We start from the raw sequence: 144,179 nt of genomic DNA on the forward strand, positions 1-144,179 counted from the left end.
ATAACAAAGAGACATGTAAGTGCTAAATTATTTACTTTGGATTATGTACCTTACATGTAAATTAAGGCTTTTGTTAAACAACCTTTTCCTATTACTCATGTGTGAAATTGTTAATAACACCTGTCACCCATGACTTGATTATTGACCAACCAGTGAAAATAGGTTGTGGTCAAGGGAGCTTTACAAGGTAATTTTTGATTGGTGAAAACAGGAGAAAGTTAAGAAATCAGTGATCATGTGACCACGCCCGCATGGAAACAATTTATGTTTTCAACGGTCACTTTGATTACTGATTTCAAATAATAAACATCAATATTTACTAGAACTTTCTCTTGTTTTACACCAGGTAAGTGAATTATATTTTTTGTATTTTTGTTATTTAAATTAGAAAGTTTAAATTACTTTATATTTTTGGGTAAAGCCAACTAAAGTTAAAATTCATTTTCTGATATTCACTTAAATTAATTGTATATATTTTGTATAGATTTTATTTGTTTCCATTGAGATTAATTATTTTTTGTGTTGGTTACGCTTAGGACGCGATGCTTTATTTATGTAAACAATTGAGAAACGTTTCAAGAATTTATTTAATTCAAATCTATTCTATGTTTAGAAACATTTAGTTAATTTTATAATAGTTATTTTTAAAAGTTTATTTAAAGTCCGGAAATATTTCATTTTGTATCCGTATTAACTTTTAAGTATTATAATGTCCAGGGGAGATAATTTGTAATTTTTATTTGCCGGGAGAAATGTCTTTTGTTGATAAAGCAATGATTATTGAGTTAAATCGAAAGCTAAATAACAAAGACATGAAACCTTATTTTCTTCTTTATTATTCTGTAAGTTGTGTTTTTATATTTTGTAATAGATTGCATATTAAGTTCGTAAACTAGGTTTTGGAAAGTGACACTTGTCCGCAAGATTTGAGTTTGTTTACAAAATTGTTTGAACATTTGAATTGACTTTAGAACTTATATTTAAATTGAATTTAGTTAATTTGATTGTATTACACACATACACGGAACTCGTGACCGGAGTACATGTTTGTTGCTAAGCAACATGGGTATATTCTTTATTTTAATATTTTGCAAAAAGGGTAAATACTGTTTAAGAATTATGCAAAGTTATTTTACATTCCAATTTATTCAGAAATAAATTGTATTTGGTATTAGATTTTATGCGATTAAACATTAAGATAGTAGGGCAATGATTTTATTAATTTTAAAAGTTTATTGTTTCCATAACAACAAATTATTATGCAAAACATTTTAAATTAAGCATTCTTTTTAGTTGAAATGATTCGGTTTATTTAACATATTGTATTATGCATTAACCTGTGCGTTAAGTTTTGTAAAGCGGTTTCACTTGATAAAATATAGTTTGGGCAAGTTTTATTTAATCAGTTAAAATTTGCATAGAGTTATGTCCCTTAATTTAGTTCATTTGTGAAATTCTAAATTTATTATCAAGTGAGACTTGCTATTTTATTGTGTAAAATCTGTAGCACTTTGATTACTGATTTCAAATAATAAACATCAATATTTACTAGAACTTTCTCTTGTTTTACACCAGGTGCTAAAAGTCATCAGACACAGCACAGAAAGTCGGTACAACATTTGGTGGAGAGACCGAAAGATCCAAAGCTAGTCCCAAACAAGTAAGAAGATAATATCAGTACCATACAAATGCCAGCACCACTGAATAGCTACCTTCTCCGAAGTCAAGATACTATAAGACCAGAAGCAAGAGTGCATCAACAAGCAACAGAGACAACAGCTTCAACGTCAACAGCTTCAACATCAACAGGTCCTGTCCTATTAATAGAAAATACGTCAACCTTGACCACACCAACAGCATCAGCAACATCAACTGCATCAACAGCAACATCAACAGTATCAACTGCATCAACATCATCAACACCTGCAGTAGTCCAAGTGATTAGAGAAGTAAGTGTGAACATGCCTTCAGGAATTAACCTCAACAATTATGATGGGAAATCATCTGCATCACAATGGTGGGGATACTTTATACGATGGACCCTCATACAAAAAATGTGCGAACAACAACAGTGTAATTCCTTCCCATTCTTTATGGCAGATGGTATTCCAAAACAATGGTTTGCAACACTTTCAGAAACTGTGCATAATTCATTACAGCTATTAAAGGATGAATTTTTCAAACGCTTTGAAAAATCACAAGGGCTGTTTGATGTTAACATTCTCCAATTAAAACAAGGCCAAAATGAAAGAGTGGATGAGTTTATGGCGCGATTACAAGAAAAAACCACAGGACAGGACATTCCTGACAACATAAAGATAGGCATTGCAATTCAAGGTTTTAGAGGGGAGATAGGGAAAACAGTCCACAACACTTTTCCAAAGCCAGTTACATTGGAACAATTAAGGGCCATTGCAGAAAATGCAGAGAAATCGGAACAACTTGTACCAGCATCGTCAATAACTGCTGATACGATTGCAGCAATACTGGAGGCCAAGATGCAGGAACCATTAGAGGAAATTAGAAGACTACATACCTCGATTAACATGGCAAAACCAAACCAGCCTCAACAACAGAACAACCCAGGTACAACAAACCAAGACCAAACTATCGACAAGGACAGGGTTACCAACAACAACACGCTTTTGTACCGCAACAACAGTACATTCAACAACAGCCAGTAGTGTATAATGGACAACAGTACAGCCAACCAATACCAGCAGCAGTACAGAATCCATATCACCAGCAGCAGCAACAACAACAACAAGATGATGGTTCATGTGAAAATTGTGGTATGTTTTGTGGTACTAATTGCCCAGCAAGAAATAAAGAGTGTTTTAATTGTCATAAGATAGGGCATTATGGTCGTAAATGCAGAGGTTCACAAAAATCTGGTCAAAACCCCCCTTTTCACCGCTAGGGATTCGCGCCTGTCCCTAGGCATTTGTCAAAGGATAGGCACAGAGGTAGAAATTCTTTTGCAGAGGTAAATTTGGTATTGCCTATGCAGAAAAATACTTCAATTATTGATATCAATGGCAGAAAAACACATGCATTGATTGATACTGGTGCAGAAATTACTTGCTGTAGTTTTGATTTTTATAGCAAGTTGGCCCTTTCTGATAAACTTTTGCAATCAGATATTCCATCAATTAAAGGTGTAAGTGGACATAGGTTACAAGTGCTAGGAAAAGTTAATTTACCAATTTCATTTAAAGGTGCTGTTTTTAATTATCATGTTTATGTTATAGATGGGCTACATCATTCTTTTATAGTAGGTTGGGATTTTTTACATGCAAACAAGATTAATATTGATTTTTCTAAAAGTGTATTACAGGTACCAGATAAAGAAAATGCAAATATACCTAAAGTATGTATGATACAGACGTCTAGTACTGGTCTTGCTAGAACGTATTACCCTGTCACTATTTCTCCATTTTGTGAAATGAATGTTGGTGTCAAAATTTCAAAAAGAAATTCAGGAGAAATAGTTCTTTTGGAACCAGTAAGTAATTTAGCGGATTCCAATCTTACGAGTGCTAAATGTTTGGTCAAAATTATTAAGAAAAGAGCGGTCATAAGATTGATGAATCCTACAAATCAGAAAATACACATTCCCGCAACAAAAGTGCTTGCTTCTGTATCAGACATCGATTCAAATTGTATTCATGATTTAGATAATAACATGCCATCTGTTGCTAGTTTACAGCAAACTAAGGAAGCCAAGGAACCTATTAATTTTGATTTCAGCACATCTGATTTGAATTCTGAGCAGAGACAGAAAATGCAGACATTTCTAGTTTCATATAGAGATATTTTTGCTACTAATTTATCTGAATTAGGTTTTACTAATAGGTACAAGCACAGAATTGAAACTTTTAGGGATTCCAGGCCAGTCAAAATGGGATTCTATAACCAGTCTCCTCATATGCATAAAGAAACAGAAAAGCATTTGGTAGAAATGAAGAAAAACAACATCATCAAAGAATCAACTAGTGAGTATCATTCACCTGTTATATTAGTGAAAAAGAAAACTGCACCGGGTCAGCCTCAGCAGTACAGATTTTGTGTGGACTTTAGAAAATTGAACCTTCAAACAAAAAATTCGTCCTTTCCAATTCCCCGTCTAGAAAACGTATTTGACACGATTGGTGAAGTGCAGCCTCAAATTCTGAGTTGTCTCGACCTTCACAGTGGTTTTTGGCAAGTCGAGATGGACGAGGAAACCAGACATAAATCAGCTTTTATAACTCGCAATGGTGTCTATGAATTTCTCAGAATGCCTTTTGGTCTTAAAAATGCTCCTATTAGTTTTCAACAGCTCATGTCTAATGTTTTACGTGGTCTCAATTGGCAATTTGTTTTAGTTTATGTGGATGATATTTTGGTATTTAGTAGGAGTTTTGAAGAGCATCTTTCGCATCTAGAACAAGTTTTCACTCGTCTTCGTGATGCAAATCTCACATTGAAACCAAGCAAATGTGTGTTTGCAGCAAAAGAGGTGAAATACTTAGGGCACATCATTTCAAAAGAAGGCATTAAGGTGGATCCTGAAAAGACAAAAGCTATTAGTACTTTTCCTGTCCCTACAAGACAAAAACAGGTCCGCTCATTTTTGGGAATGTGCAATTATTATCGACGCTTTGTTGATTCATATTCTAAGATTGCCACTCCTTTAAATGGGTTGTTGAAGAAGGAAAGAGAAAGAAGTTTTAAATGGAATAGGGAATGTCAGGTAGCTTTTGACAATTTGAAACAGGCTTTATTAACACCTCCTGTCCTGGCTTACCCTGACATGAATAAACCCTTTATGCTGACTTGTGATGCTTCAAATTCAGCTATTGGTTTTGTTCTAGGTCAATTAGACAGTCAGAGAAAAGAGCGTGTCATTGCTTTTGGTGGTAAAAGTTTATCCAAAACTGAACAGGTTTGGAATACAACTGAAAAAGAGTGTTATGCAGTAGTTCAAGGTGTAAAAACATTTAACACTTATCTTGCTACTGGCAAATTCACTATATATACTGATCACAAAGCATTGACATATCTTATGAACCAGAAGGCAAATACAGGTAAACTTACAAGATGGGCAATGGACTTGCAGCATTACAATTTTGAGATTAAGTATAGAAAAGGTTGTAACAATCAAGTAGCTGATGCTCTCAGTAGACGCTCATATCCTGAACAGCCTGACGATGAAAATGAAGTCGCAGCTGTAAAGGTATCTGAAGTGAATACTAGAACAGAAGCTAGTGGCAATGATAAGACTTCTGAGAGTATCCAAGTGGAATTCTTCTATGATGATTACACTATGGTTTCTCCATTAGATCCCGTTATTGCCAGACCAGAATTGTCAAATCTTCCTGCTATTGCAAAGTTGCAACAAAATTGTCATGACTTTGGAAATATGTACAAATTTCTTACTCAGGGTATTCTTCCTGCAGACAATGATCAGAGTTCAAAAGTTCAAAAATCTGCTCAAGATTACTCTATCTGTAATAATGTTCTGTATAAATGGTTTCAGAAGAGAGTCAGAGTTGACAATGGTGAAAAGTGGATTAAACAATTATGTCTCCCTCAAGCTCTTAGAGAGGATGCTCTTTTAAGTTATCATGATAGTTTCGTAGGTGGTGCACATCTTGGGATCGAACGTGTTTATCATGCTTTGAGTCTTAAGTACTTTTGGCCTAAAATGCACCAAAGTATTGAAAACTACATTCGATCATGTGATCGCTGTCAGAGAATTAAAAGAGATACAAAGGGTAAGAAACCACCTCTTAATCCTCTGCCAGTTGACACAACCTTTGAAAGATGGCATATGGATTTTCTGAAACTCAGTAAAACTAACGAAGGTTATTCTTATGTGTTGCTTTTAGTAGATTCTTTTTCTAAATGGAGTGAGGCCTTTCCTATGAAAACTCAAGAAGCTTCTGAGGTTGCAAAGGTTTTATTTCGTGAAATTATTAGTCGTTATGGTGCAATGAAGTGTCTAGTTACAGATCTTGGTCGAAATTTTGTATCTAATTTGGTGAATGCTTTGTGTGAAATGTTGAATATTACAAGGCATCATACAAGTTCATACCATCCACAGACAAATGGATTAGTGGAAAGGACCAATAGTACACTTATACAGGCAGTCAGAGCTTATAGTGATAAGGACCAGAACAATTGGCCAAATAAACTCCCCGGTATTTTAATGGCATTTAGAAATTCTCCATCTACTCAATCAACAGAGTATTCTCCCTTTTCAATGGTGTTCGGCAAGGAGATGAACTTACCTTTTGACGCATCTGTTTTGCCAAAAGACAATCTGTCAAAAGATGCAAAACACCATTTAGAAGAAATAATTTCAAACCTCAAAATTACCCAAGATTTGGCGGCTGAAAATATTAAGCTTAAACAAGCAAAAATGAAACAACGATACGACAAAAATACCAAAATTCCTGAATTTAGGCTTAGAGATAAAGTTTTACTTAAAGAACATGTGGTCCCTGTCGGTCGTTCACCAAAATTAGTTGATAAATTTAATGGTCCTTATTACATAACTGACTGTGGGCCGAATTTCACATATAAATTAAGACGCTGCAGTGACCAGAAGGAAGTTAAAGCTATGGTCAATGCGAGCAATCTTAGACAATATGTTGATCCCACTGATTTCCGTGACCCGCCACAAGCTCCAGAACGTCCAGTTCCAGATAATCCACCCAATGCACAAAATAACCCACTTGCAGATAATGATCAAGATGATCAAATTGCAGACGATGAGAGTACAGATTCAGATACTAACAGTGATAATGGAGATGAACCAAACAATGTGATAGATGATACGTTTCATGAGGTTGAGACACTACTAAATACAAGGAAAACAAGAGGAATACAGTATTTTCTTGTGAAATGGAAAGATGGTTCCAAACCGACATGGGAACCAAAACAGAATATTGGAGAGGGATTGATACATGAATACTTTACGAGGAAAACAAAAAAAGGAAGGAGGAGAAAACAGAAAAAATATTTTACAAGGCCATAGGTGAAAACAAATTACTGTACAAAATTTCACTGGAATAACACAGATAAAGCTTTGATGGCGAATAACTCACTTACATTCAAATAATCTGGATTGAACTCCAGTTTCGAATCTGCGCAGTGGACCATTCTTTATTTATTTGACCCTTTGATAAACATTTTTTCTAATTTCAGAAATTTGATAGGCAAATTATGATGTGAAGTCAAACCTAACAGAATGCATATGTGTTTTGTTGTCAGTAGTGCTAGAGTACGGCCGTGCTCATTCGACTAATCATCACTTTTTTTTTATTTTAGCAACTGAGTGTCCTGAGAAACTAGAATCCATTCCAATAATATAGTTATGTATGATGAAGTTAAGTGTTCAGTGAAATGTTACCGAGAGCCAAAGTGGAGGAGTTTAGAGTGTATTAATGTTTAGTTTATTTCTTTTTGTAGGATTTAAAACACAAATATATTAAACATATTTTTAGATTACATTATACCATAGAGTATGCAGATCATGAGATTGCAGATCATGCGCTTGCAAGAAGTGAGCATGCAATGAATCATTCATTTTCATGTTTTATATTTGACTTTTATATTGTTTTATTGTCTATTAATATGAAAATGTATTGGTACTTTGACTTTTCTGTTGCACTAACACCTGGTTTACTTGATTTTTCATTATTGGAAAACTGCATCAGTACTATTTTTAAAACACACATATTCTAGTGTGAAGTGTTAATCTTCCTACTCATATGCAAATTGGTACCGTAATACTTATTAAATGCATATTTGCAAACAAGCAATACCTCAGTGCCTCCCCGTTACAAGTGTATTAACATACATACTTTGAAATTTTGGAAGTGTCTTATTGAATATCTGCAATTATGACCATACATATATGTATTTTTAAGTATTTTATGGGCATTAGATCACAAAACTACATTCACATGATTGTGATATATAAACATTGACTCTATATAAACTTTTACATTATGTTTATCATACTTTTATTCTTTTTACATGTATATATATATAATTATTATTTTTATTTTATCAGTTCAGATGATGTTTCAAATTCAAGCTTTGGGACAAAGCTTAGTGAGGTTGAGGAAGAGTTGTTATAGAAAAATTATGAATTGCCAAAGACAAAATTTTAATATAACAGACCAAAACTTAAGTGAAAATTATTCAATTTTTACAATTTGAGTTTAAGTATTTTGAAGTTTAAATTTTATTTTATTTTCTAAAATTTCTCCTTACATAAGTTACATTATTTTTGGAATGTTAATTTTTGATAAAGAAGAATGACATACAACTTGAATATTTAGATTACGTAATTAAGACGGATAACAAAGAGACATGTAAGTGCTAAATTATTTACTTTGGATTATGTACCTTACATGTAAATTAAGGCTTTTGTTAAACAACCTTTTCCTATTACTCATGTGTGAAATTGTTAATAACACCTGTCACCCATGACTTGATTATTGACCAACCAGTGAAAATAGGTTGTGGTCAAGGGAGCTTTACAAGGTAATTTTTGATTGGTGAAAACAGGAGAAAGTTAAGAAATCAGTGATCATGTGACCACGCCCGCATGGAAACAATTTATGTTTTCAACGGTCACTTTGATTACTGATTTCAAATAATAAACATCAATATTTACTAGAACTTTCTCTTGTTTTACACCAGGTAAGTGAATTATATTTTTTGTATTTTTGTTATTTAAATTAGAAAGTTTAAATTACTTTATATTTTTGGGTAAAGCCAACTAAAGTTAAAATTCATTTTCTGATATTCACTTAAATTAATTGTATATATTTTGTATAGATTTTATTTGTTTCCATTGAGATTAATTATTTTTTGTGTTGGTTACGCTTAGGACGCGATGCTTTATTTATGTAAACAATTGAGAAACGTTTCAAGAATTTATTTAATTCAAATCTATTCTATGTTTAGAAACATTTAGTTAATTTTATAATAGTTATTTTTAAAAGTTTATTTAAAGTCCGGAAATATTTCATTTTGTATCCGTATTAACTTTTAAGTATTATAATGTCCAGGGGAGATAATTTGTAATTTTTATTTGCCGGGAGAAATGTCTTTTGTTGATAAAGCAATGATTATTGAGTTAAATCGAAAGCTAAATAACAAAGACATGAAACCTTATTTTCTTCTTTATTATTCTGTAAGTTGTGTTTTTATATTTTGTAATAGATTGCATATTAAGTTCGTAAACTAGGTTTTGGAAAGTGACACTTGTCCGCAAGATTTGAGTTTGTTTACAAAATTGTTTGAACATTTGAATTGACTTTAGAACTTATATTTAAATTGAATTTAGTTAATTTGATTGTATTACACACATACACGGAACTCGTGACCGGAGTACATGTTTGTTGCTAAGCAACATGGGTATATTCTTTATTTTAATATTTTGCAAAAAGGGTAAATACTGTTTAAGAATTATGCAAAGTTATTTTACATTCCAATTTATTCAGAAATAAATTGTATTTGGTATTAGATTTTATGCGATTAAACATTAAGATAGTAGGGCAATGATTTTATTAATTTTAAAAGTTTATTGTTTCCATAACAACAAATTATTATGCAAAACATTTTAAATTAAGCATTCTTTTTAGTTGAAATGATTCGGTTTATTTAACATATTGTATTATGCATTAACCTGTGCGTTAAGTTTTGTAAAGCGGTTTCACTTGATAAAATATAGTTTGGGCAAGTTTTATTTAATCAGTTAAAATTTGCATAGAGTTATGTCCCTTAATTTAGTTCATTTGTGAAATTCTAAATTTATTATCAAGTGAGACTTGCTATTTTATTGTGTAAAATCTGTAGCACTTTGATTACTGATTTCAAATAATAAACATCAATATTTACTAGAACTTTCTCTTGTTTTACACCAGGTGCTAAAAGTCATCAGACACAGCACAGAAAGTCGGTACAACACCAGTATGTATTGTTTGAAGATGTCAAACTTATTTACCAAGTTTGAGTAAACGTTAATACAAACAAAGCAGGAGATCCAACCAAAATTGTATTCTACAAGTACTAAGAAATTAGCGTTGTGATATAAATGTAAAGAAATGTGATATGATTGCCAATGAGACAACTGTCCAACAAAGACCAAATGACGTATCAAGTAACAAATACAGATCGTCGTATCTTATGACCTTCATTTTCGCAAAACAAATAACGCATAGAAATCTATAAAATAAAATTGAGAATGGAAATGGGGAATGTGTCAATGAGACAACAACCCGACCATGGAAAAGACAACAGCAGAAGGTCACAAACAGGTCTTCAATGTAGCGAGAGATTCCCGCTCCCGGAGTCGTCCTTCAGCTGGCCCTTAAACAAATATATAATAGTTCAGTGATAATGAACGCCATACTAAACTCTAAATTATACACAAGAAACTGAAATTAAAACTAATACAAGACTAACAAAAGCCAGAGGCTCCTGACTTGGGACAAGCGCAAAAATGCGGCGGGGTTAACATGTTTATGAGATCTCAACCCTCCCCCTATACATCTAGCCAATGTAGAAAAGTAAACGCAAAACAATACGCACATTAAAATTCAGTTCAAGAGAAGTCCGAGTCTGATGTCAGAAGATATAACCAAAGAAAATAAACAAAATGACAATAATACATAAATAAGACTACTAGCAGTTAACTGACATGCCAGCTCCAGACTTCAATTAAACTGATTGAAAGATTATGATTTCATCATATGAATATCAGGCACAATCCTTCCCGTTAGGCGTTTAGTCACATACCATCACAACATATATGAGAAGAACATAACCCGTGTCATGCCAACAACTTGTTTTTGAATAAATGTGTTTAGTTCCGATGCAAAGACCCTATAAGTGAATCAATATTAACGCCAAAATATGCAATCTTTAATGACCTGGATGGAGAGTTGTCTCATACCACATCTTCCTATATCTATTTGCAGTTTTCAACAAATCTTCATACGGAAGGAAAAAATAAGGAACTCCTGCAGTATATGTAGCAATCCAAAGCTCATATGAACGATGGAAGGTACTCCAGTAGTTTGTGGCGGAACGTCATAAGAACAAAAGAAAGTATACGACAGTTAGTAGCAGATCTATATATTATTAGTTATCGCACCGCGGGTATATTATCACGTTGTGATTGGTTAAACGACGTCACGTGGTGACCCCTATGAGACCGTAAAGGGGGGGGGGGGGTGTCAGTTAATTTCATAGGGGGTTCATGACCCGTTAATGGTGATGTCATCTATAATTGATGTTGTTGTGTTTCATTGTTTATTTTTCAATAAAACGCAACAGAAAAAGTACAGCGTGCGATCAATTCGTTATACAGTTAACTACTGACCCCCTACGGATCCATAGATGATGGATACAATCCGTAGGGGATTCGGCCCCCGGCCTCACCCCTTATGAATTTTACTAACCCTCTATGAATCTGTAGGGAGTCAGTAGCGAACCATATAACTTATATTACATAGTGTGTTAGTGACCTAATATGATATATACGGGGTCAGTAAATTCCATATGGGATGAGAGCGCACTATGTAACGAATTTATCTTATCGACTATCTTTATTTGTTTAATTTAGACTAGTGTTGTCTCATTTTCTATCATAACACATATTCTTATTTCTATATTAAAGTGTTCAATTGTTCAATTTTAAGAACCTTCTACAATTGGTCTGCACTAAAAAAAATATAATGCAAACAATAACTGTTTATATCAACAACCTTGATATAACAATATTTAACAGAACTTTCAATACTTTTAAATAATCAAACAGTGCCAAAGTCGTAAATCCACTACTAACCGTGTAATGAACGGTCTCAACGCGGACGCTTTAAAACAATCATATTCCTAGAAATGTATAGGAGGTAAGATCAAATAGATTTAATCTTCATTTACAAAACAAAGTGCCCTTTCTCCAATCTTTCACCAACAAAAAGCACGGTAAGTCTCGCAATACTCAAACTTCGAATGTTTTCACTGCACCATACCACTTGAACAATTGAATACTATAGAAAACGAGTGCATGGACCCCCATTTTTTAAAACGACATTTTGTTTCATTTTGCAGAGAGATTATGTGAACCAAATTTTTATAAAACTTTTTTAATTTTGAAAAATATACAGCAAAAAACGACGTTTTTTTCTCAATTCTTGGTGACCATTTGATAAATATGAGTTTTTCTGAACAAAAAATGCATTTTTAGAATACTTATACAATACAGAAATTACCAATTATTTAACAAAAAACCAATTTGTGTTTATCTTTTAAAACAAAAAAGTTATGTTCTTTCGAAAGGGAAAATACGGCCACAAAACCGAATTTTGAGCAAATATACAAAATTTCTACCTCATTTAACTAAAAAAGTAGCATCTGAAGGTATGTTTCTTATTACATATTTGATTTAATCAGGTAAAAAATAGCCTATATGCAAATTTTCATCAACTTGTAAATACGGGATCAAAACTGTATCGTATGCCCCTAACACTTCCGTAAAACAAGAAGATCGAAGAAGCTAGGCCATTTAATTTCACATATATGTATATTGATGATGTTCTATCCATTAGCAATTAAAACATTTCTGATTAGATCCCATTAGTATATTCTCCTAAATTAAAAATTTATGAATCCGCAAACACAGCAACATCCGCCTCAATCCTTACTAAACATTTACGTCGAATTAGACTCCAGTGGGCCTCTCTTAGCAAATACAGACGGAGTAACAAGTTGACAGTAAACAAGCTATAAAAGAGAAACTATACTAGAAGTCTCATCTGTATAACATTTTCTAAATTGTCATGCAAATCATTTATTGAAAAGTGATAATAGATATCAAATTGAGAATGGAAATGGGGAACGTGCCAAAGAGACAACAACCCGACCATAGAGCAGACAACAGCAGAAGGTCACCAGCAGGTCTTCAATGTAACGAGAAATTCCCGCACCGGAGGCGTCCTTCAGCTGGCCCCTAAACAAATATATACTAGTTCAGTGTTAATGAATGCCATACTAAACTCCAAATTGTACACAAGAAACTAAAAGTTAAGATAAAACAAGACTAACAAAGGCCAGAGGCTCCTGACTTGGGACAGGCGCAAAAATGCGGTGGGGTTAAACATGTTTGTGAGATATCAACCCTCCCCCTATACCTCTAGCCAATGCAGAAAAGTAAACGCATAAAAATACGCACATTAAAATTCAGTTCAAGAGAAGTCCGAGTCTGATGTCAGAAGATGTAACCAAAGAAAATAAACAAAATGACAAATACATAAATAACATCAGACTACTAGCAGTTAACTGACATGCCAGCTCCAGACTTCAATTAAACTGATTGAAAAATTATGTCTTCATCATATGAATATCAGGTACAATCCTCCCCGTGAGGAGTTTAGTATCATACCATCATAACATATATGAGAAGAACATAACTCGTGTCATGCCAACAACTGATTTTTAAATAAATGTGTTTAGTTCCGATTCAAAGACCCTATAAGTGAATCAATATTAACGCCAAAATATGCAATCTTTAATGACCTGACAACAGTATCGTAACTATATCCCTTCTTAATAAGTCTATTTAAAGGTTTTGTTAGCTTCTGAGGTGAATACTGACATTTTTGTGCTTTATAAAGAATATTTCCATAAAATATTGGATGTGAAATACCTGAACGTATAAAAATTTAAAGTTTTGTAAACAGAAAATTTATAAAAATGACCATATAATTGATATTCATGTCAACACCGAAGTGCTGACTACTGGGCTGATGATACCCTCGGAGACGAAACGTCCACCAGCAGTGGCATCCACCCAGTGGTGTAAATAGTTATCAAAAGTACCAGGATTATAATTTTATACGCCAGACGCGAGTTTCGTCTACATAAGACTCATCAGTGACGCTCAGATCAAAAAAGTTAAAAAGCCAAATAGATACAAAGTTGAAGAGCATTGAGGATCAAAAATTCCTAAAAGTTGTGCCAAATATGGCTAAGGTAATCTACTCCTGGGGTAAGAAAATCCTTAGTTTTTTCGAAAATTTCAAAGTTTTGTAAACAGAAAATTTATAAAAATGACCATATAATTGATATTCATGTCAACACCGAAGTGCTGACTACTGGGCTGGTGATACCCTCGGGGACGAAACGTCCACCAGCACTGGCATCGAGGATCGAGGAAAGGGCAGTGGTCATTGTTAGTATTAGCTTTATTTAAAGTAAGTTCAACAGGATAAATTTCTTTTTTATAAATACTGAAGTCGTCATTATTAAGAGCCAAAATAGCATCAAAATATTTAAAAGTATTATTGAATTTGTTTATCAGATGTTGTTTCGATGGGTTTTTGCTGATTTTTGTCATAAATTGTAACTCATAGCAATACAAAATAGGTCCGCAATAAGTGGTGCACAGTTAGTCCAAATTGGAATTCCGATAACCTGACGATATACGGAATCTCCAAAGCGAGCAAGAATGTTATCTAGTAAAAATTCAAGGGCATATATAGTATCAAAGCATGTCTAATTGACGTGGTTTTTTTTTTTGCTACTAAAAATGACCTAAAAGAGTTTGAACATATATATTCGCATTCTGACTTTTTAAATGACCATTTAATTAGGTGTGTGAATTTTTTCTTAATGAGAATGTGAGGCAATGTGGTATATAGGGTAGAAAAATCAAAACTTTGAACAGATTCAAAATCACCAATATAAGCATGCAATTTATCAAGTACTTCAAACGAGTTCTTGACACTCCAAATGTAATTAATACCACTATTTTCGAAGGCCTTATTTGAACAATTTATTGTCAGGTTTTTGATTGTACCAAGTGTACTGGTAAGAGAAATAGACAATTTAGTAGTGGAACGATGCCTTGAAGACGCAATAAATCTATATTTGTAAGGTGTTTTGTGTAGCTTCGGAAGCCAAGACATAGTTCGGACTTTCATTGTATTTGGTTCTGCTTGTAAAGCGGTAGCTAAAAGTTTATAGTTATCAAATGTACCAGGATTATAAGTTAATACGCCAGACGTCCATTTCGTCTACATAAGACTCATCAGTGACGCTCTATTCAAAAAAGTTATAAAGCCAAACAAGAATTAAGTTGAAGAGCATTGAGGACCCAAAATTCCAAAATGAATTGTCGAAGAAACGGGACATATCTGATAAATAAATACACAGAATTAAGGATCTACGAAATTGGTTTTGGAAGTTCAGAATTTACTGAAAATTTTGATAAAAGATGTTTATGGATAAGTTCAAAATATTTTGATGCTTTACATTAATTATTTGCTTGTTTCAAAAGTTCAGACTTAATACTTCAATTATTTACGGAAATTATTAGAGGAACATTCAAGTTAAGATGTGTTCTGCATACAGGCCCAGGTTTAGTCTGTCTTAAGTATAGCTGTGTTTACAATATTTTTGTTTTCTGTACTTTAAGAATTAGCCCGATTCTAAATTTATTATGTTATTTGTTTGTGCTTTACTCTGTGATGAGTGCTACTGTGTGTTTGTGTTTTATTTCTGCCAAGTCATATAGTGATATTTTTTAACATAGTAGTATAAGCGGGAGGTTTGGCTAGCCATTTAACCAGGTTCAATCAATCTTCTAATCTTGAAATGTCCTGTACCAAATCAGAAATATGGCAGTTGTTATCAAATATTTTGTTTCTATGTTTGTTGGGTTTGGTTTTGTTGCACTTCAATGTTTCTATTGTTCCTTTATTTTCCTCTTATGGTTGGTGCATTTCCCTCGGTTTTAGGTTGTTACCCGGATTTGTTTTCTCTAAATCGATTTATAACTTCTAACAGCGGTATACTACTATTGCCTTAAGTTTATTTACATTAAAAATAAAAGTGTCATACCATTCATTTAACTAACTAAGATTATTGATAATTGTACTTTTTCCTGGTTTAGTAAGGACACATAATAATCAAAGTATGGTTCTTTGTTTTTCTTTTATAGATTAATCGTTAGTATTTCCGTATGAAAACTGTATCCGCATATGTCATTGAAGCCAAAATATCAAATGTTTGTTTTTGAAATCCATATGAATGCACAGTAGTCTGCCAATAAATCTAATCGTCTATATTCACTTTTATTGACAATAAAAGCTGATTCGAAGACATTTTCTGCAAAAAAAAGTCAATAAAGGTACATGGATGTGTCGTGTACATGCTATTATTTTGAAAATGTCAGTGATATTTATTAACTCATGCTAAGCCTACAAAATCCAAACAGTTTGACAGTGGTGATAATGGTAGCACGCTGGTATTTTTAGAAACTAACTAGTGTTTCTTAGTCTTTTATCGTGCATTGAATACATTTGACTGTATGTCCGTAATTTTTTCCTTTTCCTTCTTGTATAGCACATACCTGCCAACTTTTCAAAATGCCCATTGGGGTTTTGTGTGCAAGAAGACTCTTGTAGTCCCAAAATGCATTTTCATGTTGTTTTTTTGGCTTCTTCGTACTTTTAATAGCCTATGGAATTCATAAAAATTAACTGTTTTGATTAAAATTCTCGACAAAATTGCTCTTTCAAAAAAAATCATTTGGAAGCTTTCATGGGGAAACCCCCACAAATAGTGACAGTTGGTAGGTATAATAGTATAAATTTTGTTCGGCTTTTGTTAAATGCCGTTATTACGTCCAATCAGAGTAATGATGTGTGACATCGTGTATACAGATACAATAGTGGAGTAATAATAACAAAAATACCAAACTTCGAGGAAATTCTTATAAAAAAGGGTCAAAAACCAAATTTAACTGACAGAAAAAAAATGGAAAACAAACACACATTTTTAAAATGCATACGTTGAATGATGTCTTCTAAAGCCAAAAGAAACAAAAGAAATCGATAAAATAGTAGAGACAAAACTTATCTAACAACATTATTGACAAAACCAAAAAAACAAACCCAAAGAAAGTATTTTCCGATTTCCATTCTCAGTTTCATTAGATTTGAAAAAAAACATTGAAATTAAATCAGAAGGAACAAACAAACATAACTCAAAGATAGAGTTTTGCAAATTATTTTCTCTTTCTAAACAAAAAATGTACAAATAAATACTTTTACAATTATATATGTGTACAAGTAAAAACGGCAGATATAAAAGTAAGGAGATCTTGTATGACTGTTAATCGACCTGTTTTAAATAACTTAACCAAATACAAAAATAACATAAAGCAACCAACGACAACCACTGAATCATAGGCACCTCATTACGTCACTGAATCATAGGCACCTCATTACGTCACTGAATCATAGGCACCTCATTACGTCACTGAATCATAGGCACCTCATTACGTCACTGATTCATAGGCACCTCATTACGTCACTGCATCATAGGCACCTCATTACGTCACTGAATCATAGGCACCTGATTACGTACCGCCACAGAACGAAGGTTTTGAGGTTTTAACCCTCTCCTAACTTTTTGTAGCATAGCCTAAGAAAGAACAAAAAATCCATCTGAAATGGTTAACCTATTAGATTGGTTGAACCGAGAGACAAAAACCAAAGAGGTCAAAAGACACATATTATTGTTCGAACAGAAGCTGTAACTAAAAGCTAGGTAAAATCCAATAAGTTAGAGCGGAGAAACATTCATTCGTCATTATATAGATCATCGTAACATTTTCCAGATGATTATTTGATTGATTATGTTAATTGATCATTGTGTGAACGCAGTTATAGTAAAAATTAAATCTACCTCAACAAAGGAGGGCGATCTTGTTTTACCTTTAACATTTGTAAGCTTTTTTCGATGGCTGTATTAGTGTACCACAACAACATTTTCATTATCACCATTAATTGTTTTAGTCCAAAGCAAATTCCAAAAGGCAATCAGACGTCATAGCAATCTCGAACAAGACGTGCATATGACCACGACATTTGATCTTCCTTTATACCCAGATAATAACTTTGAGCTATACATGTAAACGTACGTCATAACGAGATGTTGCAATGTATTGTCCATGAGCTTTGGTACCGACTGGAGCAGAGGATTACTGGAGTATTTTAATGAAACCCAATGTTGTGGTGAACATCCTAACACACAGAACATAGTAAAAGTTAAATGCCATATCAAGCCACTGAAGCCATGCGATATAACGGAAAATTAAACACTCTATGATAAAAAAAAAATCTAGCAATATAGTGTTACTCACGTGCTGGTTTATAGATTCAAGGTATGTTGTATTGGGCTAGAGGGCCATACTGTCGAGGGCCAATACAGCTGACCGAGAATTACTACAGGACCAATACAAAATCAGCATGTCCGTAACAATTTTATTAAATAATTAAAACTCTACATCTGACTGGTCTGTATGGCCAGCCCTCATGATAGGACGTATATATCATCAAAAAGCTCTGTATGTTTTTGATGATATTACAAAATAAAATAACAAAAATTACGAACTTCGAGGAAAATTAAAAACGGAAAGTCCTAAATCAAATATCAAAAGCTCAAACACATCAAAAGAATGGACAACAACTGTCATATTCCTAACTTAGAACAGTCATTTTCTTTTGTAGAAGATAGCGGATTTAACATGGTTTTATATCTAGCTAAATCTCTCATTTATATGACAGTTGCATCAAATTACATTATATTTACAAAGATTTTTTATTAAAACAAACAGAGTAACACTGAGGTGATTATTGTAATACTGACTTCAGAATTGGCAATGTAAATGTGAGAATCAATGACAAAATATCTATCAATATTTGTCAAAATTAAAATTGTTGCATCTTGAGAGGTAGCTAGAACAAAATAGGAAAAAGAACATTATTGTTTGATCAAACGAATAACCCTCGTTCCAATCCTCAGTACAGAATTAAAATTGTTGATCTCAAAAGGTGTGTCTATTAAGGTAAAAGAATAATGTGTCTCATAATATATAAACAGCTGCACCGAGTGCATGATACGCCCGACGCTTTTTCAAAGAATAAAGTTCAATGTCATAACAGAAATTCATGAAAAACAAAAGGGTGGTCATATTAATACTAGTAGATAAAACCCAGTTAAAAAGTTTCATGATAATTGCTCAAAGCATTGCCCGAAAACTGGATAATCCTCCCTACTTTTAAATTAAATCCTTTACTCCGAAACTTAAAATCTATTTATTTTTTTGTAATCGAAAGGCAGTACACGGAGATTATGTCAATAGATATAAACAATTCATCAAAATTTCATGCTGCAAGCATTTTTGAGTTATTGTCCGAAAACTCGAAAATCACCCTTTTTTAAATTAATAAAACCCCATAACTTGCAAATGTAAAATAAAAAAATTTAAAAAATCGAAAGGGAACTCATGTCAATAGATATAAATAATTCAACAAAGGTTTTTCAAATTGTTGAGAGTATTTTTGAGCTATTGTTAGAAAACATCAACCTTTTTTAATGAAAAAAACAAACTCAGGAATTTAAAATATGAAAATTTATTAAAAGAAAATTAAAATAAAACGAAAGAGGTCTAACGACAATAGATATAAACAATTCACCAAAATTTTATGCCATTTGGTTTAAGCGTTTTTGAGTTATTATCCGACATGCTGACGACTGACTGACGGACGGATCGACGAACAGTCGGTCAACGGTATACCTTAATACGTCCCGTAAACAGAAACATACAACAGGACACAAAAAAAAGATAGAAAACTATAAACTAAGCAACACGAACCTCATACAAAAACTAGGGTGATTTTAGGTGCTCCGGAAGGGTAATCAGATCCTGCTCCACATGTGGCACCCGTCGTGTTGCGCATGCAAGTTAAAAGCCGGTATTTAGTCTATACGGTAAGTCACATTCGTCGAAAAGGGGATGGTATCGTAGTTACTACAATTGGAACATACATGTTGTCATCTGTGAAACAAATATTCCATAACGGCCAACCAACTCGTGATAGTGTCAATTAAATTTACGATGGGATGAATTCAACTTCACCACATGAAACTCTTGATTTTATAGTTTCCTTGTGAGCATCAACACTCTATCAAGGAAATCATGATAGGAACATTTTAATACAAGACCTTGAATATCGTATAAACTTGGAGATGTATATTTCGTACACTGTATAAGTCTTGCATAGAAATTACACAGGTCTATACGAGTTTAGGATTGTGTGTAATTTCCAACCACATTTCTCAGTATTAAGCACACAATATATAAACATATGACGTCTTGAATTTAAACACTTTTGAATGTGTTTTAAAATGAAAGGGTAAAGGAATAAAAGTCGTATTTCTAAGCTAAACACGAATCTAAGCACAATCATAAACACATTGTACTGAAACACGTTAAGACCAAACACATGTAAAAATGTGAACGGTTTTCCCGTTTGAATGGTTTAACACTAGTAGTTTTGGGGCCCTTTATAGCTTGTTTTTCGGTTTGAGCAAAGGCTCTGTGTTGAAGGCCGTACATTGACCTATAATGGTTTACTTTTAAATTGTTATTTGGATGGAGAGTTGTCTCATTGGCACTCACACCACATCTTCCTATATCTACATAAGAGGTGCTTAGAATTGTGTTAAGGATTTTTAAAAACACCATAACAGTGTATACAGGCGTTATACTGGAATAATGCTACATAGAAATGTTCACAATTGCGAAGCTAATATCATCTCATTTGTCGTAAAGTTTGGTTTACAATCAACCCTTAGTGCCAATATCTAGATGTATGTTCAGATATGAGGCAGGTGTATCCATTATCACAAGCTCTACAGGATAGATACGTTTAACATAGACACAAATTCTGAATTATTTGGTGTGAGAACACCATTTATATAGGTTGCACTTTGTAAATACAGCTGTTTCTCAAAACACGCCTCTTTTGGGGAGATCTTGAATATTCATAGCAAATTAATTTTGTTTACATACTGGTTCCCAGTTATGCTCTCTGTGTTCCATCTCACAGAGACATAAATTGGGAATGTTACCAGTACAGTTACAGTTACATGTGCATATTGTTTACATTTAGATCTGTGGTAACCTTACATTCGAGGTAGGGGTAGGTAAGAAAATTAGTGTTAGTTTAAACTCTGAGAAGTTCAGGGCATATAAACGTTAAAATTATGCCACACAGCCCTATATGTTGACCTTTGAAAAAAATTGTGGTGCAAATGAACTTTCAATTCTAGGATAAGATTTTTTTTCAAAACTTCATAGTAAAAGTGGTACAGTTTGAGCCGTAAAGGGAGTTCCTATGGGAAATTGCATTGTCAATATTTACAGAAATGCAACCTATAGAGGGAAGTGAATAGGATTGTGACACCTCTTTTTATTTATTTCTTAGATGTTCCCGTATGAACATGATGAAGTCAGAAAGAGTTTATAAAATATGTTAACAAAATCCCTGACTAAATAATTTAGATATATAGGAAGATGCGGTGTGAGTGCCAATAAGACAACTATATATATATGTGGTGGTGTTTAACGACCTTGACTGGCTTTTCAGCCCTCGCACGGTCGGTATAAGACAACTCTCCATCCAAATAACAATTTATAAAAGTAAACCATTATAGGTCAATGTACGGTCTTCAACACATTGCCTGTTATACATGTATTAGTATCTAAAAATTTAAAACGCAACAACAGACTCAGGCAAAGTTAAATAGTTTGGAAATATGAACACCGTAAAAAGGGACCAAAGAAACAATTTGAAAAAGTTACAAAAAAATACTAATTAATCGTCTCTTTTGTCATATTTATTTAGAGTTTATTAGGGCGCGTTCTACATGTAGAGACAGTAACAGAAAAAAATGAAATGCGACAAAATTTCCCTCCAATGCTCAAGGTCCAAACATTTTAAAAGAAAAATAAATAATTAATTTACGTATCAACAGAGTAATGCAACAACCAATGATGGATCGGATAGCCAGTTACCTGCGTCACTTCGTAAATGAATAAAATGCGGATTTTAGCATGAATTTATAATTTACTACCCTATTATTAATGCTCAGACATCTTATGACTGCGTAACTTGGTAAAGGAAAGAAATGTGGATGTTAGTTATCATGTATATTTATAATTCATCTCCCTTTTATCTAACATAAAATTGAGAATGGAAATGGGGAATGTGTCAAAGAGACAACAACCCGACCAAAGATAAGACATCTTATACAATAAATTGTATGCAATTTAAGCAACTTTTCCGCGATTTTTTGTACTTTTGGTACTACTTTTAGTCTTCTTCCATACGTGGGGGTGATTAAACATGAAGTATCTCACGGTCTGACTTTTTGGTATCAATAATACTAATTCTTCACATGCATATTAACCGACTATGTTTTTATTATAATTGACCTTTTTGCAATCAATTATTTTCTGATTTATTAGGAGTGAATGGTGTCTTTAAAGGCTAATAAGCGGATATAATTAGAAAACATGTCACGACTTGGATTAGAGGCTATTCAAACAGGGGTGTCAATAATTACATGTAATATTTTTCAATAAGATTAAAGTATTTCTAATTCAATTGTGATTAAATTACCTGGGGCCACTTTTCCATAGTAACGGTCACATATTTCCTCGAATTAAAACATTATATAAAAAGGAAACCTTGATTTTCAAAAAGTGTGAATTTGTTTTAATAGCATAAGGACACACATAATTTATCATGGGCAAGCTTCTGGTTGCTGAACGGTTATTTCTTGGATTAACTAATGCAGTCTTTCTGGTAAGTCTAATTATAATTATTTATATATATTATATTTGAAGTTTATAGTAATGATGCACTAACATTAGATTTATATTTTTCAAACTTTAAAATTATATAATGGTCAGTAGAAAAAAGAGACATATAATGTATTGTATTATATGATCTGGCAGAAATAAATGCAGTATTTTGTATAATAAACAGGGTCATTTTATTTTCCAAAAGAATTCAAACAACTTTTGAAGAAAACATTTTTTCTTAACTACGTCCAAATTTATGCAAAAAGAAATAAGTTCTAGAGTTATTCTTTTTAGTATGAAGATTTTGATTTCATTCTTACATTTAAAAAGTGTTCCATAGCAAACCGTTATTGTCAAGATTATGATCTGAAAACAAATCATAAACTGCTATTTATATATAAAAAAAAAAACTAAACAAGAATGTGTCCATAGTATACACAGTTGCCCCACTCGCACTATCATTTTCTATGTTCAGTGGACCGTGAAATTGGGGTCAAAACTTTAATTTGGCATTAAAATTAGAACGACCATATCATGGGGAACATGTGTACTAAGTTTAAAGTTGATTGGACTTCAACTTCATCAAAAACTACCTTGACCAAAAACTTTGACCTGAACTTCGCACTATCATTTTCTATGTTCAGTGGACCGTGAAATTGGGGTCAAAACTTTAATTTGGCATTAAAAATTAGAAATATCATATCATGGGGAACATGTGTACTAAGTTTAAAGTTGATTGGACTTCAACTTCATCAAAAACGACCTTGACCAAAAACTTTAACCTGAAGTGGGACGAACGGACGAACGAACAAACGAACGGACGTACAGACCAGAAAACATAATGCCTCTCTACTATCGTAGGTTGGGCATAAAATAACACACACACACAATAAGATTAAACAAAATCACGTATTACTGGCTGTTTATGAGCGGAGACGTTTGATTATGAAAATAGACTACAACTAATAAATATACATTTATTTAATCAAGTACCCATTTTGCTAAAAACTCATTTGATATTTTGAATTATATTTTAAGATTAATTCATTATTAATTCTGATTCAATACTTGTATTTCAGTTTTTTGGAGCAGCTTTGACAATTTTTGGATTTCTCCTTCAATTTGTAGAGGCGTTTAACAGTTATTACTCGAACACTATAATTAGTTTAGAGACATCGTTATCTGCCGCTGGATTTTCAACTCGTACATTAGATTTCAGTTTGTCAGAGTTTGCCGGCTTCTTGCCCTTGGCTTTAATGGTCAGTGGAGTGTTGATATGCATTATATCGTTCCTTGGAATTTTGGGTGCTACAAGAGAAATAACGTGGGTTCTCCTGATCTATGGTGTAATACTTATTGTATTGATGATAACACAGATTATTACCTTGTCCATCTTCTACTATCAACCAGAACTGGTAAGAATCACGCACACAACACACACACATACTCACATTAATGTAAAGCGTAGGTCTTGCTTTTTTTATATACAAATCATGAATTATTGGTATAAAAATAAACAAAATAAGTCACAATGTAGACCAACCTTCATATGTATACCAGGAGATGTAGAAATAGAAAGTACTTTTAAAAGCTTACTTTAAACCATAATAACACACATCATTACACACGTTAAACAATTTCTACAAAATATTCAAACATGGCATTAACTCTTCAAAGATACCAAGATAAAAATGTTGTATGCTAGACTCGATTTTGGTTAAACAAAAGACTCAACATGATTTATTCGGAAAAAATGGTTACTATTGTTAAGTATGTCAGTGTTAAAGTTAAGCAATTTGACCCAACAAATACACTTTAACTCTGTATAGAATATTTTTTCCTAATTCAATGAAATGCATGCATTATATTATTGAATCAATTTATCTTTCAGTTCACAGATCCAATTAAAGATTCCTTAAAATCAAAGATAAAATCAGATTATAAAGGACTTAATGGAACCAATTCTGTATCTATTGGTTGGAATTTCGCTCATCAAAAGGTAAGACATCTGTAGAGAAAAACTTAGGATTGACGTGTCTGTAGTACATGGTTTATTGGAGACTATACACACACTGAACAATTTCTCGAAATGTCTTTTAACAACGATCTGATAATGAATAAAGAGAGAAAAAAATATCCAGTCATAAATATCCATGATGTTTGTTATGAACATGTTTTTATACTTCCAGTATTCTGTTCAAAATGGCAATCTTATTGTTCATTTTTTATGTGTTGTATGGCTTTGCCCTATATTGCCAATCATTATTTGGTATGTCATCGAGTTATAATACCTTATGTGTGTCTTAACTAAGAGAGGGACGAAAGATACCAAAGGGACAGTCAAACTCATAAATCTAAAATAAACTGACAACGCCATGGCTAAAAAGGAAAAAGACAAACAGACAAACAATAGTACACAAGATAAAACATAGAAAACTAAAGAATAAACAACTAAATTATTTGCGTTCGATTGTTCCAAATGATTAATATTTTGACGTTTTTTTTTCAGTTTTCTTGCTGTGGCGTCGACAGCTATCATGATTTCATGGGAGCCACGAAATGGGTGCGTTTTTATACAGATATGAACGTCGTCCTAGGAACACCAATCAGCTGTTGCAGAACCCTACCAACATCAAAAGACTTTACCTGTGCCAGACATCCATTGTCGGGCACAACCAACAACTTCCACAAGGTATTTTTACTTAAGATAGGCAACATTTCGGGGCCTTTTATAGCTAAAGATTCTGTATGGGTTTTGTTCATTGTTGAAGGTCTAACGGTAACCTAAGTTAATTTTTGTGGCATTAGGTCTCTTGTGGAGAGTTGTCTCATTGGCAACCATACCACATAACACTATATGTCATATGAATTGAGTAAAAAAAACCTAAGCGTTTTACATTGTAATCAGAGAGGACGAATTTCCTTTCAGAATTGTTTGTCCCCACCGGGACTCAAACCCGGAACTTTTGTCTTAAAAGGATGCGCGTATACCGACTGAGCTAAAGAAGTGCATCCTTGTCTCAAACGCTAACGACTGACTAAGTATCTAACACATTTACTAAGGGAAGCAACCCCGTCACAACATATTGAAAGCGTAATTAATTAATGAAAACTAAATACAAAAAAGTCATACCAACAGTCAAAAAAATCGTATATACCCCGCTGATGATAGGTCTTTGCTTTTTTTATGTTAAATTTTTTTATAACTTTAAATTTTAGACTGGGGTCAGTTGTATAGACATCTGTCATATGTCAATTGGTACATCGTGTATTGTTTGTGTCGTTGGATTGATGTCATGTTATTCACGTATAATATCTCACTTCCTTTTATAAAAAAAAATGTTAAAATGATGGAGTTTATTTTGATTTTTTATACGCCCGTCAAATATTTGACGGGACGTATTACGGTTTACAAATGTCCGGTGTCCGTCTGTCTGTCTGTCCGACGTAAACCTGTCGCACCTTTTTTACATGTCACGCCGTATCGCAGAAACAATTTATGATTATTGCTTTACTTCTGTGTTATATTAATCTAAAGATCTACATACTTTTTGGTTTTGATTCAAAGTTTTATTTTAGTGATATATAGTTTTTTGTAAAAAAAAAAAAAAGAGAGAGAGAGAGAGGGGGTTTCACATGTCCCGCAGTATCTCAAACACAATATATGGTTATTGGTTAAAACTTTCTCAGAAACTATTTATGATTATTGCATAGAACTTTCACACAAGACGACGGAAATATCATGCGCTCATGGTGCAGCTGTTTATTGATTATACACAGGGACATCTAGTTACAAAAAATAATGTTTTCTCTTTTTTAATTTCAGGGATGTTTTAATGAGATGTGGAATATGGTTGTAGGCAATCTTGCAGTAACAGTGCCTATTTTGTCTGTTTGTTTATTAATACAGGTATGTATCGAACACTTAAAAAAGAGTAAGAGATGTTTTTTATGTGTCACTTTAATTTTATTTTTAATGAAGATTTCATATTTCATCTGATGCGATGACTTTATATTTATAGTACCTTAAGTATTAGGTGTTCGATGCATCGACAGAACTAGTGTATTTTGCGCTTCATGTTGACGGTCGGTAAATGTTGCTGGATGTTTATTTATGCTTTTCAATTTTACTCGTCTTTTCTCGTTATTCAACATCTTCAATTACGACACATACATGTATATTATACAATTCCCATACAATTATTTAAAAAAAAAACACGAAAAGAAGGCTAAAAGGAAGACATGATATAATAGCTTACTATCTTTTTTGATAGTTTTGGCAACGTTAGTCGCCTTTGTAACGACTATATACAGAACTTATTTCGTGCCTCGAGTGATTTCATAATTTATAGCGACTGACCTTTTATATTTGTGTAGACTATTGATTTTATTTGCGAATGATTTGTATCTGTACTTGTGTTTTTAATTATTACGAAGGACCAATAATAGAGATTGAATACACAATCATAAAGTGTCTTATCGAGAGAGAAAAAAGGCACACTGTTCATTGTCACGATCTAGTTTAACCAAATCTCATACCGTATTTCATGCATTCAAAATGTATGACGACACACTCGATCTCGGATGAGTCGAACCTCGGATGAGTCGAATACTTTGGTCCGCTCCCTTCGACTTCGACACAACGAGGTGAATTTCATCATTATTATGTTTTTCTTTTGTTTTTTTCAGATAATATTCATTATAATCACTATAGCTATGCTGTACGCAAATAAAAATGGCGATATGAAAGATGAATATAAGAAATTCAAGCCAAGTAGTGATGAAAGTTTCTTAGATATTTCTACATGGAAAACTAAGTTGTAAAAACTATGTTGACTCTGCTCAGAACTACATGAATGTATGTGTTACACATGTGGTCTGCTGTTCTGAGAAAATAGGAAATTCAAGCCAAGTCGGGATGACAATTTCTTAGATATTTCTACATGGAAAACACTATTGTAAAAACTGTTTACTCTGCTCACACATACATGACTGTATGCGTTACACTTGTGGTCTGCTGTTTTGATATATATATATATATATATATATATAGTGTTTATTAAAAGTCAAATACTCGTATACTTTCCTAGTCAGTTTGAATGCCGGCCTAGTTTTAAACATGTCAATTTTGTCCACATTCTTATCACTTGTCCGCATATTGCTCATGTTCCCTGTGCATAGAAATAATCTTAAATTGAATACAAACATTTTTTAAATGTACGTTTTCAGGGTACGTTTTCAAGGTACGTTTTCCTGAAAACGTACAGAGGGCGTGGCCCTTTACACGATAATCCGTGTAAACGCTCCTATTCTGACCGCAACGTGCTGTGTACTTGTACACCCCGCACATCCATATATACTGGTGCCCATTTTTGCATGGCTTTGACTACCGTTCGACGGAAGACTATACAGTGACCATAATTCTACCCTTTCAGTGTTGTAAACTGATGGTTATTGTTGTATCGTTGTGCGTAATATAGGTCCCGTTTTCGTTTTTGTTTTTTAGTGGTGCCAATAATTTATCTGCTTTATATATTGCTTATGTACCTGTATTGATCTGCGTTTAAACTTTCTCGGAATTGCAGTGTCGTCTAATTTTTTTAATTTCTGGCAGGGTCTTAATTTTCATAGTTTAGTTTCTTTGTTACCTACTTTGACATCGGACTCGGACTTCTTTTAAGCTTAGTTATACTGTGCGTATTGCTGTGTCTTTCTCTATTCTACATTGGCAAGAGGTATAAGGGGAGGGTTGACATCTCACAAAACATGTCTAATTGCGCCGTATTTTTGCGCCTGTCCCAAGTCAGGAGTCTTGTATGGTTTTTTTTAAATTTTAGTTCATTTCTTTGTTTTGGAGTTGAGTATGACGGCCATTTTCACTGAACTAGTACATATTTTTATTTAGGGGCCAGCTGAGGCCCACTTTCAGGTGCGGGATTTTCTCGCTGCGTTTTGGTCGGGATGTTGTTTTTTGCTATAACCCATTTCCTTTTTCTATTCCTTACATTACGGACTTCAGGAATGAGCTAAACCATAAAGCACAGTTGGCTTTAAAAGGTCCCGACATTACAAAATGTACAACATTAATTCAAAGAAGAAAATCAACGGCCTCAATTATTTTTCAATGTTATTTTTTACAGTTTGGTATTACACCTTTGTCCCATGAAAGGGGAGTCGCTCGCAACTATGTGACACCCCATATATAATGCATTTGCCTATCCCAAGTCAGCAGCCTATGGTTCAGTGTTTAAGTTTAGGTTGCTGTCTATCATATAAGTCTTCGTCAAACGACTTGACTCACCAGATCGACAAAAGCACAAGTTAAAAACAAGTAACAAAAAGACTAGATTTAGATGTGCACAGAACCGATCTACGAGTACTCGCAGTTGATAAGAGCAAGCATGTTTAAAACCAATTTCAACTAATAATGAGATCAGGTTTCCCAGGTAAAATATCTAACATATGATGATGAGTTAACCTATTGAACTCGTGGTTGTACGGGACCTAATAGTGTCCCCGTTTTCTTACATGCTTCTTTGTGGAGCCGTTTGTACATAGATATAAGAACATGTAGTATGAGTGAGTGTCAATGAGAAAACTATCCATCCAAGTCCCAATTTTAAAAAGTAAACCAGTATAGGTCAAAGGACGGTCTTCAACATGGAGCCATGATGGCTCACACCGAACAACAAGCTATAAAGGGCCCCAAAGAGTTACCAGTGTAAAATCATTGTATGTGTTATTTCGTTCATTGTGTGTTAGTTATGCACCTGTCATATCCTACTAAAACAGTCTGGTACTACGGGGAAATGGTTTAAAAATGAAAAATAAAAAAGAGACAATATGCTAAATTCAGAGAACAGAGACGAAAGACCCTCCCCACCAAGGCCATACCTGCCAACTGTCACTATTTGCGGGTGATTTCCCCCATGGTGGCTACCAATTGAAAAAAATTTAAAGAGTTTTTTTCTTCAAAATTTAAAACAAAACAATCAATTTTTGCTATGGGAATAGGATTGTAAAAGTATAAAGAAACAAATAAACAAGATCAAACCAAGTTGAATGCCTCTTAAAAGGTTTTGTAGGAGTGGACTATGAGAATCATCTTGCACGTAAAACCCCCATCGGCTTTTGAAATGTTGCAGGTTCAGTGTTTAAGTTTAGGTTGCTGTCTATCATATAAGTCTTCGTAAAACGAATTAACTCACCAGATCGACAAAAGCACAAGTCAAAAACAAGTAACAAAAAGACTCATCCAGAAAACCAGTACATATTCAGTTTAAAGGGAAAGCGGTTTGTCATATATAATATACATATTGTATAATCTTTCCCTTGTATTAAATTTCAGTGGGGTAACAGGAAGTTGTTTTTTAGCTTAGGAGAAATATAAATTCTGTAATTCAGAGTAAGTATTCATGATTATTAGAACCTCGTGTGAACGTTATACAAATATCTCATATCAGATAATGAACCTACAAAATTTTAGGAAACTTTGGTCCGTACATGATGCGAATGTAGAAATTATATCATTGATTCAGTGATGGTCAATTTATAGTGTTGTCATATCTCATTAGATAAAGGCACAGTTGTGGTTCTATATTGTTTATACCCATTTCTTTTCTATGCTCATTTCTTATTTACGTCGTTCAGGTTTTTACTGTCTGCAAATATCCTCAAAGATTTTTTTTAAACATATGTACTGGTTTTCTGGATGAGAATTGTGTTTGAAAAAAATGATAGATCGTTTTATAATTGTTTAATTACAGTATATCATATTGCCAAAATTTGCAATGAAATTTTTTTACAACGAAAATGTATTTTATACTCTTGATAGTTGATTTGTATTTGTCTTATGATTAAATCGTTTTATAGTTTCCAATAATTATTTATAAACATGCACTTTGATTTAGGTTACTATATCTATTTATCATTATTAGAAAGATACTTGATCTAGTTAAAAAAAAACAGTAACGTCAATATAGTTATAAATTAAAAGAAAGATGACACACCCTAGGTAATATACACTAAACTTAGGTTTTATATCATTTCTGTGCATTTGTAATCATCTCCCCTTGACACCCGACCTCATAAACATTTTTTAACAAATGTGCGGGCCGAACAATGGAACTATGTTCCATATTATTCAGTTTAATTAGAATTAAAGGGAAAGCGGTTTGTCATATATAATTTACATATTGTATATATCTTTCCCTTGAATGTATTAAATTTCATTGGGGTAACAGGATGTTGTTTTTTAGCTTAGGAGAAATATAACTTCTGTATTTCAGAGTAAGTATTCATGATTATCAGAACCTCATGTGAACCGTTTGAAAGCAGTCTTATTAAAATATAGACTTCTGATTTCGTTATACTACACACGAGTCTCTGATTTCGTTATACTACATATGAGTCTCTGATTTCATTATACTACATATGAGTCTCTGATTTCGTTATACTACATACGAGTCTCTGATTTCGTTATACTACATACGAGTCTCTGATTTCGTTATACTACATATGAGTCTCTGATTCCGTTATAGTACATATGAGTCTCTGATTCCGTTATAGTACATATATGAGTCTCTGATTCCGTTATACTACATACATGTATGAGTCATGTGTAGTATAACGAAATCAGAGGTCTATAGTTATGTTAGTTAAACTGCGTTTTAAGTGACTTATTATTTATCATTATAAGAAAGGATTTAATCTGAAGTTATGAGTTATCAGTCACGCAACAGTATAAAACAGATAGAACTATGCGCTCCGAAGAGTATAGGTAAAAGTAAATTATGTTCTTATTTTTCTTTTGACACAAGGCAAATCGTACAACCCACAACTGGTACCAAGTAAAAATTATGGCTTCTAAATATAAAATATTTGATGTGGACTCATTGACTGGTTCCTCGTATCTACATTTATTCGATGATTTAAAGAGCTAAAATACCCAGTTCTTATATTTTCTATTTTTGTATTTTTCACCGCTAAAAAAGCAGCTCAGTTGCTTCTATTGTGTTTTTGTTGTTTAAGTCAAGAAAGAAGTATGCGACTGTGTGGAATGACGAAAGATTATACAGGTTAAGAAATCTTATTAAATGGTATTTGTGTAAATATTGACAATTATAAACACGATTTATTGAAACATAAATACATAATAAGATATTTGGGGATTTAATTTAATGACAAGATTTATGAACTCAGATATAAGTTTAACATCAATCCATGTTAGATATCGGAAAAAAACAGATACTTACTTGGTGAGTAAAAGGCAACAATTGGAAGCTAATGTATAATGTGGTGCAAGATGTACTATAATGCAGTCCGAGTGTAGCACATGCATACAGCAGTAAAAATCATCTGCTTTTGTTTCACAAAGTTTATAATCATTACATTGATTTCAAAAGTAAGGATTGTCATGAGTCAGATACGGATACTTTTTGGAATCACAAAAGTTATATTATTCTAGCATGGAAACCTTCAAGCTCCATACCCCTTTTTTAATCCGCCTCTACTATTTAAAATTAAATTTTAACCTGTGGCAAAGAGTCTTTTTGAACGCCCATATTAATTGGCTTTTCGGATTAGATTGTGGTGAATCTAGCATCACTTCACAGCAATACCATATCTTTCATGGTTATTCCTCGTTCTTGAAATTTTTTAAAGTTCTATCTTTTTTTGACTTAATTAATAATTTTTTATGTGTTGCATTTCTCAAGGTAGAGTTTTATTTAGTATCACCTTAATTTAATTCTGCTTACATATTCCCATAGTTATAAATGTATGCGTAAAGAATTTATCTCTAGTCAAGCAATACTGACACATGAGACTGATATGTAAATTTTACAGCTTTACAAAGTTATTCCGTATTTGCATGATCTTGTGTTACTTGCTGCAAATAATTTGAGCTTTATTCTAATGTTAAGAAGGTAAACTGTAATACAAGTAATATTACGTCACAAATTCGCAGTAATGTAACATGAGTATTTCATAAATACATTTCCTTTAAAATCCAATGAAATAATGTTTTTCCTAATATTATGAAATTGCATTACGTAAAATAGTTATACATGTAATGTGAAAGACATATAATATAAAAAATATTATCCTTTTTGGTTTGATATATTTAAAAAGTATTAATGTTTCGTAACAACGATATCTTATTTAAAACAGTTTAACAGTTTGTTATAAATACCTAATCTTCTCTGATGCTCTTATAATAGAAAAGCATAACAAAAAATCGTTGACTAAACAAAAACGCAAATTTAAACATGACACACTTTAGCATAAACTTATATATATAATGATAATGTTTAATAGAACTGCATACATATGAAAGAATAGAAACGATGAAATAACATTTTTTCAATTGGTCATAAACTCTCTAAATATTGACAATCTAAAGTAAAAGTCCTACTTAAAGATAGTTGTCTTCAAATAAGATTGACCCGATATAATATTAAAGAAATGCGAATTGAACAAACAGTGAAAACAAAATGAAATCAATGTTTTAAATTTCTAATTCAGGTAGGAAAACGTAACAAAAATCAAAGAACAATATCTAATTGTAATGTATATAGAGTTAAGGAAAGGGTAAATATTTTTTAAACACAACTAAAGAGGCGTCTTTGTATTTCATGTGTGTACGCTTTTCAATATATTAAACGTCAAATATGATAGAAAACGTATAGTAGGTTCGTTTCTATATTTGCATTTAAACACAGAAGTTTAAGTTGATTTAAGTTTTTTAATTGAAATAAATCTTACGATTTTTGTTTAATTTCTGTACCAAGGACCCTTGAATCTATTTTCGGAACAGAAATCAGAGTCTTCTGATTCGGAATACTTGATTATTTTGTGCACTTAAAATAAATTAGTCATCGTTCTCCCCTGTTTTACCATCTTCTATGGATAACTTGTTAAACGGTATCTTACTTAGTCGAGACTCATACATTCTTATTTTACCATAAACAGACTTATAGAATAATAATAATGAAAATAAAGACCAGTGTTGATATATCATCTATATTTAAGTTTACAATTTCTCTACAAAGTTTATTAGTATGAGGGAGTCTAGTCTGCCTTATAAAAGTTACTTCAATAACGCGTATTATTTAAACGGAAATAAATATGAAGCTGGTGGTTTGGGATAAGAGCACTGGATAATTTGGGAGGATAATATGGACATATATTCTGCCGAAAGACCGACAACACCATCATCAAATATCAAACAAAAAGAAATTTTAATATTCTATACACAGTCAACTCAAAACTGGGTTCCAGCCTTAAACTCTGAGACTACTCTTATTGTAGATACACTGATTTTAAATTTTGAATATATACAGTTGTTTTTTGACGTTTTTCTTATACTTATAGTTAAAAATAAATGTCTCTTCTTTAGAAACAAAATCGAATGCATAATACTGTATTTTTCAACGTTTACTAATTGAAACATTTACACGGGTGTCATTCGGTTTATCGAGAGAAATGATCGTGAAAGAATATCTAACGGCGGTCAAGTATTGACGATCGTGAAAGCTCTGGTAACGGATCGCGAAAGACATTTCATGTAATTTCTAGTTCAGATTCTTTGAAAAAATCGCTTAATTTTCAAAACGCGGAAGAAATCCGAACAAAAAAGATAAAGAAAATATCCAGTACTTTATGAAAAAACACAAAAGGCGCAATGCATGTCTATGAAATTAATTACAAAAAACACGCTTTTTGTGCCAATAATGGTCATATTTCAGTTTATCATGATATATTTGAAACTTAATCTTTGGTGTATCTGATAGTATAGTAAAATTAAAGTATGTTCTTCCCTTAAAAGCATTAATTTGTATATGAAAACGTTGAATTTGTTGAATTTCCATCAAACTTGATCGTGAAAGATCAGGCAACGCATTATTTTGATCGTGAAAGATAATGCGTGACCAGAGTTAATACTAGTAGTCAGAAATCAGTATTTATTTTATCATTTGATAAACCTGCAACTGGTTGAAACCTGTATCTATTTTGATAAGGATGACCATTAAAGCTATTATTTTTTCTATTCAACACTTTACATCGAAAGTTAAAAAAAAAACAACCAAATACGTGTCTAAATAAGTGTGAAAGATTCAGCTCTGAGAATTGGTCAAGTGCAATATAGGCAGACCGACACTATTTAGCCAATAATATGGATATCCAACGTTTAAACCAAAATGATATCCAGCAAACAAAAAATTACAGCAAAACAGCATCTTTCATGAGTAATTTGAGATTGAACGATAACCAACATTTTGTGCAACAGTACTTTCTTTAGTTCTTGATATACAACGCAGATGTGGATTGCTTTGACTATATACTACATACTATAGAATACCAGAGCGCAAATCCTGTAATGTCTCGTCTACTTTACTTATCATAGTATATTTGTTAAACGTCAATAATATCAAGGGTTTTATTATAAGTGTCAAATGCGCTTAAGATTGTCAATGGTTCATAAAAAGAGTTCAAGGTCAGATGAACCATGCCATACAGATCTCTACAAATATCCCGTACACCAAATAAATGTGTTCCGATCCTTACAGTGCCTTAGAAACTGACAAATGTAAAAGTTATGCTTGGACAATTAATTTGGAACATAAGGTCAAAAGTATATGAACCCTGACCGACAGCCAGACATAGACATCTTACTATCATTCAATATATCAAATACAATTGAAGTCATAATGGTCATATATGAAACATGTACATGAAATACCTTGGCGCTATATAGCATCTATACTATCTATACTATTAAACGAGAAGACCTCATTTTGTGTGTCGCTTCTCTTCTTTCCACAATAAAGTAACCATCATGCCTCTGTGTTCTTTAGGTACAGTGCATAATAATTTAAGTCGCATTTGTCATCCATTTTTAACAAACATTAATTATTATATAGTTGAAGAAAAATTTGAACGTCTTCGTAGCATCAGATCCTTCACGATCCTTTTCACGATCTTCAAAAATGCGGTACGTGATCTTTCACGATCCGAAAAATCAATTTTTGTGTAAACAGTTCTTTATTTACCAAGTTTCAGATTATGTTTATACAAAATAACTATGAGAACCGTTTGATTAATTCAAATAGAATGCCCTTATTTGGATAAAAGTAGTTTTTCTAGTCGAATTTGTGAAAAAAATCATGTTTATTTACATTTTTCATGTCATTAAAATGTCGAGAAGCAATCTGCCTTTTGTTGTTTTGTAATAACTATGTACTTTTAAAACTGGATATTCTCACATACTGATCATAATGTTGAACCATTTTGACTGACAATTTTATTTTGTCGTAAATTTGTCTGTGTAATTAGTTAAATTAGAATATTGATTGACCTTTCATATGTCTTCTCGATTAAATGTCTTTCACGATCCGTTACCAGAACTTTCACGATCGTCTCTCAATACTTGACCGCCGTTAGATATTCTTTCACGATCATTTCTCTCGATAAACCGAATGACACCCGTGATTTACTAGGTATGCCTTTTCGATGAGTTAATAACAGTTGCCATAAATCATGCCAAACGTACATCCTTCTCCATGGCATGTACAAGTATTCCCATTTCTATATTTCAGTTATATTTATGATTTTTCAGTTTGTACACGGAAGCCGTACTTCTCGGTTAAGGTTAACAACACACGATCTACTCAAGTTTCAATTTGCCAGGATTTATTACTTTCAAGTGTGTTGTTTATTTACTTACAAATTCAAAATAAACATATAAATGACTTCTTTAAGAACTATGAACTTTTATGCTTTGCGTCTGTTTTTTTTTTTTTTTTTTTTTTTTAATTAAATTTCAAATACGCAAGCTAACTTTCTGTTTATTTTTATTTTTTTTTTATCTTGTTATGATTTATTTCTTAGATGATCAAAAACTACATTCCTTATTCATTTGAAATTGTGTTATTACATTTTCTTGAAGGCTACGAGCACAGGACATTTCACAAAAACACAGCAACTGAGCATTCAAAAACTAAACATCATGCAAAAGAAACATTTATTTTAAGTTTTAGAGCGTTTAGAAATGAAAAAAAAAATCATCAAGACATCGATCTGTTCTTGAAATATTAAAGAAATCGAACATCGTTTAACTAGCCCTGAAAGACATTTTACATTCTTTTAAGAAATATGGCCTACAAAATGTCCTTTTCAAGCACTTATTTTCTGTAATTGAAAAGCTACACGATCTTCCAAGACCCTGGTAAAAAATGAGACTGTCATATTTGAAAATAGTTATCTTAAAGTTGTATTTTCAGCAACCAAACAAATTAAAAATAAAGAAAGATTGTTTTGAAGCACAATTGTAAGCATTGTCTCATATGTGTACATATGTACGTAGTTGTATTTGGAATATCGATTTTACAAACGATTCCATATAGGTCAATAATCAGACAAAATTATGGTCCGAAGTACAATTCCAAGGTCCATGGCTGATATATACAGGAGATTTTCTTTCACACACTTCAGGTCTTGTATACTGGAAGAAAATAATTGGTAGCAGTTTTCTTAATGGTCATGTCTATCCATTTGATCGGACTGTTTACCTCACTGATAGTTTAGAGAAATTACAATTTCTTATTAACCATTTCTACTTTTTCTTTTTTTTTTTTTTGCTTCAAATTTCTAGTTCGGTCTCCCTTATGTCCTCTCAAAAGGATGTTTCACTACTAAAAATTTGTAAGGGTTCCACGGAACCCAGTGTCTCGCCTACTTTTGCTGTTAATCGCAGACTCAACAAAAATGAGGAAAAACATCAATAAAAATTTCCCTCTTGATACTGTCTTTTGATTGAAAGAAGCTTCCAAGTTTGGTAAAAAAAATCAAGGATAGTTTATGAATCTAATAAATGTTTTATAAACTTTAACTGCAGACTGTATGTAATGTTAACTGGAAGAAAAACTAAGTCCATTTATAAGTAAAATACGGAAAAAGTGATTTTTTTTTTACAAAATTTACTTCTGAATAATATCTTATGATCAGAAACAAGCCTTTGTCTAAGTTTGGTAGAAATCCAGGATAGTTTAAGAACATTATAAAAATTTTAAAAACTTAAACCACAGAGTGAATGTTTTGTTTCTGGCAAAAAAACTAAGTCCATTTATAAGTAAAATACGGAAAAGTGGAAATTTATTTTTTTAAAAATTTTCTTCTTGATACTATCTTATGATCATAAACAAGCTTCTGTCCAAGTTTGGTACAAATCAAGGATAGTTTATGAAAGTTATTAAAATTTTAAAAACTTTAACCACAGAGTGAATGTAATGTTTCCTTGCAGAAAAACTAAGTCCATTTATAAGTAAAATACGGAAAAAATGGAATTTTATTTTTACAAAATTTACTTCTGGATACTTTCTTATGATCATAAACAACCTTCTGTCCAAGTTTGGTAGAAATTCAGTATAGTTTAAGAAAGTTATTAAAATTTCAAAAACTTTAACCACAGAGTGAATATTTGTGGACGCCGCCGACGACGACGACGACGACGCCGACGCCGACGGAATGTAGGATCGCTTAGTCTCGCTTTTTCGACTAAAGTCGAAGACTCGACAAAAATGAAAAGTGTAAATTAGTAAGTAACCATTTCTTACAAGTAAGTGAATGATTCTCGGTTAAATCTCAAATTCTATTGACACTATGAAGAGAAAATGTGAGAATTAATATATTGATTAAATCATTTGAAATGATAGTCAATATTTCGACTGACTTGGTTTGCTTTGGTTACCTGTTATATTCTTTGTGAAGCGCTCCTTGTGACGTCTCGATTTTTATCGACTGGTTCGTGCATAAACACAAAGGATCATAAAGAGCTGTTAATATACATGGAATTTAAACGGAGGTGAAAGAAAATAAATGTAACATTGCTGTCATTTTATGACATGATATTGACATGGAATAAATATTGTTCAAAACAATTAAAAATGTGATATTAAAAGCGATATTTATTTATCTACTTGCAGTTTAAAAAAAAGTGCATTTATAAGTTATGGGATGTCTTATGACTATCGGTAGGATATTTCTTATCGTTACCAACATCATATTTTTGGTAAGTAAAATATTCCAGGTAAATTATGATAAGTTTCATTTAAATCACACAGGTTGGTCTTGTTTGTTTAGATTAAAAAGTGTGATCATTTTATTTAAAATTAACTTCTCCATCATCTTTTATATAGTCATGTTTTATTGGTGTATTTTTTTCTTATTCTGTTTTAGTGCACAAAAAAGTATTCAGAAAAAATATCAGAATATGTAGCGTTAAACATTTTTGTATTTATATAATCGTTCAATGGATTATATAAATGCATATTCAGTTAAATAAACTGCATGAAATTTAAGTATAATTGCTTAATAATTATGTTAATCTCAACGTGTCTTTATGCACAACCTATACAATATCATATTTCAAACACTTAAAAATACAATGATGTGTAGGAAATTTTATTAGAATGTTACACAAGATCAGAATATGAAAATAAGTGGCAAAACTACATATTATTTGTTCTTACTTCGTATTTCAAACTCAATACACATGTTTACTTCCCAGTTTAGTATTTGTTTGTTTACACCAGATACATTATATTATATGTCTTTGTTCACACATTCTACAGAAATATAATTTACCTTCATTAACACATCTACAGTATTACATCATCATTGATGCCTCGTTCACACGTAAGTTTAATTCGAATTGAAATCGAATGCGAATCGAATTCGCTAATCGCGTTGGTACAGTTTTTTTTTCAATTCGAATTGATTCGAATTGGTTAATTCGAATTATCCAATTCGCGTTTTTGTTAATATGAATTATCCAAGTTAACGTCGTTCGGACAGTAAAGCGAATTTGACGCGCATTGTAATTCGAATTAGAATTGACGTGTGAATTCAGCATAAAAAGGTTAAACCGGAAAATATGTAACTGTGAATTTCTATAAAAATGTACCAAGCATACCCTGCTAACTTGTGTTAACTTTGTGTGAATGATACGAATATCCATGAAATAACATCAATTATGAAGGGCTAATAAAATTTTGCACCTAAAATGTAATTTTTTCTTCGTTAGGTGATAGGCCTCGTGCTGCTTGTCGTTGGACTTATTGCAAAGTTCGGTGAAAGTCTGTTCAAGAGTTATTATGAAAGCATTATAGCAAGTTTAGAAGATTCCCTGTCCAAAGCTGGATACGATGATGTAACATTGGACTTCAGCTTATCAGAACTTGCTGGAAGCCTCCCAATAGCTTTAATAGTAACTGGAGTTATACTTGTCATCATAACAGTTGTAGCAGTTATTGGAGCTGTTAAGAAAGCTAAATGTCTTCTGTTGATCTACAGCGTTGTGATGTTTGTGATTATTGCTGCACAGGTTCTTGCTATGGGAATGTTTTATTGGAAACCTGAAATGGTAAGTCTATATTATGAAATAAGTTTATAAAATAAGAAGATGTCGCGTATGATTGACAATGAGACTAGCAACTTTGGTCACCGTACGACCTCCAAGAAGAGCGTAAACCCACACCACAGAGCAAGCTATAACATGCCCCGAAATGAAGAAAGTAAAACAATTTCAGCGCGAAAACTAACGGCCTGATTAAGGTACAAAATAATAAACTTAAATATTTGATATTTATAAAGCTAAATTACAGGCTCCCGACTAAAGACAGGATGTGGCGGGGATAAACTTGTGTGATGGCACCCAACATGAAAGAATAGTATTACAGCACAACGTTAGACCCAAACTATTAAAAGTTGAGCAGGGTTGAACTTATTGAAAGATACGAAGCACAAATGCAACTAATGGACGACACCAAATAGTTTGGGGAGGGGGTAAAATTGCTGTTTTGTTTATTTGATATCGATTTTACATATATCAATATAGGTCAATCATTTTTTCTGAATTAAGTTAAAAGGGGGTGGGTCAGTGAAAAAACTATGTGAATCAAGGTGGGGTTTTTTTTTTTTTTTTATCCTACATTGAACTTTTGATGTCGTCCCTATGCTAACTAAAACAACAGACACAAAGTGCAGATCTGAGAGTATCGCATGACCTCGTACAATGCCAATATTTAAGTTAAAGTTCAAATACGAGCCAACTATGACGCCTCTTGCCGAATAAGCACTAACACATGCTGGTATAGAACTAGTGTTTTTAGATCTCATCCCTCCACTACTCAATCCCGAGACATTTTGGTTAACAGTGTAAGACCTTAATATTCATAGCAGGTATATTTTAATTTAATGTCAAAAACTAAATACTAGTATGTTATTATGTTTAAAACTTTAGATAACAGCACCTGTCAAAGATTCGTTAAACTCTACAATACAGTCAGATTTTGCTGGGTTAAATGGAACTAATATGGTATCAATAGGATGGAACTTTGTAAACCAAAAGGTATGTATTGTTCTCTGCTTTACAGTACGATTGTAAACTATTTGTATTTGCAATATGATGTTATTGCATTTTGAATTCAGTCTTAAGCCATGGAAAAAAATGACAACAGCACATAAAAAATGTCGTGCATCTAAAGCTCTTTTCCGGATTTACCTTCATCAGGAACGCCGAAAGCCGAATTTCTGAAAGTCATGGATGTATATTATGAACCGAAACCGTTGAAGAGCTATATATACAACCGACCGTACAAGGGCTGTATAGCCAGTCAAGGTCGTTAAAAATCTCCATTTGATGTTGAAGCTATTTGCATACGACTAAAAAGGATCACTGAATAAATAATAACCAAATCCATCTTATTTCAACTTTGCATACGGGATTTGAAACCTTAGTTTCTTAATAATTTCTGAATATAAACGGACAATTAAAGAAATGTTTGTTATAAATAATATCAGGAAAGAAGTTCTGACTATACTAGGCTGATGGAGATCTCGGAAAAATTTACACAAAAGGACATCATTTCTTACAATAATAATTAACGAAAGGTGTTATGATTTTAATTGGAATAAGAACAGAAATCATTTATTGTGGAGGACAAGAGGTATAATCAATGAATTGTTTGCATTCAAAAGCGTACATATTTTTATGGTAGTGTATAGCATATGCGGAATGTATTTTTATACACACGCCATGATGGCTGTGGCGTTCTTGTTATTATTTAACTAAAATAAGTGGTAATAAACAAATTTTATTTAAGAATTGAATGCTCTTTTTTGTAAAATTTATTGGGGTGTAAAAGCATTGACCGAAGTACATTTGGTATGAAGCGCGGAAGCGCTTCATACTAAAAATGTGCGCACGGTCAACGCTTTTACAACCCTATAAAGTTACAAAAAAAAGCATTCAATACTTATAATTACATTTTTACCTATAGGATCATGAAAACCACACCTTTAATCAAGTTTTTATTTCATTTACCTGTGCACTTTATTGTGGAACCTCGTGTCATCATGAATGAAAAGTTGCATTGTGTAATGCAATTGATTAAGGAATATCACGAGATTGCTAGTTAGCCAATCAGAATAACGTATTATAGTGATACATACATCTAATGTAATTATATCAATTTTAGTTTCAATGTTGTGGGATAGACGACTATAATGATTTCTCAGAAGCGACAAATTGGGTGAAAGATTTGTCAACTGGAGCCCTGTTGACTCCTATCAGCTGCTGTAAAACGTTACCTTCTTCTAGTGACCTTTCATGTGCTCAGAGTCCTCTATCAGCAAGCACCAACAATTATAATACGGTATATATCATTAGAATTGTTACAATACAAATGTAGTAATTTAGAATAACAGAGTTTTACAATAGCAGAGTACACATTTTTGTGCTGTCTTCACCTCAAACAATGTAGTGGAGAGAACAATAAAGTGAAAGAATAAAACCTAAACACAGAGAAACATTGGTTAACTATAAATGTATCATAATTTCTATATGTCAATTGACAATGTTTAAAAAAAACTCAGTTGAAAGATTTTATGTATGACCAAAAAGAGGCATGGCCTTGTGTCATCAATAATCCGATAAAATATACGGTACCAATTGTAACGCACCAGAATTAAAGCGCATTTCGACAATCAATGTATCTTCATGCACTGATGCTCGAGGCCAAACTACTTGACCGTCCAAAATCTGAAGCAAATGTTGAAGAGCGGGACACACGAGATAGGACATAGAGTATAGCCAAATCCGGAAAAGGAATTGGTGCTTTGCATGAGGGAGATTAATAAAAAAAAAAAATATCCATAATTTCATGTCAGTACCTAAATACTTAACTATTTGGCTGGAGACATCGTCGATGAATAACAGTCCACCAAAAGAGGTATCAACCCTGGCAGTGGTAGTTAAAATGTAAGAGTTATCAATTTCAATGCACCCGATGCGCATTTCGACTCTTCAGTGACAAAATATGTGACTATCACAAATCGAATATGAATGTTGCAGGCGTTGAAGAGACTCATACATAGTCAAAGATGTATTCATGTGAATCAACAGAATTTTTTATCAGTAATCGTCTTGTGGATGTCAGCGCTAGATAACGAAACTTTTACTGACTTAAATTAGATATTTATTAAAAAAATAGCCGAACATGAAACAAGATTTAGCTCAAAACAAAACGATTTTTTCAATGTTCGCTCGATTTATTTATCACAATTTTTTTCAGGGTTGTTTTGATGAAATATGGGATCTTGCTCTTGGTAATATCGCAATCACAGCATCAATAATATCAGTATGTTTAGTTATGCAGGTATGTATGAGAGGAAAAGTGTACATTAAGATAAAGGTTGATTTCTAAATCTATACTAAAATGTACAATACTACAGTTTCGTGTTTAACAGCATTTTGTCTTATGCCAAAACATGTAACCCAAACATGGATGCTCAATGATGATTACAATTGCAGTTTTGATAGATTTTACCGGGTTTTTTTTTTTAGTTAAAAATAAAAATTAATGTTCTGTACATGTTCAATCATAATTATGATATGTAAATTGTATTTAGGTACACATTTGTTGTTTATATAATTGGGCTTCTTTTGTTGCAAAAGTTTGCAATATTTCATATTTGCCTTTCAAACAATTACATTTAAAAAAGAAAAAAATCGACTCTTATATATATAAATTCAATTCAACTAGTTTTTGTCTACTTTGGGGTGTTAAAGCCATGCAAATGCGGGAAAAAATAGTTTTCTTGTACTAAACGTTTTAGTCTAAAATGTGAAAATAAAAAATGACTTTTAAATTAATCCTGTATATTTGCCTTAAAATTGACTACACAATTGTGTTTATAGTATTCAGATCTATTCACAGCTGCTTATTTCATTTTTGCTCTCTTTTTTTTATTAATATGTACGTGTTTTTCTTTTTCAGATTATATTTTTTCTTGTTGCATTATGTATGTATTCAGACAACAGCCAAAACAAAGTCAAACCGAAAGGATGATACTTTGATTCGAACTGACATAGCAGCAATGGATTTGCTCATTATAATATATTATTGACTTAATATGCCAAAGCACTATATGCTGCGGATAAAAACTGTGTCCTGCACTTTATTAGTAGAATGTCATTAATGTGCGTTTAGGACGGGAAAAAAGAGATGGATTCAAGAAGAGGCATTCTGGAAAAAAAAATAATAAAAGCTTAAAAAAACAGCAAAACCATTCATCTTGATCCACGCAACATACTTCATGAATCCGCCCCTGCAAAATGCAACTAAATAAGAAAAATATAATAACCATTTCGGAGTGCAAAGTATAATTTAATGAATCAACGAAAATGATGTAACTAATTTAACTGTTCTGTTAAAAATTATGAAACTTTTTTAATAGTATCATGTCAAAAATGGTCGTATTCATTATATGTTTGGAATGCAAATGTTGTGACTGTAATTATTATAAAAACTTTTTCACAAATGAATAACTGCAACGGTTTATTTTTGTTTCATACAGTCAAATTTAATCTTTTAACTGTTTTTCATAAAAAGTTTAAAATACATTCTGTTAGTAAGTGTGGTCCGTTTTGTCTTATTAAATTGCAAAGCTGTTAATTGTAATTGTATGTAGTTATGTATTTAGTCCTCAACCAACTGTAATGTTGTCTGCTGGCAGACAAGTATTACATTGAATAAAAATTTGTGTCTGATTGTTACTTTTTATGAGAATAATAAAAATTGTTATTATATACATGCTAATTTTTGTCTACTACTACTCAATGTGAACTTTTTGTTAGAGTATGTAAACTCTAATAATAACCACCATACAGCCAAAGAGAGAGATAGAGAGTAATAACCACCACACAGCCAAAGAGAGAGTTAGAGAGTAATAACCACTATACAGCCAAAGAGAGAGAGATAGAGAGCAATAACCACCACACAGCCAAAGAGAGAGATAGTGAGTAATAACCACTATACAGCCAAAGAGAGAGAGATAGAGAGCAATAACCACCACACAGCCAAAGAGAGAGATAGTGAGTAATAACCACTATACAGCCAAAGAGAGAGAGATAGAGAGTAATAACCACCATACAGCCAAAGAGAGAGATAGATAGTAATAACCACCACACAGCCAAAGAGAGAGATAGAGAGTAATAACCACCATACAGCCAAAGAGAGAGATAGATAGTAATAACCACCACACAGCCAAAGAGAGAGATAGTGAGTAATAACCACCATACAGTCAAAGAGAGAGATAGAGAGTAATAACCACCATACAGCCAAAGAGAGAGATAGAGAGTGATAACAACAATACAGCCAAAGAGAGAGATAGAGAGTAATAACCACCATACAGCCAAAGAGAGAGATAGAGAGTAATAACCACCATACAGCCAAAGAGAGAGATAGAGAGCAATAACCATCACACAGCCAAAAGAGAGAGATAGAGAGTAATAACCACCATACAGCCAAAGAGAGTTAGAGAGTAATAACCACCATACAGCCAAAGAGAGAGATAGAGAGTAATAACCACCATACAGCCAAAGAGAGAGATAGAGAGTGATAACCACCATACAGCCAAAGAGAGAGTTAGAGAGTAATAACCATCACACAGCCAAAGAGAAATAGAGAGTAATAACCACCACACAGCCAAAGAGAGAGATAGAGAGTAATAACCACCATACAGCCAAAGACAGATAGAGAGTAATAACCACCATACAGCCAAAGAGAGATATAGAGAGTAATAACCACCATACAGCCAAAGAGCGAGTTAGAGAGTAATAACCACCACACAACCAAAGAGAGAGTTAGAGAGTAATAACCACCATACAGCCAAAGAGAGAGTTAATGAGTAATAACCCCCACACAGCCAGAGAGATAGAGAGTAATAACCACCACACAGCCAAAGAGATATAGAGAGTAATAACCACCATACAGCCAAAGAGAGTAATAACCACCATACAGCCAAAGAGAGTTAGAGAGTAATAACCACCACACAGCCAAAGAGAGTTAGAGAGTAATAACCACAATACAGCAAAAGAGAGAGATAGAGAGTAATAACCACCATACAGCCAAAGAGAGAGATAGAGAGTAATAACCACCACACAGCCAAAGAGAGAGTTAGAGAGTAATAACCACTATACAGCCAAAGAGAGAGAGATAGAGAGCAATAACCACCACACAGCCAAAGAGAGAGATAGTGAGTAATAACCACTATACAGCCAAAGAGAGAGAGATAGAGAGCAATAACCACCACACAGCCAAAGAGAGAGATAGTGAGTAATAACCACTATACAGCCAAAGAGAGAGAGATAGAGAGTAATAACCACCATACAGCCAAAGAGAGAGATAGATAGTAATAACCACCACACAGCCAAAGAGAGAGATAGAGAGTAATAACCACCATACAGCCAAAGAGAGAGATAGATAGTAATAACCACCACACAGCCAAAGAGAGAGATAGTGAGTAATAACCACCATACAGTCAAAGAGAGAGATAGAGAGTAATAACCACCATACAGCCAAAGAGAGAGATAGAGAGTGATAACAACAATACAGCCAAAGAGAGAGATAGAGAGTAATAACCACCATACAGCCAAAGAGAGAGATAGAGAGTAATAACCACCATACAGCCAAAGAGAGAGATAGAGAGCAATAACCATCACACAGCCAAAAGAGAGAGATAGAGAGTAATAACCACCATACAGCCAAAGAGAGTTAGAGAGTAATAACCACCATACAGCCAAAGAGAGAGATAGAGAGTAATAACCACCATACAGCCAAAGAGAGAGATAGAGAGTGATAACCACCATACAGCCAAAGAGAGAGTTAGAGAGTAATAACCATCACACAGCCAAAGAGAAATAGAGAGTAATAACCACCACACAGCCAAAGAGAGAGATAGAGAGTAATAACCACCATACAGCCAAAGACAGATAGAGAGTAATAACCACCATACAGCCAAAGAGAGATATAGAGAGTAATAACCACCATACAGCCAAAGAGCGAGTTAGAGAGTAATAACCACCACACAACCAAAGAGAGAGTTAGAGAGTAATAACCACCATACAGCCAAAGAGAGAGTTAATGAGTAATAACCCCCACACAGCCAGAGAGATAGAGAGTAATAACCACCACACAGCCAAAGAGATATAGAGAGTAATAACCACCATACAGCCAAAGAGAGTAATAACCACCATACAGCCAAAGAGAGTTAGAGAGTAATAACCACCACACAGCCAAAGAGAGTTAGAGAGTAATAACCACAATACAGCAAAAGAGAGAGATAGAGAGTAATAACCACCATACAGCCAAAGAGAGAGATAGAGAGTAATAACCACCACACAACCAAAGAGAGATAGAGAGTAATAACCACCATATAGCCAAAGAGAGAATTAGAGAGTAATAACCACCATACAGCCAAAGAGAGAGATAGAGTAATAACCACAATACAGCCAAAGAGAGATATAGAGAGTAATAACCACCATACAGCCAAAGAGAGAGATAGAGAGTAATAACCACCACACAAACAAAGAGAGAGATAGAGAGTAATAACCACCACACAGCCAAAGAGAGTAATAACCACCATACAGCCAAAGAGAGAGATAGAGAGTAATAACCACCACACAAACAAAGAGAGAGATAGAGAGTAATAACCACCACACAGCCAAAGAGAGTAATAACCACCACACAGCCAAAGAGAGTTAGAGAGTAATAACCACAATACAGCCAAAGAGAGAGATAGAGAGTAATAACCACCATACAGCCAAAGAGAGTTAGAGAGTAATAACCACAATACAGCCAAAGAGAGTTAGAGAGTAATAACCACAATACAGCCAAAGAGAGAGATAGAGAGTAATAACCACCATACAGCCAAAGAGAGTTAGAGAGTAATAACCACCATACAGCCAAAGAGAGAGATAGAGAGTAATAACCACCACACAACCAAAGAGAGATAGAGAGTAATAACCACCATATAGCCAAAGAGAGAGTTAGAGAGTAATAACCACCATACAGCCAAAGAGAGAGATAAAGAGTAATAACCACAATACAACCAAAGAGAGAGATAGAGAGTAATAACCACCATACAGCCAAAGAGAGAGTTAGAGAGTAATAACCACCATACAGTCAAAGAGAAATAGAGAGTAATAACCACCATACAGCCAAAGAGAGAGATAGAGAGTAATAACCACCATACAGCCAAAGAGAGAGATAGAGAGTAATAACAACCATACAACCAAAGAGAAATAGAGAGTAATAACCACCATACAGCCAAAGAGAGAGTTAGAGAGTAATAACCCCCACACAGCCAAAGAGAGATGGAGAGTAATAACCACCACACAGCCAAAGAGAGAGATAGAGAGTAATAACCTCCATACAGCCAAAGAGAGTTAGAGAGTAATAACCACAATACAGCCAAAGAGAGAGATAGAGAGTAATAACCACCATACAGCCAAAGAGCGAGTTAGAGAGTAATAACCACCATACAGCCAAAGAGAGAGTTAGAGAGTAATAACCCCCACACAGCCAAAGAGAGATGGAGAGTAATAACCACCACACAGCCAAAGAGAGAGATAGAGAGTAATAACCTCCATACAGCCAAAGAGAGTTAGAGAGTAATAACCACCATACAGCCAAAGAGAGAGATAGAGAGTAATAACCACCATACAGCCAAAGAGCGAGTTAGAGAGTAATAACCACCATACAGCCAAAGAGAGAGTTAGAGAGTAATAACCCCCACACAGCCAAAGAGAGATGGAGAGTAATAACCACCACACAGCCAAAGAGAGAGATAGAGAGTAATAACCTCCATACAGCCAAAGAGAGTTAGAGAGTAATAACCACAATACAGCCAAAGAGAGAGATAGAGAGTAATAACCACCATACAGCCAAAGAGAGAGATAGAGAGTAATAACCACCATACAGTCAAAGAGAGAGTCAGAGAGTAATAACCACCATACAGCCAAAGAGAGAGATAGAGAGTAATAACCACCACACAGCCAAAGAGAGAGATAGAGAGTAATAACCACCATACAGCCAAAGAGAGAGTTAGAGAGTAATAACCACCACACAGCCAAAACGAGAGATAGAGAGTAATAACCACCATACAGCCAAAGAGAGAGATAGAGAGTGATAACCACCATACAGCCAAAGAGAGAGATAGAGAGTAATAACCACCATACAGCCAAAGAAAGATAGAGAGTAATAACCACCATACAGCCAAAGAGAGAGATAGAGAGTAATAACCACCATACAGCCAAAGAGCGAGTTAGAGAGTAATAACCACCACACAGCCAAAGAGAGATAGAGAGTTATAACCACCACACAGCCAAAGAGAGAGATAGAGAGTAATAACCTCCATACAGCCAAAGAGAGTTAGAGAGTAATAACCACAATACAGCCAAAGAGAGAGATAGAGAGAGATAGAGAGTAATAACCACCATACAGCCAAAGAGAGAGATAGAGAGTAATAACCACCATACAGCCAAAGAGAGAGTTAGAGAGTTATAACCACCATACAGCCAAAGAGAGAGATAGAGAGTAATAACCACCATACAGCCAAAGAGAGAGATAGAGAGTAATAACCACCATACAGCCAAAGAGAGAGTTAGAGAGTTATAACCACCATACAGCCAAAGAGAGAGATAGAGAGTAATAACCACCATACAGCCAAAGAGAGAGATAGAGAGTAATAACCACCATACAGCCAAAGAGCGAGTTAGAGAGTAATAACCACCACACAGCCAAAGAGAGAGTTAGAGAGTAATAACCACCATACAGCCAAAGAGAGAGTTAGAGAGTAAAAAAACCCACACAGCCAGAGAGATAGAGAGTAATAACCACCACACAGCCAAAGAGAGATATAGAGAGTAATAACCACCATACAGCCAAAAAGAGAGATAGAGAGTAATAACCACCATACAGCCAAAGAGAGAGATAGAGAGTAATAACCACCATACAGCCAAAGAGAGATAGAGAGTAATAACCACCATATAGCCAAAGAGAGAGTTAGAGAGTAATAACCACCATACAGCCAAAGAGAGAGTTAGAGAGTAATAACCACAATACAGCCAAAGAGAGAGATAGAGAGTAATAACCACCACACAGCCAAAGAGAGAGATAGAGAGCAATTACCTCCATACAGCCAAAGAGAGTTAGAGAGTAATAACCACAATACAGCCAAAGAGAGAGATAGAGAGTAATAACCACCATACAGCCAAAGAGAGAGATAGAGAGTAATAACCACCACACAGCCAAAGAGAGAGTTAGAGAGTAATAACCACCATACAGCCAAAGAGAGAGAGATAGAGAGTGATAACCATCATACAGCCAAAGAGAGAGTTAGAGAGTAATAACCACCATATAGCCAAAGAAAGATAGAGAGTAATAACCACCATACAGCCAAAGAGAGAGATAGATAGTAATAACCACCACACAGCCAAAGAGAGAGTTAGAGAGTAATAACCACCACACAGCCAAAGAGAGAGATAGAGAGTAATAACCACAATACAGCCAAAGAGAGATAGAGAGTAATAACCACCATACAGCCAAAGAGAGAGATAGAGAGTAATAACCACCATACAGCCAAAGAGAGAGTTAGAGAGTAATAACCACCATACAGCCAAAGAGAGAGTTAGAGAGTAATAACCACCACACAGCCAAAGAGAGATAGAGAGTAATAACCACCATACAGCCAAAGAGAGAGATAGAGAGTAATAACCACCATACAGCCAAAGAGAGAGAGTTAGAGAGTAATAACCCCCACACAGCCAAAGAGAGATAGAGAGTAATAACCACTACACAGCCAAAGAGAGAGATAGAGAGTAATAACCTCCATACAGCCAAAGAGAGTTAGAGAGTAATAACCACAATACAGCCAAAGAGAGAGATAGAGAGTAATAACCACCATACAGCCAAAGAGAGAGATAGAGAGTAATAACCACCATACAGCCAAAGAGAGAGTTAGAGAGTAATAACCACCATACAGCCAAAGAGAGATAGAGAGTAATAACCACCATACAGCCAAAGAGAGATAGAGAGTAATAACCACCACACAGCCAAAGAGAGAGATAGAGAGTAATAACCACCATACAGCCAAAGAGAGAGATAGAGAGTAATAACCACCACACAGCCAAAGAGAGAGCTAGATAGTAATAACCACTATACAGCCAAAGAGAGAGATAGAGAGTTATAACTACCATACAGCCAAAGAGAGAGATAGAGAGTTATAACCACCATACAGCCAAAGAGCGAGTTAGAGAGTAATAACCACCATACAGCCAAAGAGAGAGTTAGAGAGTAATAACCCCCACACAGCCAAAGAGAGATAGAGAGTAATAACCACCACACAGCCAAAGAGAGAGATAGAGAGTAATAACCTCCATACAGCCAAAGAGAGTTAGAGAGTAATAACCACCATACAGCCAAAGAGAGAGATAGAGAGTAATAACCACCATACAGCCAAAGAGAGAGATAGAGAGTAATAACCACCATACAGCCAAAGAGAGTTAGAGAGTAATAACCACCATACAGCCAAAGAGAGATAGAGAGTAATAACCACCATACAGCCAAAGAGAGAGATAGAGAGTAATAACCACCACACAGCCAAAGAGAGAGATAGAGAGTAATAACCACCATACAGCCAAAGAGAGAGTTAGAGAGTAATAACCACCATACAGCCAAAGAGAGGGTTAGAGAGTAATAACCACCATACAGCCAAAGAGCGAGATAGAGAGTAATAACCACCATACAGCCAAAGAGAGTAATAACCACCATATAGCCAAAGAAAGATAGAGAGTAATAACCACCATACAGCCAAAGAGAGAGTTAGAGAGTAATAACCACCATACAGCCAAAGAGAGAGATAGAGAGTAATAACCACCATACAGCCAAAGAGAGAGATAGAGAGTAATAACCATCATACAGCCAAAGAGAGAGTTAGAGAGTAATAACCACCATACAGCCAAAGAGAGAGATAGAGAGTAATAACCACCACACAGCCAAAGAGAGAGATAGAGAGTAATAACCACCATACAGCCAAAGAGAGAGAGTTAGAGAGTAATAACCCCCACACAGCCAAAGAGAGATAGAGAGTAATAACCACTACACAGCCAAAGAGAGAGATAGAGAGTAATAACCTCCATACAGCCAAAGAGAGTTAGAGAGTAATAACCACAATACAGCCAAAGAGAGAGATAGAGAGTAATAACCACCATACAGCCAAAGAGAGAGATAGAGAGTAATAACCACCATACAGCCAAAGAGAGAGTTAGAGAGTAATAACCACCATACAGCCAAAGAGAGATAGAGAGTAATAACCACCATACAGCCAAAGAGAGATAGAGAGTAATAACCACCACACAGCCAAAGAGAGAGATAGAGAGTAATAACCACCATACAGCCAAAGAGAGAGATAGAGAGTAATAACCACCACACAGGCAAAGAGAGAGCTAGATAGTAATAACCACTATACAGCCAAAGAGAGAGATAGAGAGTTATAACTACCATACAGCCAAAGAGAGAGATAGAGAGTTATAACCACCATACAGCCAAAGAGCGAGTTAGAGAGTAATAACCACCATACAGCCAAAGAGAGAGTTAGAGAGTAATAACCCCCACACAGCCAAAGAGAGATAGAGAGTAATAACCACCACACAGCCAAAGAGAGAGATAGAGAGTAATAACCTCCATACAGCCAAAGAGAGTTAGAGAGTAATAACCACCATACAGCCAAAGAGAGAGATAGAGAGTAATAACCACCATACAGCCAAAGAGAGAGATAGAGAGTAATAACCACCATACAGCCAAAGAGAGTTAGAGAGTAATAACCACCATACAGCCAAAGAGAGAGTTAGAGAGTAATAACCACCATACAGCCAAAGAGAGAGATAGAGAGTAATAACCACCACACAGCCAAAGAGAGAGATAGAGAGTAATAACCACCATACAGCCAAAGAGAGAGTTAGAGAGTAATAACCACCATACAGCCAAAGAGAGGGTTAGAGAGTAATAACCACCATACAGCCAAAGAGCGAGATAGAGAGTAATAACCACCATACAGCCAAAGAGAGTAATAACCACCATATAGCCAAAGAAAGATAGAGAGTAATAACCACCATACAGCCAAAGAGAGAGTTAGAGAGTAATAACCACCATACAGCCAAAGAGAGAGATAGAGAGTAATAACCACCATACAGCCAAAGAGAGAGATAGAGAGTAATAACCATCATACAGCCAAAGAGAGAGTTAGAGAGTAATAACCACCATACAGCCAAAGAGAGAGATAGAGAGTAATAACCACCACACAGCCAAAGAGAGAGATAAAGAGTTATAACCACCATACAGCCAAAGAGAGAGATAGAGAGTAATAACCACCATACAGCCAAAGAGAGAGATAGAGAGTAATAACCACCATACAGCCAAAGAGAGATAGAGAGTAATAACCACCATATAGCCAAAGAGAGAGTTAGGAGAGTAATAACCACCATACAGCCAAAGAGAGAGTTAGAGAGTAATAACCACAATACAGCCAAAGAGAGAGATAGATAGTAATAACCACCATACAGCCAAAGAGAGAGATAGAGAGCAATAACCATCACACAGCCAAAGAGAGAGTTAGAGAGTAATAACCACCACACAGCCATTCGAATTCCATTTGTCATAGCCACAATCATGTCTTCTTTTGCAGTAAATCAAAATGTGTCTTGCAATATAATTGTTTTTGGCCATGCTGCAAAACTGACAACAGTGGGGGCAGAAACTGTTCATATCTTGGCATTTCTGTATGTGTTCTGCATGTGTGTGGTTGGTTTTCTGTTAAGTGAATTGTTGTGTTTTTGTCTTTTTGTTATACCAAGGCCGTTTGTCTATTTCTTCAACTTGTGATTTCTGTTTTTATTTGTGGTATATTGTCTTTTGAGTGCGACTCTATAATACACTGGTACAAATGATTGATTGTTGGTAACTTAACGTCCAGTGAAAAGTATTTCTAGCATATTCAGGTATGAAGCATTGAAGGTATCTAACAAGGCAGTACAAAGGAATACGCTAACCCTTAAAAATAAATCTTGTATTGTTTATATTTGCTATCAACAGTCATCCAACAGTTTTAGTCATGTTAGCATCTTTGTAAAGCTTGATTGCTGATAAATTTTGTCAGCGAACAACTTCTAGCTTTCCGTTAAAAAAAATCATTATAACAGACAAAAGAAGACAAAACTTTAACATTCAAGGACAAGTAGTCATCTGGGAAGTAGCTGTTACCATAATAGATATAAACCATGGGAGTATTTAGATCTTTTAAACTTTCAAATTTTCTCTATCTATAACAGTTTTCAAGATCATGGTCCAGTAATGCATATTTTAACCTCAATAGTATGTTCTATTTAAGCCATTGCATCGATATTGGTTGATTTAAAAGAACAATAAATATATATAACTTTTAAACATTATATCTTTTGGATCATTCACTTCACTTCACATGGAAAAGATTTTTTCCTACTTTGGAAGAGGATATCCTAAAAGGATAAAAGACGGTGACAAGTTCAAAGTGAAGGCTTTTGCTCACCTGGCACTATGTGAGGCAAACCTTCTATGGCAGCAATGAGTTTGACATAGCTCAATGAAGAGAAAGTAAAATCACAAAAATACTGAACTCCGAGGAAAATTTAAATGGAAAGTCCCTCATCAAATGGCAAAATCATATGATAAAACACATCAAACGAAAGGAAAACAACTGTCATATTCCTGACTTGGTACCAGCATTTTCAAATGTAAGAAATGGTGGATTGAACCTGGTTTTATAGCGCTACACCTCTCACTTGTATGACAGTCACATATACTTTATGTGTTATTCTTCAAAGATGTAAAAGTTTGTATCACAGAAAACGAAAATATACAAGGCTAGCTAAAGATATTAAACAACCATAGAACTGATAGATGGACATTTAATACAAGGCAATGAAATGACTTCAAATGACTCTATAAAACATGTATGAACATAACAAAAATCTTCCATAAGCATCTGCCAGCCATTTCTACAATATCGTTTTACCTTAATTTGATATTCCTAAACCTATACTGAATGTATGTTTATAGAGGAAACAATACAAAAACAATATTTAACAATAATGTTCCTAATTAATTTACATATATGATAAAAACTAGTAAACTTGGTAAATCACGTTCTTAAAAGCAATTTCTACCTCTGCCTGGAACATTTTTATCATTATCAATAGACCAGTTTGCATTGGTAGCTGAAAGCAGAGAATTACAAATTAAAAGTACAGTTAGTACTTGCTGACAAATATGAAATTTCACATGGCTAGATGTTGATTTAATAGTAATACTACATTACTGTCTTTTTGACACAAATGGAGAGTTGTCTCATTGGCAATCCTACCAAATTTTCTTATTTTATATGTTATTCAAAACCCTCTTATGTATCTGTATTTAGATGTGCTATTAGTTTGCACATGGTCGTTTATTGTCTTGGTACATGTACATGAAACACCATTTAATGTTATTTTAAATACATTTTATTTAAAATTCCTTTATATGATAAACATATTCTAAACAGTAATGTATAACAAAGTAAGTACATGTATATGTACATTGTATACAATACATGTACAGTATCAGAATTAAAACCTAAAATAAACTAACTCATAAGTTTTACATACATTTTGACATACAAAATGTCAAACTAGTAAATATCAATGCATGGATGATTGTCATCTGAGAATTAATACAAATTGACATTAGAAAAGATACCTCAAAAAATATTTTTCACAATTCTTTCTATGGTCCAATACAATCTAGGCAAATTACCATCTTATTTAACTTTCTCTCATACTTCATCATGTTCATGGTATCTCTTAAAAAACTAATTTGCCACATTTTGATCTCTTCTGCTACTTCCAAGTTATGAAACGTTTTAACACACAAGAAAAAAAACATATTTTTTCATTTAAATTTATAAAGTTCAAAAAGCCAGAAGAATTTCAATGAAATAATTCATTCCTGGAATACTCAATATCATAGGCAGATCAAGGGGGCCCTGCCCCTCCCCCCCCCCCCTTTTCATGGGAAAAATTTGGTTGATTATATAGGGAATCACTGTAGCATGACTGGAGTGGCCCCCACCCCTTAAGAAAAATTCTGGATCGGCCACTGAATATGTATATTTTCACATTTGTTTACTATACAATATTATGTCTTAATTTGTTTTCATTGTTATGAGCACCATAAGTAATTTTATAAACATGATTATAACTGATCATACCAATTGCAATAGTTTTTACTTCCCATATTAATTTTGATAGAATGCTTCAAATTCAAAACAAAATAATCATCATGATCATGATAATGTTTGTGGTATCTAAAAACATTAAAAAGAAAAAAACATCAATAATGATAAACAAAACATGCAAAGGGATATAACTTTGTAATATATCATACTGCTTACTATGACCTGCCATATATCTATAAATACATTATAAAAATCTACATCTTTAAATGAACAAGTTTGATGATTTTATTGCACATATTATAACTAAGCTTTTAGCACGGTGGATATACTGATTCTGTTCCCAGCATTCAATGTATGCTTATGCACCTTGGCCTTTGTACTTTGTGAATATATTGTACAATACTCGGAGGGTTGATTTCAGATCTTGATTGACCACATCTTCTGGTCTGGCCTTTGGTCTTGGAAGTCCTGCATCCTGCATTAAATCAAAGGCAAACTGTACATTATGCACCTTTTGATCAAACGTAGAGGCGGTTTGGTGATAGTCATATAAAGGAACAAAATATCCTTCTAATAAACCCATCAATAAAACCAGGTAAACTCCATCGTGAAATTGTGCTTCTAAATCAGCCACTTCAAAGTTTATCTTGAGTAACTGTTTGTTGACAAATGTAACCAATGTTTTCTTTACAAGATTAAGTTTGTCGGGTGCATGATCGAATAATGTATCAAAGGCATCACGCTCAAATCTTGCTCCGATATCGTCATTTATTGTTGTGATATCTTCTACTACTTTCTTGGTCTGGAGTATGCCATCCCTCTTTGTTACAACGATTAAGTTGACGGACACATTATCAGGCATTCTGATTGGTGCTCTATAATGTCTTGCTAATGTAACTAACAAATGAAGAATGGCAACGAGATTCTTTGAATGAACTTTATCAACAGACCATCTGACTTGATTCCATTGTAACTGTAACAACCTGTTTATTACTGAGAGTATTATCTGTAACTTCTGTTTCTGTCCCTGTTCTGACTGGGTTACTTCTGGTACCTAAAATTAAAGCAAAAATTTACTTATGAAGATATACATGTACATTGATATATAGCTTCATTTTTTGTACTATAAATGACATAACACTAAAGTATGTTTGTACTAGTATAATTGTATGTATGAGTGTATGTTGGGTTATTTTCAGTTTGTCACAAACATGTTATATTAACAATGATTAATGTCTTGCCTTCTGCAACAACAATTGCAAGTAGAAAGTTGCAACCAGACTAAATCAAAAGTGTTTCAACCCATTTTAAATCATTTTCTATAATTTACAGGATCTTCTTGTGCTATGCTGTTTTACCACTCTCACAGGTTAGGGGTAGCGTTAAAAGAGTCATGATCATTGAGATTCAGAATATACACATATTTACACTTGTATACATGCAAATTTGTCTTCAAAGTTAAGGTAGATTCATGGTATACCGCCATCTTGGATTGTACAATCACAGTACAAAATCGGTCTAGTTATTTGCCCAAATCAGCAAATTTGGAAACAGATTTGCAATTTAATGGTTAGACAGTTTTTTTTATATAAAGAAAACTTGTTAATTTATTGTATTATTCAAAATATTTTAACAAATATCAACCTTTTTGGTTTTTAAAATCATTTTTTTTTCAAAATGAGCCATTTAAGGGGAGATAACTCTTTTAATACAAAATTTATACTGGGCTAATAGGGAAATTTTTTATTTTCCCTTGTGGAAAGAAAACAAGTTCGGTGACACCATGTTTTCTTTTTATTTTCTTAAAACATATTATCATGATTATGAAACCTATCTTCACATAATTTATTTCAAAATTCTACTCAAATAGTTTTTTTTGTATGCACTCTTATGTGTTTTTTCATGAACAAACTAACCAAATTTAGGCAATTTTCAACGACTCATAGCTTGAAAAATAGCACGGTGACCCATACTTTTTATTATATTTTTGAAAAAAGCATAGTAAAATCTTCATTTTGGCAAATTATAAGAAAATTCTGTCTCAAAAAACATTTACTTATGATCTACCTTAAAATGTTTGAGCCTTTGAGGTCATAACTTCAAATTACATTAGGTCACTTAGAAGTGTATTTTGAGAGGGAGGGAGGGGGTCATTTGCAGACAATACCATGAATACAGTTTAATACATGATGTAGACCTTAACGCCATATGGGTACCTGTGACACTCAACCTGAGAATTAGAGACACTTTAACTTTTGACGTCGTACATATATACACCATTTTTGTACACATCCCTTTTCCTTTGCGAAATTAACATTATTGTATATGCATTTACATGTACATGATATACATGTACATGATATATATATGAGAATGTCTATGATATCTAATACATGTAATAATGGCAGGTAAATAATCTCATGATCACTCATTTACACTCATATGTTTAATGCAGCTTTTTGATAAAATAATAAAAAAAAAGACGCCTTCCGTCTTAGAAAGACGTATTAGCAAAAATAAAAAAAAGCCTTTTTAGACAGTAAAAATAGACCTGAACGCCATATGGGTATCAGGATCAGGATTAGACAGAATAATCATTTGGACTAGTCACTACATGTATTTCTATACACCTTATGGCTAATCCCGGCTGACCCGGCCGCTTGAACTTTTGACGTCAACAACAATCACTTTTCCATTGTGGCATCAGATATTTTGCTTTATGAAGTCAAAATTTTACGGGAACCTGTATGATATCCAGTAATGGCGGACAAATAGCGATAAGGTGTATTATTCAACTAAATCATGTAAATCAACTGTAATTTTTTTTCTAAACAGGACAGGGTGACAACAAAACACAGCAAGGCGCCAAAGCATGCCAAAAAAACATCCTACACTAAACATATTGTATTTGTATTTAGAAGTGGTGTACCTGAACTCTTATATCAGCCAATTTTTCTATCAATTTTTGCAGAATTTGACCATCAAATAAATCTTCCAGAATGTCTTTCACTATGATTCTGTCATCTGCCAGTACGTCATTTATCCAATCAAGCAATATCTTTATTAATTCTTGTACTTTAGGGTCTTCTTTGGATGTTGGTTCAATCATGGACCTTTCCTCTAACTCATCTAGTAAATAACCCTCTGGACCAACGTCTGGAATTGTAGGACTTGTAGGAGATTCAATTGCCATTTTGCCTTCTTCTTCTAGAATATTTACTTCTTTAGCTTTCTTCTTGCGACCAATTGTCCCAATTTTATCAAGGAACGATTCATCCTTTTTCTTTGGCGTTCCAACGGTCGCAGGATTGGGTGAGGTTGCCATTTTCACAACAAAAATCCAACCGGAAGTACTCGCATTCCTGTGATAGGTGCGTTTAAAGAATCATCTTTAATGTTCAATCGTTTGGGCAAGTCTCTGATCTTCACAAATTGCCATTGATTATTAAAACTGATCGATAGAATAACATAAACAAATACGAAATGTTACTATATTAACATACACAAACAAGAAATATTACTTTGATCAGAGTGTTACCGTAAACATAATATAATAAAATCATATTTCAAAAATAAAATAATAATATTTTATAACAATAACTTTTTTCCTTAGAAAATATAAATAATCATTGCTTGTTTTGTCCTTAATATAAATGGGGATATGTACGATGCTACATCTAAAGTGATGTTGCACTTTTACATTTTATATTAATCATTTCAAAATTGTATATAAGCAGTGGCGGATCCAGGGGGGGGAGGGGGGTTCCGGGGGTGCGCACCCCCCTTTATTTTTGCCGATCAATGCATTTGTATCGGGACATATGTTTTGCACCCCCCCTTTTGCCCTGGGTGCCCTGGGTTAGCACCCCCCCTTTCGAAAATTCCTGCATCCGCCCCTTTATCAGTTGAATATGCATTCACGGTATGGGACCGACCAAAAAAACCAGCAATGCTAATTTTCAGGCCAAATTTTAGGGATTATGGATTTCTAGGCCCCTGCTTATTTTTGTTCCTTGGATGGAAAACATTTATATATAAAGTTTATGCTTATTTTTATTTTTAACACGTTCTTTGTTCTGATGTAACAGTTTCATACAATGAAATTTGTATTTTTAACAATAAAAGTAAGTCAAGTACAACACTAATATGTCACTCTGACACTGCTGCGACTCAGAAAAACATAACAAAGTCAACATGGTCAAACAGAAAAAAAAACGATCCTACTATTGTACAATCTATTTCTTCATCACGGTTCAATCAAGTTTCTGTAACATGAGCTGAATTTTCCGTCTTCTTTCACCATTTTTGTCTAATGTTGTTCCTTGATTTCTGACAGCAACCCCATCTGTTCTTCTTTAAACTCCTCATTCATGATCTCTCAAAACATTAAAAAAAAAATAAACTTCATTACTTTTTTTAAAAATCTTTTTCCGCCATTGTCTTGTATGAATATCCTGCCTTTGAAAGGCACACCTCTGGACAGGTTTCAGAGTAGAATAAATATATTGGTGTATATAACACCCTCTAAATGTTTCTCACACTTTTTAAAATCTAAAACAAAAAACAATTTACGCCTTTGACTGAGTGGTTGCAAGCAACCCTTTTTCTTTATTCACCGGTAATGTTAATAATAGTGTATTACGTCTAACATGCAACGCAAACTGAGCAAAGTTTTCTACTAATGTTCTCTACAAGATGAAGAAAGTCAGTACATCCACATTTACATTGACAATTACAGAGCAAGGCACAAGCATCCACTTTTAGTTGTGTATGAATTTCTAGCTTTTCTAATTTTCTACACTTCGCGCAGAGCTTGCTATTATTGAGAATGTGTAAAAGTTCAAGCATGTGATGATTTCTAGCAGAAGATTTATTTCGACAAAAGGGTAAATTGTTCAAATACAATGCTAATAGATATAAGAATAATTTATGTGGTATGAGTGCAAATGAACCAACTCTCCATCCAAGTCGCAATTAGTAAAAAGTAAACCATTATAGGTCAAAGTACAGCCTACAGCACGAGGCATAAGCTTCCACCGAACAGCAAGCTACACATGACCCTTAAAAGGACAAGTGTATAACTATTAAAAAATTCTGGGGAAAAAACATCGGTCTTATCCATATGAGGAGAAAAAAACGATCGAAAAACAGGAATCACTTATGAACCACATCAACAAATGACAACCACTGAATAAACAGCTTTCATCGGTTAAATTTCCTTCTTATTTTTGCGAATGATATGTTATCAAGTTATTTACCAGCCTCCGATATCGCATGATGATGTCAGTTTGTCTATCGTGTATATTTGGATTGTCGATATAATTTTATTAAATAATTTACCAATATGTAGAAGGGAAAAGGCGTGGATCACATAGTTGTTTTTTCACGCTTCAGGTTATGTCAAATTGACATTCAAATAATCTGCAGCGTGAAAAAACGACTATATGATCCACGCTGCAGGTTATCTAAAATTGTCATTCAAATAATCTGCAGCGTGAAAAAAAAACCGACTATATGATCCACGCTGCAGGTTATGTAAAATTGTCATTCGAATAATCTGCAGCGTGAAAAAACGACTATATGATCCACGCTGCAGGTTATGTAAAATTGTCATTCACATGCATAACCTGCAGCGTGAAAAAACGACTATGTGATCCACGATGCTGGTGATGTAAAATTGTCATTCACATGCATAACCTGCAGCGTAAAAAAAAACTATATGATCCACGCTGCAGGTTATGTAAAATTGTCATTCACATTTTTGCATATGCATGGAAAACTCAATTTTATGTGATTAAAAGAAAACTTAACGATGTAGTTTTAAGATAAGATATGAGAAGCTACATGTAGTATTTTTTTATATATTTTCAGTAAGAAATAGAAGCATTGGATCACGGGACTCACTTTACTGTTACATCCGATGAAATAGGTTAGTTCATAACATTTTCCATAATAAAAGTTACTTTATCTGAGTTATCTCCCCGTGTAATGCGAAGTTAGACAAAAAAAAAACCAAACAGATGAAAAATGATTCTGTCTTAAAATATTCAGTCGTAACAAATATGAAAAAACACATTTTACTCATGATCTGCATTTACATGTTGAAAAATAATTTTTAAAAAATACGATCGAAAATTGCACATTTCACTCTGACAGGTCACCCGGGATACCCGCTGTGTCGTTAAATAATCCGGGAATTCCGAAAATGACCCCTTTTTCACGGATTCCTAAGCCTTTAGACTGATTTCATACGTGATTTTCCTTTGAAATACCGGCAAATTCGTAATTCTAATTAAGTTAATACTAAACCATTGGAACATGTGAAACTGTTTAATTTTTCGATGCATTTTCATTTTATAGGTTGACAGGTATGCACAAGTACCTAAAGATGTTTATTCAAACACACCTTATACATCAAGACGTGTGCCCAAATATAGTATAAGAAACAAATGCATCAGGAAGGTTTTTTAAAAAGATTTTCTGAAAGATAAATCATTAAAATCGAAGATAGTTGTTATAGTCTTTATATATGTGTGTAAATAGCCATGTTGTGAAAAAAAGGATGTAAACCCGGAAACATTTTCAGTCCGTGTATGTTTTGTATTTTATTGTAGTTGGTCACTCCAAAGTTTTTCTCTTTTGTCAACAGAACAGTTTGTCCTGAAAATCGTACAAAGTTAGAAATTTACCATATATATATGATGCATTTATTTCTTTAGTTCTCAAATGTCAACGGGAAGATAAATTCAAATAACAACAACATCACACAAGAATCCGTTAAAATTATCTAATATCTAATCGTTATTTCAACAGTTCAAGTCATGAGAAAAATTTCTAAGAACGCATATAAATATACGTATTTATAAAAAAATGATCCATACTTGAAGGGTATGCCATGATATAATTATAATTTTTTGTGCTATAGACAGGCAGCTTTTAAACCTAAACATCTTTCTTGAAATGAAAAAATTTTGATAAAATTACTTTTAAAATTTTAAAGTTTGCTTATTAAACATTGTTAAATGTCAGCTAGTGTAACAGTAACTGCTGCACCATCACTAATTGATGTTTTCATAAGAGCTGTTATCATCAGCCTGACATCCTGACCCAATCATACTTGGTCGATCGGCATCCTGTCCCAATACACCTAATCGCTATTTATTCCATTCCGGATAAGTTCTGAAATTACACAACTTTTTCATCCAGTTGAAGCTATCTGGGACCCTGTTTGAACAGTGCATCATGCATGATACTTTTTAATGAGAACTGTTTAAACTATTGTAAATACTTCTAAGAAAATAAATATTTACTTCAATTTAAATTTTTTTTTAAAGTGGACTTACATGTATCTTCAATCTTTGTCGTAATGAAGGGGTAATCTCTCTTGTAAATTATCCTCTCTTGTAAAATTATTATCACTAATGTAGTTTCTCCTTTGTACTAAGATATTGTAGGTGGCGCTTTAAAAATATTAAAGAATCAATGTATAGAATGTAATTGGTTAATCGGGTAATTAAAATGATATGAAAACATGGAAAAGTTAAAAAAAAAAATAATAAAAATTAAAAGAAATTTATCTAATCTAAACAGATCTAATCTATTTAAGTTTACTAATGATCGCTTTTTAAAGTTTTTCTTCCCTCATTTCACTACTGATGACCTCTATTTTTCGGAAGCCTCACCCAAACAGGAAGTTGTATAAACGACTGTTTTTCCCAGATTGGACTAAATAGCGATAAGGTGTATAGCTATTTGTCTGCCATTACTGGATATCACACAGGTTCACGTAAAATTTTGACGTCATAAAACAAAATATTTGACACCACAATGGAAAAGTGATTGTTGTATGCGTCAAAAGTTCAAGCGGCCAGGTCAGCCAGGATTAGTGATAAGGTGTATCATACTTATCCTGTCCCAGTGACAAGTGATTGTACTTGCAAGTCTTTAGATTAAACAAAAGAAATTACATGCCCACTTCTATGGGTGGGCAGAGTGGACAAGGTAGTAATTTTGCCCACCCGGTGCCCACTCCCATGGTGGGCCGGTGGACAAAGCAAAATTCACCCTAGCTGTAGCTACATTTTTATGATTGAATGACTTCCTTTAGATATAGCATTGTACATAAAAATTTGGAAATTAGACAAGTATGTAAACCCAATTCATCAATTTCAGACATTTGATTACAACAAACAAACAAGTGTATGTGAATACCATATAAATCTTATTTGTAGAGTTCAGATTTAATGTCTTTTTGTCTATTTGTAGAGTTTTAACTGAATATGCCAGAAACCCACCAGTAGAGTTTATACTTACACATAATTCTTGCCATGGCAACAGAAATGATGATGGACTCTAGTGATTTAGCCACTTCTGATTCGCCAAAACATAAACAACCATCAGCACCTAGATCCTGGGACATGCTACGCCATGATATCAAACAGAAAAGAAAACTTTTATTGACACTAGCCAGTAGAGTTCCCAGTAGTTTCACCTTTAGAACTGTAGAAACTCAACATGGACCCCATACACGACTTTATTTCCTGGGAATTCCACAGAATTGTAGAGAGAACACACTTTTATACGTAGATATACCAAAGGCAACAACAGAAATTGTTCCAGGATTGCAGTGGAAAAATCTTTTAGATTCTTTCCAGGTATTCTAATATGTAGAATTAATCAATTCATACACCTTTCTATTATACTTACATCTGTCATGTCTGTTAAAAAAAAATTAACAGATTTTTAGAACTTTCACCAGACACATTTTTACAGTCCAATTTCTGAAATACTGTCTTGCAATCAAATTGAATCAGTTATGAAGAAAAAGAGATGTATTGTGTTTAAAATTGAGACCTCAGCTCTAAAACACACAAACAAAAAAACACCAGACAAAGACATCTGGAGGACAGCATACAGTTCAAGAATACTGTAAACCAACTTATTTTCGCGGATACTTTATTTCGCGTTTTACCAATTCTAGTCCATTTCGCGCCTTTTAAAATTCGCAATTTTCTTATTTACTTGATGTAGATTAATAACGATTTACTTATTCGCGATATTTTTCTCCTCGCGAAAATAAATCGCTCGCGAAAATAAGTTGGTTTACAGTAGTTCGTATACCATAAATTTACAAGTTGTACTAAAATATTTTTAAAAGACACATATCAGTAAAACACATTAGGTAATAGCTACATGTATACACAAATTGCCACTTATTGCCATCCAATTTGAGTTATAAATTGCTTTGGACAGGCACATTGAAATACCCTGATATGGTGCAGTTAACTTATCCAAAGTTCTGTTTGAAACATCAGAATAACACAAGGTCCATTGAATGTGCTTTCAAACACTTAGTTATTCAAAGAACACTTGTTTTCGTTTTCACTTTGTAAAAAAACACATTTACCTGGCAGCTGCAAATATATTATGTGTTAACTAATCATGCAAAATGAAAATCATCATTGTACATGGTATTTAAGATAACTTTTGAAATAAATACCATACTCTCCAACAATTATTTATTATTTCATTCGTTGTTTATTTTAATAGGCATCATTAAGTAATGGTCAGCTTTCCAGAGAAGAGCAGTTGTTACGTGAAAGAAAAAGACTAGGAACGTATGGTGTCACATCGTACGATATGTCTGATGGAAAATTTGTTTTCCCCGCATGCAATAGTTTGTTTTCATGTGTAGATTCAAATGTATTGGTGAGTTTTACTCCAAACCTTTGAAGAGCAATTTATATTCTATATTTACATGAGTCACTTTTTTGAACCTCATTTTTGTTTCCTAGACCTGGATTAACCCTTTAACCCCCAATCCCGCCTGTAGGCGTGATGGCGACAACCATTATTTGATGGCCCGTATGACCCTCCATACTTTTTTTGAACTGCCCAAACTGAACTGTCATGATAGCAGGGACTTCAACCAAGCAGTTCATGGTCCATCAACTCTTCTCAGATGTCTGTTCGTGAAAATTTGGCACTTTGAAAGCCATTTAAGAGTTCAAAATCGGAAAAACATGAAAAGTAGCCAAAATCAGGTGGGGGTGGGCATCTTTTGATGGCCACTACGTAACTGGAAGTGACTGTTGGTAAAAACTATTATCATATATGCATGCATAGGTGGTATAGGAACAAAACAAGGTATAATATGGCCAATAGGAATCTAGTCTGTAAAATCTAGGTCACCGTTTTGTCAAAAATCCATAAAAACGGACATTTAGGCAGACCTGACTTGACAATAATAATTCCCAAGCAAGACACTGAAGTCCAATATACTCCCAGCTAGCATGAATGGACTACTGTAACTATAGGGTAATACTTGAATGACAAAAAAACACAGTCTTGTCGGTGTTCACCTCTCAAGGTCGTTTTGAAATCGGAAAATAGACGGAAAATTACCATTTTTCACTGGGGGTGGGTTCAAACCCACGAGAAAATATTACACCTCCCACCCCACCCCCCACCCATGCCATCCGCCCCCAAATTCCAATAAGTAGTTTAATAGATGAGCATCAGTTACAGCATCAGGAGTTTGCTCATTTGCATATAATTTGCATATGTTTGCAAATTTTCGAAAATGCCTGATTTCCCAAAAATGTCTTGGGGGCGAACGAGTTAAAGTAAAAAAAAAATTTCACGATTTTCAACCTCTAAAGAGTGTTTTAGTCAGTTTTACACCCCAAAACGACCCTCAAGCTTAACAGAAGCCAAATAAAAAAATTTCAATCAAATAATTTAACCCTTTAACCCCCAATCCCGCCTGTAGGCGTGATGGCGACAACCATTATTTGATGGCCCGTATGACCCTCCATACTTTTTTTGAACTGCCCCAACTGAACTGTCATGATAGCAGGGACTTCAACCAAGCAGTTCATGGTCCATCAACTCTTCTCAGATGTCTGTTCGTGAAAATTTGGCACTTTGAAAGCCGTTTAAGAGTTCAAAATCGGAAAAACATGAAAAGTAGCCAAAATCAGGTGGGGATGGGCATCTTTTGATGGCCACTACGTAACTGGAAGTGACTGTTGGTAAAAACTATTATCATATATGCATGCATAGGTGGTATAGGAACAAAACGAGGTATAATATGGCCAATAGGAATCTAGTCTGTAAAATCTAGGTCACCGTTTTGTCAAAAATCCATAAAAACGGACATTTAGGCAGACCTGACTTGACAATAATAATTCCCAAGCAAGACACTGAAGTCCAATATACTCCCAGCTAGCATGAATGGACTACTGTAACTATAGGGTAATACTTGAATGACAAAAAAAACACAGTCTTGTCGGTGTTCACCTCTGAAGGTCGTTTTGAAATCGGAAAATAGACGGAAAATTACCATTTTTCACTGGGGGTGGGTTCAAACCCACGAGAAAATATTACACCTTCCACCCCACCCCCCACCCATGCCATCCGCCCCAAAAATCCCAATAAGTAGTTTAATAGATGAGCATCAGTTACAGCATCAGGAGTTTGCTCATTTGCATATAATTTGCATATGTTTGCAAATTTTCGAAAATGCCTGATTTCCCAAAAATGTCTTGGGGGCGAATGAGTTAAAAGAGTAAAATAATACAGAATTTTGCCATTATTTTTTTCTGTCTCAAGAAGTTAAAAAAAAGTATGTGCCAAAAAGTTTGAATTCCAATTCTGGGTGAAATTCATCTATAACTGCTGGTAGTGATATTTAGCAATTCAGTCTTAATTTGGTTCACAGATTTCAAGTTAAAAAGAAGTGAAAGAAAAAATAGTTAACAAAAATTTGTGTAATATCACGAATATTGTATTAGAGTGCAAGATTATATTTTTCCTGTGATGTATAAAAACAATAAAAAATTTTATAAATTTATTTTGCAATGTCTGCGTTTCATTCATTGACATATTGTCTGTTTCAAAATAGTTTTAAGCTGACTATATGATATTCGCTCACAAATTATTGAAGGCTTTATGCAAATGTGGTTTTTGGTTCCTCTCTTATTGATGTCACACCTATCTTCCATAATTCATATCTGATTTATATATTTTTTTTTATAGTCAGAAGAAACCATATTACCATTATTTATTAATACCAGTACTACAGGAGCCAGGCTAGACCCTAAACTTTGTCCTAAGAATACTGACTTAGTCGCTTTTGTACATTGTAATGATATTTGGGTGACTAACACAGTTACACACCAGGAATGCAGACTAACATTTGCACACAAAGGTAAATGTTGTTGTTTCTTCTGCATTATATGTATAAATGAATATAAAGAAAAACAAAAGTACTATCATACAATGTTATTTACATTCCTGTAGAGAATGCAAACTTTTGAATTAGAAAATGAACAATAAAGAGTTGATTGCTCTTATAGACTTTTAATCACTTACATAGTACAAATGTATATAAAATATGCTTGTACACCAGGGACATAATGTTTAAATCCATTCATTTCCAGTCTTTAGAACATTGATTAACTAGGAATACAGAGCAAGCAATGGCTATGATATCTGTCAACTATTAGCACACTATTGTATTGTTGAATGAAAGTAGACTATATGCTTGGGATCCATATACATTATTATTGCAATCAAACAAAAAGTGCCTACTTGCAAACATGTTTACGATAATAAAAAAAACCCACCAAAAACCTTCATAGCAAAAAAGATTCAGCTGTTACTGATTTTTTTTTTATTACATTTAGGTTTAAGTAGTCTGGCTGCTGACCCTATGACAGCAGGAGTTCCATCCTTTGTTGTGCAGGAAGAGTTTGACAGGTATACAGGTTATTGGTGGGAACCAGATACTAAAAAATCAAACCATTATAGAATTTTATATGAGGAAGTCGATGAATCAGAAGTAGAAATTCTTAGTATTTTCTCTCCATCTGATGTCAAAGGTGTGGATGAATACAGGTATCCCAGGGCAGGTTTGTATGATTTTTAAGGCAGAAACTGTTTTTATAATAAAACAAATATAAAACATCAAAATGATAAGGAATACTAAAAACCCTGGCTAAAAATAAGGTGTAGGTACTTAAATTCACTTATAGACCCTTAATGTCATCAATGTGTTCTAGTATTATTTATTAATGTATCAGAGTTGTAGATAACGAAAACTTGAACCAATAACTATTTGTTGTTTCATTCTCGGACTCTTTGCAGTGGAAATATGCAGTATACAATATAAAATCCTAGTTATTAATCTAAAAAATATATTAACAATGTCTTATTTATTTTGCATTCAACACTCTTATAACACTGAAGAAAGATTAAAAAAGGTACACATTTACTATACACTTGTATGTAGACTTTGGCAAAAGCACAAATCAAATATCTATGAGAATACATTTTTTCTTAAAAAATTAAAGAATCGATACTAGTATGTGTCTGTGTTTAATTTGTTTGGTTATGTTTTAATAGGTACTGTTAATGCCAGAAGTTCATTGAAACTGGTGGAGTTTGTAGTTGGAGAAGATGATCAGGTAATTTAATGTGACACTTTTGTAAAATCAATATTTTAATCATTAAATCTTGATGAAAAAGTAAAAATACAGGTATCTATGAACTATTGAAGTTTTTTTTCTCATTGTTTTTTTTTTTGCATTCTCCCATTTTTGCATTGCAATTTTGGTGGAAACAAAGAGATGTGATGATTGTCATCAAGATATAACTTAGATGACCCCACCATTCTCTACTTGGGTGCAATCCATGTGTAGTATATGAGTTTAAATGGGATAGCACTTATTATATATCCAGTGTTTTAACATTTTAAAAAAATTCACATTTCTTTTCATGTTTTTGGTATGTGTTTGTGAACAGAATATTTTATGCTAATATATTTATTCTCTTGCTTTAAAAAAACAAGTGGGGGTTTACTGTTTTACCTCTGTTTGTCCATTCGTTCGTCTGTTGGTCTGTCCATCCGTCCAAGGGAAATTTTCGTCGCATCATTCTCAGAAACTACATTCAAAGGATTTCTGAAATTTGGTTTAAGGGTTTATATGAGTCAGCAATACAGTGTGATGTGTTTTCAGATTCATCACTCTACAACTTCCTTTTTATAGAATTATTTGGGCAGGGGTATTTTCAATGAGCAGTAGCTCACAGTTTCGCTTGTTTTCAATGTATTAAACCTTTCAATACTTCTGTATGACTTTTTTTTTAATTTCAGATACAGGATAATATTATAGAAAAACAGTTATATGAACCATTATGTACATTCTTCCCATGGATGGAATACATAGTTAGGGCAGGTTGGACACCTGATTGTAAATAGTAAGTTAGTACATAGTTTGGCAGGCTTGACTGACTGTTAGTCAATACAAAGTTAGGCCAGACTAGATACGTGATGGTAACTTAATAAACATTTCATAGACAGGAAAGAGAGCCAAATATACTAAAGGGACATCCAAACTAACCTGTTGAAAATAAACTAAAAATGCTATGGCTAAGAATAAAATAAACAGACAAACAACAGAACACAAAACAGAACATTGAAAATTAAAGACTGAGCAATAGGAACACCACTGAAATCTGGGGTCTATCTTAGGTGCTTTGAAGGGTAAGAGATCCTGCTCCAAAGGCTGCACACTGGATTATGAGGTAAGACACTTGATTAGTAGTAGCTACTTTCATGATAACTGCAGTCTTGTCAATTTGATAATGTCTCCACCAAATTTTGAAATTGACTTGACACTTTGGTATATATATGTTTTGAAATTATAGTTTTGTAAAACATTCCCTGATAATCATTTTAGTTATTGAGATATTCATCTATTTTCAGTGTGTATGCACAGTTGATGAATCGTCCGCAGATGCGTCTTTCCTTAATTCTCATTCCTATGGAATGTTTTATTCCTGTTGCCATGGATACAGATGTTGAGATGTCAGATTATGACTACAACATGAATTATCCCCCTTTACAAGTGATATATGAAGATTTTTCAGATGTTTGGGTTAATGTAAGTTTTTATGACAGTACTTATGACTTATGATATTAACCTACTTCTTAATAATGGGTGATTGATAAGTAAAGGTTTCATAATGAGTGAAAATGGGATATCGCTTGATATCAACTTGATTTATTTAATTTCATTATAGTAATAAACCAGCCTTTAGCAAGTTTATTATTAGCTCACCTGGCGTAAAAGGCCATGTGAGCTTTTCTCATCACTTGGCGTCCGTCGTCGTCGTCGTCGTCTGTCGTCGTTAACAATTTTTCAAACATCTTCTCCTCTGAAACTACTGAATGGATTTGAATGAAACTTAAAATGATTGTTCCTTAGATTATCCTGCACAAAGTGTGTGCTTCGATTTTTGATCCGTCAAAAAACATGGCCGCCCTTACTTTAAATAGAACATAGGGGTCAAATGCAGTTTTTGGCTTATATCTCAAAAACGGAAGCATTTAGAGCAAATCTGACATGGGTAAAAATGTTCATTAGGTCAAGATCTATCAGCCCAGAAATTTTCAGATGAATCAAACAAACCATTGTTGGGTTGCTGCCACTTAATTGGTAATTTTAAGGAAATTTTGCAGTTTTTGGTCATTATCTTGAATATTATTATAGATGAAGATAAACTGTAAACAGCAAAAATGATCAGCAAAGTAAGATCTTCAAATAGGTTAATATGACCAAAATTGTCAATTGACCCCTTAAGGGGTAAATGTCCTTTAATGACAATTTTTCACAATTTGTTCATCATATTTGCTAACTTTAAAAAATCTTCTCCTCTGAAACTACTGAATGGATTTGGATGAAACTTAGCATGATAGTTCCTTAGATTATCCTGCACAAAGTGTGTGCTTCGATTTTTGATCCGTCAAAAAACATGGCCGCCCTTACTTTAAATAGAACATAGGGGTCAAATGCAGTTTTTGGCTTATATCTCAAAAACGAAAGCATTTAGAGCAAATCTGACATGGGGTAAAAATGTTCATTAGGTCAAGATCTATCAGCCCTGAAATTTTCAGACGAATCAAACAAACCATTGTTGGGTTGCTGCCACTTAATTGGTAATTTTAAGGAAATTTTGCAGTTTTTGGTCATTATCTTGAATATCATTATAGATAAAGATAAACTGTAAACAGCAAAAATGATCAGCAAAGTAAGATCTACAAATAGGTTAATATGACCAAAATTGTCAATTGACCCCTTAAGGGGTAAATGTCCTTTAATGACAATTTTTCACAATTTGTTCATCATATTTGCTAACTTTAAAAAATCTTCTCCTCTGAAACTACTGAATGGATTTGGATGAAACTTAGCATGATAGTTCCTTAGATTATCCTGCACAAAGTGTGTGCTTCGATTTTTGATCCGTCAAAAAACATGGCCGCCCTTACTTTAAATAGAATATAGAATGATTGTAAGGTGTACATGTTTAGCTGACAGGTGACATCTAACCTTGACCTCATTTTCATAATTCAGTGGTCAAAGTTAACTTTTTTAGTTTTGGTCTATTTTTTTAATACTTTATGCATTAGGTCAACTATATTTGGTGTATGAAAATATTTTATGATCTATATGTCTGTTACGCAGGTTTTATTTGAACTTGACCTCATTTTCACAGTCCATTGCTAAGTTTTAAGTGTTTGTGTTTTGGTCTCATTTTCTTTATTTATAAACAGTAAGTCATATATATTTGTAATATTGAAGAATTGTTAGCTGTACATGTTTGCCTGGCATGGTTCAATATGTTCAATAAGGCATTGTTTACCAGGTGAGCGATTCAGGCTCTTGAGAGCCTCTTGTTACTATTTAAACTTAATAATGAGAGTTGATATTATCAGATTATTACATGGCATTTTTCATATCGCATGTATTATCAGCCCTAAGTTCAATATCAGCCCAAGAGCCGCATGGCTCAAGGGCTGATATTGAACCGAGGGCTGATAATACATGCGATATGAAAAATGCCATGTTATGATCTTTTTATCATATGCTTCAACAATGGAGAAAAATAAGTTTAATATATTGATCCTTTTAAGTAATTTAATCAAGTAGAACTTCAAAAAGTGAAAAGTTTACAGAAAACTGAATAAAAATAATACTTCTCTTATATGGCTAAACAGAGAAGAAAAACAAAAGATTAATGTATTTTAATATAATATGTTGAATTATGCTGAAAAGTTAATTGTTATGTTTCCAGTTATATTAGCCCCAGAAAACATATGAATAGTCTTGTCTTTGTAGTTTTCATGGACTATTTCAGGTATTTCAGTTGGTTTTTTGACGTCATTTGACTCGTAATTAGTAATATCTTTCAAAACAAGGCCTAATTCAGCTTCTTGTGATGCTGATAGTAATTGGTCATCATCATCAGATGGCATGTCATCAATATTATTGTTTTGATCAGTTCCTTTTTTCTGTTCAAGATGTTTTGAGATACCACCACTACCGACATTTGATAAAATATGAGACATTTCTTGTTGCTGATCCAAGGAAGCACTACAATATTCATTAATTGATTGAACATTTTTGTGGCCGCTAATTTGCATAATTTGAGTAGGAGGGATTTTTTCATGTGCGAATAACATATAATTTTTACAGAATGATAATAGCATTGTATTTACTTGAATTCCATATTTTTCCGAAATTGTGTTTGACGGGCTGATATGAAAAATTTATCACATGCTACGATTGTTATCACATGCCTTTCTGTAAAGTTATCGCATGGCATTCTGGCAATACTCAGTAAATTCCGGAACATACACCTCTATTGTACGTTTTTAGTGAAAAACATTACAATGAAAGTAGCGTACAAATCAATTATTATGATACAGGATAATATATTACGTAAAGAAAAAAATGTTAAAAAAATGCATTTTAAAAAGTTTCCAGCATAATTTAGAAAGAAACTTTACGAGAGATTTCCAAATTTTTCCAAACTAATCATTATGTTTTGTTGATTTTTTTTATCGTCAATATTAAAATATATCTTGCTGTTGTTTTCCACTTTGTTGAGGCATATGTTAGAAAGATTTCATATCAGATGTACTACATTTGGCGTCCGACTTCCATAAACTTTTCACTTTTTGAACTATGTGAGAATGACTAAAAACATTAATATATTAAAATGTCAATTGTTCTTGAACAATTGAGAGGTCTTTCCTTTTGTAATGTAAAATACTTGTTCCTATAGACGAAGAATGTATTGAAAAGCTTTAAAACACACTGAAAATCTTTTAAATAAGGTCAAAAACACATAATTCGCTATATGGGACATGACCTTGACCTTTGACCTTTTGATCTTTGTCAAGGTCATTAGTACCCAATGTCATTGCTGAAGACCCCATGGGTCTAGGACCTTTGGTCATGTAGTAAAAGCTGATTTTGCCTTTTCAGAAACCTAAAACAAGAGTTATGCCCCTTACAGAAAGGTCAAATCTCTTCGGTCATAATGTAACAAAGTTGCGCATTAATGACCCAAACATTTTCCACTATACACCACTTCTGAAAGTATTAAGGTTGCTGAGATTATCCCATAACAAGGTGTTAGGTCAAAGGTCAAGGTCAACATACACATTTGACCTTGAGGTATTTTTCAAAGTCACATGAATTGATGATGAATGGTGAAGATCCTAGGTGTCTACGACTTACGGTTTCTGAGTTTTGGTGGCCAACCGACACCGGTTAATTTTCATAGGGGCATAACCCTACCAATGAGTCGTTGAATCCTTTCGATCCAAATGTAACGAAGAACCGGGGTCTGGTCCTGAACAAATTTCACCCTTTGTTTTTTTTCTACCTATTACGGTTACGGTGTTGGAACGATAACAAGGTTTTTGGGTTTCGGAGGGATTACTCCGAACCGACAAAATATTTCGACTCACAGGGTGAGTTCCGGATAGGTATTCATGACACCGATACAAAGTGTGAACATGAAAGCGACACGTCTTACGGTTACGGAGGGAAATTTTGTCAAAGTTTGGCGGAACAAGAAGAATAATAATTAAAATGTCAATTGTTCTTGAACAATTGAGAGGTCTTTCCTTTTGTAATGTAAAATACATGTTCCAATAGACGTCGAATGTACTGAAAAGCTTTAAAATACACTGAAAATCCTTTAAATTAGGTCAAAAATACATAATTCGCTATATAGGACATGACCTTGACCTTTGACCTTGTGACCTTTGTCAAGGTTATTAGTCCCCAATGTCATTGTAAAAGACCCCATGGGTCTAGGACTTTTTGTTCAAGAGTTTAGGCTAATTTTACCTTTTCAGAAACCGTTAACGGGGGTTATGCCCCTTGAGAATATGTCAAATACTTTCGGTCAAAATGTAAAAAAGATGTGCCTCAGTCACCTAAACATTTTTCACTGTTTACTATTTCTGTAAGTACAATCGTTTTTGAGATATCGACTAAAAAGTGGTAAGGTCAAAGTTCAAGGTCAACCTTAAAAAGCTTTAAAACACACTGAAAATCCTTTAAATTAGGTCAAAAACACATAATTCGCTATATAGGACATGACCTTGACCTTTGACCTTTTGACCTTTGTCAAGGTCATTAGTCCCCAATGTCATTGCTGAAGACCCCATGGGTCTAGGACCCTTGGTTATATAGTAAAAGCTGATTTTGTCTTTTCAGAAACCTAAATCAGGGGTTATGCCCCTTACAGAAAGGTCAAACCTCTTTGGTCAAAATGTAACAAAGTTGCGCCTAAATAACCCAAACATTTTCCACTATTCAAAACTTCTGTAAGTATAATGGTTTCTGAGATTATCCCATAACAAGGTGTTAGGTCAAAGGTCAAGGTCAACATACACATTTGACCTTGAGGTATTTTTGAAAGTCTCATGAATTGTTGATGAATGGTGAAGATCCTAGGTCTCTACGATTTACGGTTTCTGAGTTTTGGTGGTCCACCGACACCGGTTAATTTTCAAAGGGGCATAACCCTACCAATGAGTCGTTGAATCTTTTCGAATCAAATGTAACGAAGAACCGGGGTCTGGTCCTGAACAAATTTCACCCTTCGTTTTTTTTCTATCTATTACGGTTACGGTGTTGGAACGATAACAAGGTTTTTTGGTTTCGGAGGGATTACTCCGAACCGACAAAATATTTCGACTAACAGGGTGAGTTCCGGATAGGTATTCATGACACCGATACAAAGTGAGAACATGAAAGCGACACGTCTTACGGTTTAGGCTGCTAACTTCGTCAAAGTTTGGCGGAAAAAGAATAATAATAATAAACAGAAGAAATACAGTAAGGTCTTTCCTTATAGAAAAAGGAAAGACCTTAATAATTAAACTGTCAATTGTTCTTGAACAATTGAGAGGTCTTTCCTTTTTTAATGTAAAATACATGTTCCAACAGACGTAGAATGTATTGAAAAGGTCAAGGTCAACCTTAAAAAGCTCGAAAACACACTAAAAATCCTTTAAATAAGGTTAAAAACACTAAATTCGCTGTCTGGGACATGACCTTGACCTTTGACCTTTTGACCTTTGTCAAGGTCATTGGTCCCCAATGCCATTACTGAAGACCCCAAGGGTCTAGGACCTTTGGTTATATAGTAAAAGCTGATTTTGTCTTTTCAAAAACCTAAAACAGGGGTTATGCCCCTTATAGAAAGGTCAAATCTCTTTGGTCAAAATGTAACAAAGTTGCGCCATAATGACCCAAACATTTTCCACCATTTAAAACTTCTGTAAGTATAATGCTTTCTGAGATTATCCCATAACAAGGTGTTAGGTCAAAGGTCAAGGTCAACATACAAATTTGACCTTGAGGTATTTTTTAAAGATACATGAAATGATGATGATTGGTGAAGATCCTATGTGTCTACGACTTACGGTCTCTGAGTTTTGGTGGCCAACCGACACCGGTTAATTTTCATAGGGGCATAACCCTACCAATGAGTCGTTGAATCTTTTCGATCCAAATGTAACGAAGAACCGGGGTCTGGTCCTGAACAAATTTCACCCTTCATTTTTTTTCTACCTATTGCGGTTACGGTGTTGGAACGATAACAAGGTTTTTGGGTTTCGGAGGGATTACTCCGAACCGACAAAATATTTCGACTCACAGGGTGAGTTCCGGATAGGTATTCATGACACCGATACAAAGTGTGAACATGAAATCGACACGTCTTACGGTTACGGAGGGAAATTTTGTCAAAGTTTGGCGGAACAAGAAGAATAATAATAATAATAATAATCAGAAGAAATACAGTAAGGTCTTTCCCTTTAGTAAAAGGAAAGACCTTAATAATAATCAGAAGAAATACAGTAAGGTCTTTCCTTATAGAAAAAGGAAAGACCTTAATTAAACTGTTATTTTTCTCTTTTGTTGAAGCATATGATTCAAAGATTATAACATGTAATCTGTTATGACCAACACTCTCATTGTGTTAAACCAAACATTCTGTGAATCGTTGATCTACTCTTTTGCACATTTCAATATGATGTCATATGTCCTTTTCCTGTGTGAAACTTTAACATCAGACATTTTAAGACTTTTTGTACACTTCAGAATGTAATAAAGTTTGACAAAAAGAATATTGTCAGGTGAAAAGTATGCTTGTTTTGTATATAAATTATTGAAAAAATCATTTATGTCAGTTGCAATGGACATAATGTACTTCATCTTCACCTTTGAAAGTCATCAATGACCTTACAAATAGCTAATGAAAATGCCGTAATATTGTCTTAGATATTGAATAACCAATCAAATTAATGCAGATGTTCGTATCACTTCTTTCTTATCACACTTAGTGCAGTGTGGTATGAAAAATATATCTAGAAATAGATAAAGAGACACATACATTTGTACTTATGCTTTAAATATAATTTTCATTTATTACTATTTTCTATAAATTTTCAAATTTTCTTTGGGAACTCATATTTTGTTTGAAGGTGGATGTGATTCTACACAAATATTTCCCATGACTGTGATGACCTAATTCTAAAATCTTTTTTGTCTTTCAGGTCCATGATAATCTTCACTTTTTACCAACCCAAAGTAGTTCAGAAGTAGTCTTTGTTTGGTCCACTGAAAAATCAGGGTACAGACATTTGTACAAAGTAACATCAAAGCTGAAAAACTGTGATAATTACAAAAGTGCTTTAGATTTGATAGAAGGTAAGTTGAAAGTTATTCTATAAATTTTTTGAAAGACATAGTTAAAGTTAGAAAATGAAATCTAAAATTTGATTTAATTTTGATAATAAATTTTCTGTTGCAACATCTGCCACATTTAATATTTGACAGTGGTCAGAGGATTCAATACTGTGTATTTATTCAATTTTTCTTGAATTAAAGAAGAATTGTATTTTCATGGATAATAGATTTCTTTTTTTGTCCTCATATACATGATATAAGTAAGCATATACAAATTTTGAATTCTTCAAATATTTAATTTCGTGTTTAGCTATACTTACAAAATCTATGAATATTGATATCATATGGGCAAGTTTTTAATTTCTTTTATTTTTCATAACAAAACACAAAAAAGTATTTGAAAACAACCCATATGTGAGAATTGGAAGTGCTATATACGGTTCTATGTATATTTTAATGAAACAGTTCTTAAGACATAGACTATTTTCAGATGTTTTAGAACCTGATATAATAGAGGAAACCCCCTTAACAAGTGGTGATTGGGAGGTTATAAATAAACAGGTATTGTTACTTTATTATGCAGTTACATGGTTAGAGGTGGCATGAGTGAATTAATGAAATGAAAATAAGAGGTCATAAACAAGCCATTGGTTTCAATTTTCAGAATCCTGCAAAATTAAAATTACAAGGAGATAACCTACATGACCTATGCTAAAATACAAGACTCATACCATTTTTTTCTTTCGAATTATTGTTTTTCAAGACAAGTATCAATACTTGAAGAGAATAACATTTTGATCAATAGTATGAATAGATAGAGTTATTGGGTAAATGAGAACAAAAATAGAAAACAAAAACATGTGGGAAACAAAAAGCACATGTGAAAGTCACCATGGAAAATTTCAACATAAACTCTAAATTCAATGAATGGACAGACCACAAAAGAGAGAGTCACAATAATTACCAGGGCCTTACTTGCAAGAATTGCATATTTATTTGTAGCAGGATTTCCATGGTTTTAAAATTTATATGCCTGATTTGAGAAAAAGGAGTTAGTTCATGGTTTTGGAATGAAATGACAGTATCATGAACTGTCTATTTACATGAGAGAAATTTTGAAACATATTCTATGCATTGATAACATGATACCTCCAGAAAAAGTCTACACTTTGTTCAATTTTATTGCACATATATTAAATTATTTTTTTACATTCTGAATATCAACTTAAATTATGTTTAACATGAAAATGATTATTGTATAAAATGTTTCTTTTCTTATTAGATCTGGGTTGACACAGACAAGAAAGTCGTATATTTTATTGGTTTGAAGGATTCTGTATTAGAAACACATTTGTAAGTTCTTTGAACATGTTGAATGTATGAATAATTATTTAATTGAGGTTCTAAGTTGTTATTTAATTGTTGAATGTTTTGACGTATGAAATTACAAACTGAGATACTTGTACTTGATACATTTAACTGTTACAGTACTACCTGAAATAAAATAAAATTGTTATGACTTTGGAAGGAAAAAATGGGAAAGAATATAATTTAATTTACAAGATACTCATGGTAAACAACAGCATTATTTTATCAATTTATACTATTTATGGTATGCAGTGTAACTGATTAAGAGGAGGGGAAATAGGGGGTCCGTTAACATGTTAACAACACCTTGATTTCAGCAAAAACAGTTAACAAAAAATGTAAAAATGCTGATAACAGTTAACAAAGTGGGTTAAAAACAGTTAACAGCTTTAATTTATCTCAAATAACAGTTAACAACACCTTGAAAAGGGCCAAAACAGGTTAACATAAAGAGTATTGCCCCCTCCCTCGATTATAGATTATCAATAATCAATAAACACATGTTGAAAGAAAATTATGTCACAAGTCTTGATTGTTTAAATATAATTTTCAACATGACCCCTAACAATTGAAAATATAAATTTCAATTTGCTCAAATGTTGTTTTGTGGAATATAAGAAACAGAGCCAAATCCTCAATACCAATTGTTCACAACATCTCATGACTTAAATACCCACTATATTTCACAACATCTCATGACTTAAATACCCACTATATTTCACAATTAAACATCAATTGATAAGTTGTATTATTTGTGTGTAATGTACATGTTGGATATCAGGACTTGAGGTCATAAAATTCTGAGCATAATTTTATAACTCAAGACTCGGAAAATAACAACCAAAATACTGGATTTGAAGTTGCAGCACAGTACTGATAGTGATTAATGAAAAGAGTTTAATGAATGAGAGCCCTGTTATGACAGGTACAAATGCCTCATCTTCATCTGTTGAGAAAAACACTTAACTATAAACATTTCAATTGTACATAAAACCTCTTGATGCAAGCTCATTTTGGATATATTAATAATGTCATTACAGATGTAATGCACTGTATAATGATTATGTCTTTACAGATATAGTGTAGCATATGACAATCCAAAGAATGTGGTTCGGTTGACTGAAGAAGGATTTTCTCATAATATAACCATAAGTTCGGTAAGTTTGGAATGTCAAAATGTAAACTCTTATTTTCATATATATACAAGACAGTTTCTGCATGGATGTGCATTTATTTTTAGGCAGTTAAGCTGCCTTATGCGAGCACTCTGGATTTGTGTGCTACCCAATAAATGCTGAAATACGTGCCATTGTTATAATTTAGCTGGCTACTATATTATTTGTAACTTATTGGACAGTTTTTTTTTATACTTTTCATTCTGAATTACAAAAAATATTACAGAAAAACCTTAAATGATCGTCGATTTTCCCAAAAGTTTTGAAGTTTGCACATAGGAAGTAGAGCACATTAGGAATCCTTATGTAGTTTATTATCCTCTGAGCTTTTGGCTAAGATGTCAAAGAACAAATGTATGAAATATCTAATCGCCGAAAATCTCTAAAGACAAGTAGTTAAGATTTCCCAAATTGCAAAAGTCGTAGGAATATTGTTTGTCGACAATACGTAGTCAACTACGTATATAAGTTCAACTGTTGGCGGCAATTTTGAATTTAAAAGAAGACGAAATTTTCGTATCTTTTCAATTTGGACGCAGGGGTTTAAATTAGCGGTGGTCCAAGGTCTGTGACCTTCCACTTTTGCAGTCGGACTTTCTACTTTGTTACTAGCTACGCACGACATGCCCGACGGACCTTGAAATAATATAAAAAAATAACTTTGCAAACATTTTTACCATAGTTTCCTAATAAACGATCTCAAACTTATATTCATCATTACTATTCATGACAGCCATGTTCATTTTGTTCTACCGCTAGCTTTATACATAAAATCGCCGATAAATAATGTGTAAATCCGAGTAAAATCGTATCTCACTATCTGTCAAAAACAACATTGAAACCAAAATGGCTGCCACGAGATTACAATATCGGATCCGATTCCGGAAGCGGATGAGGGTAATCCCGGATTTGGCTACTAAAAAAATCCAGACAGGTTACAAAATACATCTATGCATCTATGCATGTTAATAAATATAAACACTAGAATTAAAAACCAAAAGACTTATATGAAAAAGAAAGAAAAAGCAGATAATATTTTGTACACAAATTTTAATGTGAAAATCCAATACATTGTGACAAATGCTTTTCAAGTTGAACATATTACTGCAATTTCAAGGGGTATTTTTTCCTTTTCAATTTTGATAGGTCAGTTAAAATAGCTGGAAGTTTCTTATATAAAAAAAAGATGTGGTATGATTGCCAATGAGACAACTATCCACAAGAGACAAAAATGACCAAAACTTGGTAAAGGACAAGATCCCCACCCCTAAATTATATATATATATATTCATGTATGGGACAATATAACAAATCATATGAAATATAGGTGGAGTTCGTGGGGCCACTCTGTTTGAGAATATATAATGGTCGAGATCCACAATCTTAAACAATGTATATATTTATGTATGGGACAATATTACAAATCAAATGAATTATAAGGGGGTCCCTATGGTCACTGTACCCCCTCCTGTTTGAGAACTTGGAAACATTCGAGATCATCACCCCTTTACCATATATACTCATGTATAAGACTATATAACAAATCTAATGAAATATAGGGGAAGTCCCTGTTGTCACCCTACCCCTCATGTTGAAGAACTTTGAAACAGTTGGGATCCCCAACTCTAAATTAAATGAAATATAGGGGGAGTCCCTGCAGTCACCTGATTGAGAAATTGGAAAGAGTCGAGATCCCAACCTTTAAATTAAACCATATATATTCATGTATGAGCACTAATCAAATGAAATATAGGGAGGGTCCTTAAGGTCACCCTACCCACTCCTGTTTGATAACTTAGAAACATTCATTCATTCATATCTTTATTTCCTTTATCCCCACCCCTCAACCATATATATTCATGTATTGGACAATTTAACAAATCGAATGAAATATAGGGGAAGTCACTGGGGTCCCCCACCCCTCCTGTTGGAAAACTTGATAACGGCCGAGATCCCCACCCATAAACCATATAATTATATTCATATATGGGACAATATAAAAAATCAAATGAAAAATAGGGGTAGTCCCTATGGTCACCCCACACCCTCTTGTGTGTGTTTTTAAAACTTGCAAAAGATTGAGATACCAACGCCTAAACCATATTCATTCCTGTTTGTCATTTCAGAAAAGATTGAATGACATACAAGATCAATCTCATATGTGACACATATGCATATCACTTTGCTAGACCCTAACACCTGTCATTTTATTCCAAACTTAGACATCGTTGATTTGGAGTGAAGGTGGGAGTCGTTTACATTTACTATGGACAGGTCAGTCAGACCTCACCATTGATCCCTGTAGTAGTAAACATTTGTCTGATTTGTGTCTCATAACTTTTGTACTGTACAACACAAACTCAGTTTGCTTTCCATGGAAGCAAGTCCATTCATACTTTTACAAGCTCGTACTAAAGTCATCTTGAACTACTAACAGTCAACTAATACGAACAATTACGATCAACTAGAAGAACTGCAATCATTGCAAATTTGTACCACTGCTGACTCATGAAAGACTCATGACCACGAATGGTCATGTGCGTTGCTATTGAAAACCTTAATAAAATATGAATTATTTGCCTTAATAATTAATTCATTAAATGAACATAAATGTACAATTATATATGAATGTTTAATGTTTGTTCTTTTAAATCTTTAAAAAATGTTGAAGCAACATTGCCACAGTTTTCGTAATTATGTTTGCCTTGGTTTTTGGTTAACTGCCTACGGTGCTTACAGCGCTTTGATTAATTATGATTACGACATAAAGGAAATCTTGGATGAAAATGAATGAGACGAATGTCATGAGAGCATTCCAAATACACAAAAAAGGCATCTGACCTTGCAAAGGCTTGAAACAAAGCATAACAAAATAAGGATATATGATATACAGATCTTTTTCTTCAATTTCTAAAAAAATTAGTCTGATCATTGTAATGAATATTAAGGTTTAAAAACAAAGTGATTTTTTTTCCAAATATTTTTAGGATTGTAGCTATTTTGTGACAGTTTATAGTTCTATACAACAAACATCAATGAGTAAAATCTTCCGGCTCTGTCATGGAAGAAGAGGAATTGTTTACACAGAAACACTCGGCACTCTGATGTTATCCACAGGTACATGTAATAACATTAACACTTCTTAAAAACATTGTCATTGTTTGTGTTTGCACCAAGGTTAAACAACTCAGGAACTTATCATAATGTGACCTTTATTATAATGAGACCTGTTGATCCAGAACTCTGGAGAAAAAAACAAGTAGTAATTCTGAAGATCTTAGATTTTACTTAACATTTGATTCATTGAATGTTCAACCTTTATGGAAACAAACTGGTTAAAACTTAACTCCAATTTTATACTGCAACAAGCCAACAATTTTTGGAATTTTGTTGGTGTTTGATAGATGTATAAATTTTATTAGTAAGGAAACTACATGTAATAAAGTTAATTCAATGGACAAGTGAGTGTATATTATTTATATTTTCAATCTACAGCATGTCCTGAGTATCAGGCACCAAAGTTGTTCAATTTTGACAGTACATGTGGATACAAGTTGCACGGCCTATATTATGAACCTTATGGTTGTGAACCTGGAGAAAAAAGGCCTACTGTAGTCATGGTGTATGGTGGGCCACAAGTTCAACAAGTTACAAATGCTTTTAAAGGAGTTAGGTATGTTCATTATGAAAAGTAAGGATATGTGGCTTGATTGCCAATGAGACAATTGTCCATCAATATGTTCAAATGAACAGGATTTAAGCAATTAAAGGCAACCATACTGGTTCAACAATGAGAAAAAAAACCTACCACATAGTCTGTATTAAAAAGCTCAACATGAAACTATGAAACAATGCAAATGAGAAAACTTAACTGTCTAATTTTTTAGCTCACCTGGCCCGAAGGGCCAAGTGAGCTTTTCTCATCACTTGGCTACCGGCGTCCGGCGTTGTCCTGTGTTAATTTTTACAAAAATCTTCTCCTCTGAAACTACTGGGTCAAATTAAACCAAACTTGGCCACAATCATCATTGTGGTATCTAGTTTAAAAAATGTGTCCGGTGACCCGGCCAACCAACCAAGATGGCCACCATGGCTAAAAATAGAACATAGGGGTAAAATGTAGATTTTGGCTTATAACTCTAAAACCAAAGCATTTAGAGCAAATCTGACAGAGGTAAAATAATCTTTAAGGTCAAGATCTATCTGCCCTGAAATTTTCAGACCAATCGGACAACCTGTTGTTGGGTTGCTGCCCCAGAATTAGTAATTTTAAGGAAATTTTGCAGTTTTTGGTTATTATCTTGAATATTATAATAAATAGAGATAAACTGTAAACAGCAATAATGTTCAGCAAAGTAAGATCTACAAATAAGTCAACATGACAAAAATTGTCAGTTTACCCCTTAAGGAGTTATTGCCCTTTATAGTCATTTTTAACAATTTTCATAAATTTTTGTAAATTTTTGTAAATTTTTAGAATAGATTTTCCACTGTAATTACTGGGCCATGTTCATTATAGATAGAGATAATTGTAGCAAGAAGAATGTCCAGTAAAGTTAGATCTACAAACACATCAATCATCATGATTACCAAAACACAATTTTGTCATGAATTTATCTGTGTCCATTGTTTAATATGCACATAGACCAAAGTGAGCTACACAGGCTCTTGAGAGCCTCTAGTTTATTCACCTACCCCTTTCCCTTATTTCAAAAATAATCTCAATTCAAATTCCTAATGGAGTTTGCAACAATAAGTACTCATTCAAATTCATCATAAAATATTAAAATATAAAATGACATACAGTCATGGTTAAAATTAATATTAATTAATTGTTACTTCTAAAAATAAATTTACAGGTAATGATCTCAAGACAATAATAATTTTCTAGAAACAGTTTTAAAAATTTCATCCTAGAACTAGCAAACAAATAGTAAAGAGTACCAACAGAAAGAAACAAAGCTAAAGGAATTGTCCATTAACCAGGAAACCCTTGTTTTTCCCCCTTTTTTGCCCCTAACTCTTTTAAAACAGATTGAGTCATAACTCCACAACTCCAATCCTAACCATCCTTTTGTGGTGTGGAAACTTGTGATACCATTTCAGGCAAAATTTATTCCTAAACCAAAGGGACCACTTATTCTTAACCAAAGGGACCATAACCCCCAAATAAATCCAAACCTTCCTTTTTGTGGTTTCAAACTTTGTGTTTTAATTTCAAAGATTTATATGTACTTATACTGATTAATTGGCAAATTTCTAATTATGCTAAAATTATTGGCAAATTTCCAATTATACTTAAGTTATTGGCAAATTTCCAATGGAGTTTATTAATACTGAAGTTATTGGCAAATTTCCAATGGAGTTTATTAATACTGAAGTTATATATATTGGCTTATTTCAAATACACATATTTAAAAGTAGTGTGACGTAGTTCAAATATTACTTTTGGATTACCTCTCTTACACTGCTTTCTAATTGTCTTAACTGTCCTTTAACAAAAAAACATCCTTGTTTTTCCCTCTTTTGCCCCTAATTCATTAATGGTTTGAGCCATAACTCCCACCCCAACGTCAATCATAACCATCCCTTAGTAGTATGGTATCTTGTATAATTTCAGAAAGATTCATACACTTTTACACAAGTTATTGTCTTGAAACTACAAAAATGCTTGTTTTGGCCCCTTTTTGACCATTTATTCCTTGACTGTTTGCCCCATAACCCTTAAAATAAATCCAAACCTTCTTCTTATAATATTAAACATTTGGGTACAATTTCAGAGCAATTGAAATACTTATACACAACTTATTGTCCTCAAACTAGATAAATGCTTGTTTTGGGCCCATAATTCCTAAACCATAGGGACCATAACCCCCAAAATCAATCCCAAGCTTCCTTTTGTGGTTTTAAATATTGTGTTAAAATTTTATACATTTCTATTTACTAATACTAAAGTTACTATCCGGAAACCATCCCTCTTCGGACGAAGCTGACGACGACGAACAAACAGAAAAATTATCTTTGTAATTGTTTTTAGATTATGTATGAGGATATTGTGAGTATAAATATATATTTGAAATATTTTATAAATATTCAATTAATTTGTGAAATTAAAGAATATGTTTTTTTCTTTAAATGTACACTAGGTTTTTGCGACACCATACCTTAGCAACTCATGGCTACACAGTTGTAGTTATAGATGGACGTGGGTCCTGTCATAGAGGACTAAAATATGAAAGCTACATAAAACATAAACTTGTAAGTAAATTCTTTAAACCAATATATTTATCATTCTAAGATATGAATTTTTTTATTATTTTTTTTGTAATATTATGCTTTTTTAGATTAAAAACAATAACAGAAATAATTTTTCTACATTTCTCATAATTCTTTTTAATGATAGAATTGCACATGACTACTTCATGTTTGTTGGTAAGTAAAGATAAATGTAGAGGTGTCTTTAGATAGGTTCAGGAAAGGAATTGTTTGCATCAAGATAAAAAAAAAATTGCCATGTCAGAAAGCTAATTATGCCCCACCTACGATAGTAGAGGGGCATTATGTTTTCTGGTCTGTGCGTCCGTTCGTCCGTCCGTCCGTCCGTCTGTCCCGCTTCAGGTTAAAAGTTTTTGGTCGAGGTAGTTTTTGATGAAGTTTAAGTCCAATCGACTTCAAACTTGGTACACATGTTCCCTATGATATGATCTTTCTAATTTTAATGCCAAATTAGAGATTTTACCCCAATTTCACGGTCCACTGAACATAGAAAATGATAGTGCGAGTGGGGCATTCGTGTACTGAGGACACATTCTTGTTTTTATAGTGTTATGGTAAATAAAGGCAAAAGTCAGAATTTTAACAATGAAAACTCAGAAGTATTTCAAAATTTGTATTTCATATAGTTACCATACAGAATGTATTTAACGAATTTTTGCCAAAGATGGTAATGAAAAAGGAAAAGAAAAGATTTGAAAGTAGTTTTGGTGGAAAGTGTATGATCTTTTGGCAATCTAATTATAAAAAAAATTTACTCTTTTTATACAAAAAATAGAAAGTAACTACAAGAAATTATTAAAAATAATTGAGAAAAAAAATACTGTTTCTTTGACCAAATTTTATGACTTATATTCACAGAGATGAGAGCTGAAAAAATGGAACGAATAACTTGAAAAATGGGGTATTTTTTTCAAAATAGCAATGGCCTACCTTCTCAATGATGATTAAGAAATGTTAACAAAAATTCTAAATTAAATTGATACAATTCAGAACATATTGAAATGTGTTATGCCAATTACATAATTCATTGTACAGATTAAAAGACACCAGTATATGATATACATGGTAGATATTTTATTTTTAGGGAACAGTAGAATTAGATGATCAGATTGAAGGCTTGCGATACCTAGCGTCCATTGTAGATTTCATAGATTTAGACAGAGTAGCTATTCATGGATGGTCATATGGTTGGTGTTGTCATATTTCAAGTTTAAGATTGATAAGTTTTCAAATAACATTTTCAGATTCTGTACATGTGCATTATTTGTAAATTAACATTATTAGGAAATAAAAAAAATGGTAAAATATGAAAAAAATTTAATAGGAAAACCTCATTTTATTGAGTATTTCAAATGACTGTTCAATTTGACCTCATATTGTTGAAAAATTATTTATGTCATGCATTCAAAATTATAACCAAAAAGTTTTACTTCTTAGGAATAAGATTTAAACTGTACTATTGACAGTCTACTTTATATATATATAGTAAGAGATTTAAAGCCAAAGAAAATCTCAAATAAACAAGCTTATTTGTTTTGAAATTTATAATATCAGTAGTATGGCATTGAATTAAATTTTTTTTATTTTTTGTAGGTGGATATCTATCTTTACTTGGTTTAGCCAAACACCCAAATGTATTTAAAGTAGGTATACTTTCTATTAACTTTCATTTATATCATAGTATCAGTGTTTTATATGTTTACTATCAAATACTTACAATGATTTTCTTATTATTATTTATGACTCTATTTGCAAAATTTTTTTAAGTTTTCACCGAAAATGAAAACAATGTTATAGCAGCAGATAGATATATGATTTAATAACATTTTTGTTTGTTTTAGGTAGCAATAGCAGGTGCACCAGTGGTCAGCTGGAATCTTTATGACACAGGATATACAGAAAGATATATGAACATTCCTGAACAAGAAGATGAGAATTATAGAGATAGTTCTATTTTAACTTATGTTGACAGATTCCCTGACATGTAAGCTTGCATAGTAAAATTGGAATTTAAGATCAAATAAACTATTATAAATAAGTAACAAATTAATAAATTGATAATACTATTCCAAGTACAGAGAAGTTATTTAATATTCCCAGTGGTTTAATTAGCATGGTCACATCAACTAAGGTTGCAGAAACTAAGTCATGTTTTTGTTTCTACTGAAGACATTCCTTCAGAGGATTCTGTACATTACATTACATATATACCTTGAGCAAAACTAAGTTATGTTTTTGTTTTCACTGAAGACATTCCTTCAGAGGATTCTGTACATTACATTACATATATACCTTGAGCAAAACTAAGTTATGTTTTTGTATTCACTGAAGACATTCCTTCAGAGGATTCTGTACATTACATTACATATACACCTTGAGCAAAACTAAGTTATGTTTTTGTTTCTACTGAAGACATTCCTTCAGAGGATTCTGTACATTACATTACATATATACCTTGAGCAAAACTAAGTTATGTTTTTGTTATCCCTGAAGACATTCCTTCAGAGGATTCTGTACATTACATTACATATATACCTTGAGCAAAACTAAGTTAACAGGCTATTATTTGAACTTGGAATTATTTTTAATTATGGAATTTGCTTGATTTCTTGTTATTGAAATTTTTTAATAAATTCCATGCTTTTCTGTACTAAAATGTTCTGTGCTGCGCACAACACTTTCTATTACAAAGAAAATAGTATATTTTCATTAGAATGTACTGTGCTGCGCACAACACTTTCTATTACAAAGAAAATAGTATATTTTCATTAGAATGCACTGTGCCGCGCACAACACTATCTAACCAAAATACATTGTATGGAAAGTGTTATTAACCGCTCAAAAGATCATAATACCAAATAAACATGGAATTTATTAAAAAATTTAAACACAAGAAATTATGCAAATTCCATAATTAAAAATAATTCCAAGTTCAAATAATAGCCTGTTAGTTATGTTTTTGTTTCTACTGAAGACATTCCTTCAGAGGATTCTGTACATTACATTACATATATACCTTGAGCAAAACTAAGTTATGTTTTTGTTTCTACTGAAGACATTCCTTCAGAGGATTCTGTACATTACATTACATATATACCTTGAGCAAAACTAAGTTATGTTTTTGTTTCTACTGAAGACATTCCTTCAGAGGATTCTGTACATTACATTACATATATACCTTGAGCAAAATTAGTTATGTTTTTGTTTCTACTGAAGACATTCCTTCAGAGGATTCTGTACATTACATTACATATATACCTTGAGCAAAACTAAGTTATGTTTTTGTTTTCACTGAAGACATTCCTTCAGAGGATTCTGTACATTACATTACATGTATACCTTGAGCAAAACTTAGTTATGTTTTTGTTTTCACTGAAGACATTCCTTCAGAGGATTCTGTACATTACATTACATATATACCTTGAGCAAAACTAAGTTATGTTTTTGTTTCTACTGAAGACATTCCTTAGAGGATTCTGTACATTACATTACATATACACCTTGAGCAAAACTAAGTTATGTTTTTGTTTTCACTGAAGACATTCCTTCAGAGGATTCTGTACATTACATTACATATACACCTTGAGCAAAACTAAGTTATGTTTTTGTTTCTACTGAAGACATTCCTTCAGAGGATTCTGTACATTACATTACATATATACCTTGAGCAAAACTAAGTTATGTTTTTGTTATCACTGAAGACATTCCTTCAGAGGATTCTGTACATTACATTACATATATACCTTGAGCAAAACTAAGTTATGTTTTTGTTTTCACTGAAGACATTCCTTCAGAGGATTCTGTACATTACATTACATATATACCTTGAGCAAAACTAAGATATTTTTTTGTTTCTACTGAAGACATTCCTTCAGAGGATTCTGTACATTACATTACATATATACCTTGAGCAAAACTAAGTTATGTTTTTGTTTTCACTGAAGACATTCCTTCAGAGGATTCTGTACATTACATTACATATACCTTGAGCAAAACTAAGATAACCAACTAAACCCCATCTTAACTCTAGACAGTGTGATCTTCAAAACCTACCTTGAATAGATATAGGAAGATGTGGTATGAGTGCCAATGAGACAACTCTCCATCCAAGAAATAATTTATATAAAGCAAACCATTATACGTCAAGGTACAGCCTTCAACATGGAGCCTTGGCTCACACCAAACAGCAAGCTATAAAGGGCCCAATAAAATACTAGTGTAAAACCATTGAAACGGGAAAACCAACGGTTTAATCTATATAAACATGAGAAAAGAGAAACGTGTATTGAGCACTTCTTTGTATGGACCCCTTTGAACTTGATGTATAATAATTAATCAATGCATAAGTTGAATTAAAATGTAACTGTTTACTCATTTGTTCATATTCTTTATAAAATTACATTCATGTACCTTTTTTTCCAGAGAAAACCGACTTTTGATAATCCATGGGTTGATAGATGAGAATGTCCATTTTCACCATACAAGTACACTTGTTAATGCATTGATAAAGGCTTGTAAACCTTACCAACTACAGGTTAGTTATACATTTGTAGCTTATTTGGACCTTTGATAGCATGTGAATTATTGGTATCAACTTGGTAAAAACTTTCAAATTCTGTCCCTTTTACCACTATAAATATTAGACCAAACGTTTATGCTCTTAATCATCACTGTTGGTTACTTAAAATATTGAAGCAAATGAAATAGAGATGGTGGAATATCTGCAAATCAATACATATTGAAGAAATAGATAGACAACAATGTACAGACAGTTAGAATCTCTTCATACTTGGGACAGGCACATAAGACAGGCACATAACCATATAACAATGTTACAGAATTAAACCATTTCAGTTTTTATCCCTGTCTACAATAAAAAGAGGGAAATGATTATGGTTTTGTTCTGTGTGTCTATTCGACTGACCTGTTTCAGGACTTAAAACTTAGGATACATGTACAAAATGAGGTAAACTTATCAATTTAGGGTTTTGACCTAGATTTTGTGCTTTACTCAACATGGAAATGTGAAAATGTGACGAGGGTATTACATATGCCATATAGACACATATTCTTATATTTTTTAATTTTATATCTTTTGAATGAAAGCTGGAAATTTAAATGTTAGATAATCATGATAAATATACATTTAACATAATACATTTTATTATTTTTTCTTTGTCTTTCTTCACACAGATATATCCCAATGAAAGACATGGAATACGGAACCATGAAGCGAGTGAACATTACAAAACCATGATTCTCAGCTTCCTTCAAAATAATTTGTAACTATCCATAATTGGTCATCAGTACTGAATCTCAGTCGATTTATTGTAGAGGCAATCCTTTTATTGCAAAAGTTGATTCAATCGCAAAATTCTAATCCAAAGCCAAAAATTCATTATTCATACTGTTTTTTGATGAAATCAACATGGACAATTTAGAAAAGAACATTGTAGATATCTGATATAACCAGATTATTTTTCATCAATGCTAGTCTAATGAAATAGATAAAAATTGGTGAAATAGGCGTCAAAGATATTAGATTGTACAGTAACCGATCTTGCTAATACAGCTTGAGGATATATAGCCATATAAATTCATATCCTTTCATTTAAGGGGAAAATTCCCTGCTTTTTTAAGAGAAATGAATTTTAAATCTCTTATACCTTATGATTTTTTAATGACCATTTCCAATTGATTGATAAAAGTTTTAACAAAAGATTTTACTATTTATTTTTCATTGTTTGAGGGGCAATTATGCTTAGTATACATAAAGACTTCATTAGCAAATTATTAGAAATAATAGAGAAAATTGTAGGTAAAATTGAGAACACTATTTGGTTTCTATGATTTCAATACAGTTGTATCCAATCAATGAAATGAGAATAATTCCTCATAGAATTATTTGATACTAAAAAGATATTACAAAAGCAGTTGTTTAAAAATAGGGAACTGTGAAAACAGAAAGAACATGCAAATTTGAATATAAACAGTTCGAAGAAGATTTGTAATTGCAGTATATATCTGTTAATGATATTTCATTGAAATAGCTCAATGTCATTATCCTAGCCTCGAAATATCTATGTTCAAATAAAAAAAGTTAAATATGAGTTTGACTGTCCCTCTGGTATCTTTCCTTCCTCTTTTACAAAATTAGCTTTTCAAGAAATGAAAACAGAATGAACATGTAGAATTCAATCTGATTACACCTTTTTTATTTTATTACTTTATACCATAAAATTAAAATTTTGAGGTTTGGGAAATTTTCTGCAATTTTTATGCAAAAAACTTTTTGAAGTAATTCATTACCACTTAAAGATGTATTTCATTATGAAAATATAATGATAACCATAAAAGTAACTTATAACCGTCTTCTGTTTGATGATATATTTTGTTGCTTAAATTAATTTGCTATGTTATGCTACAGACAGTTGATACCCTCAATGGATCACATTGCCAGATGTCTGGTAATAAGATAATCAACACATTACTTGTTAAAATAAATGTCTATCATTATAGAGCAATCAGTCATTTAATAAATAAAACTTATAATTTGAATAACTGTGGATTCATTATTATTTGTTGGATACCAATTTTCGTGGCTTTCTTGGGTACAGACGAACCACAAAATTAAATGTTCAATGAATAACAATTTCTTAATAGGCTTGTATGCAGACTTCAGCAAATCCACGAAATTAAATATCCACGAACATGCAAGTTTTCCATAATCCACGAAAATTAGTACCAACGAAAATAAATGAATTCACAGTAGTCACCTTCTAAAATATATATGTACTGTTTTAAGTATGTAAATATTACTATCAGTGCATAATTGGTTTATAATAGATTTTATTATAGCAAACTTTGTCTCCAGGTAAAAAAAAGGTCAAAACCAATAACCTATTTTAATCGTCAGTCATTTGTTTCAAGAGGTGGTTAATTCATTGCATTTAAGGGGTACCTCTGGGTTATTAATGGAGAAAATTCTTATTATTTTATTTTGACCTAATTATACCTCCTTAATAGACTGCTTATTGTGTATAACTTGGCATTATGTAGGTATATACTGTGAACTATTACTGTGATATTTGTTGATATACTTGCATGAATTGTCATTTATTTTAATGAATGATGTTTTAATAAAATTGTTATCTGGTGGTTTTTCTTAACTCTTTGTTTGTATATCATTAGTCTGATATTTTCACTTTCTAATTCAGTTTGTGAAAAAAACAATACAATTATTGTGGATTCAATTTTATTTGTGGATACCAATTATGATGAGTATACCCTTAGGTGAACCATAAATTTAAAATTTACAATTAATGACAAATTTCTTTTAGGCTTGTTTGCTTACTTCGCCAAAACCATGAAATTAAATATCCATGAACATTCAAGTTTTCCTTAATGCACGAAATTTAGTACCCATGAAAATAAGTGAATCCACAGTAATAGATCTAACAACTGTGATTTCATAAGAGTGAAATATACTCCTAGGATCTTGCTATCTCTACAGTTTGAATGAAACAGATCTTGTGTCCATGATTTGCCTACAAGAATCTGACACCTCTCGGTTCTACTTTCCCTTTTATAGACCTTTTCAGAAACGTCTTATTGATTGCTTCTGATCCTCTCCTTCAAAAATGTAATCATAAATTTCATTGGCTGATGATGTATTAATTACCAGATACTTTTTTAAGCCAAAATTTACTTGTCTGAGTTTGCATACACAATTAGAATAGATATCCTATATAGTATGCTTATTGAAGATTTCCAGAAAAAATGGGTTATTTTAAGTACTGGTTGTAGTTATCAAACAGTCTTTCAAATGATCATGTTTCACTACAGTGGTAGAAAATGTCATGTAGAAAGATGATATATGTACAAGTCATGATATTCCTGGTTTGTATAAAGGTAAAATATTTAAAAAGCTTTGATGATTGAAGAAAAAGGTTGAATAGATACGGATTTTGAATAATTGGTCTGACCCCTCTACTGGTTTGCTGAAAACATTAGATAAAATTTAACTACACTTAATTATCTCCCCTAATGAATCAATCCAGGAACAAATGAGATGTATTTAAAGGATTATATTAAACCCATACTTTAGTTCATTAAAGTTTGATGGATATCTATATTTCAATTATGTTGGAAACATGACCATTCAGTGTGATTCATTGAATCCAATGCACATGATGAAGGAAAACAGTACGTTCTGTGTGAAATAACACTGAGCACCTACTGATATGACCTGAATAACCTCCTCTCACTACCCAATAAAGCAATGCTTTATGAATATACATGAAGCATGTGCAATACTAAGTATGACATGACAAAATTATTCATCAACACATATTGGTTTGATCATTACACAACTAGAAAGTGAGTAAATAAGTAATTTTATTGAGATTCGGACATGATATGAACAAATTAACACAGTAAAGATCCGTGAACATAAGTCTCTAGAGCTCTTAGCCAACTACTCACATTCAGACTGCAAAACGCGTATTTTAATTACGCTATACATGCTCAATTCGTAAAAAGACCTGTTTGATTGATATCACAAGACCGTCGAAAGGAGGAGTGAAAGATACCAAAGGGACAGTCAAACTCATAGATCGAAAATAAACTGACAACGCCATGGCTAAAAAAGAAAAAGACTAACAGACAAATAATAGTACACAACATAGAAAACTGAAGACTTAAGTAACACGAACCCCACCAAAAACCGGGGGTGATCTCAGGTGCTCCTGAAGGGTAAGCGGATTCTCTCCACATGTGGCACCTGTCGTGTTGCTTATGTTATTACAAATCTGGTAAATAGTCTTATTTGGTAGGTCACATTCGTGAAAAGGGAAGGGGATTGTAGTTACTACATAAGGAATATATCCGATATCATCTGTGAAACGGTTATTCCATAACGGTCAACCTTCGAAACCTTCAAATAAATGCCCTTTGAGTGGCTGTAAATACAAATGATAGTTTTATTAAACCCGCTGTATCTGTAGATTACAGAAACGTAATGATACAAAACATTACAGTTTCTGTTACAGACTTAAAGCACGGGTTCTATCTACCATAAATTCTTATAAAGTGATCCTTACATTTTTACATAACCGATACAGCTCTGAGTTTGTTCGTATTTCATGCGAATCTGAAAACAGAGTTCAAGGCATCGATGGCCTAAACTATGATTTGTACAATTTAAAGTTGTTTATATGATTGATATATAGATAATGAAATTAAAAGTTCATATACTTAAACTATCATAAATAAATATAAAGTAATAAATATTTTATTTTTATTATAACTTCTTTATATTTAATACTTTTTAAAGAGGACCGACCGCATGATTGCTGTGCGTGACTTTAATTTGGACATTAGCTGAATCCTTTTTATCATTGTTATAAATAAACACCCGTAAGCTAGATTGGTTTTAAAATGGAGAAAATCATATTATAGTCTTATATATCACATCTAATATTTTAAAAGTACAAACAGTGTATAGTACATAAACAATTATACGTTCAATAAGTCATAAAATACTTCCCAAATGACTTTGATCTGAAGGTGAAATTGGTTCGAATCGGATTTTTTGTTTTACTAATAAGCAGAAGTTAGTTTGCCAATGAAACAAATCTACGCAAGAGAGACTTTCACCACTTGGTTGTTGCATAAGTTAGGATAAAAAATGAATTTTCTACAAAACGAAATATAGGATGATCGGCATTCGTGTACAAACGTCGATTCCGCTGGAAAAAGTAAGCTGGCAGATGAAAATTAATAGTCACTCCGGAAAAAAACCTCTGTCTCCCTCTCAAATATGAAATGGCCGTCATCTAAAAGAATATGTGATGCGCTGTACTAATAACATATAAATAATTACGATTCAACTTTTTTTACTTAAAAAATGAAGCAATTCTTGGAATACAAATTGACAATTCGGCATAAATTATTAACAAAAACATCCCATTTACGGGTAGCTGGGCTATTGTCAATATCAAATAATCTTAAATTGTGATTAGATACATATAATCTTATCTTGTTATTGCAACCTTATTAGCAAACCAAATAATTAATGGAATGAGTAAAATTCAAATGCCACCAAATATGATAAAATCTTAAATTTGGACCGAAATTCGAGGTTGCACAAGTTTAAGCTTTTTCTTAATTTGTTTATATTTCACATTTTTTAATGAAATAATTATATATATGACACAAATGTTTACCTCTACAGTATTTTAAATGTGACGTACCCTAAGCTATATCAACATATAACAATTAAAGTCAAAGTGACTCATTAACAAGTTTATTGTTGACAATGATGTCCGAAATGGTTTTAATTTTGAGGTCACCGTGACATATATGCTTGCGGTTATTTTAATCTATGAATATTAACATGATTACTGATTTTCCCATTTTATGTGAAAAACTTGTTAAAGAAAGGAAAATGGCAATTGTTATCTTATAGTTCGTTTCGTGTGTGTTGCATTGTCGTTTGGTTTTTTTTGTTAGTTGCCCTTCAGTGTTTCTATTGTTTCGTTGTTTTCCTCTTATATTCCCTCAGTTTTAGTTTATAACCCGGTTTTTTTTCTGTCAATCGATTTTTAACTTTTAAACAGCGGTATACTACTGTTTCCTTTATTTACAGCAGATAAGTAAGTTCGTTATGAATTCTTCGAAGTATAGCGCAGATACGCTCAATTATAATAAAAATCTTTACATCAAAATTCATAATTTTTTCAACAAAATGATAATACTTTTATTATTTCTAATGTCATTTAAATATCTAAAGGATGCTAATTGATGGGTTTATAAATCTTTCAATTTTCGAAACTTAAAGGGCCGGCACATATTTGACTTGTGTCTTTGCGGAGCTTGATGATAGCCACCGACTTTAAATTAAAGTGAGTGCACTGTCATTACTATGGTGTGCGTACGGAACCCCTCCCACTTTCATCAGAAACTTTCTAACTTAATTAAGTTGTAACCGGGGCTTTTAATCCAAATACTATACCTTCTCCTTTTCTGATAATAAAAAGGTTTCCCTACCAAAAAACTGGGCCATACAAACTTAAAAAGTTATAAGTTTCACTCAGTCTCACACTCATTAGAATATTGTCAAGTACATGCAACGAACTTAATATGTTAAAATGTGTATTGATTAAATGTTTGACAGTTTACTTTTACAAGAATGTATCTTGTTTTTTTTATTATATAAAACAAATACACGTGTTTACACCTAATAAACTGTAAAAAATGAATTATTTATAGTTGCATAACTTGTTAAAATAGTCAATTTATTCGGCTTTCAAGTAAATTTAGACAATAAACACTAAATATTATGCGTTCTCGTTTCTCCAATTTATTATTTGTTTATATAAATAGCCAATATAGCTTCCACAACTATCTTCTATCCCTTATCCCTGGTTGAAGTGTTTCCGCAGTTTTAATTTGTAACCCGGATTCTCTCAATCGATTCATGACTTTTAAACAGCGGTATACTACTGTTGACTTTCTTTATTCAAACTTTGATTGAACAATGTCATTTTTGGTAACTTCATATCATCTGATCTGTGTCGTTTATGTGCAATGCGATTATTTCATATTGTCATCGCAATTTACTAACTTAACAGTTGTAACTGTCTGGTATTTTATACTTAATCTTTTATAATTAATATTATCTGGGATGAGTAGCAAACATAAGCCTTTCCTTTCGTCAATTAGTAGCTGTATGAGTGCAAATTATTTATATTTAAAAAACATTTTCATCAGAACATGTGTTCTAGTACAAAGGCACACATTTGAATTATAATAAAAATGTTAATACAAGTACATGACATGTACATGACAAAATTATGATATTATAGAGAAGTTGCAATTTTGTTAACTATCACGGATTTTCGATTGATTGCATTTTGCCTTTTATCCCAACAAGCCAAAACATTAAAAGGCTCCAAAGAATATTGTTAGTCCGAATGCTATGAAGTTACTTTCTATAACCATAATGTTTTACTTCGAATGGCAAACTAATGTGTTGCCACTGTTGAGTTTGTCTATTGGGATATCGGAATAATTTTCTGATCATAAGACATTTGTCGACTCAGATTCTGAAGAAAATAATCAGATGATTAGGTCGAATTTTCAATAGAAAATGAGTTATTCATTATCCTGAGATACTTTACATATACCAAAGAACCCGCGGGTTCGAACCGGGATAGGACTCATTATTCACTGCTCTCGAGGCGAGCATGCTACATGTGTCACATCATCAGTGGGGTGGTTGAAGTATTTTGATTTTTTTTAATCTTACTTTCTTTTGCAAAACGTCAGCAGGTTTATAAGTTATTAATAGTATTACCAAGCCCCTTTGAATAGTAAACATATCAAAATATTAAGTTTGTTCGAAATTTTTCGTGCATTCTATTCGTTATATAGAAAAATCAATTAAATCAATTACATTTTCATTAATTGGTAAGTAATGTATACATTTATGTTAAAACTTAATAAAACGAACCAATACATCTTTTGAAAGTTAAAAGTATTTTTTAAAATAACTGTTTATAATAGTAACATTACTACGTGGCTATTTAGATACACATCATGACTTCAGCGCTTGTTTACTAGTTAATAAATGGATATAGCTTTTGAAAGTTAAACGTATTTTTAAAAATAACTGTTGATAATTGTAAGATAATTAAGTGGCTATTTCAATAAACATCATGACTTTATCACTTGTTTACTAGTAAATAGATGGATATTTTTAGATGAAATCATGCATGGATATTGAATAGCTATATAAACGCTATACAAGGAGATGTTTCAGGATAAAGCCCATCAATCATGAAGTAAGTAAATGTGTTAACAATAGTAAAAAAGTACAAAATGTTAAGTTTGAACTTGATTTAATTTTTAATCTAATATTTTTTAAAAATGTACGTTATAAATGCAAAATTTATTTTATAGGAATGTTAAACGGAAATCCTATTCTATATTCTTTATAGTTGAATACATGTATGTATATGTAACAGAAGTATTCTACTTTCCAATAAATAGCAAAAAAAGTTTACGTTATAACAATTTTGTAAAACTACTATATTTTGGGGCCAAAAAGGGGTCTTGCTGGACCTATTCCTTTGATTTCAAAAGAATTCGTTGGCAGTTTTTTGTTTTAAACAAACGAAGATTTGAAAAAAATGTCTTAGCATTGTTTCATCAATCTTTATTTTTGTATTACAAGGACAAGTTTTGCTCTTGTGTTGAGCCTGTCTGCTTGTGTATTCGCAACCTACCAAGTACCAATAGAGAAGACAACTCTTTGGGGTGGTGGGACATCATGGTACTTTAATGGTTATTGTGAATTTGAAGTTTCACAGTCACATGGAGAGAACACTGTCACAGTAGATATGGTCCTAGATCAATCCACTTCAAACTTGCTGGTCAGTATAAAACTTACATTACAGTAGATACTAGTATGGTCTTAGATTAATCCATTTCAAACTTGCTGGTCAGTACAAAACTTACAATGCAGTCGATATGGTCCTAGATCAATCATCTTCAAACTTGCTGGTCAGTACAAAACTTACATTACTGTAACAGTAGATGTGGTCTTAGATCAATCCATTTCAAATTTGCTGGCCAGTACAAAATTTACATTACAGCAGATATGGTCTTAAATCAATCTTCTTCAAATTTTCTGGACAGTATAAAACTTACATTACAGTAGATATGATCTTAAATCAATCTTCTTCAAACTTGCTGGTCAGTTTAACACTTAAAATTACAGTCGATATGGTCTTAGATGAATCTTCTTTAAACTTTCTAGTCAGTATTAAATTACCATTACAGTATATAAGGTACTAGATCGGCTCATGTCAAATCGATCAGTAATAAATCAGGTATTATATAACGGCTCATGTCAAATTAAACATTAGATAAGGTACTAGATCAATCCACTTCAAACTTGCTGGTCCGTATTAAACTTCCATTATGATACATCCGCTCATGTCAAATTAAACAGTAACAAAGGTAGTGTTTATATAACCATACATAAAAAATGTAAACAATAATTAGCAGCGAATGTATAGATATAAGATATTTCACTTTTGCAGAATATGTATCTTATACTGTGAAAGTACTTTTATTCGTGGGGTACCAATTTTCGTGGTTTTCGTGGATGACTTTATCCACGAATTTAAGTGTCCAACGAAATAAAACAACCATCGTCCAAATCAAGACATTGAAAGATCCCCATCGGTTGGTTTGACTATCATCTAGAGAATATATTGAATAACGCCAAATCTGAGAATACTTTAATAGCAGTCACAGAACTACAACGGCATGCATGCGTATACCCGTTTATTTATTAATAATCCTGTACAACTTTTGATCTTTTAAATCTCATAAAAAAATGTTTTGATCGATGAAAGTCAGATTTCCGGTATTGATACGCTAGTATGATAAAGTGTTCATTTTATATCCTCATAGTTCTCGTACATATATATGGGGAATAATAATTTCATGCTGAGCTTGATTTTGATAAGAATTATTTGACAATTCCAGATACTTTTATAGCTTTTGTTTATGTTACTGTTTACTTCAGGTGACATGTTTGTGGCCTAGTTAGCACCTTTGATGGTCTTCAATCTGGTGATCACTTTATCATGGGTCAATTAGTGTTATCACTACGATTTACACGGGCCAATGTTTACTTTGCAATTTCCTTCAATCCAGACTACTAAGTATTTGTTACCTTCGTTTCTAAAGGCATTAATTTACCATTTTTTTTTTTTTTTTTTTTTTGAAAACTAAAATCCACGAATTTAAAAACCGACGAACATGTAAATATTGCTCAAACCACGAAAATTGATACCCACGAATTAAAGTACTTTCACAGTAAGTATGACATTGCCTATTTTAAGATAAAGGGATACATACTTGTTACTGCGACTTCAAACGTGTAATGATTTAATCGCGTCTTTATTCTAGAAAGTATAATTTCTAACTGCGTTTTACTCATTATTGGACTGATATGCATATAATTGTAATATGATAAAATTAAATTTATATTTCATTATAATACGTTATTATGATTGGCTAAACGTAACTTTCGAGATAGTTAAATTATCAATTTTAAAGTCCGAGCCGCCTCGGCAAGGACTTTAAAATTTATAATTTAACTATCGAGATTGGATAAATCCGATAATCCACGAGTAACTATGTAAGAATCTGTTTCTCTTATGATTAAAAATACATTTTCTTTTTTTGTTAACCGAAAATCCCCTTCGAGTGCCTTTCACATTGAACGAAGCTGTCAATTTCATTAACACCTGTTAGCATATTTTGATTCATTCAGCTAGCTAAAAAGGTCATGACCCTTAAAATCATCCAATAATCTTTTGAGATCACCAGCAACCACATGTTGATTAATTTTTTTTATACAATGGGTTCGGAAAGGGATAAATTTCCATAGAATTAGAGAAAATCTACTATACCTAATAGGATAAAAATCTGTTCTATGGATTCATATTGTTCTATATTTCTTAGATTTGGAAATTGACCATTGGTAATACTATAAATATTGGACAGCAATATGAACTTTTCAATCAAGACGAGTGGCATGCTGGTACACAAAAAGTCGATTTTATTCTACAGTACAATGGAAGCCAAGAATCATTCCCAACCGGTACATGTACCAGTAACCTCCCCTCATCTTCCAACCAAGACACCACAACAACAACAACAACTACTACTACTACTACGACACAACCGACGACTACAACAACGACACAACCAACGACAACTACGACACAATCCACGACGACACAACCAACGACGACGACTACGACACAACCGACAACAACGACTACGACGCAACCGACGACAACTACGACTACGTCACAACAATCATCGACATATTACACTGTACCTGTTGCGAAAGATAATACATGGGGAAGTGGGACGAATTGGTATATGCAGGGATCCTGCACATTTGACATACAGAGTCAGTATGGAGTTGGAGATATACATATTGATATGTTCTTAGATCAAACGGTGTATGTGAATCAGGTGAGTTAAAGAATGTGTTATCATATTATATTCATTTGGTACATAATTTGGTATATAGTATTAATTATGTTATCAAGAACTTCGATTTTATTACATACTTATTTATCTACTAAATATTTGTACACGTTTCCATTAGAATGAGTCAGGATATCATTTTCACAAATATCACAATATAACTTTTTCTACAATCATTGTTCTATACCTAACCTTTATGAATAAAGCATCATCATCATCATCATCATCATCATCATCGCCGTCGTCGTTATCGTCATCGTCGTCCTCATTATCGTCATCACCATCGTTTTGGTCGTCGTAGCCACAATTTTTGTTTTGCTATCTTTCGAAAAAAAAATCTTTAATTTAAAACATTTTTAAAGAAATTATTAGTTTTACTAATTACTTTTTTCTTTTAAGCTGGAAATACATTGTATAATACAAATCATAGCTGTTCGTTTTTTCAGATTTGGAATGCCGTGAACTTAGGCCATTCAAATGATTATGATTTGTATTATCTACACAATGCACATCCAATATCTAATCAACTACTTGAAATAGGATTCATTTTAAGATACGAAGGCAGTGAAGCAAGCTATCCAACAGGGACATGTGTGAGTGATATTGCATCTTCACAAGACACGACAACGACGACAACACCTGCAACCACAACAGCGACGACAGCAACAACAACGACGACACCAACAACGACTACAGCGACATCAACGACAACAACAACAACTTTATCTACACCAACATCATCTTCAACGACAACATCAAGCAGTTCCCAAAACGTTTCTACAGCACACGATTACAGAAAACTAATCGAATATTCCATTTTGTTCTATGAAGCCCAGCAATCAGGCTACTTGACATTTAATCGTATCGACTGGCGTGGAGATTCGGCAACCAATGATGTGGGAATCAATGGTGAAGATCTTACAGGGGGCTGGTATGATGGTAAGACATCGTTGAACAAACTTTGAATGTATACAATTTTTTTTATTAAAACCTATAAAACTTTGAGAGATATTTCGCCACTTAAGCCTAATAAAAAATAAAAAAATATTGAGACAGTTGATACTGTTGACGTCTAAGTCGCAGACGATAGAAACAGTATGCATTAGTCCCTTTTCAGCGGAGAATCGGTGAGACAAACATAAATTCTGCTGGTACTTCGTATCCTTATTGAAAAATTCATGATACGGGCCGTCAACGAATTGACATGAAGATATTGACGACGTAAATCAACGGAAGTCATTAAAAGAGGGTGTTGGTATGGTTGTGTTGTGTTGTATGTTTGTTTTTAATGTGTATCTCTTGTATATCAGTCTAGCTGCTTTTGATTTCTCACTGCTGTATTCACTGCTAAGTTTCCTTCTGTATTAAATCTTCCTTTGTTCATTACTACAACAGTTTTTTGTTTCAATTTTATAAAATACGTAGTTATTTTAATATTTTGTACAGTTCCTTTTTGATTGCACAACTGTCACCATATGTCTGCTGGCTGGTTAAGTCCGGTCGTACTTTCCTTTTGAGTTTTGTTTTTAATCTATAATAGATAAGAATTACAACAAATCTTTATAAATGACAACTAACTCACAAAAAAAGCAAGACATAGTCATTGTGCCTATTGTGTATGTAACTTACTCAAAGTATTGATATTAACAATTTTGTTGTATTTTTTTTTTAATCGACAGTAATATTATGCCTAAATTTAAAAAAAAAACAGACTCTTGTCATTATTTTCAGCTGGAGATGGCGTCAAATTCAACTTTCCACTGTCAGCTTCTGTAATTAATCTTGCCATGGGCTTATTGCATTGGAAAGATGCATACGAAAACTCTGCTCAATTACAAAATATGTATAACTCTATCAAATGGCCGTTGGATTATTTACTTAAGTGTTGGAGGCCATCAGATAGGATTTATTATGCTCAGGTAGGACAAACCGATTATGTTATTGATAGAAAAAAAGAAGTCGAATTTTTAAGTCTAAGAATACTTCTATGGACTTTAAACTAATAAAACAAGTAGGGCTGATTAATCTAGGACAATATATCGCGTTATAAGACTTATAACGCGATATATTGTCCTAGATTAATCAGCCCTACTTGTTTTATTAGTTTCATTGCAATATGTTATCTTTAATTGGCTTTCAGCCACGAAAATAACTTATTCAGTTTTAGCAAATAGTTATCAAAAGCACCAGGATTATAATTTAGTATGCCAGACGCGCGTTTCGTCTACATACGACTCATCAGTGACGCTCATGTCAAAATATTTAAAAAGCCAAACAGGTACAAAGTTGAAGAGCAAAACAAGCGCTCCAAAACTGGTAAATCACAGTTCTTATGTTTTAAATGCAATTTGCTGCTGTTCAACTATTTATATCTCCTCTTTGTATTTTATCTTTGATATATTTAAATATATTCTTTGTATACGAATCCAGTTTTATAATACATGTAATTCAAACATAGGTTGGTGATGGCGACCTTGACCATGCTTATTGGGGACGACATGAAGACATGACTATGAATAGACCTGCGTATTATCTTGACGATACCATGTCAGGAGCTGACGTCACTGGTGGAACAGCAGCAGCATTGTCTGTCGGTGCTTTGGTATTTAGTGAATCTGGTAAATAATGCTAGGATTCTTTGTAGTTCATATGATTGCATATAGCCATTTTGAAATGATCAAGGCTTTGTTGTGGCGTCAACTGTAGTTCTCCTGCCATTATCATCTCTTGTAAAAAAAAAATTGTTACGTTAATTATAGAAAAATTAAAATTGGAAAATTGCGTCAGTATTCAAGTTTAAAACAACAGAGAGATTACTATATTATCATTCTTTCCCGAAAAGTTTAAACAAAAAACGTGAGGAAAATAGGAGATATCAAATTTTACCACAGTCTCATGGTTCTTCAAAATTCGAATTTAATAGACACAATCGAGAAGTGCCCATCACATACACTAACAGAACTATACCCGACTGTAATACTTCTCATTTGTTACAAGCATTTTGTCTACAATGTATGTCCCTTATACATTTGCATTGTGTTTGTTCTTTCTAAATGATATTATAGGGCTATTGCATGAATATTGGGGAATATTGTACCGAGTAGAATTTTATATTGCACGAGCTTGCGAGTGCAATATATGTTCTACGAGGGACAATACTCCCCAATATTCATGCAATAACCCTTTTATTGTATAGCAATATAATATTTGAAAGTAAAACTAAGATTTTGTCTTTGATGACGTCATGAATTTTGAAGATTTATTGCACTAGTGCAATTTTAGAATTTATTACACGCTAACTTTTGGTTACTTTCTGTGGGAAATATTATATTGCTATGCAATAATATAATTTACTTTTGAACGTTTAATTTATTTATTACAGACTCGTCGTATGCAGCCACACTTTTGTCAAGTGCTGAGAGTTTATATTCTTTTGCAAAGGATATTCCAGGTTTATACAACAGTGACATCCATGATATAACCCAATTTTATGAGTATGTCTCTCTTTCTTTCATTAATAATATCTTCTTTCAATGTTTTAAATATTTAATTTTCAATAAAGTCGTGTTTTGTCTTTTAATCATACCGATTAAAAAAAGTGTTACTTCAATTGCTAAACTTAAGTTAACGAACTCCGTTTGACTGTGCGGCACACAGATAGGTGATGGTTATAATCTGAATTCATTCCCTCATATGGACAAAACTATTTAACTTTGAAAAAAGATGCATACAAATTTGTACACCCTGCTGTCGTTTGAACTGGATGGAAAATAGCTTTGACATTGTTGGATAAAAATGAGGAAATATTATTACTCTGTACACGTCTGGCTAAGTTTCAAATTTTAAAATACAATAACGTCTCTGCATTTCAAAAGTGAACAATCTTTCTCTTCTAGATGAATAGAGTCACGGTTTTCTTTCACAGGTCCCATGAGTATAAAGACGAGATGTGTTTAAGTGCAGTACTTCTATATATGGCAACCAATAACCCACAATACCTAACTGAAGCTCAAGCTTTTTACAACGACTACAACCATGACAGCGTTCCATGGGCGTTTGACTGGGACGATAAGACGGTGCTCTGTGAGGTTTGTAAAATATACACATGGAAAAATAATAACCATTGACAGAATGGATGCATAAACGAATATGTTAGTTAACGAAATAAACAAAGACAACACATTATGATAACATATGCTATTTTGTAGCCATTGTTTGTTGAAAACTTTAGATTTTTTCTCATTGAAATAAATTATAAATATTACACAATCACGCTTTGAAATAAAGCATCAGTATTTTAACGATGTCCAAATCTCCCAAATCGTATAGGAAGACAAATAAAGTTAATTAACAGAATCTGAGAGAATTGCATGTACTCTAAAAGGAATGAGACCCGATCGCAGTTACAGGGTATGATTAAAACAAAATTATGTTGCTCCTTACGTATACAAGTATATTACTTTCATTATTTTAAAATACGAAATTTGAAGGTTTTTTTTTACACACAAGAAACAGAAACATTTGTGGGTTGACAAACAGTGTTGAAGAATAGACAAATGCATCTGCATTTTAGATCTTGAAAAAATCTGCCATCATTACCGAAGAACTAAAATAGCCCCAAAATGTCCATAACTTTATTGTTAAAGATAATAGTGTCTTTAGAACTACAACATACCTTTAGCAGGGTAAAATTAGTTTCTGTATTTTCTATCTTTTACAGATTCTTCTTTATGATATTACTGGTGATAACACGTACAAAACACGTGTGGAGAATTTCGTCACTGCTTGGATGCCATCAGGATCTATACCATACACAACATGTGGACTAGCATGGAGATTGGAATGGGCATCGCTTAGATATTCGGGTAAATTTTGTCCTATGAGAAATATAGTCTATAAAACAAAAAAATTACTATAATTCTAATACTATGGATTATTAAGGTCTTTCCTTTTTCAAAAGGGAAAGACCTTACTGTATTTCTTCTGTTTGTTATTATTCTTCCGCCAAACTTTGACAAATTCATCCTTGTTAACCGTAAGGCGTGTCGCTTTCATGTTCACAATTTGAATCGGTCTCATGAATACTTATCCTGAACTCACCCTCTTAGTCGAAATATTTTATCGGTTCGGAGAAATCCCTCTGAAACCCAAAAACCTTGTTATCGTTCCAACACTGTAACCATAATAGGTAGAAATAAAATGAAGGGTGAAATTTGTTCAGGACCAGACCTTGGTTCTTCGTTACATTTGGATCGAAAAGATTCAACGACTCATTGGTAGGGTTATGCCCCTATCAAAATTAACCGGTGTCGGTTGGCCACCAAACCTCAGAAACCGTAAGTCGTAGACACCTAGGGTCTTCACCATTCATCATCAATTCATGTATCTTTGAAAAATACCTCAAGGTCAAATTTGTATGTTGACCTTGACCTTTGACCTAACACCTTGTTAGATGATAATCTCAGCAACCATTATACTTACAGAAATTTTGAATAGTGGAAAATGTTTGGGTCATTAAGGCGCAACTTTGTTACATTTTAACCGAAGAGATTTGACCTTTCTGTAAGGGGCATAACCCCTGATTTAGGTTTCTTAAAAGACAAAATCAGCTTTTACTATATAACCAAAGGTCCTAGACCCATGGGGTCTTCAGCAATCACATTGGGGACTAATGACCTTGACAAAGGTCAAACGGTCAAAGGTCAAGGTCATGTTCCAGATAGCGAATTTAGTGTTTTTAACCTTACATAAAGGATTTTTAGTGTGTTTTCAAGCTTTTTAAGATTGACCTTGACCTTTGACCTTTCAACTTTTTATTGGATATCTCAAAAACGATTATACTTACAGAAATAGTAAATAATGAAAAATGTTGAGTTAACTAAGGCGCAACTTTTTTACATTTTTGACCGAAGAGCTTTGACATACCTTTAAGGGGCATAACCCCCATTAACAGTTTATGAAAAGACAAAATTAGCTTTAAGTCTTGTACCAAAGGTCCTAGACCCATGGGGTCTTTTATAATGACAGGGTGGAGCAATGACCTTAACAAAGGTCACAAGGTCAAAAGTCAAGGTCATGTCCTAAAAAGCGAATTTGTTGTTTTTGTCATATTTTAACGGTTTTATGTGTGTTTGAGAGCTTTTCAATGCATTCCATGACTATTGGAACATGTATTTTACATTACGAAAAGGAAAGACCTCTCAATTGTTCAAGAACAATTGACATTTTAATTTATATATCATTTATGTATCTACTTTTCCATTCTCAATTTTATTTTGCTTGACACTCTTTTACAAACTTTACCTATAACGCAAACGTTGACAAGAAAATAAGAAACAAAAGGGATTAAAGGCAGTTTAAAACTGTAATCGTTTCATGAAAACTTATGACGTAAATAAACTTCAATAAAGGAAACAACATAATGTAGTTTGAAGGCAGCTCACCTGTTAAGAAGCAATGTTCTGTGGTAACTTTAAAACTTGTAAAGATTGTTCGAAACCTTAACTATATGTTTGAATTGCAGCTAATGCAGCATTTATTGCCCTGCTAGCAGCAGATGCAGGGATTGGCGATGCATCAGTATACAAGACATGGGCTATGTCACAGATTCATTACATGGTCGGAGATAATGGCCAGGATTTCAGTTTCTTGATTGGATATGGAACTGCTTTCCCAAAGCGCCCTCATCACAGAGGAAGGTATGTAAACAGCATTATAAAAGAATTAAAATATATTTTGTCCGATGATTCTCCTTTGAAAAGCAAATTTTCTCAATGTACACTTGCAATCAATTTTTGGTATACTTGTTCAAGCAAGTGACGTCGTTTACTATCTTGACATACATCGTTTTTTTCAATTTTCTTTTGCTAAAGTGCAACAAAAAAACAAACGCCACTGCAACATACATAGAAACGAACTATTTTAACCTGGTGCTAAATGTTAGAAAGGTGTATGTATTAGATTAGGGCGATATATGTTTATCGATGTTCCTGCCTGGTAAATCCGTTCGAAAGACACAAATCTAGAAAACTAACAGAAACTGAGACAAACTTCAAAATGAGCCGATTTTAATGTTCTATCAAAGGCGCTTATGTTCATGATCTAACATAATATGAACAAGATAATACTAGAAACATAATATCTATATTTTCCTAATAATTCGTAATAGAATGAATGTTAATTATCAGTGTGATAAGATCTAAATTGGAATCTAAAAGCAGATGAAATTAGATTTGTTTATTGCATTTAAAAATCATCTTATAAAGGATCATGCAACTTAAATATAATGTTCAAATGGTAGAAAATATACATGCGATTTACTCAGGTTAGTTAAAAATAAATAAAAAGTAGTTAGAAAGCAATTATATCTTGTGAAGTCTTAACGAATTTAGACTTTATGTTTCGACAGGATAAACATCTGCATTTAATTTCGAGTGAACACCTCTTTACATTGATTAGGCTTGCGTATAAATCTTCGATAGGACGCCAAAAACTCCTTGCAGTGTTTTAAAGACTGCTATGAGTTTCGTCTTGATAAACAAATAGATAACCGTGATTTTTTTTCTTCAGTACCTGTGATTACTCTCCTGCTACATGTGACTGGGGTACTTATTGGAGCTCAGGTCCTAACTCACACACACTTTATGGGGCACTTGTTGGAGGTCCTGAGGATCTGCAAGACACCTATGTTGATGATAGAGATAACCATAAGACAAATGAGGTGGCTTGTGACTACAATTCTGGATTCCAATCAGCAGTAGCAGGTATGAATTACATAAAAGTAAGGGGGTTCAAATGTACAATTTTCGACAATCAACGATTTCTGACGTATCTAATTTAGTTTATTAGTTATCACAACTCATTTTGATCTAAGTCGTCAAATGACATTTGTTATTGGGAATGAAACGTCATGTGTAGTATACTGAACTTTTATAACTATAGGAAGTCAACTCAAAGTGTTAAATACAAAAGGAGTGTATAAATTATGAAAGTTTTTATTTTTCAAACTTGTCAGTATCACAAGGGCACCCTGATAAAATGAATTGTACTAGTTTTAAATATATAGTATTTTAAAGTATCGTTTGATTTTTAAGAACATGTATATATTTTGTGCAATGTGTCTCATAAACCAAATAATGTAGCTGGGTATTGATTATACTATCATGTATGTTTTAATCTTTTTGCATAATATGTATGTCAATCAATATGTGACACGTTAATAAAATAGATTATTATTTGTTCTTGGTACACATTTGTACTTGGTACACACTGTTTAATTAGGAACCGCTCATTTTTATAATTGGAATACTGAATTTTTTTGATAATCGGTTTTAAGTTTAGCGACGACATATTGTTATGCAAAAAGTTTGGTAATTTTCATACTTTGTTCACTTGTTCTATGATGTACAAGTAAATGTGAATGCATATAAACTCCCATTTCTGTTGAAATAAAATGTTTACTCTCAAAACTCCACTTAACAATGGTTGGAATTTTTGTAACGGCTGTACACATCTACAAAATAATTGAAAGTTTCAATAATAAAAAAAATTGGCTGATACGGATGTAGAATAACAAACTGCTTTTTCAGGCGAATATTTGAATCTTGTTGCTAATGTTCAACACCGCTTTCTCCACATCCATGCAAATGCAGGTTAAATTTTATTAGTCTTATTTCTTCATGTTCTTGTGGAAATTTTAACAAAAAGTTAAATACTGCACTGAGAGGAAAATTCAAAACGGAAAGTCCCATATCAAATGACAAAATTAAATGATAAAACACATCAAACGAATGGACAACAACTGTCATATTTCGGACTTGGCACAGGCATTTTCAAATGTAGAAAATGGTGGATTAAACCTGTTTTTCACTGTCAACAAAGTGAGAGGTTTAGCGCTATCAAACCAGGTTTAATCCACTATTTTCTACATTTGTCAGGAATATGACAGTTTTTGTCCATTCGTTTTTTATGTGTTTTATCATTTGATTTTGCCATGTGATTATGGACTTTCCGATTTGATTTTCTTCTGAGTTCAGTATTTTTGTGATTTTACTTTTTATAGAAAAGTAAAGTAAAGGACACAATTTATCGAATATGGTAAATGCGTTTGTCTTTCAGCTTTCAAAATATTAAAATACAAATAGAGACTCATACCAGTATTGTTAATATACATTGGATTATATTTTTTTTTACAGGTTTGCTTCACTTTGCCGTAAACGGAAACTTGCCTGCTGCTCCTATGCCTAGTTGTTAATTGTGGAAACCACCGACAACTTTTACAAATTTATTATCTAGGGACATGATGTTATATGTTTTACTTAGCTATAATATTACATGCTACAAGTACATATTTTTTCTGTCCAATTTCTTCAGATATTTTTGCAAGTCACAAAAATGTCTCTTGATATAATTCGAGTCCATAACTGTTTTTTAATTTTTAATTAAATGATTCCCATGTGTAGTGTTTACAGGGATTCTGACAAATTTTGAAATAGTATGTGAAGTTGAGACTCCTAGTATATTTGTTGTACATTTCTTGTTTACTATCAGCTTTATAATCAGTCGTTAATCAAATAAATGCATCCTGTGATCTTTTATTTAGTGGAAGCTATTGAGAAGGAAAGTTATAAATGGTATGGGCGAAACCTTTGAAACCCCGTTGTGTATTTTTTTTTTAGATGGATTTTATACTGAACTGGGTTGGTACCGCTTTAAAATTTTTATATATAAACATTTTGATAACGGGATGTTTCCAGCTAAGAATTCAATATAACGTGGCATACGTGCAGTCTTTTTTTCTTGAAATCCAAAATTCGTAATGTGCTATCAATATTCAAAACACTAATGTTTGCTTACACAAAAAAATAAAATCACAAAAATACTGAACTCCGAGGAAAATTCAAAACGGAAAGTGCCTTGTTGCTAATGTTCAACACCGCTTTCTCCACATCCATGCAAATTCAGGTTAATGGTTATTAGTTTTATTTCTTGTGGAAATTTTAACAAAAAGTTAAATCATAAAAATACTGCACTCCGAGGAAAATTCAAAACGGAAAGTCCAATATCAAATGACAAAATCAAATGATAAAACACATCAAACGAATGGACAACAACTGTCATATTCCTGACTTGGTACAGGCATTTACAAATATAGAAAATGGTGGATTGAATCTGGTTTTATAGCGCTAAACTTCTCACTGTTATGACAGTCGCATCAAATTCCGTTATTTTTACAACGATGCGTGAAGACAACAGACATAATCGGTAAAATAGTCAAAATATGGTTACAGTAGTCATCACTGTGCAACAATCTCAGGACAAACAAACATATACAAAAAACACAAAAAAAGCATCTATCAAATTAAAAAACGCATTCTTTGTTTCCCGTGTTGGGCGTTAGAAAATACAAAAAAAGAAATTTTGTCGTTCAATGTCTATTCAAAACAATTATAATTTCACATGGAGACTGGTGGTATATGAAGGTTTATAAAATTAAAAGTTATGTTAGAATTAATTACAGAAACAGACCGAGATAAAAAATTATGATCCAGCAGTTCTTTAGAATTTTTAAGAATCCATATATGGTCAATTCTACTACGCGAATGAAATGATCGTATGTTGTTCAATGTATTATCAAATTCATAATAGAACAATAACATATGACATATAATAGAACAATAACATAATGACATATAATAGAACAATAACATAATACCGGGATCTTTAAAAGTACAGAGTCACGTTATAAGAAACAAGGAAACACAAAAAGTCGCATATACACACCAGCAAAAATGAAAGATATCACATAAACCATACCAAACAGTAAAATTATTATTTATAACACGTTGCTAGATTATAAACAACGTCAGTACGCAGAATCTATTTATCAAGACCATCATGTAAGGCTTAGCTGACATAACTAAGTCAAAATGACTAATTTGAGTGACACTGATGAGTCCTAAACAAATTAGGTCGACAGCAGTGTACCGATGTTCAAAGCAGTGAGATTGTCTGCGTCGAAACGGTTAGTGTCTTCTGTTATCTATGCGTCACCGGCAATTGAGATACATACACTACTGCAAAATGAACAAGAACGGCTTGTCAACACTATAAGCGTCTCCTGCTAGGCATGCATCACCCGCCGAATGAATTCAAACGAAAGGAAAAAACGCGTGTATGGTATACAAATGCAAAAAGTGAGCTTTTTATTTTTGATGATATCAACGTTTTTGCTTTCAAAAGAGTTGATCTCTAATGTACCGCACACAAGAGATATATGTTGTGTGCAAGGAAGACATATATATTTTTTTAATTTCAATCAGCGGATGGGGTTCAAAGGGAAATCGTCCCAATATAATCATATTGAATATCTCCATATATGTCTTATGTCAAACAGCCCCTTAATAATTGGATGCTTTGTCAAAAAGACAAAAAAAAATGATAAAATATGTATATTGTCTTGTTGTCGTCTTACTGGTTTAATTCACTTTGCCGATAATGAAACTTTCCTAATGCTGCTTGTTGCTGATCGTGAGAACCGCCGAAAAAATTACGAACTTAATTTCTAGGTACATAGTTATTTCTGATATTGTAGTAGAAAATCTATGATGTTTTATATTTTTGCTGTACATTTTTTCTCTCGATATTCGTCGAGTCACAAAGTTAAAATATACTTGTAAGAATGTATACGTTCAGGTATTTCACATCCAATACTTTATGGAAATATTCTTTATAAAGCACAAAAATGTCAGTATTCACCTCAGAAGCTAACAAAACCTTTAAATAGACTTATTAAGGAGGGATATAGTTACGATACTGTTGTCAGGTCATTAAAGATTGCATATTTTGGCGTTAATATTGATTCACTTATAGGGTCTTTGAATCGGAACTAAACACATTTATTTAAAAACCAGTTGTTGGCATGACACGAGTTATGTTCTTCTCATATATGTTATGATGGTATGATACTAAACTCCTCACGGGGAGGATTGTACCTGATATTCATATGATGAAGACATAATTTTTCAATCAGTTTAATTGAAGTCTGGAGCTGGCATGTCAGTTAACTGCTAGTAGTCTGATGTTATTTATGTATTTGTCATTTTGTTTATTTTCTTTGGTTACATCTTCTGATATCAGACTCGGACTTCTCTTGAACTAAATTTTAATGTGCGTATTGTTATGCGTTTACTTTTCTGCATTGGCTAGAGGTATAGGGGGAGGGTTGAGATCTCACAAACATGTTTAACCCCACCGCATTTTTGCGCCTGTCCCAAGTCAGGAGCCTCTGGCCTTTGTTAGTCTTGTTTTATCTTAACTTTTAGTTTCTTGTGTACAATTTGGAGTTTAGTATGGCATTCATTAACACTGAACTAGTATATATTTGTTTAGGGGCCAGCTGAAGGACGCCTCCGGTGCGGGAATTTCTCGTTACATTGAAGACCTGCTGGTGACCTTCTGCTGTTGTCTGCTCTATGGTCGGGTTGTTGTCTCTTTGGCACGTTCCCCATTTCCATTCTCAATTTGATAGCTATTATCACTTTTCAATAAATGATGTGCATGACAATTTAGAAAATGTTATACAGATGAGACTTCTAGTATAGTTTCTCTTTTATAGCTTGTTTACTGTCAACTTGTTACTCCGTCTGTATTTGCTAAGAGAGGCCCACTGGAGTCTAATTCGACGTAAATGTCTAGTAAGGATTGAGGCGGATGTTGCTGTGTTTGCGGATTCATAAATTTTTAATTTAGGAGAATATACTAATGGGATCTAATCAGAAATGTTTTAATTGCTAATGGATAGAACATCATCAATATACATATATGTGAAATTAAATGGCCTAGCTTCTTCGATCTTCTTGTTTTACGGAAGTGTTAGGGGCATACGATACAGTTTTGATCCCGTATTTACAAGTTGATGAAAATTTGCATATAGGCTATTTTTTACCTGATTAAATCAAATATGTAATAAGAAACAATCCTTCAGATGCTACTTTTTTAGTTAAGTGAGGTAGAAATTTTGTATATTTGCTCAAAATTCGGATTTGTGGCCGTATTTTCCCTTTCGAAAGAACATAACTTTTTTGTTTTAAAAGATAAACACAAATTGTTTTTTTTTTAAATAATTAGTAATTTCTGTATTGTATAAGTATTCTAAAAATGCATTTTTTGTTCAGAAATAACTCATATTTATCAAATGGTCACCAAGAATTGAGAAAAAAACGTCGTTTTTTGCTGTATATTTTTCAAAATTAAAAAACAGTTTTATAAAAATTTTGTTCACATAATCTCTCTGCAAAATGAAACAAAATGTCGTTTTAAAAAATGGGGGTCCATGCACTCGTTTTCTATAGTATTCAATTGTTCAAGTGGTATGGTGCAGTGAAAACATTCGAAGTTTGAGTATTGCGAGACTTACCGTGCTTTTTGTTGGTGAAAGATTGGAGAAAGGGCACTTTGTTTTGTAAATGAAGATTAAATCTATTTGATCTTACCTCCTATACATTTCTAGGAATATGATTGTTTTACAGCGTCCGCGTTGAGACCGTTCAATACACGGTTAGTAGTGGATTTACGACTTTGGCACTGTTTGATTATTTAAAAGTATTGAAAGTTCTGTTTAATATTCCCAGATAACACATAATATTTTCATGATATTATTGACTGGTTATATATATGTTTTTCAAAAATATTTACCAAAAAATATTTTAAAGACATTTTTTTTACATCAGAAATTATGCATTAATGATATTTTAACAATAATATTTCGTCCTAATGTTTGATTGCTAATATAAACACATTTTTTGTAAATATTTTTTTATAATGAATAATAAATATTCTTTGCTGATGTTTTTAAAACGTTAAATAGACAGTTTTATAAATGAGAACAATTGTATGTCGAGGAGATATTTCTTTGCAATATTCAATCAATATCTGATGGACATTTTTATATAACATTTAATATATATATTTTTTAGATGTGTAAAAGAAATATTTATAAAACATTTTTGATTTACATCTATGTAAAGCATAGGTTTGATGTATAATAAAATATCTTTTTGATGTAACATCAATATACTTTTCTTGTCCTAATCAAAAATATAAAAATTGTAATATCTAATGAATATTTCAATAACATCAGAACAATATATTTTTTCGATTTTATTTAGAAAATATTAGTTAAAGACTGTTTCATAATAGTTTTAAGATAATATGTTTAATAGATATTTGTAAGATGTATGCTAGAAATGTTCTCCAAATGTTTGTCAGTGATATTTGAGTGAAGCACATGTTTGATATGAAAAAAGAAATATTTTATAAACATTTTTACATAATATTTTTAATTGATATTTGTAAGATGTACGACAAATGTTTTTCTTATGTTTGTTAGTGATATTTGTGTGAAGTCCATGATGTTTGATATGAAAAAGAAAATATTTTTTATATAATTTTTTAATCAGATTAACATGAATGTCTCCTTATTTTTGATAGAAAAGTCTTAACAATTCTAATCTAACTTAAATGAAAGTTCAAATCAAGTCAAAAGAAAAATTATCTAGCGAATAACGATTGTGTTCTAAGAGCATTGAGGACCCAGTAAAAATCAAAATGATAAAGTCATACCAAATAGGACTACGATAATCTGTGCCTAGAACTAGAAAATTCTTTGTATTTTGCCTAATTCAAAGTTTTTTTAAACATTGTTTATAAAAAAATATCATTGATATTTCATGCCAATAAAGAAATATAAGCCAACATTGTGCCAACAATATGCCAACGTATTAAGTACTTATCTCTCCCTTTTATACCACATACTTGAAAATTATATTATTTCAATGTTCTAACAAAAAATGTGCTCTTCCTTCTCTTTATCTAACATTTTCAAATCTGAGTAGTCATTTAAATGTATTTACCTAAATGATTGAATAATTTTATGCACAAACAAAAAATATTTAAAACCAGCCCAAAACAACAAATACAATTTGAATATACTTTCATTTTTTCATTTTCTTGTATATCAACACATCATTGACACGAGTGAATTTTCATAATCTCCAATTGATAAGTTGTTAATCTACTGAATATATATATTATAATATTAACCAGTAGAATTGATGAAATGACTTATAATCATTCAATTCAATGCCTCAACTTTTTATGAAAATGAGAATAAGGTTGACAGACTATTTAAAAAAAAACATTAGGTAGACATCAATAAAACATATCCTAGACATTAGAAGAATATTTTGTCCAGATGTTTGAAAGATGTTGTCTGGATATTTTCAATTGAAACTGAATTATATCAAAATTATGTTATTTCAATATAAAATCAAGATATTTAAAAATAATGCTCTTTAAACATTCAGAACAAATATTTCCAGAAAATATGCTATTCACATGAGTACAGCCAGACATATCACGTCAAAAACATGTTTTTGAATGATATTTTGGTGATATTTTGCAATATATTTTTAAAATATCAATAAAATGTTTTTGTGCTACCTGGGTTGTTATATCAAGGTTGTTGATATAAACAGTTATTGTTTGCATTATATTTTTTAGTGCAGACCAATTGTAGAAGGTTCTTAAAATTGAACAATTGAACACTTTAATATAGAAATAAGAAGATGTGTTATGATAGAAAATGAGACAACACTAGTCTAAATTAAACAAATAAAGATGGTCGATAAGATAAATTCGTTACATAGTGCGCTCTCATCCCATATGGAATTTACTGACCCCGTATATATCATATTAGGTCACTTACACACTATGTAATATAAGTTATATGGTTCGCTACTGACTCCCTACAGATTCATAGAGGGTTAGTAAAATTCATAAGGGGTGAGGCCGGAGGCCGAATCCCCTACGGATTGTATCCATCCTCTATGGATCCGTAGGGGGTCAGTAGTTAACTGTATAACGAATTGATCGCACGCTGTACTTTTTCTGTTGCGTTTTATTGAAAAATAAACAATGAAACACAACAACATCAATTATAGATGACATCACCATTAACGCGTCATGAACCCCCTATGAAATTGACTGACACCACCCCTCCCCCCCCCTTTTTTTACGGTTTCATAGGGGTCACCACGTGACGTCGTTTAACCAATCACAACGTGATAATATACCCGCGGTGCGATAACTAATAATATTAAGATCTGCTACTAACTGTCGTATACTTTCTTTTGTTCTTATGACGTTCCGCCACAAACTACTGGAGTATCTTCCATCGTTCATATGAGCTTTGGATTGCTACATATACTGCAGGAGTTCCTTATTTTTTCCTTCCGTATGAAGATTTGTTGAAAACTGCAAATAGATATAGGAAGATGTGGTATGAGACAACTCTCCATCCAAGTAACAATTTATAAAAGTAAACCATTATAGGTCAACATACGGCCTTCAACACGGATCCTTGGCTCACACCGAACAGCAAGCTATAAAAGGCCCCAAACAATTACTAGTGTAAAACCATTCAAACGGGAAAACCAACGGTCTAATCTATATAAAAAAAACATCGAGAAACACGCATGAACTACTTAAACAGACCACAACTACTGTACATCAGATTCCTGACTTAGGACAGGTGCAAACATTTGCAAAGGGATTACACGTTTTAATGGTACCAAACTTTCTCCCTTTTCTGAAACAATAGTATAACATCACAACATAGCAAGACACACTATAAAATATCAATTGGAAGGCTTAACTCTGACAATTAAGCTCCCTATACTAATAATGTGCGTTCTGCTATAAACTGTCCTTATATGACATATGCTCCACTGTAATTTGTTGTCGCTCTTTTGTGTTCTGAAACAAACTAACGAACTTCCTTCTATTATTCACAAGATATCTTTGACAAACTGCTAGGTTGTAACAATCACAAGAAGAGTCTATTGCTCATATTACTACAAACTGTTTGTTGCATTCGATTGTTTATGTATATAAGTTCTGCTCCGAACAATTTGAGTGCATTCAATTACTCATATGAGTTCTGATACAAATTCATGGGTTCCTTCAGTAATTCACAGAGAATTGTTAGCCAGCGGTTCTTTCTATACCTTATAATGCCTTCTATAAATTGTTAATTCGAGTTCTGATTAGTTCTGCTTAAAACTGATAGGCAACTATCCTAATATGAATTGGATGTAAGCAATTAAAGGCAACCGTAAGGCCTTCAACAATAACAAAACCTGATACTGTAAAGTCGTTTATAAAAGGCCATAAAATGCGTGAAACAATTCAAACGATAAAACTAACGGCTTAATTATAAGAAACAAATCTTTTTACAAAATATCAAATATGAGTTGAGGCATGACCCAACGACAACCACTAAACTACAGGCTCCTGACTTGGGTGAAGGTTCATAAAGAATATGGCAGGGGGTGATATAAAAACAAAGATGTGGTAATCTATGATTGCCAATGAGACAACTCTTCATAAGAGACCAAATGATACAGATTTTAACAGCCATAGGTCACCATACGACTTTCAACAATAAACAATGCCCATACCACATAGTGAGCTATAAACGGCCTAGAAATCACAAATGTAAAACAATTCAAAGGAGAAAACTAACGGCCTAATTAATGTAGAAAATAAAGTGAACGAAAAACAAATGAGCAACACAGCAACAACGACAACCAGTGACTTACAGGCTCCTGAATTGGGACATGTTAGCGGGATCCAAACCATCTCCTAACCTGGGACAGTGATGTAACAGTACAACAACTTGTTTGGGAGCGCTCAATCCTCCTCGAAGCTGAAACAGTAGTGTAGCAGTACAATATTAGAACAACCTGTGCAAATCTGTTGCAATTAAAGTAACTCAAAAGATCGGTACGAGACACACAAAAGAAACCGACCAACTAACATTAAGACAATAGACTTAAAGCATCGAAATGAAAGTATTTTCAATTACTGAGAGTTTTTTCAAAATAGGTTGCAACTAGTATTGAAATAAATCTTGTTTTTCCGAACTGAAGTATAAATTAGTACACAATCAACTGATTTATTTAAAAAAAAAAGTATAAGAATTGTCTGACTTACATTTAGATCCAACCACCAGAGAAAAATGATTTTGAGAACTTTCTGATATCTTGCTTTATACAAAAATGATCCAGTTCGGTTACTTTAAAAAAAAAATGGATAGACTCTAAAGATGTCCTTTTTGACCAGTCATATTCCAGACAAACATTGACGGATTCTTGTGCATTTTAAGATTATTCTTAAAAATCAAATAGTTGGGGTTAAACCTGATTTGTTTAACAAAATTGAGATAAAGGAAAGCATAAAATAAATTGTAACGAACAGAGCGCACTTTTACAGTCATGTCTACTGGGCGTATCTTCATTTTCTTAAAAATCGAAAACTTAATTTACTTATGTCATCCAACATAACGAAAACCTGCTATATTCGACGGCAAATTGAATTTTTATTTCATTGATCTTCTGTAGGATATTTCCAGAAGAGGTCCAGATTCATTTTTGGACTCTTCGCCAGCTGAAGACATTCAGGAGATGTTCAGAAGAGACCAATAAAACACGCCCCTGGTCAGTACATTTAACTCCCAATGTTGATCGCTAGTTGAAATTCATTTTAATATAACCGTTGCAATACCTTAAAAAGAACAGTGGAAAAACATCGTTACAACACAATGATACATTTAAAATAGAAAAGGGAGAATAATCAATTCCATAAGAGAGATTCTTGGCTAAAAGTACCCTTTACTAACAAAACAAACCCACAATTAAAAGGGGAATTACTAATTTAAGCAACCGATGTCTGTTGGGATAAAATATGACAGGAATTTACTGAATGAATTTTATCCGTTAAAAGAGTCAACTATTTATTAAACATGTTTAAACAAATGTAAGGTTGAATATTGCGAACATGTACGGTCTTCTCGATTTGTCACGTACATCAAAAGTAGTTTAATTAAAAAGTAATTTTCTTTTTACAATTTTATATTAGAGTGTAAAAGCTTTAACTGAAGCTCATTTTTATGTACATATATATCTCTGAGTGTACTAAATTTAAAATTCATGAAAGTCGATATTTTGTTACCAAAAGTTTTCCTCGCACTGGTTTGATTTTTTTTTTAAATTTCGGAAATAATCCGTTTTCGATCTAGATATTAGAAAAACTGTCATGGTGGACACGTAATTCGCCGGCAAGGTTTCATCAGAACTATTAGCGAATTTACCAAGATGGACACTACAGACTTCCATTTTAATCTCCTTGTCAATGCAGCACTGTCTGTTCTTGGATTCCTGATATGTTACAAAGTGATTCCACCGTTTGGGGAAATGTTTATACAGGCACATCTGTTTGGTATAGACCAGAGTAAAACAACCAAAGCAAAAGTGTATGTCATAGTTTAACAGTCCCTTGATTAACTTAAAGTTCTGAAAGCTCATACTTTACTCCAGTCCTCAAACAAATAAAAGGGATGAGTGCAATAAAAACAGAATGAAGAAGGCACCATCTTCCTGTGGGCATGGTGGGAATCTGGGTCCATTTGCCCCAAAACACTCATCCATTCAGATTTGACTCTGCCTTTCACTTTCACACCCTACATGTTCGCACCGAAAGTCTGATTGCAGCCTGTCTATTGATTTACTGTAAGTGGGCCATTTCAAAAAAAATGAAGCTTTTTACTTTTTGTGGTATATTTTTAAATAAGTTAAGTTTAGAATTATAACACAGGTGTTATAAAATGCAGGATTGTCAGGGCTAGCTGCATGCCAAGTTTCATGAAGATATCTCAAACCACTGCAGAGAAATGTTTTAAAAACAGGCCATTTTTGTCAGGAGTGTGACGCTTTTAGCGTGACATTTAAAAAAATAGAAATTTTCAAAGTAGAATTGAAAAAAGTGGATCGTTTTTATGCTATACTGAAATATTTCTGGTAGTTGCTACATTATTAGTCTTAAATATTTTTGTAATTTTGTCCAATAAAATTTTAAGATATGTAATCACTGACCTTTATTGTGAAGGTATGTACAAAAAATAAAGTCTTTCAAAAAATGACACTTTTAAAATTAAAGCTTCCTTATAACCATGTTTTAAAGTCCAATAATGCCAGTATGGGAAATAAGTTTGTATTGGTATATTAGCACTATAATTAAGGGTATGTTGGTGCTCTAAATCACACATTTTATTGTTTTAATGGACACCAAAGAGAGGCACCAAAAAATGTCAGGAGTGTGACAACTGTCTTTAAACATCTACCAAAGAATACATAGGACTTAAATATTTTCTTCTTCTTTATTTTTCAGAAGTGGCTATTCCAAAGAGAAGAAAAAAAATTATTACAACTGTGATATGTTTATATCATAGATGTGGGAGTGCATTATATATGTCAGGAGTGTGACGCTTTTTTTAAAGCGTTTTCTGTCAATTCATAATTTCACAAGGACAAGTTCAACAAGTTTCTTTGTGTTAGAAATGTTAAAACCAAGTTATATTCCTATCATTTACCTCTTAAAAGTGTAATCTATCATGATTGTTTTGACACAATAAGTTTTAATTGGTCATTTTTCTATTTTTTGTGCACAGTAATGCAAATTTATCAAAGGAAATAAGTGTGTACAGCTATAATATTATATACATGATATAGGAAAGTGAGGAAATGAATTTTGTACAAAATAGAACAATTATTTTGATTTAAAATGGTATATTTAAAGATGTTTCAATGATTAACCATTTAGATGTAATTCGTCACACTCCTGACATGAATTTAACAATTTAAGAAAAATATTAAGATCAGCTTTATTTTTAGGACAGATATTTGAAAGACAGCTAGTAAAATAAAGAAACTTTTGGTAAATCTTCCATTCCTTAAAACATCCACTATACTTGCTGACATAAGCCAGGCAAAATTCTCTAGAAGAAATGATTCAAAGAAAGAGACTTGGAAAGAGAGAACCCCCAAATACTGGCTGAATCTGAAATTAAAAAATGATCAGAGGAAGTTGGAACATCTTAAAATAAAAACTTATAAAACCAAGCTAACAAAAAAAGGCTTAAAGAAAGAAGAACTTTGAATTCCAAATTTGATAAACAATATAAAGAAAAACAAAGGCAGTGGCAGAGAAACAGTAGAAAAAAAGGAAGAAAGATAAAAAAGCAGTTGGGTTGAATATATTAGGACTTAGAATCGAACAAAAACAGCTCAGATTCAAATGAGAACAGATCTGTGACTGTGTCAGATTCCAGATCTACCATTGCACAAGAAAACAACTGCCACAAACAAAAATGCTTGGACGAGTACTTTGAAACACATCATTAAAAATGCTACACCCAGAAGAAAGGGCCTTCTCGAAGAGATCATTTATAAGCATTTTTGTTTTGTGGCAATTGTTTTCTTGTGTGTTGTGCAGGTTTTCTCACTGTAGATCTGGAATCTGACACAGATCTGTTCTCATTTGAATTTTTGAGCTGTTTTTGTTCGATTCTAAGTACTTATTCAATCCAACTTCTTTTTTATCAATCTTCCTTTTTTTCTACTGTTTCTCTGCCACTGCCTTTGTTTTTCTTTATATTGTTTATCAAATTTGGGATTCAAAGTTCTTCTTTCTTTAAGCTTTTTTTTGTTAGCTTGGTTTTATAAGTTTTTATTTTAAGATGTTCCAACTTCCTCTGATCATTTTTTAATTTCAGATTCAGCCAGTATTTGCGGGTCCTCTCTTACGAAGTCTCTTTCTTTCAAATCATTTCTTCTAGAAAATTTTGCCCTGCTAATTTCAGCAAATCTAGTAGATGTTTTAAGGAATGGAAGTTTTACCAAGAGTTTCTTCATTTTACTAGCTGTCTTTCAATTATCTGTCCTAAAAATAAAGCTAATTTTCATATTTTTCTTAAATTGTTAAATTCATGTCAGGAGTGTGACGAATTACATTTAAATGGTTAATCCTTGAAACTTCTTTAAATATTCCATTTTAAATCAAAATAATTGTTCTTTTTTGCACAAAATTCATTTCCTCACTTTCCTATATGATATTATAGTTGTACACACTTATTTCCTTTGATAAATTTGCATTACTGTGCACAATAAATAGAAAAATTACAAATTAAAACTCATTGTGCCAAAACAATCATGATAAATAACACATTTAAGAGGTACATGATAGGAATATAACTTGGTTTCAACATTTCTAACACAAAGAAACTTGTGGGACTTGTCCTTGTGAAATTATGAATTGACAGAAAATGTCTTAAAAAAAGTGTCACACTCCTGACATGTATAATGCACTCCCACATTTATGATATAAACATATCACAGTTGTAATAATTTTTTTTCTTCTCTTTGGAATAGTCACTTCTGAAAAATCAAGAAGAAGAAAATATTTAAGTCCTATGTATTCTTTGGTAGATGTTTAAAGACAGTTGTCACACTCCTGACATTTTTTGGTGCCTTTCTGTGTATTTTTTTTAAATGGCCCTAAAAAGAAAGTCCTGTTCTATGGCAAAAGATGTCAGTAATTGAAATCAATGATTTAGCAATGTGTTAAGTGAATTTTTGTGCAAGTTTACAGCATTTTTCAATCTTTGTAACATATGTCAGGAGTGTGACAAAATACTGAAAATAGAAGGCTTTTTCTACATACAATTACATAAAAACGGTACAATGAAATGACATTTTTATTTTTCCAAATGATCACAAAAACTCAGGGCTTTCAAAGTTTACTATTTTAACTGAAATATATTAAGATTCTTTTTATTGGCAAAAACTTCAATCACTAGTTATTATTTTTTTTTTTAAATTAAGCTATTCAATTTGATTGTTATTATATGATTTAGCAGAAAAGATGGAAATTTTGGTTTTAAAATTTTTCTTATTCTATTGACTTTCATTTGGAAAAGGTTTGAGCGATGTTTTCTTGACTGTTTTATTACCAAACTTGTTTATAAGTAGTATGGTTTCTGTTCAAATGTTTTGAGATGTATGTTATTAAAATTTAAGATTATTCAATGTGTCTGTTTCGTTCTGCTTGAAACTTTGGAATTATAAAATTTAAAGTATCGGTAATAGGGTAAGACAAAAAGAAATGAAAAATATTGAGTTTGAAATTGGACCCCCTATGTCACACTTTTGCTTCATTTTTTTAAAAATGGCCCAAGTGTATAGCTACACATATTTTTTCAATGTAAATGTTTCAAAGAACAAAGCTCTTCCTTGGCCAATCTTCAATGTTTTACTCATACCAAGCTAAATACATGCAGAATTTGCATCAAAGCATAAAATAAAGTGCTCCAACTTAGACCAACTTATATTATTTATTGGAGTACCTATCTTTATACCTTGGACTTGGTTTCTATCAATAGACCACTTTCAAGTTTGTTCTTTACATACCTGCCAACTTTCACGATTTAGGCGTGTACCACACGATTTTGACCCTCTGTCCCGATTACACGATCGTGAAAATAGCCAAAAAACAAACACGATTTTAGTAAAATTTACACGAAAAATATTTTTTTCTCGATTTTGAACTTTTGAAAGTTTTCCCAAGGGAGACAAATCGTGTCTGACAAATTTCATCCAATCAAAATTTAGTGATCACCCATTCACCAGTTGATTAATGTCGGCATAGTAAACAATCAAAGAATCGAAATTTTGAGTTGTTTTTTTTAGCTTGGGTGTTAAATTTATAAAAATTGGAATCATGATGGGCGAGTTATCACTTGCAAAATAATGTAGTTCTGTCACCACCTAAGAAAAAAAAGCGTGTTGCTTCGTGCAAATACTTAGAGAAATGGGAGAATGATGTCAAGTACAGGGGCTGGTTGTCTAAATCAACGTTAGGATTGTGACACGCCTTTTGTAAAGTTTGCAACAGAGACTTTAAAGTTGACCACGGTGGCCTTAATGATGTCTCCAAACATTCTAGTACTGCTTGTGATATTGATCTATATAATATATGAGGGTTTGCCGGGGCGGATCCAGCCATTTTAAAAAGGGGGGGTTCCAATTACATGTCCCCATTCAAATGCATTGATCGTCCAAAAAAAATGGGGGGTTCCAATCCCAGGAACCCCCCCTCTGGATCCGCGCATGGTTTGGATGGGGTTAAATGATTAAAGAATATAATGCCCTTAAAAAATAAAGATAAGGGAATAACGGGCAAAAAAAAATGAAAATTGGAGAAATGCGTGGTCAAATTTTTTGAAGATTAGAGAAAAAAGAGGTTAATTTTTTGAAGATTAGAGAAAAAAGGGGTGAAAATTAAATGTTTACAGAACAACAGACACCCCCCCCATTCCAGACCCTCATATATTGTTTTTTTTTTGTTATTACATTATTAAAATTATTACTTTGTTTTTATTTCTTGACAATGTATCAGACAAACATAAAGTCATCTTACTGGTGTTTATCTCAACAAAAAGAATACAACAATCAAACAATTTAAAAAAAAGATAGGTTATAATAGCATCTTCAACTATCACCCCCCAAAAAAGAAGTATGTCAGACACTTTTAGGAGCCAAATCATAACACGAAAAAATGCTGCAAAAAATTCTACCCTCAAAAATGGTGCAGCGCACAAAAACCCCAATGGCCATTTTCAAAAGTTGGCAGGTATGTCTTTAACTAAAAAATACCTCAGCAATTGTGTGTGCCTTTATGACGTCATTTACCAGATAGAGAGGATTGCCTGTAATTTGCACTATCAACGTTTATCAAGCGTCTACGTGATTGTTATTGTGCAGGTTAAATTTGAAATAATGTTTCTTCTGTAGGTACTTGAATCACAATTCTCTAATGACAGCAGTACTGATTGTCAATTTATTACATGTATTATGATAATTCAATTTGCTGAACATGCTGAATAATTCGTGTAATATAGTATCATAGTTTTCCAACCACTAGGCTAGCTCAACATGGGAACAAAAGTAACGATGCCCCTAAACACACAAATGATTTTCACTAAACCAAAGTTTTTAACAGAACTGCATCAAACTCGAAGGTTGTCTATTTTTCCTTAACTATCTCACAATGTCCGCTGAAAAAATTTAATACACCTGTAGCATATAATACACCTGTAGTTTTGAGGCTAAAACAGATTAAAGAGTATGTTAATTGAACTTGATCTTCTTGACACATTTTGCATGCTATAAAAATAAGAAACTTGGTATGATTGCCAATGAGACATAACCATAATAACAAATGGACCAGCGACCAAATAATGTACATTGTAGATGTTAACAAATATAGATCAACATGATCACTTGACAGACTTCAACAAAAAGCAAATATCATACCACATATAGTTTAGTTTATCAAAGAAAACTCAGCCGCATAAGACTTCGTAACAGAAGCATAATATACACAATATTAATTACAACATAGTTCATAATACATTTTTAAATTATACATCTTCAGAAATAAGTTTGTGTTTATTACAGTTTTAAATTAGACAAGCATCTTTCCTACCTTTTGAATAAAAATTGACAGCTTAGACAGCTCATTACTATTACTATATTTAAGCATGCCAAGTACTTTTTTTCATTTGGATATCTTAAATAATATGGAGGTACGAACTTCACAATTGGTACATTTACTTAAGGAATGACTGTAATATTTTTTCTGTCTATGAAGAAATAACATAAAAAATTTGGTGCACACTGAATAACGTGCGTAGCGGGTTATTTAACAGTGTGCACCACCTTTTTTATGTTATTTCGAATAGACAGAAAAAATATTACAGTCATTTCTTATAATTTAATTCTAAATTCCATTTTAAACCGTAGAAAACCATGAAAAAACGTTGATGATGTCACGGTCACATGACTAAATTGTGTCTATGGGCTCATAACAAAATAACGTCACCCAATCAGAAGACGTGTTACATCCAAAATTAAATTATATATATATGGATATACATCCCCAAGACTAGCTTTACAACAATGTACAAAGAGGACAAATTCTCTCATTTCGTGGTACATTTCTCCATCTTCCTGTTTCGATGGGAAACTTTGTATTACATACCCTTGATTTACATATGTTTACTCTATGACCCCGCCTTAATTTTAACAGATATGGTTCTAAGCAAAACTCTTCTTTAAAGTATAGATAAAATTCCCCCCTTGATGAGTTGTTTATATCTGACATTATCTGAGAACCATTTTTGAATAATACATTGTTTGTAGTACAATTGTATTGAGTTTTAAAAGTCCCAGAATTACACCCTTAAAAAAATTACATGTTACAACTGTTAAACATGGTACCGGTAAAAAGGATATTTTTCATTTACATTTGCATAAGTAAATCAGCTTTTAAATTTTAGAGAAATATTCAATCCTTTAATACAGCAACCATTTTGCAAGAAAGATTCTACATGTATACAACATTAAATGTACCAATTTTATATACCTTTGGAAAATGTTTCTGTTTATTTCTCGACACATGTGAGTGAAATGATCAGTGTTAATTTATTGGATTCGACCATCATGGCCATAATTCTTTGATTTAATGTTTCATGATTTTGTTTATCAAGATAATTATTTTTATGATAAATGTAAGTTTGAATTTAGTGTTAAACATGCATGTTAAATGATTTTAAATACCATTTTATTTTAGGGTACAGAATTTGCAGACTTTATAACATGTACATGTGATCATGATAAACTACTTATATGTGTGTTAATGAATATATCTGAATTTCATGATTGTCTCATATTTGTTACAGCCCTGAAGCCTTAGGTGTGATTTGTGGAGCCATTTTTCTGATAATTATGTTCCTTTTCATACCAGTTCCCTTCTACAAACATCTTTACTACACAGAAAATTACAAGAGTTTTCCTCATAATGAGGTAAGATTGAAATAGTTTTCAGGTTTTAATGATAAATTTAAGATACCTAATTATATATATAACTTTGGATTAAAGAGATTCTTTCTACAAATGTATTATCAGAAAACATGCATGTAGAATGTCAGACATTTCTATAAAATGACTGGTCAAATACATGTACATAAAGTCTAAAGAGACTAATGTAATGGTACAATTTGTCTACAAGGGCAATTAACAAACAGTAAAATGTAGTTCAATGGCATTTTTTTATCAATTGTTTATTTATTTATTACTTTTTAATTTTATAAACCAAAATTTATATGAAAAAAAAACTGAAGTTTACAAAGCCATGTTATAAATTTTGAATTTAGATTAGCATGATTAGGGTCATTTTAAGTGATCATATGGTCAGTTATTGTACAGAGAAATAAGTCAATCTAGTAACAGTATCCTAATTATAAACCACATTCATTTCAGTCTTAAGTGAAGAGAAAAACAACTGTATCATTGTGTATTGAAATAAGTCTTTCATTGATTTCTATTTGCTCTGTGTATATTTGGTCAAACTGTCTGTGTCACAGTGGTATATACATATGTATACACTATACATGTAGTATACACCCTCTCTATATATACCAAAAATTAAAAGAAACAACATATGTGTTATATCATGTATATCAATGGTAGAAGTGAATGGTATCATCACTTGTTTCAGTAATTTTGAATGGAAATCAAGGGAGACAAACTTTATTTCTTATATATCATAATTACTGATTGTGTGATGTTTATACATTTGTACATGTAACACCATATTATCATTGATTATAGTTCAATGATCATGATGATCATTGATGATGTTGACCGTTGTACATATAACTAATTCATATTTTAATTTGTATCTCGACTTTTTAATTCTGGCATACATTGATATGATTGTTCATTTACGGTACATTTTACAATATATTTTATGTAAATCATCTATTTTTTTGTTTGTTTCAGTATATAGAATACATAGCAGCACTACTATCTATATGCTGTATGATATTCTTGGGTTTTGCTGATGATGTGTTAAACCTGAAGTGGAGACACAAAGTCATGTTACCAACCATTGCTTCTCTCCCTTTATTGATGGTCTACTTTGTCAATGTTGGATCTACTACAATTGTTGTACCAAAACCTTTCAGGATGTACCTAGGACATGATGTTGATTTGAGTAAGTGCTGATCAATAAGAAAATATCTATTTTCAATTATCTATACAGGGATCTCCATGGCCTGTTTAACGATGGCGCCCCGCCATCGTTCAAATGTCTTGCGCCATCGTCAAATGACTTGCTCCATCGTTAAATTGTTTTTGCGCCATCGTTAAATTGTCTCCGCCATCGTTCAAAACTTCATCGTATTTTGTAGCCTGACGCCATTTTTTTTTATCAATTATAATCAAATGCATGTAATTCATAACCTTACGCTTTTTATGTTATAATCCAATACAGTTCTAACGCCTGGGGGATATCCAGATTAAGATCGCTAATCACTTGTACACTTATACAGGTAGATCAACAAACTAGACAGGAGAATACTATCTGAGGATAGACGATCAATTTGTCAAATTAATCAAATAAGTTTCAGCAAGTGATTATGATGATTTAGATTAAATAAATTAATTAATAATCCAGTTACAAAGAAAACAGTTTAACAAGTCGAACACGTGCTTGATTTTGACTTACGCAATCAGCATCCCCCTTTTTTAAGAAGTACAAATTAAGACGCAAAACAGTAAATATTATTTCATCGCAAATAACTCGAGTACTGCTGTAATGATAATTTAGAATTACTTTAAAAGTTTAAAAGTAAAAACTTTAAAAATATTTCCTGTAAAGAAATATCGTATCGTAATTCCGAATTCATTTCGTATATTACAATCAAATTGATACATCCGCGTTTCCGGTTTCTTTTTTAGACTCGAAAGATGCATGTTGCACAGCATCAATTTGCCAGATAAAGTCATTAAAAACCTTTTCATTTGTCAACATTTGCTTTGTAAATCTCTTTAACCTTTTACATAACCCGTACGAATCGTTTTGTTGTTGCTGCAAATCAGCCATACCGGTAATGGGTTCTGAATTTGACAGTGTCCATGAAAAATAAGCTCCACATCATATGATTTTTAACCCCCATAACAATTACCAAAAATACAAAAAATCTACATGAGGACCTTCATGACAGCTTTTGGTCATTCTCAACTAAGGGGGGATCATGAAGGCTTGGCATTTGAATGATTAAAAACGGCAATAGATGAAAATATTGATACTTCTAATTCTATAATGAAAATTCAAATAAATATAATTTAAATAAGCAATGAATTAGCATGTTCACCATTCCTTGTATTGAAGGATAAAATACTTCCGATCGCGCTACACTGTACAGCGTAGACACGGTTTGTAATGGTTAAAGTTCCTCCATCGTTCAATTTTCATCCATGGAGATCCCTGCTATACCAAAGCTTTGAAGCTGCATCAACCACACATTAAGTACAAATGTAAAGTTTACACTAACTCAAACAATGGTTTAAATAAATTTTTATTGTGTACATCTTGATCTATGCCCATATATTATTCAAGGCTATGGGTAATGTTGCATAAATATTGATATGCCATGTATGTCAATTTGACAATAACTTTGCAACATGATAAAATGAAGATGAAATAAAGAAAAATGAAGGAGATGACTCAGGTGTGGTATGATAGCCATTGAGACAACTATTGTGTGGCCTTCAAAAATAAGGAAAATACATACTACTAGATTTGTATATAATTTTCAAATTTATTTTGCAATTTTGTTGATTTATATACAATGTATATCATCATTTATATAAAAATGTACATATATGTTGTGTATATTTTTCAGGTATCTTGTATTATGTATATATGGGTATGTTAGCTGTATTCTGTACCAATGCTATAAACATTCTGGCTGGAGTAAATGGTTTAGAAGCTGGACAATCATTTGTAATTGCTGTTTCTGTTGTTATATTTAACATCCTAGAATTGTCAGGTAAAGTATTATGTATGATGGTAATGAGTGTAGGAGTAACATTCCTTTCAGTTTTATTTAAATATTTTTTTATTTTAAAATTGTCTGTGAAGATTGATTACACAAAATAGGACTGTAGGTTCCTTTAATTTTTGAGAATTTGAGAAAAATTGAATTTTCATAAATATCTGATTTCGTAGTTTTTCTAAAGACTTTATACCAGCCAATAGAAAATTAATACCTGTGGTTGATCTATACCTGAGAAGTGCAAGAAAATTGGTATTCCAATAATAGAAATGACTTCACAGTACATTTGTGGTTGAAAAACTTTTGTTACATAGACAAATGAGGACAAGGTGGTAAGGGCTATTCCATAAAAATATACATGGTACTCAGGGAAGTCTTATTCAAAGTGGGGTAATAACCTAGAGAGGCAAATTTGGAATTTCACTTACATATCCACTGTATTTGATACCAACACATAGAAGAGATTTCAAAGTGCCTCCCCTTGGTATGATGTATGTTTTTAATAGAACATCCTTGAGATATCTAACTCCAATTTTTTTATTATAGAAAACGTCTTGAGATACCTAACTCAAATTTTCACTAACATATAGCCTGAAATAATTTCCTGTATAGTATCATATTCATTTTTAATAATGTAAAAATAGTCTAACTTAACTTGCTAATTTTTATAATATCCATTTTTATATTCTTCTATAAACATGATAAATGGAAAAAATGCTGAATTTGCCATTTCTGTACTGTAACTGTACTTTGACTAAACTTAATTTATTAAACTTATAAACAATGCTTATTACTACCAAACACAAATCAAGTTTAAATTTTGGTGGTGTCACTTTCACTGTTATAGTGTTATGCTGCTTTGTATTTGGAAATTTTTCAAATGTGCTGTTTTGCACTCAACAAACAGAAACAGATGTCTCCGGAAAAAAGTTTCAAAGAAAAACAAAACGACAATAAGTTTGAATTTGTACATTGACTTGCCTACTTACATGCTATGTCATCAGTGTCCAATGAACACTTTCTTTTTTCATTATTTATCCTGTCCCTTCTGTAGTAATTTTTGAGATACAATAATTGTCACTGTATATTAAAAAAAGCTATTTCTTATTTTGATTCTCATGTTTATAATAAGTTAATTTAATACTGTAAATTCAGAAATTATCAGAAGTTTTTATAAATGTGAAAAATGTGACTCTTTGAATATCACAATATGAACACACATTCTTTTATGTAATACATATATCTGTATGTTACTATTCCTAAAATCACAATGATTAAACTCATATTTGTCCAATCTTCAAAAATCCTTATAATAACTTCATGCAATAATTTCTGAATTAACAGTAAATAAATTGAATAATTTTAAATATTTACTTGTACTTTACAGTTGATAATAAAAATGATTTAGTAAAAAGTAAGATGGTGTAATTTTTATATGGTTTTGGGCTTTGCTAGAATAGTACATTGTACCTTGTCATATAACACCTTTGGTTTAGACTAGTCTATTTGATAAAAAAAAAACCAGTCAAATTTACAAATTCAAAGAATGTTGATTGATATTTTGTCCCTCCATTGCTTCTAGTCACAAGAGAGGGATCTAGACATTTGCGATGATCTAAAAAAAATACAGAAGATGAACTGCTCAGATTAATTAAAATCAGAAAAAAAATAAAGCTTCATGTACATGTAATGTGAGCTTTTTGTTGCATTTTATATGCATTGCTCACCAACTTCCAGTTTCCCACATTCTTACACCTAAATCAAAGTCCATGCTTCTTAAAATATTGTATAAAGCTTCATGTGAACACCTTTTCACATTCATTGCATGTAATATTGAAGTTAACCATACATATAGCAGAAGTATCATTAGTGAATAATAGCGAACAGCACATCTTGTTTTTATGCCCCACCTACGATAGTAGAGGGGCATTATGTTTTCTGGTTTGTGGCTCTGTTCGTCCGTCCGTCCATCCAGGTTAAAGTTTTTGGTCAAGGTAGTTTTTGATGAAGCTGAAGTCCAATCAATTTGAAACATAGTACACTTGTTGCTTATGAGATGATCTTTCTAATTTGTAAGCCAAATTAGACTTTTGACCCCAATTTCACGGTCCACTGAACATAGAAAATGAAAGTGGGAGTTTCAGGTTAAAGTTTTTGGTCAAGGTAGTTTTTGATGAAGCTGAAGTCCAATCGACTTGAAACTTAGTACACTTGTTGCTTATGATATGATCTTACTAATTTTAATGCCAAATTAGATAATTACCCAATTTCACGGTCCATGGAACATGGAAAAGGATAGTGTGAGTGGGGCATCCGTGTACTTTGGACACATTCTTGTTTACTAGAAAGTTTAAGTAATTAGCCAAAATGCATTGTATTTGACTGCATAAAAGTACTTTTTTGTAGGTCCATGTACATACAAAAGAATCTTCAGTGTGGCATAGTTTTACAAAATGTAAAATAATTGTATGTAATTAATATAAAACATTAGTATTACTGTACTACATTCAGGACATTATTATGCTTATTCCAACATTATATTAACAATTGTGTTATTTCAGGATGTTGTACAGAGGCACATGTATTTAGTTTATATTTTATGATGCCATTTATAGGAGTTTGTCTAGCTTTGCTCATCCACAACTGGTAGGTATAAACTTAATATGTGTAACAGTTATCTACCTTTCTAAATGATGCTGTTTTTTAAATGACTGTAAAATTTGCTGCTTTTTATAGTGGTATGGTGATATCATTGTCGTCAAACAAAGCCATTTGATTTGCAGACAATAACCTGAGCATATTAAAGTATATGGATATCTATGAAATTGTTCAACAAGGTTCCATACCACAAAAGGGTTGTTGTGAACAGTTTGCTTTTGTTCCCTTTTTGGTATAAAATTCAAACATGTTTCTGGTTTGCAGACTATAATATAAGTATTAGTGTATGAATTTGTAAGAAATTATATCACAATGTTACATACCACAAGACTGTATTGAATTTAGGCGTTATGGCCATATCCTTAGAAATATGAGGTAAAAAAACAGCAATTTTAAAACTTTGTTTTATTATTTGGTTGTTGCGAAGCATTTTTGATAGCATTGCAGTGTCAATCAGAGTATGTGTCATGCTTCAGGTAATAATTCAGAAGAGGATAGTAAATAACTATTGTTTCGGATTAGCTAACTCAATCAAAGATATCAGGCTTATGATTTTGTATGCAAGGCTCAAGTAAAGTCTACAAAATACTCATCAATAAAACTCCAAGCCAAAAAAAGTTAAAAATCAAATAAAGTGCAAATTCTAAAAGCAGCATTGAGGGCCTTAAATTCTGAAATTTTTTGCCAAAAGCCAATACTTGTCAGAATTGTGAGACAAGTGAATGCTACTCAGTAATGACAGACAACCCTAGAATAGGTAGTTAATTTAGTCAGAAGACTTGACAAAATCTAATTTTAATCTCCTTAGTGATTATCTTTCCAATTGACTTTTTTATAACATTATATTTTATTACAGGTATCCATCTCGAGTGTTTGTTGGAGATACATTCTGTTATTTCTCAGGGATGACATTTGCTGTTGTAGCAATTCTAGGACATTTTAGTAAAACTATGTTACTATTCTTTATACCACAAGTTGTCAACTTTGTGTATTCAGTTCCACAGTTATTTAAATTTGTTCCATGTCCACGACATAGATTACCAAGGTAGGTTTGTTTACAAAAACTAATTATAAGAAACATTTAATATACTTTGATTGAAATTAATATATTAATTAGTGAGTTTAAATTCAAGATAGTATACAAAAGTGGAATGCGAAACTAAGGGCCAATAAAAATTTACTGGCTGAAGAAAAACTTACACCATGACAAAATCAATCAGACAAACAAACAAGCTGTAGCAATTAAAATGCCATAAAACACTTCACAGAAAACTTGAGAGGAAAATTAACTCCATCAAAAACCAGATGGTGGAAGTCTGTGCTCCTGAAGACTACACATTTCATGTTCAACCAGTGGCACTCCTTGTATTGCTTATTGCAAGTTAAAAAAGGATGATAGTTTACATTCAATGATAGCAGAAAGAAGAAAATGGTGCATTTCAATTGCTACATTTATAGATATTCATCTGGTTTATATTTGTTTAAATATCATACTTAATTTTTCTTATCTCTGAAATGTTCAAGATTCAGTTTGTTATAATTATGACTAAGAATTTTTACCAAGATTTTAAAAACTCTGGAGATTGAGAGTTTAAGACTTGATTGTGGTCGTTATGTTTGACTTTGATCTAAAATTAACCAAGATTGTTAACGTTCCTGCCAAAGTAACTACTAAAAAGTTGCCCTTTATTCTGAGATTCATAGTTTTGTATTGATCATTACAATATATTATATGCTAGATGTCATTTTGTACGTTAAAGTTTCCTCTTTTTCATTTCAGATATAACAGTAAAACAGACAAAGTAGAAATGAGTTGCACAAAATATAGATATAGTCAATTAAACATTATTGGAAAGTTATGTGTGACAATATTTCGATTATTACGAGTGATAGAAGTAAAGGATAATGTAGGAGAAGATGGACAATACACAGAGTGTAACAATATGACATTAATAAATCTTATATTGAAATTCACTGGTCCATTACATGAGAGAACTTTAGTCGTCATACTTATGGCAATACAGGTAATCTTTTTCAACATATTGTAATTTTCTGGTCCTTTGCTTATTTTCAAATTAAAATTTTTTTTTTTAAGATCATTTCATAAAAATTCTAAATAGAAAAAGTTGATGCGAGATCAATTTGAATGAGACATCAACCTGACAAAACAGTAAGAGAGTTAGCCTTTTCATAATTCAAAAGACTATATGTAATCTCATTGTTTGTACACCAACATGAAAATAATGTTACACCATTGGTTTAATTTCCATTGTTATCACGTTTTAAACCAATTAAAACATTTTGGTGTACGCTTTTGGATATACTACCCAGATTGCCTTAGATTGTTAAGCAGCGATTTAAGAAGGCGCATTTGGATATACTACCCAGATTGCCTTAGATTGTTAAGCAGCGATTTAAGAAGGCATCTTTGAAACATTTAAATAATTTTGCTGATTTAAATTGTAAATTGGATAAAATCCACAAACCAAAATTATCCACCAGGTCAACTGCCTTTCTTGCTTATAATTTTTTATATTTTATACTTGCAGATCTTGTGTAGTGGAATAGCATTTTTCATCAGATATCATCTAGCCAAGTTATTCTATGATTAACAGAGAAAACTATAAAAACTACATACATACAGCTGATGATTGCTTGGTCAAAATCTTTCATAATTTTTTAAGCTGTTTAAATATGATTTAATAATGCTTTATAATAATTCAACTTGGGTTAACCAGAAATGTCATGAATGTTACTTTTTATAGTGTACAAGTCTTTATCATACTTTACTGTGAAAATTTTGTATTCTATTTTTTTAATTAATGATGTTTAAATCCTCATATATATATATTCTTATGAAGTATTTGATGTATATCTGAATATATTTCCATGGAGTATTGAAAATGTGAAAATGAATGTTTAAACACAAACTTGTTGAATTGTTAAATACTGTTAATTGGATTGTTTCACACTCGACACAATGCAAGTTTGACCATTGCAATTTCAGGAAATGCTACAAACAAATAATGCTATCAAAAAAATAATTGTAATTTTTTATAAAAATTTCCTAAAACTTTCTGAAATTACTGTGATTCTTGTATTTGTTTAGTTAAATTTGCATACAGCCATTTACAAAAAAGTTTGCTTTTAAAATTAGTTAGATGACTATCAGATTTACCCTTAAGTCAATCTGAAAACTGTAATTTAACTTTAAATAATACATACATAGTGATTAATAAATCCCTAATCTATACCAATTGATATACAGGAAATTGGAATTTTTTCATTATGAGATACAATACATACTCATTGTAAAATTATCAGTATGTTCAATTCCTCTTCTCAAATTTCATGTCTATTAAAATTCTGCGTGTGCAATTACTTGCTGTGGGTTCTTTTTTGGCAAGTTGACCTGGCAGGATCCTATTAAATAATTTCAATTACATGTATATACAAGAAATAGAAATTTTGGAGACAATCATATTATTTTTACTGATCATAGACTAAGTTTACCTAACTATAAAGATAATAACTACCACATTGTAAATTTTTATTTCATTTGTGTAATCTCTATTATATTTTTGTCAGAATAAAACAGGGTAAAGTCAATTTGATTAAACAAATTACAATTTGGACATATATATAAATAAATTGCAGGTGGGGTGCAACACTTAACATCATGTCGCAGTAATTATTAAACCAGTTATAAACTTTATTCTCTTAATAATTTTTAAGTTATCAATTTTAAAAGATACATGTGTTAATGATTTTTTTTCTCACCATTATGACCGTGTAAATGTACATGAATTATTTCAATGTAACAAAGTGTTTTCTTTGCCTGAATTTTCTGTATACAATGGTTCGTGTTTTAAAGAACTCTGATGAAATTTGAACTGTAGTGTCCTGCTCAATACATGTAATAATAAATCAAATCACTTTTTAAATCAAATATTTTTTCTCTGCTCAAATTTCTGTTATTTGTAAATTTGTTATAGTTATCCTGAAAATATGCTTTTAACATACATATAAAAAAATTATATTTTGCAATATGTATATTCTACAAATTAGCTTGACTAATGTTTGCATTTATTAGTTTTAAACATTGTTAATATAAAGCCTAGTCATCTTTTCTGTATCCATCATTTCCTGGATCAGACAAGGCTGTTATTGGTGCATTTTGTCTAGATTGAGTGATAATGAATGTGTTTGTTGTGTAACATTTTTGACATAATGTATTACGTTTTATTTGGGTACATCTCTACCTTAATGTGATAATTGGCTTGAAGTCACATCAAAGATATATATATATATATAACTTTTATTTATACTAAGTAAGTTTTTCTTTGTATGAAAATTAATCAAGAATTATTAAACCTGTTTAAACTATTTTATAAGCTTTGTATGAAAATTAATCAAGAATACTTTAACCTGTTTAAACTATTTTATAAGATCTTGTGCAAATTATATGGCTTTTGTGCACGAGAACTATATAGGTTTAAATATGTTTTAAATGAATGCAGGAAATACTTCAAGTCAAGGCACAAGTAAAGGCAAATGTTAGTATGAAAGAGTTGTTAGTTATGATTATAGTGTGTTGAATAGTGATGATTAAAGTAACCTTCTCTATTATAAATGTAGATTGAAATCCAGATTCTGTAAAATGTTATGTCACAAAGAGGGGGGCAACTCAATCAGTGAGTCTTTTCTATGGATATTTATTGAATATTTTGTTATAAATAGCTTTGTTATGTTTTACTCCAATAAAGATAAACATGGAAAAATATATGATGTATTTTTGTGTTTAATTATTAAGTATCACATTGGTAGAACAATGAATATGTATTTGTTTTCTATCATAAGATTAAAATATACTATTTTTGCAGAGAAAAGGGAAAGGTAGGAGACCCCATTCTTTGTCATATTAAAAATCAAAGACTTGAAATTTGGTATTTGCCAATATTTGCTACTTCTTCACTTAGCTCATGGAATTTGAGGAAAAACAGCTGCTTTCAGTCAGAACAATGAGTCCAGGCAAGGCAACATGTTTTCTGTGGATTGTTATATTGTGAAGTATATAAATCATGTTAAAAATTCCTCAGTGTATCAGTCTAGTACAAAACAGGGTTATGATCATATATCACACCTACATTTTCTTGTCCTTATGTGGATTTATGATTTTCCACTGAACAGTAAACTTCATTCACTAAGAACACAAAGTCTGAATAATGTTGAATTTGTTCTGTTTGTTACAGTCCACAAGAAGACATCACTAGCACTCGTAAAAAGTGTGAGCTAAATTTATTAGCAGCATATACATTTTACTAATTTTGAAGACTTTGGCTCGACTAGGGTTCAAACCCATAACCTCCAACTCTGAAGGTCAGCATGCTACCATGAGAGAGATGTAAAAAAAAATAATACTTCTTCTTCTTCTTCTTTAAGGTCAACAAGGCTTCAATACTGAAGAATACATGTTGTTGCGCATGCGTGATTGACAAAAATTTATACAAAATTTATAAAAATATTTTATAACAATTGGAGTGTTTGTATTTACAGATTGTGATTAAAAATATATGTACATGTTTTGTTTGAATTTGTTTATTTGAAGCTAGAGAGAACAGCTGGTGTTAGCTGATCTCTAAAGCTGTCTACAGTGGTGGTTTCAATTACAGTTTGTGGTAGTAAATTCCATTGAATAATTGTTCGCGGGAAGTATGACCATTTGTATGTGTCCTTGGAAGTTTGGATATGTCTGTATGTCTGAGTATGATTTTGTCTTGTTCTGCTGTCTGTTTGTTCAAGAATATGCGATGGAATGGCAACAAGACAATGTATTACTTTATAAAATAAAATAAGTCTGGTTTTTAAGCGTCTCTCAGCTAGTGGTGGCCATTTCAGCTGATTTAGCATGTTTGTGACACTGCTCGTGTAATCGTAGTTGTTGTGTACATAACGAGCAGCACGTCTCTGTACCTTTTCTAATTGTATCTGTTGTTCTTTCATATGGGGGTCCCAGACACTACAACTATATTCCAGTTTGGGTCTTACTAGTGCCTGGTATGCTCTTGATTTTGTTTCTGTGTTTGTAATTTTTAAATTTCTTTTTAGAAAACCAAGTGATCTGTTCCCATTTGATACTATATTGTCTATGTGTTTGTTCCACTTTAGATTTGATTGTAATGTAATGCCTAAATATTTTGCTGATGTAACTGATTCGAGAATGTGATTGTGGAGGATGTAATTATGCCGGTAGTTATTTTTCTTTTGAGAGATGGAAAGGTTTGTACATTTATCAGGGTGAAATGCCATAAGCCAATCTGACTCCCATCGAGCTGCTGAGTCAAGGTCAAGTTGTAGCTTATGACAATCATCTTGTGTTTTTATTTCCCTGTAAATTATGCTGTCATCAGCAAAGAGTCTAAGTTTACTGTGTTCTAGATATTCTGGTAAGTCATTTATATAGATAAGAAACAGTATTGGTCCCAATACTGTTCCTTGAGGTACACCAGATGTTACGGGTACTGAGGTGGAGGAAATGCCATTAATGACTACCGTTTGTGTTCTGTCCTGTAAAAATGCCTGAATCCAATTAAGTGTGTTATTTTCAATACCATAGAATTTGAGTTTGTAAAGGAGGTGACGATGTGAGACTTTGTCGAACGCTTTAGCGAAGTCCATTATGATTAAGTCAATTTGTGTGTTGCTATTATTTGATCGTGCTAGTTCTTGAATGAAGTCTATTAATTGTGTTTCACACGACCTTGATTTTCTGAAGCCGTGTTGTAGATCGTATAATATGTGATGTTTTTCAAGGTGAGACATGATGTTACTTGTAATTATATGTTCCATTAGCTTGCAACATATGCATGTTAAAGATATTGGCCTGTAGTTTACGGGTTTGTATTTTTCCCCTTTTTTGAAAGCTGGGGCTACATTAGCATGTTTCCAGTCCTTAGGTGTTTCTCCAGTATCAAGTGACTTTTTAAATATCAATGTAAGAATTGGTGAGATTTGTTCCTTTAGTTCTTTAAGGACTCTGCCATTGATATTGTCCGGGCCGCAAGCTTTATGTGGATTTATGTTTGACAGTAATTTAGTAATACCTGCTTCAGTGATTGTTATTTTTGGCATTTTTGGGTGGGGGCTTGTACCTTTGTCTGGGATGTTATCATCTGTTTCATCTGTAAATACGGATTGGAACTGTTGGTTTAAAATGTTCGCTTTTTCCTCAGTGTCGGTGACTAATTTGCCGTCTTTTTTCAAAGGTGCAACACCAGTGTTATCAGATCGTGTGCTTTTGATATAGCTGAACAGATTTTTTGGTTTAGCTTTTGCTGTTTCATATTGACCAGGTTCGTCTATTGGTATATCACAGATCATTTTTAGCTCACCTGGCCCGAAGGGCCAAGTGAGCTTTTCCCATCACTTTGCGTCCGTCGTCCGTCGTCGTCCGTCGTCGTCGTCCGTCGTCGTTAACTTTTACAAAAATCTTCTCCTCTGAAACTACTGGGCCAAATTAAACCAAACTTGGCCACAATCATCATTGGGGTATGTAGTTTAAAAAATGTGTGGCGTGACCCGGCCAACCAACCAAGATGGCCGCCATGGCTAAAAATAGAACATAGGGGTAAAATGCATTTTTTGGCTTGTAACTCAAAAACCAAAGCATTTAGAGCAAATCTGACATGGGGTAAAATTGTTTAGCAGGTCAAGATCTATCTGCCCTGAAATTTTCAGATGAATCGGACAACCCGTTGTTGGGTTGCTGCCCCTGAATTGATAATTTTAAGGAAATTTTGCTGTTTTTGGTTATTATCTTGAATATTATTATAGATAGAGATGAACTGTAAACAGCAATAATGTTCAGCAAAGTAAGATTTACAAATAAGTCAACATGACCGAAATGGTCAGTTGACCCCTTTAGGAGTTATTGCCCTTTTTAGTCCATTTTTAACCATTTTTCGTAAATCTTAGGTATCTTTTACAAAAATCTTCTCCTCTGAAACTACTGGGACAAATTAATCCAAACTTGGCCACAATCATCATTGGGGTATGTAGTTTAAAAAATGTGTGGCGTGACCCGGCCAACCAACCAAGATGGCCGCCATGGCTAAAAATAGAACATAGGGGTAAAATGCAGTTTTTGGCTTATAACTCAAAAACCAAAGCATTTAGAGCAAATCTGACAGGGTAAAATTGTTTACCAGGTCAAGATCTATCTGCCCTGAAATTTTCAGATGAATCGGACATTCTGTTGTTGGGTTACTGCCCCTGAAATGGTAATTTTAAGGAAATTTGGCTGTTTTTGGTTATTATCTTGAATATTA

At 32.6% G+C, this 144,179-nt stretch overlaps 6 protein-coding genes across 7 annotated transcripts; 5 read left to right on the top strand and 1 right to left on the bottom strand.

Moving 5' to 3' along the window:
* Window positions 1-22,549: 22,549 nt before the first annotated feature.
* Window positions 22,550-27,739, top strand: LOC139524424 (tetraspanin-9-like). The gene is made up of 6 exons (XM_071319198.1): window positions 22,550-22,730; window positions 23,809-24,144; window positions 24,621-24,728; window positions 25,239-25,421; window positions 26,556-26,639; window positions 27,419-27,739. Exons 1-6 carry the CDS (start codon window positions 22,671-22,673, stop codon window positions 27,551-27,553), a joined length of 906 nt encoding a protein of 301 aa, XP_071175299.1. The 5' UTR covers window positions 22,550-22,670; the 3' UTR covers window positions 27,554-27,739.
* Window positions 27,740-30,052: 2,313 nt separating this feature from the next.
* Window positions 30,053-44,879, top strand: LOC139524425 (tetraspanin-9-like). Of its 2 annotated transcripts, XM_071319201.1 has the most exons (7): window positions 30,053-30,134; window positions 38,713-38,798; window positions 39,813-40,151; window positions 41,031-41,138; window positions 42,268-42,444; window positions 43,363-43,446; window positions 44,068-44,879. In XM_071319201.1, exons 2-7 carry the CDS (start codon window positions 38,739-38,741, stop codon window positions 44,137-44,139), a joined length of 840 nt encoding a protein of 279 aa, XP_071175302.1. In that variant the 5' UTR covers window positions 30,053-30,134; window positions 38,713-38,738; the 3' UTR covers window positions 44,140-44,879. The 2 variants fall into 2 exon arrangements, with proteins under 2 accessions (XP_071175302.1, XP_071175300.1); XM_071319199.1 differs by lacking the exon at window positions 30,053-30,134 and having other exon boundaries at window positions 38,441-38,798.
* Window positions 44,880-55,646: 10,767 nt separating this feature from the next.
* On the bottom strand, window positions 55,647-59,793 carry LOC139524426 (beta-parvin-like). Its single transcript, XM_071319202.1, has 2 exons — window positions 59,307-59,793; window positions 55,647-57,431 (listed from the first exon to the last, which is right to left on the bottom strand). Exons 1-2 carry the CDS (start codon window positions 59,700-59,702, stop codon window positions 56,736-56,738), a joined length of 1,092 nt encoding a protein of 363 aa, XP_071175303.1. The 5' UTR covers window positions 59,703-59,793; the 3' UTR covers window positions 55,647-56,735.
* Window positions 59,794-63,031: 3,238 nt separating this feature from the next.
* On the top strand, window positions 63,032-94,418 carry LOC139524427 (dipeptidyl peptidase 9-like). The gene is made up of 20 exons (XM_071319203.1): window positions 63,032-63,053; window positions 64,643-65,031; window positions 65,927-66,085; window positions 68,417-68,588; window positions 69,067-69,291; window positions 69,785-69,846; window positions 70,536-70,639; window positions 71,148-71,325; window positions 78,306-78,459; window positions 78,929-78,999; window positions 79,721-79,791; window positions 80,882-80,963; window positions 83,969-84,098; window positions 84,477-84,654; window positions 87,128-87,239; window positions 88,342-88,444; window positions 88,851-88,900; window positions 89,099-89,241; window positions 91,680-91,791; window positions 92,451-94,418. The coding sequence occupies exons 2-20, from the start codon at window positions 64,705-64,707 to the stop codon at window positions 92,541-92,543; spliced, it is 2,526 nt and encodes an 841-aa protein (XP_071175304.1). The 5' UTR covers window positions 63,032-63,053; window positions 64,643-64,704; the 3' UTR covers window positions 92,544-94,418.
* A 5,224-nt stretch (window positions 94,419-99,642) lies between these two features.
* LOC139524428 (uncharacterized) lies at window positions 99,643-112,933 on the top strand. Its single transcript, XM_071319204.1, has 13 exons — window positions 99,643-99,728; window positions 100,022-100,102; window positions 100,495-100,693; window positions 102,801-103,322; window positions 103,784-104,276; window positions 105,069-105,256; window positions 105,796-105,955; window positions 106,720-106,831; window positions 107,263-107,425; window positions 108,058-108,202; window positions 109,861-110,035; window positions 110,907-111,100; window positions 112,532-112,933. The coding sequence occupies exons 2-13, from the start codon at window positions 100,098-100,100 to the stop codon at window positions 112,588-112,590; spliced, it is 2,415 nt and encodes an 804-aa protein (XP_071175305.1). The 5' UTR covers window positions 99,643-99,728; window positions 100,022-100,097; the 3' UTR covers window positions 112,591-112,933.
* Window positions 112,934-122,462: 9,529 nt separating this feature from the next.
* On the top strand, window positions 122,463-140,635 carry LOC139524406 (UDP-N-acetylglucosamine--dolichyl-phosphate N-acetylglucosaminephosphotransferase-like). The gene is made up of 8 exons (XM_071319180.1): window positions 122,463-122,709; window positions 130,033-130,156; window positions 131,135-131,348; window positions 133,042-133,188; window positions 135,756-135,840; window positions 136,709-136,897; window positions 137,633-137,876; window positions 138,402-140,635. The coding sequence occupies exons 1-8, from the start codon at window positions 122,552-122,554 to the stop codon at window positions 138,462-138,464; spliced, it is 1,224 nt and encodes a 407-aa protein (XP_071175281.1). The 5' UTR covers window positions 122,463-122,551; the 3' UTR covers window positions 138,465-140,635.
* The last annotated feature ends 3,544 nt before the right edge of the window (window positions 140,636-144,179 follow it).

Source organism: Mytilus edulis, chromosome 5 (assembly GCF_963676685.1).
Source record: "Mytilus edulis chromosome 5, xbMytEdul2.2, whole genome shotgun sequence".
In the NCBI taxonomy this organism is placed as follows: Eukaryota; Metazoa; Mollusca; class Bivalvia; order Mytilida; family Mytilidae; genus Mytilus; species Mytilus edulis.

Coding starts and splice junctions, on each gene's coding strand:
- LOC139524424 (XM_071319198.1), top strand. CDS start 22,671: ATGGGCAAGCTTCTGGTTGCTGAACGGTTATTTCTTGGATTAACTAAT. Junction 22,731..23,808: donor TAACTAATGCAGTCTTTCTG/GTAAGTCTAATT, acceptor CTTGTATTTCAG/TTTTTTGGAGCAGCTTTGAC. Junction 25,422..26,555: donor CAACCAACAACTTCCACAAG/GTATTTTTACTT, acceptor TTTTAATTTCAG/GGATGTTTTAATGAGATGTG.
- LOC139524425 (XM_071319201.1), top strand. CDS start 38,739: ATGGGATGTCTTATGACTATCGGTAGGATATTTCTTATCGTTACCAAC. Junction 38,799..39,812: donor TTACCAACATCATATTTTTG/GTAAGTAAAATA, acceptor TTTCTTCGTTAG/GTGATAGGCCTCGTGCTGCT. Junction 43,447..44,067: donor CAGTATGTTTAGTTATGCAG/GTATGTATGAGA, acceptor TTTCTTTTTCAG/ATTATATTTTTTCTTGTTGC.
- LOC139524426 (XM_071319202.1), bottom strand. CDS start 59,702: ATGGCAACCTCACCCAATCCTGCGACCGTTGGAACGCCAAAGAAAAAG. Junction 57,432..59,306: donor TGGCTGATATAAGAGTTCAG/GTACACCACTTC, acceptor CTTTAATTTTAG/GTACCAGAAGTAACCCAGTC.
- LOC139524427 (XM_071319203.1), top strand. CDS start 64,705: ATGGCAACAGAAATGATGATGGACTCTAGTGATTTAGCCACTTCTGAT. Junction 66,086..68,416: donor GTGTAGATTCAAATGTATTG/GTGAGTTTTACT, acceptor TTTTTTTTATAG/TCAGAAGAAACCATATTACC. Junction 88,901..89,098: donor AACACCCAAATGTATTTAAA/GTAGGTATACTT, acceptor TGTTTGTTTTAG/GTAGCAATAGCAGGTGCACC.
- LOC139524428 (XM_071319204.1), top strand. Junction 103,323..103,783: donor AAACGGTGTATGTGAATCAG/GTGAGTTAAAGA, acceptor TCGTTTTTTCAG/ATTTGGAATGCCGTGAACTT. Junction 110,036..110,906: donor CGCCCTCATCACAGAGGAAG/GTATGTAAACAG, acceptor TTTTTTCTTCAG/TACCTGTGATTACTCTCCTG.
- LOC139524406 (XM_071319180.1), top strand. CDS start 122,552: ATGGACACTACAGACTTCCATTTTAATCTCCTTGTCAATGCAGCACTG. Junction 135,841..136,708: donor GCTTTGCTCATCCACAACTG/GTAGGTATAAAC, acceptor ATTTTATTACAG/GTATCCATCTCGAGTGTTTG. Junction 136,898..137,632: donor CCACGACATAGATTACCAAG/GTAGGTTTGTTT, acceptor TTTTCATTTCAG/ATATAACAGTAAAACAGACA.